Here is a 144,179-nt window from a genome sequence, read left to right on the forward strand (position 1 = left end):
TAAAGCTCTTTTCCACCCTCTCATGTTATACCGCTTGGTACAAAATTAGCTCGGACAAAGAGCCCATGGGTAATTTGGGGTATGACATCCTATGACATTGCTACCATGGAAACATTACAGCCTGGGTATCATGTTGGTATTCCTTTTTCTTTCTTCTATTAAAGTAGGTTTAGGATACATTTGAGTCCATGCCTCATTAGAGGGCTTCTTTTACCAAACAATCACGAGCACATCTGTTGAGAAATGCTGATGTTATAGTTATTGATTTTTTTTCAGTCCAGGTTATGGTGTCCATCCATCTATGCATTTGTTTTTATTAGAGGACCCATTAATAGGTTTGCTGTAGACTTACAGTTCTCACTTGGGTCAAAAGTAACCCAGAATAGCGTAAAGAATTGACTGATTTATGACCCGGATCTGTTTAACCCAAGTTTCTGGGTATAGTACGAAATCACCAAATCTTTTGTTTTTTCCTGCAAAAAATGACTTAGTTGTGGGGTAGTTCCCAGCAGCATGACACACCCTCTGGGATCATTTTACTCCAATTGAATTCAATTTAGGTTAGATCAAAGAAAAAACAGACACTTTTTCAGTTTGTTCTGTGAAAAACATGTTTTTGAAAGCCTTTTAAAATAATTACCCAGTTTTTTGGGACTGTCTTTTACATTATGACTCAACAACATAACAAACCTTTGAGGTTCATTTTTTATTCCTATTGACTTCATTCTGCGGGTAAACATTTGTACCGAACAACTGTTTTTTAGACGTTTTTAAAAGCAAACAGTCATTTTCGTACTTTTACCATTTTCATCCTGGAATAAAAGAAAATCATGACCACGAGCGTGATAGCACTCAGTTGTGAACAGCAGTGGTTAGTTATCAAAGTTAGCAAACAAAAAAGCTACGCTACTCTTTCCGTATGATCAGCATCAACTACAGGTTGCTAAAGATCCATTTAATCTTTAAGGAATGATGACAAGCAAATGCCGTTTGGCCCATTACCTCAGCAACCACCTAACATAACATAACATAACATAACAACTTTTGTGTTGCAATCTGGCACTATTCTCCCCAGTATGGTTGCCCTGGTGCTGTTGTCTAAAAATATAGGGCTCACATTTTAGCAGATGCAGCCCTCATTCGCGCTTTCTTTTCCCAGTAGTAAACATGTGCTCCTTTTTGTAATTGGCATCTTGAATGGTCACATGATCTGAAAACACGCAATGTAAACAACTGGGAGGTGTGCCCAGGGCTTAAAATGTAAGTAATTAATATGAATTGGTTAATCTTTGTGGCTGTTTGAACCTGCGGCTTAAAATCCAATGTGGCTTGTGGAAAGACAAATTTAAGTTCTTGTAGATGCAGCCTGGAATTTTGAATTTTTGTACTCGCTGACACCATCTTCTGGCTTATGTAGTCACTGCAGCTTCTGTCAAGCTGCATGCGTGGCACATGCAGGTACTCGCATTTCTTAGACGTGCTTGAATAAATTGTTCTATTTTTCATCTTCTTGGGGGTTTGGGTTTGACTTTCGGACTGTCTTTGTCTTACTTTCACCATTCTCATGCTACACTTAAAGAAAACTGCAAGGAAAAGTATGAAATCATTCTCTCTTGACCCAAGTTGAGGTATTTTTTACCCAAGTTTTTTTGAGTGTAAGATTAGGTGTGCACCCCAAACCGGCCAGTTACTGATATTGGAAAATAACAGTCCATTGATCTTAAAACCTGCTGCTCCACTCTATAAAACTTGCTCCTAAAATCACTGATGTAATCAAAATAAATTGACCGCGCACATAAATCAAACTTAATGCGCCTTGCCGTGATTGTGCTTAACAAGGGTGGTAAAAAGAATACTCAGAAATTCAAATCTCTTCCTCTTCGAATTTGCTGCAAGGCGCCATATCGTCATCCTCATTAATTTCACAGGAAATATCACAGGGACCTTTGGTGCAGGCTCAACAGATGGACGTGTGTTTTTCTTTTTTCTTTTTTCCTTTTCTTCAGATTTTTACCCCATCGTTCACGAATTCAGCAACTGATTTGGATGTGGAGGACTAGACTAACTGAGAGAAGAGATTTAAAAACATTAAAAAAGAAGCCCTCATGAGCAAATGAATGCTTTCAGTGCATGTATAAATCATATTTTATTTTTGCAGCACCATGGTATGGGAAATTACCATAATCAATTTAGTCACTCTACTAATGATGGGAAATATTCATACCACTCCATCTATGACTAAAATATGCGTCCATCCATATTCCGTCATCTGGTTTGGAATCAGCACTAAGATAATGTCATGATTACCGATGTGAGTCACCTGTGTCCGCTCCTTTGGCGCCAACTGCCTCTGACTCTGATTGGCTCCCTGTCCCTATTCAAACCCACTTCTATCTGTCCCCTTCTGTCGGTCCGTCTGCGAACCTCAGTGTATACTAGGCAAGCCTTTTTCGACCCTGACTCCCACTTGTTTTTTGCTCCCGTCTGTCCCCCGACTTCGACCCGTTTTTGATCTTGACCTCGTCTACTCTCCTGTCCCGGCTTTTGACCTATTTTTGTCCCCGACCACGTTTACTCTCTTTTCCCGGCTTACGACCTGTTTCTGACCATGACCACATTTTTGCTTTAGGGCTTGAACTGGGCACATATGTCTCTAATTATCACACACCTGTACCTATTTATCCCGAATCCTTTAAAAGGACATTTTTGATCAGCAAACAGGGGGATTTTGAGTTCTTCTGTTATCCTCATTCTCATGGTCAATTTCATTCCACTACCATGCCATTTTTTTCTTCTGTTTTTCTGTTTTTTTTTGTTACTTTGCCAAATGCAGTTTTATTTAAAAGTTTTGGCCGTTGTTTTTTAGTTGGACTTTGTCAGGTGTTTTTGGACATGTAATTTGATCTGTGCCTCTTTGTTCAGTTTTCACTTGTTTTGAGTAACCTTTGCTTCCAGTTCATGCCTCCCCCACAGGGGTCCTACACCTCAAAAACCTCGAGAAAAGACTAAATAAAATCATATAAATAAAAATAATAAATCTTGTTTCAAGATAAGTGAACAATGTACAATTGAAAAGGAATGGGAGAAAACCAAAGTCAAGTAGTTGCTTGTTGTCCTTCAAAGCAGTGCTCTAATTTTGACCATTTAGTATAGTTTATTAAGCAAAAATAAAACTTTCTAACATATGTTCTGTTTTAGTTCACAAGAAGAGGACATTAAATACCTAACATTATTTAAACACACCAAGTGTTTACATCCTAAGTTTCTAACAAACTCTCGGATGTCTTGTGTTCAAGGTTTACTTGTTTGAAATGGGGATGCCAAACCTCTTGGGAATATATGAAATAAATAAATGTTCTAAGCTAAGTAAATTATTCCCTCAACACAACAATGCAGTGATTGTATAGTTGATTTTGAAGTCAATGTCCCTGAGCACCTCACTAGTGCACAATTTGCCAATTAGCAGGCAGTTCAACAAATTCAACAAAATGAGTGCTACATTAAAGGAGGTATAAGATACAGACAAAAAGAAGTGTTTTTACCTACAACATGGTGTGACAAACATGTAAACTTTTGTGTTGCAATCTGGCACTATTCTCCGTAGTATGGTTGGTACTATGATCAGGACCGGCCCAAGCCTTAATGGGGACCTTAGCAAAATTAGATTTTGGGCCCCCTATTACTTGAAAATTTTTATATCCACTAGAACTAAGGGCCGAATGTGACATGTTATACTTCTTTTTAAATAGATTAGTTTCATCAAATTGGTCTTGAACCGACTATAATTTGAGCAAAATAGTATATTAGGTCCCTGTTTTGAGCACTTTACTTGTTATTTTGTTTTAATGGATAATTGGGATTCTTTTGGGGCATTTTTAATATTTCTGAAATCGGATTCTGTCAGAGACCAGAAATGGAGACGGGACCCACTTGCATTCGTTTGACTTAGCTTTATTTAGAAGCAGGTAAGGGCTTGCACCCACGATCCGGTGATCTTCGGTCACGGGTAGCAGATCGCTTGGAACGCGGAAGTGGCGCTTTCGTGGCGAGCGAAGGCAGTGTCGAGAGCAGGGAAAAAACAGGTCGATGGCCGGGACAGTCGAACAGAGGAACAGAAACGTAAACGGGTTCAGAAAAGAGGTCGGCGCCGGGAATCAAACAGGAAACAGGACAGGATTGAGTTGAACCCGAAAGAGTTGCCAAAAGCCCAGGTAGGAATCATTGCCCATTTATCGTATCAAAAGAATTTTCCTGCACCCTATCAAACAAAAAATGACATTAAATGTAAATTTTGTAAATCGAGTCTCTTAACGCTCACACATCGATGTCTTATCTCATCCTCTCATACTTGACTTTAATATCATATGCCAGGGCTCTAGAGAACCCACATTTTTCGCTATGGCAGGGGAAAAAAAGGTTCCTCATCTGTAAAAATCCCATTCATCCATCAATCCATCCATTACCTGCACTGCTTATCCTCAGTAGGATCGCGGGGGTGCTGGAGCCCATTCCAGCCATCCTAAGGCAGTGGGCAGGGGATGATCTCATGACCTCAGAACTGTGCTACTCACACGCTAACCCCTGCGCTGCCTGTAAAAATCCCATATTTTTATAAATAGAATATGTTAGGGGAAACAGGAACATATTAGCACAACTGCATAAATGAATTCTTAAATTTACAGTATGTTATTGGCCGATTATATTCCACTGCTTTGTGTAGTGCATCCGAAATAGAGTGCTAATAAGAACAAGGAATAATACAAACCATGGACAAACCACACCATTTTATTCATCTTTTTGAGGTTTTTGGGTACCCATAGCAGCAAGATGGCGAACAATCAAGTAAGCTCCCTCTAGGTGATCCTCATGTAAGATCAAAACAAATTTCTCCATCTACAAGAATTTCAAAAAGAACATTTATATTAAATTTAATACATTATTGCTTATTATTTAAATCAAGATTGCTTTTTTTGATTAAGTTGTTTTTTACTTCTTGGAGGCGCTGAAAATAAAAGCTTTCCATTACAGAAGTATAATCACTTTTTCATCTAAAACAAGGTAAATAATACTTAAAACGATCAAAATGTATCATCAAATATAAAAATAATGTAAATAATAAGTAACAAATTAAACTTCAAATTAACCAAAGTAGTAAAATTTGGCAGTCAAAATAATTTGTTCTAGTCTTTTCCATTTATTTTTCTCATAATTTTAAAATAAGAAAAAAATAGTACTTATTTAAAGTATTTAATTATTTTAATTGTCTATATTTTTTATTATATCAAAAATTACCCACAATGTTTTTTTTAGTAAAACAATATATTTAGAATGAGTTTTAAAATAAATAACATTAATTCCTATTAATTCAGCACGTGAGGTAATCCCCGTTCCAGGATGACCAGGCTGCAACGGATGTCGCAATAACAAATAATACACAGATATTGTCAACATGTATTATAGGTCGTTCATAAGCTATAGAATAGAAGTGTGTTTTAAGCCTATATTCAAACAGTTCCACTGAGGTTGAAGATCGAATCTCGGCGGGGAGAGCATTCCACAAAAAAGGGGCCCGAATGGAGAACACTCTCGAACCTGCAGTTCTCACGTCGCCCATGCAACCAGGGAAAGGTTTAAGGTTTTGTGCATCAAGCAAGTTTGGTTGGTTGGTTGGTTGGTTGGTTGGTTGGTTGGTTGGTTGGTTGGTTGGTTGGTTGGTTGGTTGGTTGGTTGGTTGGTTGGTTGGTTGGTTGGTTGGTTGGCTGGTGTGAACCCTTAACCACTAGGATCTCAGTGGCATCGTTTTCTGTGGTGTGTCTAGGGCAAGTACAGCCTGGTGGCGCCCATCCCTCTCCAGGTCAAAATGTATTGACAATCCTATTATTTGCTGTTGCGCCCGGAAGTGTTCCACAATTATATTTCTCGTCAGCAGATTTCTCCAGCAGTGTGTTTTGGTCTCTCAATCGCTGCTCTAATAATGCTCCCTGCATGTTTCCAAATCCCGTGGAGTGTGTAGGCTTCACGTGTGGTGGACTGTTGGCATGGCAACAGTATTGGCATTGCGATGCATCGAATTTTTCACCCTGAGCCCCCATAGTTCCACACCGACCAAAGCATGACGCTGGCCCATCCCCCAAGCCAGAACACTTGTTTTCTTTTTTTAAACAAATGCAAGCACCTAAATCAGAATTCACATCTGCATCCTTTAATATGTTTACTGCTTCCATTTCCCTACTGTTTGACTATCTATCTGAAAGTGCACGTGCCATTATTATTTTTTCAGAAAGTGCTTTATCCAGCCGGACTTGATCGCCTCTCGGTTTGGTGTCCACGCCAAAGACACAAAAAATGACCAGATTATAATATAAAGAAACCTAATGGAATTCCCATTCATCGTGTCGATGACTTGAGGATGCAAAACAAAAATCAATTATTTAGTGACATCTTGCGACCAAGCAGGGGATGTACAGCAAATGGCTCCAACCCCCAAAATAAAAAATATATATATTTTTCAAGCACGTTTTGTACGTGCATTTTGTAAATTTGATACATGTCCTCAAACAGAACAAAGAGACATTAAAAATAAACTACAGTATACAATTGTCATATTACATATTAGTGTTGTAATAAAAACACATTAACAGGGTGGAAATATTAATTAACAGTAAAGGCTACTAAATTAACAAATATATTGAAATAATTCTGTATGTTGGTCTGTCGTTTGTGCATTTGTTTTGTGCACAACTGCAAGAATTATATTTGACCTTGAATTGATCTGTATCTATAAACGATAAAGGTGGGTGCATCTTTTGAGACGCTTTACACATTAGACTACCGTTTTTCGCCTGTCAATTTTTATTTGTATAGCCCTTAATCACAAAGAGTCTCAAAGGGCTGCACAGGTTATTGCACAGACTATTATTTCAGACTATTATTACACCATCTTAAACCAACATGAGGGCAGGGAAAAACTCAAAAACCTCAACATGAGGAAAATGAAGAAACCTTGAGAGGGGACTGCACATGTGGTAATCCCCCTTTCAGGATGACCAGGCTGCAATTGATGTTGCAAGTACAAATAGTACAGAGATAGAGTAGAGTAGAAGTGTGTTTTAGGCTTAGATTTAAACATTTCCACTGAGGTTGCAGATCGGATCTCAGGGGGAGGAGCATTCCACAGCACCGGTGCCCGGATGGAGAACGCTGTCGAACCTGCAGAACACCTCTGTCAAAAACACCTACCCCCCCTCTTTTTTATTTTATTTTTTTTAGATCTACCGCTTTTTCAAAATAATCTATCGCTTTTTCAAATTAAAAACAAACAAACAAAAAAAATACTCAGAGTGGTATTTTAGTCTACCACTGATTATTTTGAAGTGTGGCTCGCATTACATTTCCGTTTTGGTAAAAAATTGAAATTCCGGTTTTGAACAAGGTTTTTTTTCTTCATATTTTAGATACGGATTTTGCTTCAAGCGTTAAAATAGTGTTCAATAAAATATACCACTTTTTCATGTCAAAAGGTTGGCTGGTATGCAATTGGTATAAGGGCAATTTGTCGTGATTACCTAAGTGGAGCCACCTGGGGTAATCACCTGGTGCGCTTCCTGATTGGATGGTGTTCCCCACTTAAGCTGTCAGCGTCCAGAGATGGACATTCGAGTGTACTCCTCGTATCTCTGAGTGTGACTCCAATATACAAGGTACCCACGATTTCCCTTGCCTGATTCATGCCTGCTTCTCGTTGCCTGACCTATTTCTGTTACAAGTTTTACGATCTACTCTCCCGCCCCGGCCACCGACTTACTCGCTACGTTGCACCTTACGCTTTTCATCACGGAGCTGCCGTTCGCCCGAAGAGGCTTTCGACCAGCAAGAGCCGACGTCCCAAGCCTGTTCCAACGATCCTTGTCAATAAAAACTCTAAAACTGACGCAATTGGATCCGAGTGTCCGTTCTGGTTCCTGACAGAACACTCGAACCATAACATGGATCCAGCGGAAGTTTCCCCTACCTCCGGAGAATGCGGAAATGCCGAGCAGCAATCCGCGTTTTAGCGCCTACTGCACTCGGAAGGCGCGGTACAACAAATAGCCCATGACGTGTCCACCTTGGTTCGGCAAGTACAGCGACACCAGCAATTGTTTGAGCAGCAAAGCAACACTTCCCTAGCAGCCCAGCCACAAAATCCGGCTCCGCCCCTTCCCGATCAGTCCGGCACCGGCATTGTTGAACCACGAGTGGGTTCGCCGGAGAAATTCGGTGGAGATCCCGCCCAGATCCGCCCAGATCCGCCCCTTCCTCATAAATTGCCGACTAATAATTGACCTACAGCCACGCAGCTTTGTGAATGAAAAGACGAAGGTGGCTTATGTAATAAATCATTTGACTGGAAGAGCCCGCCTTTGGGGAACGGCCGCATATGAATGGGGGGCGACAGCATGCACCTCCTTTAGCCTACTGGGCCAGGAAATGATCAAGGTATTTGACTCTGGTTCCTCATCGGTCGACGCTGCCCGTTCGATCATGAACATCCGCCAGGGGAGACGTTCCATTGGCGACTATGCTATCGACTTTTGTACGCTAGCAGCCCAGAGTCACTGGAACGAAGAGGCGCTGGTCGACGCCTACCTCCACAGTTTGTCCGGTTATCTCAAGGATGAATTAGTATCCCACGCGCCTCCGGCAACACTTGACGAAGCTATCGACTTGACCGCCCGGGTCGACCCTAGGGTTCAGGCGAGACGCCGAGAGAGGAAAGGTCCCAGCCAATTCGTCACCAGGCAAGTTCAAGAAGATAGTAAGGTACCGAACCCCGCAACCAGGCCCACCACTTCTTATGAGATGATGGAGGTGGATCGTACCTCCCTCTCCGTCGAAGAGCGCCAGCGAAGGCGCTCTGAACGTCTATGTTTTTACTGTGGCGGCCAGGGTCATAGGGTGGTCAATTGCCCGTTAAAAGCCAACGCTCGTCGGACATAGGGGACGTCCGATTGAGCTCGGCTTTAGTTTCGTTCCCCAAGACTGATAGACCGGTCCTCCGGGCCAATCTCATTCTTTCCGGTTCATCTCAGTCCTTACATGCCCTGATCGATTCTGGCGCTGAAGCAAATATCCTTGATCTGTCCCTCGCACGCAAAATGGGTATACCTGTTAAACCCCTTCCTAATCCGGTATCAGCTCGGGCTTTAGATGGTCACCTGTTAGGCACCGTGTCTCAAATAACTGAACCCATAGAATTACAGTTGTCTGGAAATCACCGAGAGAAGATCCGATTCCATTTACTTCACTCCCCGAGCCAACCCCTCGTTCTGGGTCATCCATGGTTGGTCCAACACAACCCCCATTTCGACTGGCGCACTGGGTCGATACTAGAATGGGGCATGGACTGTCACCAAACCTGTCTGCGAGCCGCTCCTTACCCGGATCACCCTGCTTCCACAAGGGCTCCACCCAATCTGTCCAAGGTCCCAGTCTGTTACCACCACCTACGGGAAGTCTTCAGTAAAGCTAAGGCCTCTTCCCTGCCCCCTCATAGACCTTAGGACTGCGCGATTGACCTTCTGCCAGGGTCCGTTCCTCCTCGGGGCCGCCTCTACTCCCTGTCTATTCCCGAGAGGGAGGCCATGGAGGAGTAAATTTCCGATGCCTTGGCGGCTGGTATTATTCGGCCCTCCTCTTCCCCAGCGGGGGCGGGGTTCTTCTTTGTGGGAAAGAAGGACGGGTCACTCCGACCCTGTATAGATTATCGAGGGCTTAACGACATCACTGTTAAAAATCGCTATCCCTTGCCACTGCTTGCCTCTGCATTTGAACTTCTACAGGGGGCCACGATCTTCACTAAGCTAGACCTGCGCAACGCCTACCATTTAGTCTGTATCCAGGAGGGAGATGAGTGGAAGACGGCATTCAACACACCCACCGGCCACTACGAGTACCTGGTAATGCCATTCGGGTTAACCAACGCCCCAGCCGTTTTCCAATCTTTGATTAATGACATTTTACGAGATGTGCTTAATCGCTTTGTATTTGTGTACCTGGACGATATTTTGATTTTTTTCGAAGTCCCTCGAAGAGCACCAAAAGCATGTCCAGCTTGTTATCCGTCGTCTCCTGTTGAACTCCCTATTTGTTAAAGCGGAGAAGTGTGAGTTTCATGCCAAGACGGTTTCGTTCCTGGGCTACATCGTGGCGGAGGGGAGCCTTCAGATAGATCCTGCCAAGGTATGAGCTGTCACCTCTTGGTCTGTCCCGGAGTCTCGCAAGAAACTCCAACAATTCCTTGGATTTGCCAACTTTTACCGGAGGTTCATCAGGAACTACAGTTCGGTGGCAGCTCCCCTCACGTTCCTCACCAGCCCAAAGGAGCCATTCCGGTGGTCCCCCGCGGCCGATGCAGCTTTTAACTGTTTAAAGAACCATTTCTCTACGGCCCCCATACTCCAGGCACCTGACCCCGCACGCCAACTTGCAGTGGAGGTGGACGCCTCAGATGTGGGAGTGGGTGCCGTCTTGTCCCAGCGGTCAAACAAGGACCAGAAGATGCACCCGTGCGCCTTCTTTTCCCGGCGGTTGTCCCCGGCCGAACGCAACTACGACGTGGGGGATCGTGAGTTGTTGGCCGTCAAGCTAGCCCTGGAAAAGAATGGCGGCATTGGTTGGAGGGGGTAACAGTGCCGTTCATGGTTTGGACAGACCACAAAAATTTGGAATATATTAGATCGGCCAAGCGGCTAAACCCCCGCCAATCACGTTGGTCCCTGTTCTTCACCCCTTTCAACTTTACTCTGTCCTACAGACCCGGATCTCGTAATGTGAAGCCCGACGCCCTCTCCCGGCAATTCCAGAAACCCAATGAGTTACCTCAGGGTCCTGCGACGGTTCTTCCGGCTTCCCGTATGGTGGCGGCGGTTTCCTGGGATATTGAATCCCGAGTCAGAGAGGCGCGACCTGATCAAGCGGGCCCCAGCTCCTGTCCCGAGGGTCGACTATTCGTCCCTTACGGTCTGAGGTCCTCCAATGGGGGCACGATTCTCGCCTGTCTTGCCGTCCGGGGTCGGCTCGGACACACAGTTTTGTGTCCCGACGCTTCTGGTGGCCTTCCATGGCCAATGATGTACTGGAATATGTCTCAGCCTGTGAAGTGTGTGCCCAGAACAAAGCCTCTCACCAACGTCCGGCCGGTCTGTTACATCCTCTACCGGTTCCCCGCCGGCCGTGGTCCCACATCGCCTTGGACTTTGTGACGGGATTGCCAGTATCTGAGGGGATGACGACCGTACTTACTATCGTGGACCGGTTCAGTAAGATGGTCCATTTCGTGGCACTACCCAAGCTCCCCTCCGCCAAGGAAACCGCGTTGGTAGTTCAGCAACACATATTCCGCCTCCATGGCATCCCTCAGGACATTGTCTCTGACCGGGGTCCCCAATTCTCGTCCGTTTTTTAGAAGGAGTTCTGTCGTCTGCTGGGTGCCTCAGTTAGCCTCTCATCGGGGTTCCACCCTCAATCCAACGGTCAGTCAGAGCGAGTTAACCAGGATCTGGAAACAGCACTTCGCTGTATGGTCTCTCGTGTACCGTTGTCTTGGGCTCGGCAATTGGCATGGGTGGAGTATGCCCACAATTCTCTGGTTAGCTCCTCCATGGGTATGTCCCCTTTCCAGTGCGTATATGGCTACCAACCTCCTATGTTCCCTAGCCAGGAAGTGGAAGTCTCCTGTCCGTCAGCTACGGCAAACGCACTCCGCTGTCGGCGAACCTGGGCTCGTGCCCTGGCCACACTCCTTCGGGCAGGCAAGGCTCATTCAGTCGGGGCTAATAGACGGAGGAGTCCTGCTCCGAATTACCATGTGGGCCAGAGTGTTTGGCTTTCATCCGCTGATCTACCACTGAGGGTTGAGTCGAGGAAACTGGCTCCTCGATATCTAGGCCCGTTTCCTATTGAAAGGATTATCAACTCCTCAGCAGTCCGTCTCCGCCTACCAAGGTCTATGAGAGTGCACCCCACGTTTCATGTCTCCCGAATCAAGCCCGTCAGCCAGAGCCCGTTGGCACCCATACCACCTGCTCCGCGCCTTCTGGACGGGGAACCTATCTACACGGTGCGCCGCCTGCTCCGCTCCCGACGCAGGGGTCGGGGGTTCCAGTACTTGGTCGACTGGGAAGGATACGGTCCGAAGGAGAGGTCATGGGTCCCCACCCGGCAGATCCTGGACCGATCTCTCGTGCCGGAGTTCCATCGACTACATCCAGACCAACCAGCGCCGCGCCGTGGTCGTCCTCGTGGGGCCGGCACTGCTACTCTTCCACCTGCGGACCCACCGCCTGCCGCCCCTCCGGATGCTGACGATGGGGTGTCCGTCCATTCAGAGGAATTCTGAGAGGTACTGTGCTGTTACATATTTCTCCGTTTACCTGTGGAATTTCCTTTTTTTTTTCTTCTGTTCTAACCGACGGATTGTTTATCCGTTCCTGGGGATCGCCGGTGTGGTGTTTGTGGACCTTCTGTGGCTCGTCGGACGACTACTGGACGCACTATTTTGGATTATCGGTGACGTTTTTTTTTTGGGGGGGGGGGGATTACTTGTGACTTGCCTATGACTTTTTGTTCCCTTGGATTACCTGTGTTTCCCTGTGACGTGTCTTGGATTAATTTTTCTGTTCTGTCGTGATTACCTAAGTGGCGCCACCTGGGGTAATCATCTGGTGCGCTTCCTGATTGGATGGTGTTCCCCACTTAGGCTGTTAGCGTCCAGAGATGGACGTTCGAGTGTACTCCTCGTATCTCTGAGTGTGACTCCAATATACAAGGTACCCACGATTTCCCTTGCCTGATTCATGCCTGCTTCTCGTTGCCTGACCTATTTCTGTTACAAGTTTTACGATCTACTCTCCCGCCCCGGCCACCGACTTACTCGCTACGTTGCACCTTACGCTTTTCATCACAGAGCTGCCGTTCCGGCCGAAGAGGCTTTCGACCAGCAAGAGCCGACGTCCCAAGCCTGTTCCAACAATCCTTGTCAATAAAAACTCTAAAACTGATGCAATTGGATCCGAGTGTCCGTTCTGGTTCCTGACACAGTTTGTAAATATTAAGCATGTCCTGAAGCGCAACAGAGGGACCCCAAAGCAAAAATTAATACAAAATAGATATGTCATTATTACATATCAATTATACATTAGAGACAAAAGATTGACAGGGTGGGAATGGGCTTAAACTGTAATCGTTTTTATTGAATATAAAAGCCTCTAAAGAAAAAATATATATATTTGGCTTATTCCTGTCCGTTCGTCTCTACATTGTGGATCTTTTTTTTGTTCATTCGAACAACTCCAAGCATAATATTTGAAATCAAATCATGTGCATTTCGGTTGGGTTGGATCCCTTAACCACTAGTGACTGAGGGGCACCATTTCCTGTGGTGTGTCTTGGGCAAGTACAGCCTGGTGGCGCCCATCCCTCTCCAGGCCAACAAATATTTCTACCCGGCCTCGAACTAGGGACCTTTTGCGTTTTAGGCGACTGTACTAACCACGATGACTCTTAAATGGACAGTGTTTATTATTAGACCACTATATGTGACTGTATTGTGTGGTGCAACCTAAAACAAACGAATAAAAACACGGACACTCAAAGGGACAAAAGAAGCATAATTTTTCCTTCTTTTTTTAGCCCAACCATTCGTGAGTTATTTTTTACTACCTGTAGCAGCAAGATGGCCGACAATTATGTCAGGTCCCTCTAGAAGATGCTCATTGTATGTAAAATAAGTGCAAATTTACGTAACGGAGAGTATTTGTAAAAAAAAAAAGAAAAAAATTAAGTTTCTATACTTCATGTTTGTGTGCTTCAGTTTTTTTTAAATCAATGTAGAATTTGTAATAATTTTAGTTTTTACCAGTAGGATGTGTTAAATAATACATCCTGTTGTCAGGACCAAAACGGAAACAGGACCCACTCGCGTAACGTTTAACACAAGTTTTATTAAAGGAACAAGGTAGGGGTGTTTCCACGATCCGGTGTTCGCTAGGCGCGCGAAGCAGGTCGCTCTGAACGCAGGAGCGGATCTGAACGATGGCGGTGTCAGGGGCGGGAAACTGGTCGGTAGTCGGGACTGGAAGAGCAAGACGTGGTCGGGTCGGAAACCAGTTGTAAGCCAGGACAGGAGAGAGGACGTGGTCAGGATCAAAAACAGATCGTAAATCGGGACAGGCAAGCAGACGTGGTCAAGATCAAAACAGGTCGTAGCGGGAGACAAACAGGAGTGAAAAAACGGGAAAGGTGTAAGTCAGGGTCGAAAAAGGCTTGCCTTGAAAAACAGAAGTCCGCAGACGGACCGACCAAAAGGGGATTGACAGGACAGCGTTTAAATAGTGGGGAAGCCAATCCGTCAACAAGCTGCAGCGGGCGCCACACCGTGACACCTGTCCCATTAAGTAAAAGTATACATGTTTGAAATAGGAAAAGCGTAAAACATTTATTACGCCTGTGTACACAATTTTTTACAAGACTTTGCATTTGTCAAGAAATACAATTGAATGCAAAATGTAGTCATACTTTTAAAGACATTCTGTATTATTTAGTGACTCTTATCTGTTAAAAAAAAAATCGAATCATTGAAAATAAAACAATCCTGAATTGAATAATAACCAAAATATACTTGAACTATCATCCAAACGTGAATTTCTTTGAAAAAAAAAGTAGTGGCTTTAGTTAATTTGAGTCTCTATAGTTTGTATTCTTCCTTTTATTAGGTTGCACTCGTTTTTGGTAGCACTATGCAATACAGCGACATTTTTGAGTCAAATATTACAGTGTCCCTTGAAAATATTTTTCCACCACACAAATATGTTTTAAATGAAATGAAACAAGTTAATATGAATAGTCTGTTGTGCAATACAATTAACATTGAATATGTCAGGCTTTCTTTTATTCTAACAAACATCAGAAAGCTTTTACTCACGTAATAGTGTACATTTGGAATGGAACCTATCCCAAACTCTTTTTTTCACCATTAAAGGTACCAATTCTAAAGTAAAGCAACAAGGGTTTGCTCGTGTGAACATTCCTGAATGCATACATTTTACATTTTAAAATTACAACATTGTTTAAATAGAAAAAGAATAAGCACAGATCCAGCTGACATAGGTCATGTTTACTTTTATTGTAAAGGTAATGTTATCCCAAAATATGAACAGGTTAAAATAAAAAAAGAGAAAAGGTTGTGAGTAAAACAGATTAAAACCATCCACACAACATTTCTGTAAGCTATTAAGCCATTGAGACAAATGTTGATCTTTAAAAAATAATTATCATTGCAAATTTTCTGAACAGTGTTTGAAAAAACAGTAATAGTGTGTTTCACCCAAAACATTGGAATGGCTGGCCTCTTGTGCTTTAAATTACGACAACAGAGTAATACTAACAAAAAGAGCAACAATAGCTATATATTTAGGAAATTATTTTTGAATAGATATATTGTAGTACAACATTTACAGTCATCTTGCAAAAGTGTCTGGTTGATAGTGCAAGAGGTTTGTGGATGTCTCCCGAAGAGCACGTCATGACCAGTGTTGAGATTAACGCCTGGAACACGATTATTTTTCTCGGCTATGAGGACTGTGGCACGTCATTATCATTCATAAAATGTTGTAACTTAAACAATCTTACAACATGGTGTGTTACTCCACTACTTATTAAAACAGTTCACGTATTTCTATCTCATCTAATCAGTGCCTATTTCTCTTTGCTCAAGATGTATTATTTAATCCTTAGTTTGCCCACACCACACCACTGATCTCGTTGTTGATGAGAAGTTGGCATATCTATATTGCCCTACAAAGTAGGACTCGACAGTTAGGGTGGCACTGTCTCAAGCACAGAGTACAACAATTCATCCCTACTGCTATTCTCCCTACCATGTACATTAGCATCTAAGCCGTATTTACAACTAAAATACTGAAAACAAAGGGTCATTTTATATGCGCATGTTTGGTTGTGTGTCACCACTAGCGAATAGTAAGCAGCGTGCGAGGAAGGAGGTGTGCCTTATATCGGAACAAAAACAAGAACGAGAAATCAACGGGACAAACGTGAGCACAGAATTAGGGTAGACGAGTGCTGATTTTTTTTACTATTTTTTGTAAAAAACATTTTTGCATGGAAATCTTCAAGTGGTTTGAAGCCAAGAGACAACATGGACATGGAGTGTCTCGGCTAAGTGTTCACTTGCAACCATATAAGTTCACACAAGACAAGAAATATGAAGGGTTCACCGCTTCCACTGGTTAGTGTACACCATTTATTCTATTTATTTTATTGTGTGGCTATTTTTCAGCAGTATTAGGTGCTAGGCTTCAATACAAGTTTAAATGGTAATTTGAAACTAGTTACTTTCAGAGTAGCACGCTACCTTTGGGTATCAGTAAGCTGTGGGGTAAAACAATTATTTTTTAAAATCAAGTAACTAGTAAAAGTAACTACTTATTATTTTGAGTACCGTGCCCAACACTGGTCATGACACTTCCTTAAACTTCTTTTTAATGAATTGGCGATGAAATGAAAACCAAACCGATTTGGTTGTGCTGCTGAATTGTGATGCCGTGGGGAACGTGGAGTGGACAGCAGAGGGCAGTATCACAACTTAAAACATCAACCCCCACTCCCTCCCCAGTCATAATAATAAAAAATGAGCAAAATGTAACTTTTATTACAGCAGGAATATTTGATGTAATAATAAAGAGCCGTTCGAGCTCTAAATTGAATGCACTAGACTGTTGTGTTGCAACAAATAACCTGGTCTTGTTCTGAAAGCCCCAAATACAGCTCCTCCCAATGCATCATTCCTAGCAGGGGTGCACGTTACAAGCCCGAATCTCCTTCCTGTCCTTGCAGCTGGACAACTGTGTCGTCTTGAACCTTTGTTTGACCGTCATGAGTCGCTCTTGAATACCTCCGCCGCACTCTTTGGTACATTCCGTCCAGTTTGACCAGGGGCGCATTTTACACCCTATGTAATTGATGACAAGGGATGTAAATTTAGAGCTGCTTGTTGAACATACATTTGATCTGAATGAAGGATGTGAATAACCTTGATTTAACATGAACATACAGACAGAAAAAAAAAAACAGAAAAAAATATCGCCAAAGACAAATAAAACACACGCACAAAACTAGTTGATAATGATCAGGGTTTTAAGGGTCACTTTAAAATGTAATCCAAAACAGTTAATAGTTACCTGTTGAAAAATGCAATCAGTAACCAAATCCGAATACCATAATATTGCAGCAGTGTAATTTGATTACTTTAGATTACTTTAAGATCATTCCATTACCAAATATGCTAATAAAGAGAACATAAGCATGATATGAATAGAATTACTACTTTTTGTTTAAGATAAATGAACATGGTACCCTTGAAAACGAGTTGGAGAAAATCAAAGCTTGTGCCTACAATTTTTTTTTACATTTTAACCATGTCGTGTAGTTCATTAAGAACAAATAAACTTTTTATTTCACAGGTCCGACAAGATATGCTCTGTTTTAGTTTAGATTAAAAATACATTATGAAAACAAATATTATTAGAGTTCACTTTTTAAATTTCCAACAAACCCCCGGGATGTCTTGTGTTCAAGTTTTATTTGTCTGAGGTGGAGGTGCCAAACCTCTTGACAATATTCGCATTTACTAAGCTAAGTAGAATATTCTTTAAACATAACATAACATCTACAGTGCGCGGAGGAAAGCCACACAAGCACAGGGAGAACATGCAAACGCCGCACAGAGGAAGTGGAAGCTGTATTTGAACCTGTAACCTCAAAACTGTGCCGCAGATGCGCTTACCATTCAGCTACCATGCAGCGAGAATCAATCATATTTTCTTCATGACACTAGCGTGCTGTAGCCTCACGCAGATTCAACAAAATAAGTTCTTCATTGACGAAGAAAATAAAATACAGATAAAAAAGAAAAATGCTTGCACTTGCTACACAGTCAGACAAACATGCAATTTGTACAATCTGATGGACGTAAATACGATGTGCGCTCATGTCATGAGTGTCAGGAAATGAAATTATGATAGACACAATTTGAATATCGGCGACTTATGTATATGTAAATATACTTAAAAAAAAATTGTAATCCTGCAGAATAATCGTTTTTCTTTACTAAATGTACCTGTATATACTTCCGGCGCCGTCACGAATGGCAGCCACTCCAGCAGCTCCCGTGCTATTTTCGCTACTTTTGTGATTTATTTATTTGTTTAGTTATTTTTGCTTACTTTATCAGTGCCTTGCAACACTTGGATTACTTTCTATCCTATGGATATGGGTTTCAACTCGCAAAATTACGTATATTCAAGAAACCTACTCCTCGAACTGAAGAACTCTCGAGCCGGCACGGTCCCTTTTTTACCTAACGAGGTAAGGCGACCCTACCGGGGTTGCAGAGCCGGTGCTAAAGTAAAGGCTAAGCGGCTAGCGGCGAAGTGGCGATATAAGCCCACGGTACCGTCCATAATCATGGGGAATGTCAACTCCCTACCGAATAAGATCGACGAACTGGCTGTGCTTGTGAAAGACATCAAAGCATACAGGGAGTGCAGCTTGCTTTGCTTTACGGAAACGTGGCTTACGCCTAGCATCACGGACGCTAACATCGCGCTAAACGGCTTCTGCGCTGTTCGGGCTGACAGAGGGACAAAAGTCAGTGGGAAGCGCAAAGGAGGGGGACTGGCTATCTACGTGAACACGAGGTGGTGTAACCCCGGGCATATAAAAACCAAGATTTCTATCTGCTGCCGTGATGTCGAACTTTTGGCTGTAAGTCTCCGTCCCTATTACATGCCCAGAGAGTTCGGACACGCCATTGCTGTCATTGTTTACATCCCACAGCGCGCTGATGCGGAAGTAGCGTGTGACGTCATCCACTCCACGGTGGCAAAACTTCAGACACAACACCCGGAGGCTGCAATGTTAATCTCAGGGGACTTCAACCACGTGACTCTTGATAAGACACTGCCCTCTTTCGTCCAGTATGTGAACTGCAAGACCAGGGGAAATAGGACTATTGACCTTCTGTATGCGAATATAAAAAATGCATACAGCGCTAAACCACTGCCTGCCCTTGGAAAAGGAGACCACAACCTCATTCTGCTTAAACCACAGTACAAACCAAGAGTGAGGAGGCTACCAACAACCACACGCTCATTTAGAAAATGGTCCACCGAGGCAGAGCAGGCTCTGAGAGACTGCTTTGGATGTACGGACTGGGATGTCCTGCTAGGGTCCAGCAGTGGGGACATTGAGGAGATGGCAAACTGCACTACTGACTACATTAAGTTCTGCATGGACAATGTTGTTCCTATAAAGACTGTACGCTGCTATGCCAACAACAAGCCCTGGATCACGAGAGACATCAAGTGCCTTCTGAACCAAAAGAAGAGGGCCTTTAAAAATGGTGATCATCAGGAGCTAAAACGAGTACAGAAGGAGCTCAAAGTCCAGCTCCAGAAAGGGAAGGAGCAGTACAGGAGGAAGTTGGAGAAAAAGCTGCTGAACAACAACATGAAGGAGGTGTGGGAAGGGATGAAAACAATTACTGGCTGCAGCACCAAGCAGAGTGTGGCTGTGGATATAGATGTGGGGCGAGTCAACCAGTTGAACAACTTTTTCAACAGGTTTGACCACTCCGCCTCATCCTCACCCCTGAGTTGTGCAGCTGTCCTTCCCCCTCCCCCTCTGGACACTAGCATGGAAGACATCCCCCCACTAAAAATAACTTCAGCCCAGGTGTGTGGGGAGCTGAGAAGGCTACGAACCAGCAAGGCAGCTGGTCCGGATGGAATATCCCCCCGACTGCTGAAAGCCTGTGCGTCTGAGCTGGGAGACCCTCTACAGCGCATCTTCAACCTGAGCCTTGAACAGGGGAGGGTCCCTCAGCTGTGGAAAACATCCTGCATCATCCCAGTCCCAAAGAAATCAAGACCAGAGGAACTCAACGACTTCAGGCCAGTCGCCCTGACATCACATGTGATGAAGACCATGGAGCGGCTGCTGCTGCACCACCTGAGGCTACAGGTCCGTCACGCCATCGACCCACTGCAATTTGCTTACCAGGAGAAGGTGGGAGTGGAGGATGCTATATTATACATGTTACACCGATCCCTCTCTCACCTGGATAGGGCGAAGGGGGCTGTGAGGATTACATTTTTGGACTTCTCTAGTGCCTTCAATACCATACAGCCTCTGCTACTGAGTAGGAAATTGACAGAGATGGGAGTTAGCTCACACCTTGTAGAATGGATTACTGACTACCTGACAGGCAGACCGCAGTATGTGAAACAGGGGGGCTGTACATCGGACACCGTGGTTAGCAGCACAGGATCTCCGCAGGGGACCGTTCTCTCTCCGTTCCTATTCATTCTATATACATCGGACTTTAAGTACAACTCTGAGTCCTGCCATGTGCAAAAGTTTGCAGATGACACAGCGATCGTGGGATGTATCAGATACGGGCAGGAGGAGGAGTACAGGAAATTGATTCAGGACTTTGTCCGATGGAGCGACGCAAACCACCTGCACCTAAACACCACCAAGACCAGAGAGATGGTGGTGGACTTCAGGAGAACCAGAACTCATCCGGTTCCTGTAACCATCAAGGGAGAATGTGTAGAATTTGTCCAGACCTACAAATACCTGGGTGTGCAGCTGGACAACAAACTGGACTGGACTGCCAACACAGAAGCTCTATGTAGGAAAGGGCAAAGCCGACTTTACTTCCTCAGAAGGCTGGCCTCCTTCAACATCTGCAAAAAGCTCCTGAAAATATTCTATGAGACAGTAGTGGCAAGCGCCCTCTTCTATGCGGCAGCGTGTTGGGGAGGCAGCGTCAAGAAGAAGGATGCCTCTCGTCTCAATAAACTGGCTAGGAAAGCGAGCTCTGTTGTGGGCAAAGAGCTGGACAGCCTAACAACAGTAGCTGAGAGACAGGCACTGAAAAAGCTGAGGTCAATCATGGACAATCCATCGCATCCGCTTCACAGCATTATCTCCGGACAGAAGAGCAGTTTCAGTGACAGACTGCTGTCACTGTCTTGTACTACGGACAGACTGAAGAGATCTTTTCTTCCTCATGCCATGAGGCTCTTTAACTCCACCCGGCAGAGTAAAGGCCCACATTAAACCACACCACCTACATTGGATATTACTGAATCTTACTGCATTATGTGTTCTGTGTAGCACTATTTGGTTACTCTATATAACATGCTAAAGTGGGCATTTGCACGTCACACTGGGTATTAGTATATTGTATTCTTTTGGCTTTATTATTGTACTGTTCTCAGCTCAGGGATGCTGCTGGAAATGTGAATTTCCCTTAGGGGATGAATAAAGTATCTATCTATCTATCTATCTATCTATCTATCTGTAATTTGATAACATATTTTTTTTCTGTAACCATAGTGGAATATATTTAATTACGTAACACCGTTACATGTATTCCATTACTCCCCAACCCTGATTATGATCAACTGTTTTAGTTGCAGTACTGTAACTGAATGAGACATAAAATCCACATTATCCCCTGAGGTAGGCATGCCTTTTATTTTGCAGAAGCATCCCCCTTATATATATATATATTTTTTAATGCAAAAAACTAGTACTATTTCCTCACATTTTGCATGTTTAAGAATTTGGGATTACCTTCAAATTCTCTTGCAGGATGAATGGCATGGATTATATTACAACCAGTCAATGTGAGAGACCAACCTGGATGCTCAGAGGTGATTTCAGTCCTGTCTTGTTTGCTCCTCCTCTTTTCCCGCAACTCTTTGCGTCGTCTCTTCTCGTCGCTGCTGGCCTGCCCTCCCCTGGTGCACTTCCTTATCTTACATTTCTTCCTCTGAATGCTTTCAGGACAGTGGTCCCCTCCAAACTGCGGCTCCAAGGTCACCATGCGGGTCCGAATGGTGTGGCCTTTCCCACAGGACTTGTTACACTCGGACCACTCGCTCCAATGAGACATGGCGCAGTCGATGGCTGGCAAGGGAACAACACAACTATGTGATCAAAAGTGAATACAGCAGAACAAGTTTGGATTCTTTCAAACTTGTGCCTTTTTATTTGAGTACAGCACAAAACATAACAACAAATGATCAGTAAAAAAAAAAAAAACGAAACATTTGCACACAATCAGATGCACAATACAAAATAAATACAATGATACATTCATACAATTAATACATAAAAAGCTGTTTTTCAATCACCATTCATCAACAAAACGCCCCGCCATTGACAGCCACAAGCCATCAAGTACCGGTACCTTGAACAATTGAAATAGGCAGAGAGAATGGCCATTGGTAATGTCTAAACCGGTCTGATACTACATTGACCAACTACAGCCACTAGTTGGCAGTGATACCTCTCTGTCTGAGATCAACGTAACTTGAGCCAAAATCAAACTATCTATCTGTCTCTCTCTCTCTCTCTCTGTCTGTCTGTCTGTCTGTCTGTCTGTCTGTCTGTCTGTCTGTCTGTCTGTCTGTCTGTCTGTCTGTCTGTCTGTCTGTCTGTCTGTCTGTCTGTCTGTCTGTCTGTCTGTCTGTCTGTCTGTCTGTCTGTCTGTCTGTCTGTCTGTCTATCTATCTATCTATCTATCTATCTATCTATCTATCTATCTATCTATCTATCTATCTATCTATCTATCTATCTATCTATCTATCTATCTATCTATCTATCTATCTATCTATCTATCTATCTATCTATCTATCTATCTATCTATCTATCTATCTATCTATCTATCTATCATGCAAGAGCAAGAGTGCCAGTGTGTACATGATCTCCTTTATGGAAAAAAAAAACAATTGTTAAAGTATATACTAAGAGACTGTCAGGACCAGTGAATGAGCTGCAAAAATATTCAATTCAGACAAGTTTGGTCCTTACAGGCACTTTTATTCACAAAAGAAAAATAAAAGACAACATCTCCATATTAGTCTACCAGTGCAAGTGGAGTTGACCTCATTGCTGCTTAGAACTAGGTAAACTAAAGACATTATGATTAATCATCCTTTCAGTAGCTTATTATTGTTCCCAGACAAAATCTGTTCTAAAACTAATACCCTATAAAACGTAGTGACTTTATTAACTGAGAGCTTGCGGCGGAATTGAGGCGTGACCCGAGTTCAATTCGGCCTGACTGCCCCCACACAGGAACGAGGCAAAACCGGCCAATAATAGGCCTTGTCAGAAAAAGTGAGCGGACTGATTTTATTACAGCAGCTAAGAAAGAGCGCATGAGGACGCACGAGCTTGAGGACAATAGAGATGGTCGGGGCAATCTACCTTGGTCATATGCCTCAAGAGGAGTGACCGACAGCAAGACAAACACATACAATAACGAAGAAAATAAAAGGGAAAAATAATAGCAAAAAAACACACAGAAAATGTTTTGGACTATGGCCAACCCAATTGCCCAAACACCCAAACAAGTTAGGCACCTCGGCACCTAAGTTGGTCATGCTTTCATCCTTCCAGATGAAATGGGACACCAGAAAGCGGCCATGTCACTCGGGTCAGGGTGACACAACACACTCTTTTGTTCAACAGCAGGGCCCGACAGCTTTCACTGGTTTAACCCTGCCGCATCATACGCGTGCCCAGCACATCCTTAAGAACGCGTTCACAATCCCACTATCCTTTCACAACACCTCTCCACTCCTTTCTATCACCAACAAGAGCTCTAGCTTCCATTATATTTAGACCTCTTTCCTGCAGTGCACTCATAACACCATCCATCCACGTCAATCGCGGCCTTCCTCTTGGTCTCCTTCCATTTACTTCTGCTCTGCAGATCCTCTTCAACAATCGCTCCTCATCCATCCTCTCCATGTGTCCAAACCAACCGAATACTCCCTTATCAACACGCTTGCTCAGTTCCACGACTACTCCAGTTCTGTCTCTCACAATTTCATTTCTCAATCTTGTCACTCTTAATATAGTCCTCAAACACTTCATCTCAAAAACATTTAATTTCCTTCTTAAATCTGCATTCAGGCTCCAAGTCTCTGCACCATACAACACAGTCGGCACAATCACGCTCTCATACAGTCCTCTTGTAACATCCATTCTTATACTCTTGTTACTCATCGCTCTCCTCAGAGCGCCCAATATCTTGCTTCCTTGATTCACACTGTGCAATACCTCTCACTCTATTCCACCAACTGCAGCCCCATCACAACCCAAGTACCTAAGGCTTTCAACTTCTTCCAGCACATGTCAATGCAACCTGATTTATAACGTCATGCCCACTCATCACGTGAACACTTCATCACCTTACTCTTCCCAACATTGACACATAACTTATGCCTATCACATACTCTTCCAAACTCCGTTACCAACCTTCTCAATGTCTCCTCAGAATCAGCCACAAGCGCTATGTCATCTGCAAACAACAACTGACTTACCTGCCACACTGTTCCACTTTTGTCCATCATCTCTACACCTCTGCCAAATACTTTTGCATTCACCTCTCTCACCACACCATCCATGTACACATTAAACAGCCATGGTGACATCACACACCCCTGTCTCACACCACTCACTTGTCTCACTCCCTACTCTTACACATGCTCTGCTGTTCATATAAAAACTATTCAATGCTTCCAACAACTTTCCACCCACTCCATACATCACCATCACTTGCCACAACACCTCTCTATCAACTCTGTCATACGCCTTTTCCAAATCCATTAAAGCCAAATAAACATCCTTACCTTTTGCAAAATATTTCTCACACACCTGTCGTACAGCAAACACCTGATCCACACATCCTCTTCCTTTCCTGAAACCACTCTGCTCCTCCATCACCACCTCATTCGTTCTTTCTTCCACTCTCTCAATCAAGACTCTTCCATACAGCTTACACTGCAACTAAAACGGTTGATCACAGACAACAAACTGATGCCTCTCGAATTGCTACATTCATACTTATCACCTTTACCCTTGTACAATGGCACCACACATTCACTACACCAATCAACAGGAACCACACCACTTAAAAAGCTTACATTCATCAAGCGTACTAACCAGTCAATCATAGCTGTGCCACCTTTTTTCAGGCATTCAGCAGTACAACCATCCAACCCAGGTGTCTTCCCCCCTTTCATTTCTTTCACTGCCTTCTGCACCTCCCATGTTTCCACAAGCTTCACATTTAAATCACCCAACACAGGCATTCTCTCCAACCATCGATCGCCTCGACTCTTACTTCTCTCCCATCCTCCACATTTAGCAACTCCTCAAAATACTCTGCCCATCTCGTCCTGACTGCACTACCGCTCACCAGCAATCTACCATCCTTATCTTTTGCTTTCTCTTCCTTTCCAGACTCACTGTTTCTTACTCTTTTCGCTTCTTCCCAGAACACTTTTCTCCTTTCCTCAAAGTTCACTCCTATCATTCGACACCATTCATCATTTGCTTTCCTTTTCGCTGCTTCCATTGCCGCTTTTACCAGCCTTTTCTTCACTTTATATCTTTCATACGCATCGCCATTCTTATCTTGCAGCCACTCCTCAAAGGCACGTCTCTTTTCTGTCAAAGCCTCTGATACCTCTTCATTCCACCATTCACAAAGCGGCGCTGCCCCGAGCGGCTGCCTTTTCCAGCAGCTGCCCAATTGTTTTATTGTCTGCTCCTATCTTCAGTGTTTTTTCTTCCCGTTTTGACAACTACACTATGGATTACTTCTATCCTATGGACATGGGTTTTAGCGCACAAAAAATGCGTGTATTCAAGGAATTTCAACTCCTTGCCCTGAAGAATTCTCGTGCCGGAGTGATGAAGGGGCCCACCGTGGAAGGAGAGCCGGAGCTAGCGAAGCGGCTAGCGGCGTTATAAGTCTTCGGTACCATCCGTAATCATCGTAAATGCGAACTCACGACCAAATAAGATCATCGAGTGCGGGTGGAAAACATCAAAGCGCACAAGGAGCGCAGTTGCTGTGTTTTGCGGAAACGTGGCTCACGTTTAGCATTCCGGACGCTAGCGTGTAGCCACCCGGAGCTACCCGGAGCAATCCGGCTTCAACGCCGCTAAACAGAGACACGAAAGCCGGGGGGAATCGGAGAGGAGGCGGACTTGCTAACACGAGGTGGTGTATCCCTGGATTTTCACAAAGAAAAGTTTTCCATCTGCCGCAGGAATGTCGAACTTTTGGACTGGCGTGACGTCATCCGCTCCGCTACAAGCACCCCTAGGGCATCATGTTCATCTGTTAATAAACAACGGGGTAGACTGCTGGAAGTGTGAATTTCCCTACGGGGATGAATAAAGTATCTATCTATCTATCTATTTATCTATCTTTCCTAATACCTCGACCAACTTTTCTCATTCCACACACTTCTTTTGCACTCCTCAACACTGCCTCTTTAAACCACTTCCATTCAATTTCCACACTCTCCATTTTTCTTCTACTAATCTGTTCATACTCTTCCCTTATTCTCTCTTTAAACTCTCTTTCTTTTTCTGCCTTATTAAACTCTGACATTTTCACCTCTTCCCTCACACTCTTCTTATAACTAGCCCTCCCCGATCCATCTATTCTCAGTTTTCCTTTCACATTTCACCTCTGTAAACATGCACATCCAACAATCTACTTAACATCCCTTTCTTAACTACTACATAATCCATCAGTGCTCTGTCCACTATTTTACCATTATCCACTCTGACAAAGGTATACTTATTCACGTCCCTCTTTTTAAACAATGTATTTCCAATCACCAACTCATTTTCCATATATAACTCAATCAGTTTCTTCCCACTCTCATTTCTTCCTGTTACTCCATATCTACCAATCACATTTTCAACCGTTTCATCACCCACTCTAGCATTCAGGTCACCTAGTATTACCACTTTCCACCCTTCTTTCGCACTTGCCACACATTCGGACAAGTCCTTCCAGAACTCCTCTCTCTCCTCAGCGCTTTTTTCTGAACCAGGTCCATATGCACTTATAAACATCCATCTCAAGGCTAACACATCAACCTTCATTTTAGGCATCATCCTTCCGATCTCCTCTTTCTTCCACTCAGTCGCTTTACTTCCACATCTAACCTGGTCAAATCCCTTGAGAGGGGTGACCGACAACAAGACAAACACATACACAAAAAACAAAGAAGAGAAAAAAAGGAAAAAGTAGCTAAACCTGCCCATCCCTTAGAACACGTCTAAAAATCCCACTATCCTTTCACAACACCTCTCGACTCATTCCTATCACCAACAAGAGCTTCCACCACATTTAGACCTCTTTCCTGCAGTACATTCATAACACCATTCATCCACATCAATTGCTGCCTTTCTCTTGGGCTCCTTCCATTTAATCAACTCTGTAGATCCTCTTCAACAGTCACTCCTGATCCAACCTCTCCATGTGTCCAAACCAACCAAGTACTCTCTAATCCACATGCTTGCTCAATTCCGCTACTACTCCAGTTCTGTCTCTCACAATTGAATTTCTCGATATATCCAATCTGGTCACTCCTAAGATACTCTTCAAACACTTCATTTATCTAAAAAAAATAATAATTTCCTTCTCAAATCTGCTCTCAAAAACATATAATTTCCCTCTCAAATCTGCATTCAAGCTCCATGTCTCTGCACCATACAACACAGTCAGCACAATCGCACTCTCATACAGTCCTCTCTTGACAACCATACTGTAGTCATACTCTTGTTACTCATCACTCTCTTCAGAGCACCCAAAACCTTGCTTCCTTGATTCACACTGTGCAATACCTTGCAATCCATTCCACCAACTGCAGCCAAATCACAACCCACGTACCTAAAGCTTTCAACTTCTTCCAGCACCTGTCCATTCAACCGTATTTCCAACGCCATGCCCACTCCATCACGTGAAGACTTCATCACCTTACTCTTCCCAAAATAAACTAAAGTAGAAAAAAGGATAAATAAAAGTAGATACCAGAAACAGTTGGGGACTGATTCTAAAAAAGTATAACCCACCAAGTGAGGTAAATCTAACAGATTTTTGACAAAAGTAAGCGCTGCGGACTATGACTCCAAAATTTATATGGAATATTCAATAGGGTCACTGACATTTGGAGTTACCATAGTGCAACCTGACATTATACCAACATGGACATTTGTGATCCCATTATTGAATAAATAGAAATGTTTTTATGAATGTTGCTCCAAAGACAAAAAAACCCAACCGATTTTCTATTACATCTTACTAAAAAGTTGGAAGAAAATATTTTTTCGGGTGAAAGGTGAGAATCCAGTCTTTTATTTATCAATGTTGTTAGCTGTGTTTGTTTAAGCCTTGGAATTTCAGTCAAAATGCTCTAAATCGGCTGGCACTCGTCTATACACTCAAAGAGTGAATATTGGTCCCACAAGTAGACAGAGATGATGCTAGAAAAGGACATGCATGATGTATGCAGTGGATGTAACAAAGGACTTTAGCATGGAAGTAGGAACACCACAGGAATCAACTCTAAGCCCGCTCCTGATACATTGGCAGACAGTCCCTTGGAGTCCTCAATGTCCATGATCTTTGCCAACGATATTTACAGTGGAAGCAGAGGTGGGAGCAAAATGAAAATAGTGATAAATGATTGGGCCTTAGGGGAAAAAAATGAGGCAACAGGGAGAAAAGATGGCAACGGTAGAGGGATTAAATATTGCGTGTTGTCTCAGAGTGGCACGATTGAGTGGGAGGCAACGTGACCCACATGTCAGAAACATTGGTGCCTCTTTGTAAAACGCTACCGCTGCGGGAGACAGCTAGTTGAAAACAAGATAAGTAAACTCGTAGGAAAGAGTACAAAAGGTCAAATTTACAGACTTTTCTTTGTGTTATTACTTTGCAAGGGTTCTCAAATTGGACTACACGAATGTGATTTAACCTTAAATTTCTATTTCTTCCAATTCTGTCACCTACTTTAACAGCTAAAAAAATAAAGTTCATTAGCCGGTTCATTCAGTGAAATACAAATTAACTTAATTAACTTTTATTACAGGAAACTGTATTAGAACCTCATCTAAAGCGGTAGAAATTGGACTATAAATTTGGTTAAGCTGGGGTCATCAACACTGTTTTTGTTATTGACTGCATCCCATTACACTAAGTGCTGAGTGTTGATAGTCTAAAGTGTGCTCGCATATTCACAGGTAACTTACAGTATACTGAGACTATTGACTGGTTCTCACTTACGACATTCCGGTAGCATGCACTTCTCCACCTGATCCAACTCTTCGGTGCAGTCTCCGAGTTCAACGGGGGACTTGAGCATCCGCTGCCGTGTCCGGAGGCCTTTCCCGCATGTCACGCTGCAGTCGCTCCAGTCGGACCACGTAGTCAGCATGCACGGGATTGTGTCTGCAGTGGGCACGGGACAGTATACGACTTTGAAGGCGACAAAAATATCACGTGCTCACAATACAGTAGCGCAATTTTTTGCAGGTCTTGCATTCCAAAAATATCCCGCGATATTCAAAACCCTCAGAGTAGAAACCTTTAATTAATTAATTGTTAATTTACTATTATAAATACTCTATTATACATTACAACCAAAGAACACACCTAAGTGACAGGCTCAAGTATTTATTTAACAAATAAAATGTACTGTCAAATTATAATTTAAGAAAATAATCACGCTGTTTTATTTTACAACTGTAATGTTTGAGAACACAATCCACTTAACCTCACATGATACTTTGTCGCCATCATGTGGATGTTGTGGAAAACTGCATTTTGACGACAACACAATGCACAATTAAAATCAGTAACGAAACCGCAATAAGTAAACCGTGATACAGCAAAGGATTACTGTATTACTGGACTAAAATAACAATCATTTTATAAATAATGGGGATGAACAAAAAATATTTTTCTTTTTATTGAACACGTTTTATTTTATTTTATTAGCAAATAAATTTTATATTTGATTCATTAAGAAATTCTGCTGTTTTAGAGCAGTTCCAAGCTTGTATTGGCGCTTCTATCTACATAAATATCAATGTATTGTTTTTTAAAGGAAAGTGTTAACGATTAAAAGATTGATTGTGGCTTAAGATAAAATAATTCAATCATACAGTAACCACTTGCTATAATGCTTCACAGATTTGCATTGTGCATTGTTTTCAGCACTCGGCATGGCTAAAGCTGTCCCATAGAGTGTAAATTGTCCCCTTAATGGTTTAATGAATCAATATTGATTTTATTCTTGCTTTCATGTATGAAAAACACACTCAAAAATTCGATTTGGGGGAAAAACAGTGTTTTCATCGTAATAATAAGAACAAATATATATATATAAATATCAGATGACAGAGTCAAATTGTTCAACAAATGCTTGGGTCTATAAAACGGTTAAAATATTCTAAAGTATTTTGTTGTAAAACAGTTGTAAAAACAAGTTCACTTATTGATGGATATCATTTATTGCGGGCTTAATTTGGAACGTAACCCCAGCAAAAAAACGAGAGATCATTACAAATCAATTTATATTTGCATCGGATGCAGATTGACTTTTTTTTATTTTGCTCTAGGCTTTTCTGGTAGCAACAAATCTGAGACAACATTGAAAAATGATCCACAAGGAAAATGAAAAAAGTGGAATACAAAAAACAAAACATACATTTATCTATTTATATAAATTGTTTCGTATATTTTTGTTTGTAAATTTGTTTGATCAAATAGTGTAAATGTGTCATTATTATTTCATTTTTCTCTTCTGTGATAATGAGATGTGATTACATATTATACCTTGTTTTGATAATCTGGTTACACAATTTGATTAAAGATGGTGTCCATAACTTCAGAATATCCTACTTTCGGACGCCATCTTCTGGCCGAAATCATCATTGCAGCCTGTGTCAAGCTCCATTTGTTGCATGTGCAAGTACATAAAATGCTTAGAAGCGCTCAAATAAACTCTTACCTTTTCTCTTTCGGGGGGGTTTAGGTTGGTATTTGGACTGTATTTCAAACCATCCTTTTCTTGCATTCAAAAATAAAAAAATAAATCAATCAATTAAAAATGAAAGTGATGCAATTCCTAGCTTATTTCACTTCTATTATTTTCTTTTTTATGATTTAACCAGTGCGAAAGGCCAGGAGGTAAAATGTTTCGAGGCTGATATTTCCATGCCATTTTCATAACTGTATCTTTTTCTGGCGCATTCTGAAAAACCAATACGTCTAATTTCAGCACCAATCTTAACAGCGCTGACGATCCCCGTGCCCCACCCCTCAGCTTCCGCAGAGCATTTCAAAAGCTATCAAGATCACATCTCTTGAACTGCAAAGTGGCCTCTTCACATATGATTGCTCATTTACTCACGGCATTCTGGCATCATGCACTTCTCCACTTCAAGAACCTCGGCTCCACAAATAGATCCATCGGCAGGAGGCATCTTCACCATGCGTTCTCTTCTCTTCATGCCCAGGCCACAGGTAGCGCTACAGGCATCCCATTCCCCCCATTCGGTGACCAAGCAGCTGCTGGGAGCTAGAAACAGGGAAGATTAATTATAAAGGCAATGAGTTTTAAAAAAGCAAAGATGAGGTTTGACCTTACAGCATTCCTCGTTGACGACACAATCTTCAGTCTCCTCCGTGGTCAAGGTGCAAATAGAGCCATCTTCTGGGAATTGTTTCACGTAGCGCTCCCGGGAGCGTGTGCCTTGCCCACAAGACACACTGCACGGAGACCAGCTGATCCATTCTGACATCATACAGGTTGATGCATCTGAAAGTCCGAAAAAAAGGGAAAATGTATTTGCAAAAAGAATCACGTTCCAAGAACCACATTTGAAAATCAGTTTAACAGCACCGGCTATAAATTTAAAAAAGCTTGCTGTAGAAACACCAGGTTCCCTCTAATTTATCCCTAGTATTCTGGAAAGCACTACACCAATAAACTATGGTCGTAACCCTTCACTTTGTAAAGTGTAAGAAGGAAGTAATAACCCATTACTTGCCATAAAAATGAGCAAGACATCAAAGTGGTTGTAAAGCACCCAAGGCAGCTGTCATTTTTCAGACTGATCTAATGTTAAATAAAGGATGTTGTTCGCTCCCCCGCCCCCTCACATTCTCTTTGAGACCTTGAAATGTCAAATACGTGCCCTCGTCGCTGCACCCGGGCCCCATGCAAGGTTCGAAATCTTGTGTGTGAGGGCAGGGAACGCTGAGATCCAGCTGGGCTTTGAGCATCCTCTGCCTCATCCGCTTGCCCTTCTCGCATGTGGCTGAGCTGCAGGCCGACCACGGAGACCAGTTGGAGTAGATGCATGTCTCAGGGGTGTCGTCTGCTGGGTGCGACGCAACAGAGACGTTATAAAAACCCATCACTGCAATGGTCACATTGGTAGCCCACAGTAAAGGGGAGTCGTTTTCCTCCAAACCTTCATCTTTCTCCTCTTGGGCAATATCGGCCACAATGTCGTCCACGTTGTCTGGCACAATATTGCACTGCTCCCCCTGTGGATTCAAAAATAACACAGGCATGCAAATGGGTCAGGGTGAAAAGGTTGTGGAGGATATGTTTACAGACGCTGCCCTACTTACGAACGAGAGGTTCAGGACGATCGAAGTTGCTTCAGTGCTATATTTTGTATGGAATGTATGTTTAAAGTTTATATAAGTATGTTTAAGGCTTGTATAAGTAACCTGCACTGTTTTGTACTAAAGATAAACATTTGATAAAATAATATGCTCTATGAAGATAAATAAAGTTGAGTTTAACGTACTTTTCGAGAATGCGCTTCAAGAGGTCCTCCTCCGTGGTAAAAAGTAGCTGAAAAAAAGTGTTCCGACCATTTTCTCAACCGCATCGAGCTTTCTTATTCCATTTTCATTTCAAAAGAAACGTCTCGCCTCTTTTACACTTGACACCAACCATATTGAATGGATGCACGAGATATTAAACTGTGAAAATGTCAAAGTTCTCAGCGTGCTGGAGATAACATTGACAATATAGAATGTTTACACACAAACTAGGAATAGGAAGCAGATTGTTTTTTCTTCCGGGTGAATGCTGGGTGACCTCTCACAGCGCCACTCACCCAAACAATTCTTATAATGTCTATTTTTTATCAAGGCTTTTAACCGTACGTAAAGGGTCTGGCAACCGTTACACGCATATTCACGCTTTTACAGAGTGGGAGTTGAAAAAGCACAATGTGATAAAGGTGACAAAAACACCAAACAGAGTTTTTGCGGGGTGATTAGTTTTCCTTTTCAACAGCCAAAAGCAAAAAAACAAAAACAAAAAAAAACATGAATCATCATTTTAAGGCCAGAGGCAAGAGTTTGCCTCAGGACACAGGCGTATATGACAAAGTATGCTTCATAGACACAATAATACAGACTCAAGGAGGCTTAAAGGTTGTGTCCGTTACTTCAAAAATATTCTACTTGCTGACGCCAACTCCTGGCTGATGTCAGCATTGCAGCCTCTGTCAGGCTGCCTGTCTGTGCTTGTCTCTTAGACCCGCTCGAATAAACTCTTCTTTTTTAATCTTTTTACAGGTTTGGGTTGGTATTCAGACTGTATTTTAAATTTGACCATTTTCATCCTCAAATAAATGAAAACAACCAGCTTGTGCGTGAAATCACCCTCCGCCAGCCCCCTAGCCCGCCTCCTTTTGTTCAGCCTACACCCACGATATAAGGTAGATAAAAGCAAAAAGGTACATTTAAAAATATATATATCAAGGTTCTTCGAACTTGGTTTGGCATTGTTAACAAAAAGTTAATAGAGAAAATATTTCATTCTTAACTTTTTATGGACATCTCAGACTACAAATCCCACCTTTAACTTTTAAATCCCATTCAACTTTTGCAATTTCATAGAAACATGTCAGCTCTCTTTTCTTAATTTGGATAATAGTACGGCATATACCGGATTGTTGTCACACCCGCATGACAAAATGTACTGTTTGAATATTCCCCAAGAATATTTCAAAATCTTTCCCTACAGTCATTTTATTTATTCATTGGAGACCTTATCATGAATACTTTTTGGAGCCATTTGACATTAAAGGGCTAATAGTTCAATAGAAACAAAGTTAACATGGTGTTGTGCTCCAGTCACCCATGTGTGAGAAATGTAGCTATTCTTGCACTCCAATCAGTGCTCCTTCCCATTTCATGTTACAGCTTGGGTGCATTTGGTGAGTTTGTTATCCCAGCTAGGCTTGTGATCGTGACAAATGAGCCCGTATCATGTGAAGGGCACATGAAAGTAAAAAAAGAAAACCAGATGCCAGAGCTGTTTTATTGCATATATTTGATTGTACATTTTGTTTTAAACACATCGCAAGTCCACCACTTACCACCACTTCTATTCCACTTTTATGGTGGAAAAATAAAAGGAATCCAATTGCACTTTTATGTGAGTAATTTGTTTTTAGCAGGGGTGGGATAATGCATCAGTCTTTGCTCAAAAATGCCTATGATAAATACTGTTGTTCTGAAATGCTCAATACAAAGTAAAACAGAAAAAAGTGTTTTAAAGAGTATCCTGCTTTTTTTGTTTTAAAACCACATCAAGTAAATCTGTTGTGATGGCACATGATGACTGTCAACGTTTTGCTGTCTTTTTAAGGTTACAGCTGGTCTCCCGGCAGTGCTCCAGTGCTTGACTTGAACGTGAGGTCTGAGTTACGATAGCCTGCTGTTCCAGAACCTCAGATTTAAATGGTTTCATTCAAGTCGGTGTACTTTTAACAGGATCCTAAATGGAACCATAATTTCAACCAACTCTTCGGTTTAATAAAAGATACTGCTTTTAGCACACGATACATTTTGGGTGCCAACTATTGAGCCCATAAATTATTACTATTATGCTTGTCCTATGCCGCTAATCGAATAAGGTAGAGACTAAATTTATAAGAAAAACAACTTTGAATACTTTTCCAAATGCCACTCCCACATAAACACCTAAAACACGCTGCTCCTCTGTATCATATTTGTCCAAAAAAACAATTAAATGTTAGGGTTTTCACCAACACCTCCTTTTTAAATGGACCCCAGTACTGGTGGAATGAATGGCCACTAATAGATACATATAGAACAGTGCAAAAAGATATTAAACATGGCCTCCATTATTTTGTGCAGCGCACTGCAGTAATATTTGTTTTTGTATGCACTTATGACGAGCGTGACAACCAACCTTTCTGGCAATACGTTCCACTAAAACCCTGGCCACAGGACTGATGGCACCACCTTCAGGGTCATAGAATGGGCTCTGAGGGTGGTCGAGGCTGGTCAAAGGTCGGATCTTATCCGCAGGAGTAGTCAGCTTGTTGGGAGACTGAAGAAGACACAAATATTAGGAAAAACAAAAGCAAGTATAACGATGCTAAGAGACATAATTGGGTTTGAAGAGCCAAACGTCAGCTTTGAAACAGTTCAAAAATTATAAGAATTCAACAAATAAAATTAAAAATAAGCTCAAATGCAGCCGTGAAAGCACTTTGGCCTTCAGAATGGCAGGAGTGAATTGGACAAGGACCAGGTTATAAGTGAGCTGTGTCCAGCAAAACTAAGCAAGTTTGGGTAATACAACCAAGATAAGAAGGTTTGTGATTTTTGCTATGGGTACTAGTAGTGCTACAGACCAGAGAATCACAGAGAAACACATTGAAAAATTGATACTCACCCAACACTATACAAAATGAATTTGGGCTCAATTCTACCAGGTTATTTTTACACTACATTGAGTGCACAAAATGGATACCGAATATTCGGATCTGACTCGCTGGCAACCAGTTGAGAGTGTCCCCTGCTCACTGCCTGAAGATACCTCGAGTGGGCTCCAGCATAGCTGCAAACCTTCTGTGGATAAGCGTTGTAGATAATGGTTGGAGTTAGGTTGTTGGCTGTCAAATGTCTTTCAATTGGCTCGACCACTTGCTGTCTTTTCAACCTCTTTTCAACCAAATTTTGCTTGCTGAATACTTTCACCTCATTATTACATTTGAATTGGTGGCCAATCATTGTCGACATGACAGCAAATAAGCTATAATCCTGACAAATATTGTTATAAAAGGAGGATGAGGACTCTGCATGAAAAAAGCTATCCGAAGAGCTCAGCTATTGTGATACGTCATCACTAAACACAAAGATAAGTGTTTATTCCAGGCCGGTACTACATCACATCAGAGAGTAATCAACTCTGAATAGGAACTAAGGAGGAGATGGGTCTGATTAGGAAGTTTGCTGTCATGAAGTGGCCTTTATGTTGAGTACCTGCTAAAATATTGACTTAACAATTGATTACGATTGTCTACTAAAATGTGAGAGAAAAAAAGGTCAATGTATTCACATTAGATGTCAGGTTAAGATAGACCAAGGAATTCACATAATAGCCAAGTCAGCTTTCTAAGTTTTAAGACACTCTCACACACCCACATTCAAATCCCTTCAGGTAGACAAAAAAGCGCAGAGTGGATGGCAGCTCAAGGTGAGGGCAAGTGAGGAAGATGTCCTTGTCGGTTCTCGGGGAAGAATTTGATGGGTGATGATTTAGTTTGATTTGTTACAGAATGCCGGAGAAGACTTAAAGAAAAGGGGCAGGCGGTTATTGTCGATGTGAGAGACAGGCAGGTAGGGGAAGGCAAGAAGCACTTACAAGGTCAGAATACTCAAAGAGACAGAAACAAGGGACAGGGTTATTTAGGGTTAAGAAGTATAAGTTTTTTTTCAAATTCAGCAGTTTGAAACTAGCAATCAATTGAGAGGAGAGGCCATACAGGCCAAAGTCCAGTGTCGTGTTGGTATTTATATTTTATGGTTCAAATATCTAATATATGATAGATTAGACAAACAGTTCACTGGAGCTTCACAGAAAGTAATATTTTGTTCTTTGGAAGTTCTTTTTCAGATAATATACAGAATAAGTTGTTCTACTAGTGACGGAAATGCCCTAAAAATTGCTGTTCTTTATGTTCTGGTTTCGTGCTCGAAATGTCTTCTCTTCAACTGTAATAAAAGGGCATATTGCGAACTAAAACACATACAAATAATCCCTTTTTCATTGACTCAAAGCTACTCCTGGGATTTTCATCCTGCATTGTGTTCTATATTCTGATTGGCTAAATGGTTGCCTAGCCCACTTTCTGCTTGACTTCGTGCGCATCAATGCCGTTGCGATCTGAGTTGTACACATGCGTAAAACAGCTTTGATGAACCTAAATAATGTATGTGACAAACTTCTTCATGTTCAAGTTTCTCTAAAAGCCATTATGTCAACAAAATGCTCCGCGTTGACACACAAAAGCAGCAAAAAGCGGAGCAAGTTGCAAATAAGTTGGACTTCTCAACCCGCTAAATTGGCTCTGAAGTCAAGTGATGAACTTTGGCGCTCCCTAGTGGCTCCATAGCACTTTTTAAAAACATTTGATGATGAAAAATATTAATATTTTATTATCTCAGGAGGTAGAGCGCTCGTCTTAGGATCAAGAGATCGCAGTTCGAATCCCGGCCCCTCCGTGTTACATGTCGAAGTGTCCTTGGGTAAGACACTGAACCCCTAATGCCCCCAATAACAGGTTTGCGACTTACATGGCTACACGGCCGCTATTGGGAAATGTGAAGCACATTGTAAAGCACTTTGGGAAGTCTTCATTGACTTAAAAAGCGCTATATGAATGCAGATCATTTCATTTCATTTCATTTCATATAAATCGAAGAACATATGGTTGCTGTAGGACAGAACCGGAAGGTAAATGCAGTTTTACATTATTGTGGGGAAAGTATATCAGAATACATATTAAATTGTCAAACACCATAACCCCCCTACATATTTCTATTACATATAAGATGTCCATGTCCACAGGACCCAGGGCTAATAAAAGTGTGGCAATTTATGAGGAGGAGGACAGAGTGTAAGTACACAGAACAACAAGGGGTCAAATGTGTAAGAAAATGAGACCATGTGACCTTGTGTGGGAACCGTAGGTGCTAAAGAGCAGTTGCCACAATTTTCTCACACATTTGACCCTCTGTCTTACAAGAATGTTTATTTTCTCACATTTTATTTGCTACTTATTGGAAGCAGGACAGTCTAACTATAGCTTTGCCAGAGTGTCTTTTTATCATAACAAATCAAGATGGCAAAAAGGTAAGCTCACCAGAGTGCCCTTGGAGTTGTTTTGGAATAGAGAAAAGTTTCTGACTATGATGTAGATGGAGAGGATTTAGAGGAAGAGGCTTCAGAACTTGAAGATGACATTTATGAAAATAAAGAGTAGATAGATAGATAGGTAGATACTTTATTCATCCCCGTAGGGATATTCACACTTACAGCAGTAAGAAGTGGATGAGACTGAGCTTCAGACTGTTCTATTAAAAGACAAGCCACTAGAACAGGTGGTAGGCATCCATCCCCAGGACCAAGCCATTGACAGCCAGCTCTGGGCCCAAAACAAGCCAGTCAGCATGGAACAAGTGAGGACATATGGATCTAAAAGTATTCTGAAATTGAAAGGTCTTCTCGCCCAAGAAAAGAGACACCTGTAAGGCTGCCAATGTAATAAGGATGCAAGCAGGTCCAACATGGATGAACGTTACTCACACAAAGGACATCAAATCTTCTTTTGATCTTCTTATCCCATATTGCATCCAGGAAATTATTCTTGAGTGCACTAGTCTTGAAGGAAGGCGTTTTTGTTCTGAGATGGGAGGAAATGGACCAAACCCAATTACATGCTTACTTCTGAGTTCTCATCCTTGCTGGAGTTATCATGTCCAAAGGGGAATACGCAACATCACTGTGGGATGCAGAAACTAGCAGATGAATTTTTCATGTCACTGGAAAACTTTCATATCATTTCCAGGATTATACGCTTTGATAACAGAGATAACAGACCAGCACAACGGCAGGGACACAAACCAGCTGCCATCAGGGCAGTGTGGGTGAAGTGGATACGCCGCCTCACCCTGCTGTACAACACTTGGCCAAATGTCGCCATTAATGAACAGCTGATGCCATTTAGTGGCCGCTGCCCCTTTTCGCAGTGTATCTAAACCTGAAAAGTATGGTATAAAGATCAGGGCTGCCTGTGATGCCACATCCTCATAAGCTTGGAACTTACAACTTTACACAGAGAAACCTGACGGAGGATTTTCTGAGAAAAAACAAGGAATGAAAGTAGTCCTTGACATGTGTCAGGGACTCAATGGACAAAACATCACTGGTAACGTATTTCTTTTCCAGTATTCTGTACCAGGGTACACAAGGCAAGTGGCTAAAGGCCATGTCTTCAATGGGGCTGATGTGTGGTCTTGACTTATATGTTTATTTTGATCATGTGTTCAGCTTGTGTTGTGCTATGGGTACAATTTCAAGTTCAAATAAATAAAAGTGAATAATTTTTCAAAACCTTGTAAATTTGTTTCCACTCATATATTGAATTTAGTTAATTATCTTGATTACATTTTAAATAATAACTTGTAAATTTGACGTTACAAAGGTCAAGAATAAATATTCACAATAAAAATTGTTTTTACTGCTTTTAATTGGGATACGATTAAAATCTGTTCAATATTTTAACACTGTTTGATTGTGAAGCATGAAAAGCCACACAATCCAGCATGAACGTCACACAAGGGTTAATCTGTAAAGTTGCGCAATAAAATTACAATTTGACTGTACTGATGTTATTTGTAAAAAAACAAAAAAAGTACAGTACTTTTTTTTTGTTAAACAAATACTTGGGGTTAATATTTAACTTAAAAAAAAATAAAGGTTTCTACTTAGCAGGTTTTGGCTATCGCAATACGTTTTGGGAACGCAACCATGCGAAAAACAAAAAAATATTGTATAACAACCTTCAGCATTACCATTATTTTTATGGCAGCATCATCTTAATTCATAGCCACAATTACGATAAATGCATGCAATTATAACTTACTGACCTCATATGAGACCCCACTGTCAGTGCCTGCATCCCAAGGAATGAGATCCTGGACAACTTTTTGAACCCATCCGCATTCTTTGGTACATAAATCCTCTGCAGACAGACCCACATTCCAGTCGGGACTGGGTCCCAGCATGGTCAGGAAAGACATGAGATGACGGGCCCTGTCAACTGAGAATTCTGCGGATGGTGCAGCTCGCCTGGCAGAAAAAAAAGACAAATTATGATTCAATTATTTAATACCCTTGAGGGAAATAATGTGATTAGGAGGTTCATGTAGTTTTTAATTTGGATTTCGTGTATTATTAAATAAGAATAAACTACCTGCTTTGGTCAGTTCGTTAGGGAATATCTCCATTTTGGTCACACGTGGTCTGATTCACAAATGGGGCAAATTTGTTAATGTGCACTGTTTGGTTTGGTTGTCCAAAACAAATTAGAAAACTGTGTCGAACTGTGAAAAAGCCATGCTCTGAAGGAAATATTTAAGGTACTTTTATCCATCCATCCATTTTCCGCGCCGCTTATCCTCACTAGGGTCACGGGTGGTGCTGGACCCCATCCCAGCTATCTTTGGCAAGGGGGCAGGAGACACCCTGAACTGGTCGCCAGCCAATAGCAGAGCCCAGACAGACAGAAAATGTACTCACTCATTACCATCTAGAGGCAATTTGGACAGGCTAGTTAACCAGAGATACATTTTTTGTAATGTTGGAAGAAACCGGCATGCCTGGAGGAAAAAGCTCACGCAGGAAAACTCAGTTGGAGAGGCCGCAGTAGCTGGAATGGAACCCTGGACCTGGGCAACGTAGGGCAGCGCGCTAACCACCATGCCGCCACACTTTAACTTTAATTTATTCTAATTACAAAGAAAAAATGGGTAAGATTGTCCCCCCCAAATTTGCTTTTACCTAACTATAAAGATGTATTACTGTTTTTTGAAAATTTCACCTCTGAAATTGTACTGTTTGTTTTTAAAGACCTAGAACATAGGCCTGCATTGTAGTAAAGGGAAAAAAATAGGTCAGAATACCTTAATGAGGTTGTTTGAAATGTTTTATTGCACTAATCCCTTGCTGTATTGCGGATTACTTATTGCTATTTCGCTACTCTGCGGATTTTCACTGTGCATAGTGTTCTGGCTTCTGCTAAATAGTTGCCACGTCCCTTTTCTGCATATACTGGACTGTCTCAGAAAATTATAATATTGTGATAAAGTTCTTTATTTTCTGTAATGCAATTAAAAAAACAAAAATGTCATACATTCTGGATTCATTACACATCAACTGAACTATTTCAAGCCTTTTATTATTTGAATATTGCTGAATTTGGCTTACAGCTTAAGAAAACTCAAAAATCCTATCTCAAAATATTAGAATATCATGAAAAAGTATACAAGTAGGCTATTCAACTAATCACCTGAATCATCTCATTAACTCGAAACACCTTGCGAGGGTTTCCTGAGCCTTAAAAACACTCAGCTTGGTTCAGTAAACTAAATCACAAGTATGGGGAAGACTGCTGATCTGTCTGCTGTCCAGAGGACCATCATTGATACCCTCCATCAGGAGGGTAAGACACAAAAAGAAATTTCTCAAAGAGCAGGCTGTTCACAGAGTGCAGTTTCAAAGCATAGCCACAAAAAGTCTGTTGGAAGGGAAAAATGTGGCCGGAAACGCTGCACAACCAAGAGAGATGGCCGCAGCCTTAACAAAATTGTGAAGAAGAGCCGCTTCCAGAATTTGGGGGAGCTTCAAAGACAGTGGGCTGAAGCTGGAGTCCAGGTATCAAAAGCCACAGTTCACAGACGTGTCCGGGAAATGGGCTACAATAGCCGTATTCCCATGGTCAAGCCGCTTCTGACCTCAAGACAACGGAAGAAGTGTCTGACTTGGGCTATGGAGAAGAAGCACTGGACAGTTGCAGAGTGGTCCAAAGTCCTCTTTTCAGACGAAAGCAAGTTTTGCATTTCATTTGGAAGTCAAGGCGCCAGAGTCTGGAGAAAGGCTGGAGAGGAGCAAAATCCAAGTTGCTTGAAATCCAGTGTGAAGTTCCCACAGTCAGCAATGGTTTGGGGAGCCATGTCAGCTGCTGGTGTTGGTCCACTGTTTTTCATCAAGTCCAGAGTAAATGCAACTGTGTACCAAGAGATTTTAGAGCACTACATGCTTCCATCTGCTGAAAAGCTCTATGGAGATGAGGATTTCATTTTCCAGCATGATCTGGCACCTGCCCACAGTGCCAAAACCACCAGTAACTGGTGCACTGACCATGGCATCACTGTCCTTGATTGGCCTGCTAATTCCCCTGACCTGAACCCCATTGAGAATTTGTGGGGTATAGTTAAGAAGAAGATGAAAGACACCAGACCTACAAATGCAAATGAGCTGAAGGCCGCTATCGAAGCATCCTGGGCATCAATAACACCTCAGCAATGCCACAGGCTGATTGCCTCCATGCCACGCCGGATTGATGCAGTAATCCGTGCAAAAGGATTCCCAACCAAGTACTGAGTGCATCAATGGACATTTTCAAATGTTTGATTTAGTTTTGCTGTATAAAATTATTTTTTTACTTGGTCTGAGGAAGTATTCTAATATTTTGAGATAGGATTTTTGAGTTTTTTTTCAGCTGTAAGCCAAAATCAGCAATATTCAAATATTAAAAGGCTTGAAATAGTTCAGTTGATGTGTAATGAATCCAGAATCTATGACATTTTTGTTTTTTTAATTGCATTACAGAAAATAAAGAACTTTATCACAATATTCTAATTTTCTGAGACAGTCCAGTATGTGCAAATATTTTGCATTTTCAAGTTTCTATAAATACCATCATATTAACAAAATACCAACAAAAAGCATCAAAAGGCACAGGTAGATGCTTTCCATCACCAACAATGTGGGCATTTGGTGCTTCCTGGTAATTTTTCAAAAAATAATTGATAATGGAAAAATATATGCCTTTTATAGTAAAAAACAAGGCACATTTTTTTTTTTACATTTCTCAACATTTTTCAATGAATATAGATAGATATATTATGTGTTTTCTTTATTATAAGGCTTTTAATTTTTTGCGGCTCCAGACATATTTTTTTGGGGGGGTATATTATGACTTACTTTTTTTGTCCAGACTTTTATTTTGGTCCAATCTTTTTGGGGTTGCCGGCCTGAAGATGAATGCAGTTTTCCATAATGTCCAAATGATATCAAGGAAAGAGGATCACGTTCTTAATACAGTTGTGCAATAAGATGGCAAGATTAATCGATCCATCCGTCCATCTATCCATCCATCCATTATCTGCACTGCTTATCCTCAGTAGGGTCATGGGGGTGCTGGAGCCCATCCCAGCTATATTCAGGCAGTGGGCAGGGGCCTCCCTGAACTGGTTACTAGCCAGTCGCAGGGCACATAGAGACAGACAACTCACTCGCTCATTCACACATCGGGACAATTTGGACCGGCCAATTAACCTGACAACAGTAGCTGAGAGACGGGCACTGGAAAAGCTGCGGTCAATCATGGACAATCCATCGCATCCACTACACAGCATTATCTCCAGACAGAAGAGCAGTTTCAGCGACAGACTGCTGTCACTGTCTTGTACTACGGACAGACTGAAGAGATATTTTCTTCCTCATACCATGAGGCTCTTTAACTCTACCCGGCAGGGTAAAAGCCTACATTAAACCACACCCCCTACATTGCATATTACCGAATTTTATTGCAATATGTATTCTGTGTAGCACTATTTAGATATTCTATACAACACGCTACAGTGGGCATTTGCACGTCACATTGGGTATTTGTATATTGTATTCTTTTTGCTTTATTATTGTATTGTTCTCAGCTCAGGGATGCTGCTGGAAATGTGAATTTCCCTGCGGGGATGAATAAAGTATCCATCTATCTATCTATCTATCTATCTATCTATCTATCTATCTATCTATCTATCTATCTATCGATCGATCGATCGATCGATCGATCGATCGGTCGGTCGGTCGGTCGGTCTGTCTGTCTGTCTGTCTGTCTGTCTGTCTGTCTGTCTGTCTGTCTGTCTGTCTGTCTGTCTGTCTGTCTATCTATCTATCTATCTATCTATCTATCTATCTATCTATCTATCTATCTATCTATCTATCTATCTATCTATCTATCTATCTATCTATCTATCTATCTATCTATCTATCCATCCATCCATCCATCCATCCATCCGCGTTTTTTTTTTAGGCTGCACACTGATTTTACGTCCCCTCACAGCAGGGCTCTGACAACAAGCCCCGTGCACAAAAGAATACAAAGAAAGCTTTCAGCAAAATGCAAAATTGGTATTGACTGAAGCTTTCAAAACATTTTTTTGTAACTGATAATTAAAATCTACATAAAATGAGTAATTACATGAGACAACAGTGACTTCTAATTATTCTGTCTTTGTATTCTAGTTAACAAAAATATCTGCTTGTATCCATTCCTCTTTGATTGTCAGTCAAGCTAATTAAAAGCGAGTACAAATTATAAATAAAACCATAGAGTCTTATTGACAATTATAAAGCCCCCTGACCCACCCAAGTGTGATTTTATTCATACGTTGGACTCCAGTGCACTCCTATCGGTCCTGTCCTTGAGCACTTTTGCTAATGATGGTCCCTAAAGCATGGAACAGCAGTTATCCCCAGGGAGGCCGCAAGCCAGGTCTACACTTGGTCTCCTTTTTCTCTCTGACATTTATCTTCGACACCACCTGGACTCGATGACATGTCACTGACAGCAAAGGAGAGAGAGAGGAAGGCTGGTGGTGCAAGGAGTCTTTTTATCACCCCGGACTACCTCAGCAAAGCACTTTTGTTATTTCAAAATTCTTGGTAGCCTTCCCCCCCAGCACAAGTTATTACTTGAGTATAAATTAAGGAGGATATGTGTTGTTGCTGAAAGGTGTGATAGGAATGCTGCACTTTCTCGGAGGTCGACTGCAGTTTCCTCTTCCGTTATTCAAGTTGCCCAATGCTAGACTGACAAAAATGTGTATGTAGAAGTGTTCCAAATGTCACCATTTGAATGAATTTGTCATTCTACTCCAACGCTGTAAGCAAACTGTAGTCCATTTCAATCCATGCTGATTATTTAGCAATGACTTTTTAGCACACACTGAGACGTTTGGATTGCCTAGAGTTTCGGTTATCATCATACTCAGAATCAATCAATTATTTTCAATATAGGAAACCTACAAAACCATATTGCATTCACTGTGTTAAATATGGCGAAATGACATCTGAGCCCTTTAATGTTACCTGTGGTGTTCCGCAGGGTACAGTGCTTGGCCCCCTTCTTTTCAGCATTTACATGCTTCCATTAGGTGATATTATTCGCAAGTACAATATCAGCTTCCACTGCTACGCAGACGACACTCAACTATATCTTCCGTTGGAGGAATCTCCCACACTAAACTGTGGAAATTTGGAGGCCTGCCTCATTGAGATAAAAGAGTGGATGTCACTCAATTTCTTGCGTCTTAACCGAAATGTTAGTCATTGGTCCATCTAAATGCCGTGACTTATTCTCAAAAACTGCTGTGAACATTGACAAATGTCACATCACACAGAGTGACTCAGTTAAAAATTTAGGTGTCATACTTGACCTGATCTATCCTTTGAAACGCATGTAAAGAAAATTACTAGAACCGCTTTCTTCCATCTTCGTAACATTGCTAAAATCCGTTCAATACCGTCTCAGTCGGATGCGGAAATTATAATTCATGCGTTTGTTACCTCCCGTCTCGATTACTGTAATGCAGTACTTTCTGGTCTCCCGAAGTCTAGAATCAAGTCTCTTCAGCTGGTACAAAATGCCGCAGCGAGGCTTTTAACTAGGACAAAAAAGTACGATCACATAACACCGATTTTGGCTAACCTGCATTGGCTCCCAGTTAGCCTTGGATGTGATTTCAAGGTTCTCTTAGTATTATACAAAATCATACATGGACTTGCTCCCTCTTATCTTTCAGATTTGATTTCCTCCTATGTCCCGGTCCGAAGCCTACGAACTGAGAGTGCCGGTCTTCTGGTGATCCCAAGAGCAAAGAAGTGTTCTGCTGGTTCGAGAGGGTTCTCCATCCGGGCACCGGTGCTGTGTAATGCTCTTCCCCCTGAGATCCGATCTGCAACCTCAGTGGAAAAGTTTAAATCTAAGCTTAAAACTCACTTCTACTCCATAGCATATGAATAACCTACTGAAATGATCTGCATTTTATATAGCGCTTTTCAAGTCAATGACTTCTCAAAGCGCTTTACAATGTGCTCCACATTTCCCAATAGCGGCCTTGCAGCCATGTAAGGCGCTAACCTGCTTATTGGGGGTATTAGGGGTTCAGTGTCTTACCCAAGGACACTTCGACATGTAACACGGACGAGCCGGGATTCGAACTAGGATCCCTTGATCCCAAGACGAGCGCTCTACCTCCTGAGCTACTGCCGCCCTCTTCTCGTCGGCTGAAAAATGGTCTGTGTAATATAGTGTAATAATCTGTGAAGCCCTTTGAGACTCCTCGTGATTTAGGGCTATACAAATAAAAATGACTTGACTTCAAAAATTAAAAATCTCCTGTTTTTCTTACATGTTGTCATGAGTGGCTGTGATGTTTTGACATTTGTATGGACGATTTTATTGAGGCTTGTAAAACTGAATCCCAAAAGGGCTGGAACTGTACACATTTTCGATCAGGGGTCTGCAATGTGGTGCACGCAGGTTGTTTTTGAAATATATTATGTGTCATTGTGAATTTCGAGGAAATTTGATTTCTATCTGGCATGATGTTTCATTGACGACTGAGCGTAGTTTAATCTCTGATGATTACCAACCTAGTAATACATAAAGCCTCTAATATGCCACAAAAGCGGGGTTTTGGGGGAGGGGAAATGTTTTTTTTTCCGTTTCTGGGAATATATATTTTTCAGACAGAAAAGGATCGTTTGTAAAAATAGAAAATAATATCTATAAACGGGCAAAACATAAATCCAAAACAAAAAAATTAGAGAGAATATACCCAAAATGTGGGCAGTGCAGCGGCGCAGTGGTTAGCGCGTGTCCAACACAATTCTGAGGTCATGAGATAGAACCTCCTGTGTGGAGTTTGCATGTTCTCCCCATGCTTGAGTGGATTTCCTCCAGGCACTCCGGTTTCCTCCCACATTCCAAAAACATGCATGTTAGGTTAATTGGCAGATCCAAATTATCACGAGGTGTGAATGAGCGAGCAAATTGTCTCTGTGTGCCCTGCGACTGGCTGGCAAACAGTTCAGGGTGTCCCCTGCCCACTGCCTGAGGATGGCTAGGATGGGCTCGAGCGCCCCCACGACCCTACTGAGGATAAGTGGTACAGATAATGGATTGATGGATGGATGGATGAAATACATTGTTTTGAATTCCAATTTTAGCCCTGAATGGTGCAGCAATGGGGTACATTAAAAACATTTCAGAATAAGTGTATAAAAAAAAATCAATATAGTTCAGGGTGTCCCCTACCCACTGCCTGAAAATAGCTGTGATGGGTTTCAGCACCCCCGCGACCCTACTGAGGATAAGCGGTGGAGTTATTTGATGGATGGATGAATATCCGAAAACTAATCCAAAATTTTTAAAACAGACCCAAAAAAATAATGGATACATTTTAAAAAGTCCTTGAGAATTTTGACAGAAAACAGGATATTATAATTGTGTCAAGAGAATGCAATACACAAACTATTAAGATTTGTTTTCACTTTTCAGGCTTATGAAAGGCATATAAACAAACAAATGTAATCAATTCGTTATTTTAAAGATTGACAATTGAAATATTAGATTAATCCTAAAATCAAGTTCAGGAATCTAAGACTGTTAATTTACATACTAATCAAAACCGGTGATGGTTATTAAACATTTGTTGTAACTTGTGAATCGTGGCATCTAAGGAAATAGGCCACACGCTATAAATAGCTTTTTTTCCCTGCACAATCTATTTGCAAAAAACCTGATTCCAAATCCATATCTAGTCAGAACATTTTTGCGAAGGATGCCTTTTTCAATAAAACATTATTTTAATACGTTTGTGTTTATTTTTTATTGTTTTTATTAGGTAAATTAGCATTGTCACACCTGACAGCTAAAATCGAAATACGCTTGAGACATGTCATCCAGCCTAACTTCAGGCAAAATTAATAAATACAGAAATGAAAATTACAGTTTTTTTTTTTTTGGGGGGGGGTTAATAATCCTAAAAAATGTGTACAGTATTATCTGAGCATAATTGTTCATACAACTCTTTCATAGCCCTAAATCTTTTTTTTTTAAATACATACAATTGATTTTTGATGATATCTTCTTTTCGTCGCTGTCAAACCTATTAATGTTCTTTACACTGTCATGTAATGCAACAATGAATTATACAGCATGGAGTAAGCTTACTCTTTCTGATTTCTATTCCTGGCTATACGATACCCTTTGGAGATTAAAGTCTTCTGCTTTTTGGTTTGGCAGTAAACAACATCGCATAGGTTGTTGCCATTGAAGTTTTTTACACGCTGAACCAACAACCATCTTGTTTTTCTCATGAATAAGAGATTAAATAGCTTAAGGGGCTAATGAACTCTAAGAACGCGGCGGACGGCAGTTTCGAAGATGAGATTGTATTGATCAGCAGGTGCTGGGCCTTACTTGGGAGATGCTTAGCTGGTTTCAAAAATTTACTTTCATACTGTATGATGACTCACCATGATGCTCCACATGATGCCATGTGTCTTATAATGATGGGTATATATTTTGGGTTTAAACGATAAAAAGTACCACATTTTCTGGATTACAAGTCATACTCTTTTTCATGTTGGCTGCTTCCGTGAAGTCTATTCTGGGAATATATTTTGTCACCTACTTAATATAATGACCTGATCACAAAGACATGTTATGAAATTAAACGTTTTTTAATTGATAGTAATAATTTGACTGACCTTATTGTTTGTATGTATGCAAATAGACATACCGTATGTTGTTTTAACTTTTGTAACAGTTAGTAAAATATGTTAATTTAGAAAAAAAACTGTCTAATTTTTCTTTGTTTAAGGACATATAAAGACAATCACTATATCCAGCTCTCATGCAGCAGTTATATTTCCTGTGCGGCTTTAGGCCCTAATAGTAACATGATCTATGTTTTCTAGTGCACAGCCTGATGAGTGTGTTAAAAATAAATTGTTATGTGTTTGGGTGTGTTGTGCAAGGTTGTACTTTTGACATGGGAATGACTAGTGCAGTTGTATTTTAAAAAATAAAAATAAATATGTTATGTTTATTTCTGCTGTGAGCTTCTTCTTGTGTGACAAAGACTAGCGTCTCCATCCACCAAGAAATAATGTTGTTCTTCCTTCACACCCCAAAATATTGTTTTTCTCAGGTCATACAATGGTTAAATGCAGTGATAGCACCATCAACACAAAACAAAACAAGCTGAACTGAAACAATAATGAAAGCGACCTAAGCAGAAACTAAACTGAAATGAACAAAAATAAACCAAAGAAAAATAACTAAAACATGCAAAACTTTGATTATTTCAAGTCATGCAAGAGTTGTTGAGGTTTCACGTAACAATGGATACAGGTTTTCTAGGCACGCTGAAACCACAACTCTTTCCCTGCAAGCGGTTTCAGAGGGCTGTGCAAACTACAGACTACAATTACATCATCCTCTAATCTAAAATCTACATGTGGGCAAGGAAAAAAACTCCAAAACACTATAAGGAAATGAAGAAACATAAGAACAATACATCTCCATAGATGACCTTCTTTCATCTGAATGATTTAAGAATCTAAAGAGGGTGTTAGGCAAAAAGATTGTTGTTCAATACTATGTTTCCTTCTGTCTTCAGTCCTTGACACCCGCACTGTACCTACAGTTGCTTTAACAGTCAATATTCTCTGAATGAGCTATTCTTTTAAAAGCAACATCTTTCGTCATCAATAGGTGAACAAACAAGTGCACTAACGCTTTTTGACACAGTGGAAAGCTCATAAGTGCTCTAAGCAATTACTTCAGCCGGGAGTCTTGTCTTAAAAACTGGCTCTATAGTTGACTTGCTATCTCAAGGAAGAAAGCTCAAGAGATTTTGTTGTTTATTACCAAAAATTCAACACAGGACAGCCCTGTCGTACTAATATAGCAGTTTTACATTACTGTTGCTAAGACAAACAAACTGTCATGAAAATGTTAAAAAACGACAACCTGATCAATCGTTTTATATGCAGAAGCGTAAATGATACCTACACATTAAGTGGCTGCCAAGCCGGCCACTGTGCCTTCATCTTGATGACTGTCAGGACATCGTCACCCTGAAAGAACAAGAAACATTTTCTTCTCTGGTGAATTGTTATATTGTACCTGGTGATACATTATTAATAGAAAACAATTACAGCCAGTTGTTGTGGGCTGAAGTTGAAATATAACCTTAATAAAAATATATCACATCATGGGAGTTTCTGATCAATTGAATCCCAGTGCAAAAAGTCTGACAGGTGGCAGCAGGCATGGAAGACTATTCCTATATCGAATGAAAGGGTTTTACGGAGGGCCCACTGCTCCTCTGAGGCAAGTGACACAAGAGGAAAGTGATGTCACTAATGCGTGGAATCAAATGGAAATCTAATGGTGCCGCATCCAAAATGTCCGCACAACTCAACTACAAGGGCAGTTGACAAATGTTAGATCTTGAAGTGCTAACCAGGCTGTTAACAGTCTTTCTGGAAACTGGTCCTTCCGAGTGATAGTTTTTCTCTTTTATACTCGCTACTTGAAGGATAGTTTTTTGCATCGGCAACTTTACATTGTGCCTGCCCTTTCCCAAAGAATTTCCCTTGGCTTTTAAATGGCCTCGTTAAAGAAAAAAAATGACTTTTATTAACTTGCGCAATGTCATGCCAGCCTGTCTATTTGCCAAATCGGTTTAATTTTACGCTAAAAAGTTATGTGTCAGTTACTGACCAATAGTAATTTAAGACAGCCGGGTTTGTTGGCTGTTCAAATACCTTACCAAATGAAATCAGCAAGAAACGTAAAACTAACTGTAGTTTAACTAAAATAACCAAGAGTGAAGCACTGCTTTTGTGTTGATTTATTTATTATTATTTTTTAAACATCAGCAGCTATAATTGTTCAGCAGCAAAATATACTACGGTACCTTGCACCCCCCCGACCTGGTTAGAAGTGAGCACACAGATTTGGCCCACTCTTCTGCCTGGCAGTCAGGATGCAGCAGCAGGACAGGCAATAAGAGGTGCTAAAGGTTGACTGTCAGTCACACACTCAGGCAAAAACATTTAAAGGGGCCAAGGTTGCTAAAGTGAGGGAGAGATAGACTGCAATATCCACATAGACAAGCGGCGCTGTAAGAAAATTGGTGGACGAATGAAGTATCGATCCACGGCCAATAGCATCAATCTAATCCAAGTTCTTTGCATAGTGTCGATAATATTGAAATTTGGATCGATCTTCCCACTCTTACAAAGAATACAAGAATACTTAGAAAAACCATGATATGCTGAAAAGAATATCGTGGGATATGGGACACCCAAAACATTCAATGTACTCTATTTAAGGAACCTAACAGGAAACATTGCTGAAAATATGACAAAAGGTTCTTGGGGAGCCTATACTTTTTCTGGGCACTGTATTTGAGGGAATAAAAACAAGTTTGGCATTGAAACACACTGATGGGTTTCGAATGGACTTCATCAAAAGCCTTGGTGACAATGACAAGGTTACTCCTCAATGAGTAAGCTGTGCAACAAAAGGAAATGTCAAGAGTAGCATAGGTTGCTAGCAGATGCATTTGTCTTACATGCCGCTTTCAGTTCAAGATGTTTGTTTGCAAAATGTATGCAAGACTTTAAAAATGTCAAAAGTATACAAAACACTTGTTTGCACAAAGTATGCAAACCCCTAACTTTTGATAATGATCCACAGTTTTATCTACTACAAATTAAAACATGTTTGTGCCTGATATATTTTGTCATGTATAAATTACTTCTACTATTACACGACTTTGACATGAAATTTAATGATTGCACCATAGAAATGTATTTTGTTTTAAGTATTCTATGCAACACATCATTACCTCCCTTGCACTGACAGTCAAGAATCAGAAAATATTGCTCATTTAACAAGATTAACAGAGTGACTTTCTCTTCATTAAAATCAAAATATTAAGACTTTGGTGGTAAAATAAACAGAATCACATTTTTTTAAAGAGTTGATTTGTAGTATTTTCAATTGAGAAGAACAAATAATCATTTTCATTTAATGTCTTCTAATAAACCAAGCGTGGGCGCATTACGCGTAGTCGCAGGCTAAACCATACGGACATCGGTACCCTCACTAACTTATCATTTAAAAAAGTAGATTGTTTTGAAACCCGGTTTATGGAACAGTCCTTTTATTATTGCTGCCAAATTTCTTCCCCTTTGCTGACACTGCCAGGGCATGTGTCAACAATGTCCTTTATTATTTCGTTTGATTCAGTTTTCCTAGTCATGCAAATAAACGTAGCATGTTAGTATCAAACACGTGCATTATCTTTTTGTGTGTCTCTACTATTTTCTTTCTGGACTGAACAATCGTTATTCATATCAACCAACTGAAAAATCGATAATTCAAAGCTAAAATTAAAATATGTTTAGAGTATTGCTTAGTTCATGATAAATCCTAGACACAATATGAGGCTATGTCGAATTAATTAGGGAGGGAAACCGTGAACACTACCTGCTGGCCGAATCGGTAACCGCCAAATTAAATTCTAAATTAAATAGATATGACTTAAAAAAAAAATTCTTTTTATAGTAGTATTTTTGTAGTAATTCTGGCATAATATTTCTGTAGATGTATTTTTGTAGTTTTACAGTAATATCATTTTTTCTAGTAGTATTTTTGTATTGTATTATTATTGTAGTGGTATTTTTTAGCATTTCTGTAAAATTATTTTAGAAATACTTCCACATAAGTACTTTTGTAGTATTATTTGGTATTCTTGTAGTACATTCATAGTAGTATTTTTGTAGTATTTTCATATTATTTAGTATTTTTTGTAATATTGCTGTAGTTGTATTTTTGTAGTATTTTTTGTAATTGTTCTGTAGTATTTTCTATTTTCCTGTAGTATTTTTAAAGCATGTTTCCTTAGTGCAGTGGTTATCACATACGCATAACACGCGAAAGTTGGAAACATACGTTGGCCTGGAGAGGAATGGGTACCACATGAAATTATGGCACTACGACCCTCGTGTTTGAGGGATCCAAATCATTTGCAAAATACTTTTTTTCCACTATTTTTTTTCTTTCCGGAATGAAAGTAAAACAATATATGAGGTCCCTGTCTTTAAGTACTTAAATTGATATTTAGTTTTTCAGTAATTGTGTAATATTTATATAGTACTAATGCCGTAATATTTTTTGGTAGTAGACACACGAAGGACGATGTAACAACGTTGGCACAGAAATACAAATTTTTATGAGTCGTACTTTATTTACTATTATATTTATTGTCATTAGATTTCCACCACTTTCGTTTTGCGGGCCAGATGAAAAAGCCTCTTAGGTCACATGTGCTCCACGGGCCGTAGTTTGCCCTCACCTGTAATAACCTGCTATGTTTTTCATAGCCATTTTAAGCTTTCAATAATTTCTGTGCCATTAAATCTCCTTTTGTTAAAAATATTTAACCTTACCGTAGGTAGCAGGCATGGACTTGAAAGCATTACCTTTTTTAACCTCAATATAACTCATATACTTATATGCCATAACAGTAGCATGTTCGATAAAAAATTCGCCATTGCTTATCTAACAGCAGTCGGGTGCTATGACAAATTTCAGATGAATGTAGATATACATTTTAAAAACCAGTGATGGTTTTCCTAACAGCTTCTGCTGAGAGATTACCAGATCTGAAATTGAATGTGTCAATAGTCCTCGTTTCGAAAATATCTTAACATATTTTTTAAATAATTCCTGTTTAACTTTTAGCTTCTTTGACATCATTGATGAGTCAAGACGCAATTTCATACTTGTAATTAAAATATAGCTCATTTAAGTTTCTGTAGCTGATACTTGCTTGGAAAAAAAACAGCCAATGTTTTGATTGGTTTGATAGTTAAATTACTATTTAGTTTTTCTCACTTCTCACTGTTGGATTAATTATTTTGGCTGGTTTCAATTATGATGCAAAATGAAGACCTACTACCAACCCGAATAAATTGGATTTCTACTATTTGTATTTTTTAACAGACGTAAAAATGGGTAAGGGCTCAAAAAGTAGATAAGCTTGTGGAGAAAATACCATAATTATTTGTGTATTACGTGCACCAATTATTTTGTCTTTAAAATCGGCATACTATTTTGTTGGACATTTTCTCACCTCAAACTAAACTTTGCTCAGTTCACACGGGCATGAATGTATTTATTTAATCTCCTTCAAAGTCCGGTTCATCATTAGATACACCAAAAAGTGGATCCCCACGTCGTGCTTGTTTGCATTTATTTACATCTTTCAGGACAACTTTACATTTACTGCATTCTTTAACATTTGTCTCTGGTAGAGTGAATAAAATAGTGTGATAATGATACAAATACTTAAGTGTGTAATGCACATATAAATAAAGTACGCCTGCCCGCGCAAACCATACTGATAACATTCAGACGGGCTACCTCAAATGCCCGATTCACTCTAGGAAATGTCACAATACCCCCATTCTCCCACCTCAAAATATTTTATCCCCGGATCTTTACAATTTACATATCCCCTTATGACTTCTAAAAAATCAATTTCCCCTAAAGGTGAGAACTTTTCATGCATGTTTGAGGCGTTTCATTTCTTCCCCTATAGTTGTGTAAAAAGCTACAAATAGGATAACAAATAAATTCAATGCTTCAAAGTTGACCTCACTTCAGATGGAGCTTGACAGCAATGTCCCTCTTGCTTTATGCTATGTGGCTTTAATTATCGGGGTTGCTTTCGTCAATTTGAAGTTAGGCCAAGTAAATAAATAAATTGGTTGCATTTTATAAGAGAAAGGGATACTATTCAAAAAAAAATATATGTCCCTAAAGAAGTACTTTCCAGAGCGGTTTACACCAGTTAATCGATAAAGTCATTTATTTGTTGTCTGGACTGGATAGCTGGGAATGGTGTCAGATGTTTCTGTGATCGCAATCTTAAGCATGAGCCTAAATCGTAAGTAGCGAGCTGCATATTTTAAGATAACCACATTTCATAACAACTTGACCAAACGTTACATCATGTACTCAGCAACTAAGCCATTTTGTTATTCATGGCAATCGAAAAGAACCCTAAAACACTGTTAATAAATCACAATGTTAAACATCTGTGATGGATTAAACAGTAAATGCCTGAGTAGCCATATTCCATCAGGGCACAGTTTGGTAGATTTTACTATCCCATTACACAGGGACATTTCTAGACCAATTTAATATAGATTTGAAGCCCAATAGGCAGACAATAACACTATTAAACAGGATAAAATCATACGCAGTCAGAAATAAAGATGAGTCGTATACAGTAAATGTGTTCACATCGTGAGTTACAAGTACAATGGAGCATGGTTGTTCAGTAAGGCAACAGGGAGCCATTTTGCCTCTCAGACTTGCTTTCAAGTGTTGCTTTCAAGTGTCTTGAAGTAGAATTCAGCACAAGATCAAATTGAAAACAGTTACTCTGAGCATCTGGTTCAGCAGGAGCAGCTTTAACATCTGGTTCATACAGTAATGACTTACTACAGCCCTGCCGAGACCTGAACCTTTTTTTTTTGAGTTTGTGATAATTATCTGAGTAGTCGTCAATTGTGCTAAATACATTTCATAGGAGGCTTTTACTTAAACGATGATATTGTGCAAGATAAATACCAATTAACAACGGCATGGACACAGGTAAGGATTTTTTCAATGGACTAAGGTAAATATTAGGGCTGCAACGTTTAGTTGTCGACAAAAATCGATTATATAAATGGTCGACAATGAATTCCATTGTCAACTGGTGTCGCTAGACACGTTTTTCTAACAGGGGCATCTCTACATGAATATGATCTCTGCTGAAAGTTGCAAATGCACAATAGTGTCTCAAGAAGTAACTTAAACATGCCAAAAGGGCAGTGTAATCATCCAGCATGTGTACAAAAACGTCTAAGCTTCGGGAGCATTTTAGCCTGGAAACAGAAAATAAAAAGACTACAGTACAGTGGAAGCTCGGTTTTCGAACGCCTCTCAGTTCGAACAAATCAGTTCTCGACCAAAAATTTCGAGAAATTTTTGCTTCGCTTTTCGTTGAAAAAATCTGAGTTCGAACGCCGGTACGCTGAGCGGCGTACGAGTGGAGATTGCCCCCACCCCTCGTAAAGAACTGTTGTCACGGCAACGCGCACTCCTTTTCTGTTTCCGTTTTTTTCAAAAGCGGTGAAGGGAGTGTTTTAACCCCTAATTATCCCTCGGAAGAAGGTTGGTGCAAGCAGCAAAGTTGCGACAGGTGAAAAAAGAGGAGTAGTGCGTACAACTAGTGCATTTAAGAAAGAAATAATAGCAAAATATGAAGAAGGTGTGCGAGTTTCCCTTCTTTCAGGAATACAGCATGGCTTCTGCCGACCGGTAAGAAATCTTATTCATAATTCTTTTCTTTATCCTTTAACCGCTCACCACTTGTTGTGGAGACCCGGGTGCTAAATGACGTGTAAACGACCTGATTTTTTTATATTTACACGTTCATGTTAGCGTAATCTTTCGTACGGAAGATTACGCTAACGCGAACGTACGATTAGGTTTTAGCTTTACGCTAAATATTCAAGATAAACATTCAGGGTGTTGGAACGGATTAAAACAATTTTACATTACTTTTAATGGGAAAAAACGGCTTCGGTGATCGTACAAATCGGTTTTCGTACAAAGAAATGGAACGGATTATGGTCGAGAACCGATGTTCCACTGTACTTGAAGAGTTTGCAAAGAAGATCTTGCTTGTCATGGTAGTAGCTTAGTTGATGCTTGCTTGCTTGGGGTTGTCCATCGATTCGATGATGACCATCTTCTTTTAATTGTGAGTCTGCTGATGTTTGAACAGTCCGATACTGGATCCACAGATGCGGTTACAGACAGAGCATGTGAAGGGGGTGCTGGGGGGAGCAGTGGTGGCCTGGCGAGCATGTCTCTTTGCACGCTTTGCTGCACGGTGTTGCATGCACTGTTCCTCCATGTAATCCACTCCCTGTGAGCAGTGGGAGCGCCAGAGGTCTCGGCAGGAAGCAAGTTCCTCCAGTGTGAGGAGGGGTTTATCTGACATCTCTTCAGGATGTTCTTAATTTGGTCTTTGAACCGCTTCTTCTGCCCACCAGCACTGCGTTGGCCTAGATGTAACTGACCATAGAGGCAGTCTGTGTCTGGGCATTCGAACAACATGCCCCAGCCACCTGAGTTAGCGTTGGGCCATAATGGATTCCATGCTGCAGCTGCCTGCCCTCTCCAACACCTCTGTGTGCGCCACTCTGTCCCTCCATGTGATGCCAAGGATCTTCTGAAGACATCTTACATGGAAGGTCTCCAGGCTCTTCAGATGGCGGCTGTAGATGGTCCATGCCTCACATCCATACAGTAATGTAGTGATGCATACAGCTCTTTAGACCAGCATTTTGGTGTGGAGTCTAAGGTTGTTGTTTTGAAAGACCCTTCTCCTTAGTCGACCGAAAGATGCTGATGCTTGCTTGAGACGGCTCTGGATCTCATCATCCAATGAGCAGCTGTCAGACACTATGCTCCCCAGATATTTGAAGGTGGGCACCATGAGCAGGTGTTGCCCTGCTGCAGTGAGGATTATTGGGTTTGGTAAGAGGTCAGCACTGGACTGACAGAGTACCTCTGTCTTCTGGGTGTCAGTCCCATTCTGGTGTATGCAGTTACAGCTGCCGAGAAATTTTTTTGCAGTGCCTCCGGTGTATGGGCAACCAGGGCACAGTCATTAGCATACTGTAGCTCAATGATGGTCTCTCAAGTAGGTTTGGTAGTTGCCTGTAGCCTCCTGATGTTAAACAGGTTACCATCAACCCTGAAGTTGATGGTAACTCCAGCCTGCTTCTCCATCCTTCTACGTAGCAGTGTTGTAACACAGACGAGGAAGATGTTGAAGAGAACTGGAGCCAGCACACAGCCTTGCCTCACTCCAGTTTAGACGGCAAAGGGCTCTGAGCTATGTCTTCCAACTACCACTCTGGCCGTCATCCCTGAATGGAACTGTGCAAGAATGGTGAGAAACTTGGGTGGACACCCAAATCTCTTCAGGACTTGCCACAGTAGGTCCCTGTTCACTGTGTCAAATGCCTTTGAGAGATCGACAAAAGCGATGAACAAGTCCTTGTGCTGCTCCCGGCATTTCTCTTGGAGCTGACGTGTCACAAATATCATGTCGACTGTTCCCCTGTCCTTTCGAAAACCACACTGTGACTCTAGGATGACGCGTTCCGATATTTTGGAGATGAGTCTGCGGAGCATGACCTTGGCAAGGACCTTTCCAGCAGTGGCCAACAAAGAGATACCCCTACTGTTGGAGCAGATGGATTTATCTCCTTTATTCTTGAAGATGGTCACAATGTTCGCATCTTTCCACAGTTGCGGGACACACTCTCGTCTCCACACCTCTGAAATGTATTGAAACAGTGTCCGTGTACAGAGGTAGCCTCCTACCTTGAGAAGTTCAGCTGGGATGTTGTCAGTTCCAGGGGATTTATTGTTTTTCAGGGTTTTGACTGCATGCGGGATTTCATTGAAAGTTGGCGGGAGGTCAAGGTCTGGCAATGTAGGATGTTCAGGGAGCTCTGAAAGGACAGTTGGGTCCACTGGGGTGGGCTGGTTGAGCAGGGTGTTGAAATGCTCAGCCCACCGCTCCACTATCATAGCCTGATCCTTGATTAGAGATGTTCCATCAGCAGATCTAACAGGTGCCAGGGAGCAGTTTCTGGGGCCATAGATGGTTTTTACTGCATCATAGAAACTGTGCATATCGCTTCTATCTGCGTGAGACTGGATTTCATTGGCTTTTGAGATCCACCACTCATCTTGCAGTTTTATGAGAGTTCTCTGGGCCTCGGAACGAAGGGCTTGCCATAGCTTTTTATGGAATTGAGATTGTGGGTTGGTCTGGGTTGTTCTGGGTGGCTCTGTGCGCCTTGTCCATTCTGTCCAGGAGGGTCTCTCCGGCGTTCTGGTCAAACCAGTCCTGGTGTTTTTTAGTTTTAAAACCAACGGTTTGGGCTGCAGTGTCAAAAAGGGTGGTAGATATATAGGTCCACTTCTCATCCATCCCAGCCTCTGACATGACCAGCTGCTCAATGTTTGCCAGCCTCTCAGCTAGAGAGCAACGGAAGTTGTCAAGGGTGTCGCTACTGGAGAGTTTGGCACAGTTGAGTGTCTTCCTCTTTGAACCACCCTGACGTGCTAGGGGCCAGACATGCATTCTGACCTTTGTCAGAATCATGCGGTGGTCGGTCCAACAGTCTGCCCCACGCATAGCTCTTGTAATGAGCACGTCCTTCAGGTCAGCCCTCCTCACGATCGTGTAGTCGATCAGGTGCCAGTGTTTGGACCTGGGATGCATCCAGGATGCCTTATATTTATTCTTTTGTTGGAAGATGGTGTTTGTGATGGTAAGGTTATGTTCCGCGCACAGACTAAGAAGTCTCATGCCATTGGAATTAACTTTTCCAATGCCATGGGCACCAATCACACCATTCCAGTTTTGCAAGTTCTTTCCGACTCTTGCATTGAAATCACCAAGCAGCATGATTTTGTCATTCCTCGGGATGTGACTGAGGATGTCATCGAGTGCCTGGTAGAAGCGATCCTTCTCTTCATCATTCGATGGCAGTGTTGGTGCATAGGCACTAACTAATGTGACATGTCTGCATTTTGCAAGTGGGATGCGAAGAGTCATTAGTCTTTCACTGACACCCACTGGTGACTCTGTGAGCTTCAGCAGTAGGGTGTTCTTAATTGCAAAACCAACTCCGTGAAGATGGTGTCCGCCCATGGGGTATCCCTTCCAAAAGAATGTATAACCCTCCCCCTCTTCAATGAGTGAGCCTTCCTCAAGGAGTCTGGTCTCTCTGAGCGCTGCCACATCCACATTATATCGCTTCAGCTCGTTGGCAATGAGTGCTGTTCTGCGCCGAGGTCTGTCCAGACTGGTATCCAGGAGTGTCCTTATGTTCCATGCTGCAATTCTAAATGCTATTGTTTTTCGACCGCATAGTGGAATGTCCCGACAGGCGCGGTTTCCTGTCCGGGTACTGTGCTGAGTGGGCAATCTTTAGGCCACCTTTTTTAGGCCTTTCCCCAATTGGGGTGAGCAGTGCGGCCACTAAATAGTGCTGCTCAGACGCACAGGGGTCTGCCGGAAACAGCTGCCACTCAATCCCAGCTGCTAACGACCCTTGCCCTGTGCCGCTGACGTGCAGAGGTCCAGCTAAGAGCTTCCAGCTAATTCAAACCTGCTCCCGTCACTGGATACTCCATCGCTGCCAGACTTTTGTGGTCGGACACTCAGGTATAAGAGGATACCTGCGCAATGATGGTTTTTAAAGTGGCGTAAGGGGTGCGCTTTCCCCAACGCCACTATCTTGATTGTAAAGAAGATGGTTCCAGTGGCAAGGGAGACCCTAGACGACCGGCATCTTCCTACAACTGCAGGCGGCTGCCGGGATCCAGGCCTGTGGGAAACCGCCTCAAAGCGTGCCGCCACCAGCTTTTGGGATCACTCTTAGTCTGGACTCTACCCTTCGACCTGTTCGGCTTGGGTAACCCTGCCAGGAGTACGAGACTCCCGCCGACATAGCTCTAGGGGTCATGGAGACGCACAAAGTGCCCCACCACGATAAGGTGGTGATCCGTCGGAACACTTAGTTGATGCATCAACATGTAAACAACACGTCGGACCGTTGAAGGGATAGTAGTCTCAATCACCTCGGTAAAATTCAGGTTATGTTCAAGCCAATACAGTTTTGATGACGAGTGTAAGGGAATTTTTCTTTTTTTTTTTTTTTAAATTTAGTTAGTGTTGGAGTAGGCCCAACTCTGCTCTACGCAGTTACCGTGAATAATTTCCTTGCATTACCTTAGGTAGGAGAGAAACACCGTATTGCCCCAGAAACATTTGAAACTTTCTCTTTTGCCTCATTGTGTGCTTCTTAGTCGAACCGAGAAAGGGGGAGAGAGATAACCATGGGTGATCAAGCCCTGGGACAGCTGTCATTCAGCCCTTCTTGTCCAGGGAAAAGAGGGGCACGCAAGAGGGTTTACTTGCCAGCTTGGACCTCCAGTCAAATTTGTAGCAAGGGATTCCTCCTACACGGGCATTGTAGATTTTATACACACATATTTTAATATACTATATAAAAGAGCTTGAGCGCTAGAGCGTGCATAAGAACCGGATTTGAAATTGAATGAATGCAGCTCGGACAACAAACGCAAGTCAACACAACATTGAAAAAGGAAAATATCTGTTGTTAAAACCATTTTATTTCAAACTGTTGAAAAAAACATTAAGTAATTGTGTTACAGACTTTGCAGTTGACTACTGAATACTGCTTCATAAATGCCCACAATTGTTTTAATTACAGTTCTACTGCATCTAATAAAGCTAGTCTTGTTTTACAGAGATAAAAACATGTTTACTTGATTTCAATTTATTATTTATGAACCTGTTCCTAATAAGTAATGTTTATTTATGGATTTATGTCATTAGAGACTGAGCACTGTGACCATTTAGTTTTAAACAGGGCTTTGCAAATTATTTTTGTACAATTGCACAGTACCTTTAATAAAATATGTATTCATTGATGGAACCGTTTTAATATTTAAATCAAGTTTATGCTAAATTTAAGAAAAACAGAGTAATTATCCAATTATCGACTACCAGTTTCAGTAGTCTGTGACTAGTTGTCTATCAAAATGGCCATTAGTTGCAGCCCTGGTAAATATTAATGTACAGGGAGTGCAGAATTATTAGGCAAGTTGTATTTTTGAGGATTAATTTTATTATTGAACAACAACCATGTTCTTAATGAACCCAAAAGTCTCATTAATATCAAAGCTGAATATTTTGGAAGTTGGAGTGGGGCTTTTTTAGTTTTAGCTATTTTAGGAGGATATCTGTGTGTGCAGGTGACTATTACTGTGCATAATTATTAGGCAACTTAACAAAAAACAAATGTATACCCATTTCAATTATTTATTTTCATCAGGGAAACCAATATAACAGCTCAACATTCACAAATATACATTTCTGACATTCAAAAACAAAACAAAAACAAATCAGTGACCAATATAGCCACCTTTCTTTGCAGGGACACTCAAAAGCCTGCCATCCATGGATTCTGTCAGTGCTTTGATCTGTTCAAGATCAACATTGCGTGCAGCAGCAACAACAGCCTCCCAGACACTGTTCAGAGAGGTGTACTGTTTTCCCTCCTTGTAAATCTCACATTTGATGAGGGACCACAGGTTCTCTATGGGGTTCAGATCAGGTGAACAAGGAGGCCATGTCATTAGTTTTTCTTCTTTTAGACCCTTTCTTTCCAGCCACGCTGTGGAGTACTTGGATGCGTGTGATGGAGCGTTGTCCTGCATGAAAATCATGTTTTTCTTGAAGGATGCGGACTTCTTCCTGTACCACTGCTTGAAGAAGGTGTCTTCCAGAAACTGGCAGTAGGACTGGGAGTTGAGCTTGAGTCCATCCTCAACCCGAAAAGGCCCCACAAGCTCATCTTTGATGATACCAGCCCATACCAGTACCCCACCTCCACCTTGCTGGCGTCTGAGGCGGACTGGAGCTCTCTGCCCTTTACCGATCCAGCCACGGGCCCATCCATCTGGGCCATCAAGACTCACTCTCATTTCATCAGTCCATAAAACCTTAGAAAAATCCGTCTTGAGATTTTTCTTGGCCCAGTCTTGACGTTTCAGCTTGTGTGTCTTGTTCAGTGGTGGTCGTTTTTCAGCCTTTCTTACCTTGGCCATGTCTCTGAGTATTGCACACCTTGTGCTTTTGGGCACTCCAGTGATGTTGCAGCTCTGAAATATGGCAAAACTGGTGGCAAGTGGCATCTTGGCAGCTGTACGCTTGACTTTTCTCAGTTCACGGGCAGTTATTTTGCGCCTTGGTTTTTCTACACGCTTCTTGCGACCCTGTTGACTATTTTGAATGTAACGCTTGATTGTTCGATGATCACTCTTCAGAAGCTTGGCAGTTTTAAGAGTGCTGCATCCCTCTGCAAGATATCTCACTATTTTTGACTTTTCAGAGCCTGTCAAGTCCCTCTTCTGACCCATTTTGCCAAAGGAAAGGAAGTTGCCTAATAATTATGCACACCTGATATAGGGTGTTGATGTCATTAGACCACACCCCTTCTCATTACAGAGATGCACATCACCTGATATGCTTAATTGGTAGTAGGCTTTTGAGCCTATACAGCTTGGAGTAAGACAACATGCATAAAGAGGATGATGTGGTCAAAATACTCATTTGCCTAATAATTCTGCACTCCCTCTAAATTGATTCAAAAAGAGGATTAGAGAATACTTAAATGTGGACACACGACATAAAACTATATTTCAAAATGTATTTTTCTTAATTTGTCACCCAGTGATCGATATGGTCTTGTACATTACTTATCTGAGTGAGCTTAATGAAGTTGACGAATCTTTCCCGGGTGCAAAAGTTACAGAAAAAAACATGGTCTCGTGTCATCATTGAATTTCAAAAGAAGGGAATACCTCAAACAGAGCAACACACCACCAATGATTACCTATTAAGCTTATATATATTCCACTAGTTCTAGTGAAAACGTTTACCAAGTGGATTACGGCAAGAATCGCAAAAAAGTTGTCATCACTTGTGGATGGACACATTCTGCAATTATTATCGATTAAGTAATTTGTAGAAATATCCGTTTTTTTTTTTAAATCAAAATGTTCTACTCAATGTTAGAACAATATGTTTGCATTAAAAACGGTTGTTTATTCTAACAATAAAAGACAAATGAAATTTGAAATAAGCAAAATTATTTGTTTCAAGATTTTTGCCTAAATGCCTCTTTTGAAATGTTTTTTTTTTGCTAGAAATAAAATGTAAAAGTAAATATAGACTCTGCTTGAGTAAAAAGATAGCTAAGAAACTAAGAAAAACTGTATAGAAAGTATGGTAAATTAAGAAAAGTAAAACTTAAAATCGGGAAAGATATCCGTCAATATTTTTTATATAAAACATTGCATGTCTCTATTTCCACTGGGGATATTTGTGTCCTTTGCACCTGAGCCCTATATTGACGGAAAGGCTGATTACATGCATGCTTACGCATTAATGCCCTTCCAAATGCTTACTGTGGCTCAAACAGCAAATCATACTGCGTGTGTTGGCCACTGACTCACTCCTAATGCAGTCACAGGCATCTCAGTGGGTCAGAAAATGCTAAAGGGCAAACAGATTTATTTCAAACATACAAATGATGATATAAGCTATACGGTTTCACTACCACTGAACCCAATTCATGGTTTGACCTTATCTATCCTAATCTATTGAAACAAGGAGTGTATACAATCAAGTGTAACATCATTCTAACCACAAATAATACTTTTAAGCAAGTCGTGTCACTCTGACATTAATACTATATATATATATATATATATATATATATATATATATATATATATATATATATATATATATATATATATATATATATATATATATATATATATATATATATATATATATATATATATATATGTAACGGGTGTAATAATAACTTTTATTTTATTGAAGTTCCTGCTAAAATATGTGTATAGTTTTTGGTAAATGTCCTGCAATGCTGAGTCCAACAGTGCCATCTGCTGGTATGGGGTGGGGTTTGGTTTTGGCTTCTAACATGTGACCAGGAGGCGGGGTTCGTTGTTAGTTTAACCAGAGTACTACAAAGGTAAGACATATCTTTTGGTGCTCCACAAAATAAGTTAATTTTAAACATTATAACCCCAGCTGACAAATCTCTCACCATGCATAGTAATGTGATTGATATTGTCAAGCTGTTTAGGTTTATTCTCGTGTTGCTTCTGTTTTACTAAATATTAATTCCCCTTGTAGAGATCAAAGAGATCAGACCCAGCAGAAAAAGCTAATGTTGTGACTCATCCATTTGCAGAAACTGTAATAATAAAAACCTCATCATCCAGTCCAGCGTGAATGTGGATCTTTGGTGGGACACGTACAGCGCGGTTACATTGGTGCCGTGACCTGTGACTTCTATCAAGCTCTCCGAACCGAGGACTGTCCTACCTGCCACATCATTTCATGAAGCCATCAGCTCACAGTATTTAAAACTGCTATACAGTGACGGTTACATATATATATATATATATATATATATATATATATATATATATATATATATATATATATATATATATATATATATAGGGAACTCATCAGTAAGTACCAAGGCTCTGGGAATGATTGCAGTACGATAATTTAGCTTTAGGTGGCAGGAGTGGCTTTAATGACATCTTTGTCGACACACCGAGAAATCCCCACTTCCCACTGTCGTCTCCTGTTTCCAGCAATTGTGAGTGTGTAGGTGGCCACAAAAGGTGAGTAGGCATAGTGAAGCAGTGTGGTATGGACAGTTAATCCTTCAACAGAAATGTAATTTTTCTAAAAAAAAACCAAAAAAAATAAACATGATGACGCCCCTTTCGCAGGAGCGCCCTCGCCATGGTGACCAAAGTTGTGCGATCACTTCACCTGGAAACAACGAGCACTGATTAGTTCTTGAAAAGTTCATGCTTCCTTCGCGCATAGATAGTTCTTGCAATAAATTGTTATTTTGCAAGCAAAGTGCTCTTGTGTTTAAAAAGCGCATTGCTTAGATATTGGACGTTATTCCAAAATAGAAAAAAGCTTCATTGTGGAAGTTCTGCTTGACATGCAACATTTCACCAAAAGCTTTATTTTTGTTTACACAAGTTTACTTGGACACTTGTATTTTCAAGAACCTTAGAAATGTTTAGCAAATAAACAATAGTAAAAGCTAGATACATACCTTTTAATGAAAAATAATTTTTTAAGCCTTTTTTCGTAGGCCTTCAAAAATGAGTAAAAGTGGCAAATTTTGGATCTTCCTATTCCAGAGAAATGTCTGGCATTGAATGAATTAAGGGTAAAAGTGTCAAGAGTGATTATTTGATCATTTTGGTCCCTTTGAGAAATTCAACTAATATACAATCCTTTCGAAAATCTACTTTTTATTTGGTGTGTGTCATTTGTTAAATTGTTATCCACACAGGATGCCCCAGCTGAGGTAATGCAAACCCTCAACTCTATTTGCACAAGAAACAAATCACTAACAAGACAAATGGTGGTCAGAGTCCGAATGAGATCATGATTAGTTTTATTGACTAAACGTTGCAACTGTTAGGAAATATTGTCTTTGTTTACTGATGTATCGTCAGCTAGGGGGGGTCTAATCAAGCTGCCATGACAAAAGGAACAGGAACACATTGAAATTTTAATGACCTTGCATTTTACAACCTAAGTGGTTCTTTGTAATGGAAAGGTGAAAAGGCTTAGTCCATTCAACGACTGATTGTGTTTACATTAAGTACACCTGCAAAAAATATGTGCTGGGTAAATCAAAGGCAGCACAAAAGAACAAAGGAGCTCAGATGTGACCAGCTAGCTATTATGTGGCCATTTAATGGCAGGCATGTACAGTAATTCACCTATGATGATATTATTCCAAATCTGAAAGGTAAACAAAGATAGAAGATCGACTGTGTTTTTGTTGCACTATTTTTTAAAATAGTAGGGAACACGTAGTGGGTTGGTCATTCTGCCTTAGTGTTACCATGTATGGTTTGCTTTTTGTTTAAGGTTTGACCGCTTTTCTACTTGTTTCAAGACCTGGATTATTTTTGTTGTTGTTGCTGGCTTTTTAAATAAATACTATCCTTTGTTCAGCTCCACTGCCTCCATTCCTGCTTCCTTGCATTTGGATGCACCTCAGCAAACGTAACAGGTAGGCGGTGCTTGGGGTAGAGGCGGGCCATATATAGGACCAAAAACCTTGATGGCGCAAATGTGAACACAGAATTTACGGTGAACAAGTGCTGAATTTTGATATTTTTATTTGTAAATTTATTTTTGCAATACAAAAAAATGTCTTGGACAATACCAACAATTGGAGAATGAATTAATCCAGTTGTTTGAAGGCAAAAGAAAAAAATGGATATGGAGTGTCTCAGCTGTGTTAGTTTGTAAGCTCTCAAGATTGCAAAAGCCAAGAAAGATGAAGGGTTAACTGCTTCCACAGGTTGCTGTACACAATTTCTTCTATTTTATTATGTGGCTATTTTAGAGCAGTTTTAGCAGGTCGGCCTTAACAAGGGCATTTACATTAATTTGTAACTAGATAGTTCCTTTCAGAGTAACTTGCTACGTTCAGGTGTCAGTAATCTGGGGGGTTTGCAACTACTTTTTAAATGAAGTCATTCTTAACTGTAATGAATTACTTTCTTTTGGTAACACGCTCAACACAGGTTTTCAATGATCAAATACCACATGTCACAGCAGATGACAAGACTTTCTCTGAAAATGTCTGACAAAGTCTGTTGTATAGGCATTTGATTATTGAATACTATTTCCTAAGATACACAACAACTCTCTGCATGAGCCATCAAGAAATATCATATTTATCAGATCCTCTACAAGTCCTCCACTGTTGTGGCATTCAATATTTTGTGAGTGTGGTCACCGTTATCCTCTACTGGTAAATCATTGCAAAAACAAAATACTAATACATGTTATTTGTGTGTGTGCTGCAATATGAAATATGAGCTGAGAACCGTAGCGTATGCTAATGTGAACTGTATTGTAAACCACATAACTGCCGCTGGGGCATACAGTTGTACAAAGGGGAGGTTCACACTACGTGCCCCCAAACATTTTTGAAATCGAGAGCTAAATTTTGTTACTGATTGACGCTAATGGTCTGCAATTTGATATACATTTATAAATAACTGAAGTAAACCACTAAAAACTGACAAATTTACTAGAAAATCGCAATGATCCATCACTGGTCATCTATTCTTAAGTACAGTACCTGACGGCGGGCTCCTTAATTGTTATTAGACAACTACCAAGTTGAAGAACTCTTCCGTAACACATGTCACGCTAGACCTCGTTTATAATGTACACCCAAACTTTAAGTTATTTTTTAGGTAAAACATTTTGAGCCTTATACTCGAATAAATATGTTACACTATTTCTATGAATTATATGAACTAATATGCAACTACAAAAACATGAATTGTTCCTGAATATGCTGAATGTCACAATATATAGGGTGCATACGGGATGAAATTTGAAAACTGCGCGTGTCCAGAGAAACATTTTCTGTAATATAGACCGAATTAATGTCTGACAATATTTCCCATGCCCTGCGCAAGGTCGGAATTGAAAATGTTTGTACTTTCTCTATAATTATAATAATAATAACATAACAATAATTATGACAGCAATAGGTGTGTTGGTGTTGTGTAGTCTACATGTATTGCTTGTTCTGTTGTTGATGTGGGGATTCCATGCATCCTCAAACTGCAATGACCGATCCTAAACCCCACTGCTATTTTTTTACCATTGGCCATTAGTTTGGTTCATATCTCTGACACATATCGGGCCCCAAATGACCATCACCCACACTATTGGCTATACTGTAGCTAATGCTAAGACACGGAAATTTGGTTTGTGTAATCCGTATCCGTCTTAGGGGGGATCCCTACTTCCAAGATGACAGTTGAACTGCCCTACCGGCAAACTCAGCCTCCTATATCAAAATGGCGGCGCCCTCTATGGCTGCGGCTGGATCTGCTCCCGACAGTTTCTCACATTCTAGTCAAAAACCCCAATCTTCGACTCAGTTTATGAGGGCGAACAAAGACAACTCTAACTGCAGATTAATATACGATCGCAGTTTTTTGCTGGATATGCGAACATCCAGAAATCCAGCGCAAATTTCGACGATCACTCTGGAGTGTTTACTTAGCCTCGGAGTGCTACGTCAACAGAACACAGCGGCCTACAAAGCAGCGAATAAAAGTGGCAAGCGGAAGCGCTGTGACCGGGGAAGGAAACGAGGTTGTCGGGCCGGGCTAACGGCTCGGATGAAGGCTAAACCCTTCAAAACGCCTCTACCATCCATTTTCCTATCCAACGTCCGCTCCCTGGACAACAAACTGGACCATTTACAAGTGGAATTTACATCAAACCGCGAATTGACGAACTGTTGTGCTTTAATTCTGACGGAGACATGGCTAAACTCATCTATCCCGAATGACGCTGTTAGGATTGTGGGGCTAACTGCTTTCCGCGCTGATAGAAGCGGCGAGCTCACCGGCAAAAGCAAGGGGGGCGGTCTATGCATTTATACCAACAACAACTGGTGTAAAAATGCGAAGATAATCTCGAAACACTGCTCACGAGACATTGAACTTTTGACGGTGATCTGCAGACCCTTCTACCTACCGAGGGAGTTTAGCGCGACCATCATTACTGCCGTGTACGTGCCCCCCAGCGCTAATACGAAGGAGGCAATGGACGTTCTCTACCGAACTGTGAGTGAACTGCAGCATGCTTACTCCGAGTGCATTTTTATTGCGGCGGGGGACTTTAACCAGGCCAATATGAAAACAGTTCTCCCGCATTTCCATCAGCATGTAAACTTTGCTACAAGAGGTAGGAACACATTAGACCTGGCCTACACAAACATCAAAGGTGCATATAAAGCAGCCCCCCGCCCCCACCTTGGCTCATCAGATCACCTTTCTATTATGCTAATTCCAGCATACAAGCCCCTGCTGACCAGAGAAAAACCTACAGTGAAGCAGGTGAGGGTGTGGTCTGAGGGGGCAATGGAGGCACTACAGGACTGCTTTGATTGCACTGATTGGGACATGTTTAAATCGGCTGCCACTTACAACAACAAAATAAATATAGATGAGTACGCCATTTCTGTGTCAGCCTACATCAGTAAATGCGCAGAAGACGTCAGCAATAACAAAACTATATGCACCCGTGCCAATCAGAAGCCCTGGATGACTGCTGAAATACGCAAACAACTAAAAGTACGGAACCTTGCCTTTAGATCTGGTGACAAGGAGGCGCTGTTATCAGCGAGGGCTAACCTGAACCGGGCTATCAGACTAGCAAAGCGAACGCACAGTCAAAAAATCCAGGAACGTTTCCTCAGCACAACCAACACCAGGGATATGTGGAAAGGCATTCAGGCCATCACCAGTTACAAGCCAACCACCGCCCCAGTGCAGAACACTAGCATGGACTTTCTGAATGACCTCAACAAATTCTTTGGAAGGTTCGAGGCACAAAACGGCACCCCTGCAGCGAAAGCGGTTCCAAATCAGGACGAAAGAGCACTCCACCTGGACTCATCTGACGTGAGGAAGACCCTGAGAAGGGTCAACACAAGGAAGGCTCCAGGCCCGGACAACATTCCGGGGCGGGTACTTAGGGAGTGCGCCGATCAGCTGGCTTGTCTACTAACAGACATTTTCAACACCTCGCTAGACCAAGCCAAAGTACCATCATGCTTCAAATTTGCCAACATCATCCCAGTGCCAAAGAAACCCCAGATCTTATCACTCAACGATTACCGGCCCGTTGCACTGACTCCTATCATAATGAAGTGCTTTGAGAGACTGGTTAAAGAGCACATCACCTCCAGTCTCCCCTCCTCATTCGACCCCTTTCAGTTTGCCTACAGGACAAACCGCTCCACCAGGGATGCCATCTCCTCTGCGCTTCACCTGAGCCTGACACATCTAGAGGAGAAGAACACCCATGTGCGGATGCTGTTCCTGGACTTCAGTTCAGCATTCAACACCATCATCCCACAACATCTGGTAGACAAAATGAGACTCCTGGGTTTCAACACCCCCCTGCGGAACTGGCTGCTGGACTTCCTCTGTGACAGACCCCAATCAGTGCGGATAGGTCAGAACAGTTCAGATGTCATCTACCTCAGCACGGGCTCCCCCCAAGGCTGCGTCCTAAGCCCCTTGCTGTTCACCTTGATGACACACGACTGCGTCCCTAGGTCCGCCACAAACCACATCGTGAAGTATGCTGACGACACAACAGTGGTGGGCCTCATCAGGGATGACAACGACCTGGCCTACAGAGAGGAGGTGGAGCAGTTGGTGGGCTGGTGCAGGGACAACAGCCTGGTCCTGAATGTTGACAAAACTAAAGAGATCATTGTCGACTTTAGGAAAAACCAGCCCAACCATGCCCCACTTTGCATCAACAACAAGGCTGTGGAGGTTGTCAGCAGTATCAAGTTCCTAGGGGTGCACATTACAAACAAACTCACCTGGTCCGTGAACACTGCATCACTGGTTAAGAGGGCACAGCAGCGCCTGTACTTCCTGCGGAGGATGAGGAGAGCCCACCTGCCCCCACCCTCCCTCATTACATTCTACAGGGGCACCATAGAGAGTATCCTGACCAGCTGTATCTCTGTGTGGTGTGGAGGCTGCAGCGCTACCGACTGGGGTAGTGTGAGGAGGGTAACGAGGACAGCAGAGAACATAATCGGGACTACACTTCCCTCCATTCAGGACATTGGCCAGAAGCACTGCCTATCCCATGCTAAAAACATTACCGGGGACCCCTCTCACCCCCATCATGGACTGTTCACTCTGCTAGCCTCTGGGAAGAGGTACTGCAGTGTGCGGTGCAGGACCACCAGGCTCCGCAATAGTCTAGTCCCCCTGGCCATTAGACTGTTAAATGGTCAATCTAACATATAGTTAACTTAAATCTAAACGGCTGCTAATCTGACTTTTTGCACTACTGGCAGTTTTTTTATAGCTTGCCACTCCTTGCACATTGCTCTCTGCACTATTGTAGTTACAGCGTTATTGTTACAGTGTTAATGTTACTGTGTACCTGACTTGTTAACCTGACTGCCCATTTTGCACATCTGGTTAGCTACTCTTCTTGCACTATCGGCACTATGGTAAAATACTATACGTAGCCAAAATACAATACAACATTATTTATATCTGTACATTCAAGGAAACTGTGGGGGTCAGATGCATCGACATTTCGTTCTGTATACACGTGTACTAGAATGACAATAAAGTAGATCTGAATCTGAATCTGAATCTGTGTGAACGGCACTGACTTTGCTTCGAACGCACTGCCTGAAACGCTTGGTTTACATTACAGGAGATCATATAAGGGGTCAATAAACCATTAATAACTAATTTTACTTATTTCTCATTCTGTATGGCCTAGTGTCAAATGAATCGCAACCCGCAGACCAGCAGTTGGGGGTCCCTGCTCAATAAAAAAGACATGAAAAGGATACTGGATTATCTAGGAGGGAAAAAAAATCATATTGCAGGAATACTTTTCATCCAGCCATGACAAGTTCAGTGAACTTTAGTTGCTTGATTTAACATTTGTAATTCCCTTTCGGGCAAAATTGACATTCAAAATTGTATCATCACAAAAAGAGATTTGTGGTGTTCATAACTTTTAATAATATCTGCTTGTTGTGCAAGAACAAGGAACAATATGTTTTTTTCAGCGACGGGGGGAGCCATTTGTTGAGCAGAGATAAAAATCAAGAACTTTAACGGTAGTTAACTCATTTAATGCCAGGCGTTTTCCAATTTTTGCCTTTTCGACTCATTATTTAAGGCCTACAGAAATTTTTATATATATATATATATATATATATATATATATATATATATATATATATATATATATATATATATATATATTACATATGACATTTTGGCATTCAGGGACAATGCTTCTGATAACGTATTTATACGTGTTATGGCACAGAATCAGTTAAAAACGTCAAAAAGCCAATTGCAGATTGCATTCTTTTTAATTTGTAAAACGTTAAGAAAGAGCTGACCAAAGTGGTATTCTTTTATCAACCAGCATTGATCATAAATGACTGTTCTGTTTCAAAATCAAGGGTGCCGGCTTAGAATTAAGCCTTGCTTTCTATTTTCCGCTGCGTTGTATGGGACGCGAAGAACAGCTCGTATTTCTCTTTAAATGGCAAATAGAATTCAATTGTTTGAGGCGTGTTTATGCTTTGTCTTGTTTCTCCAGAACAGGTCATTATCTGACCCAAATAAATCTGCTGCAAGTGGCAGTGACAGCTTTTACTGTATGAGTGTGGGTGGGGGATCCAATACGTTGCTTCACATAGTCCGATCAACTTTGAAATAACCCATTATTTAAGAATCTCTTGTATGAACCGTATATGCCATTTTGAAAATGTAAACAGACCTTCAAACAGACAATTATTTAGTTTGTATCTTAATTATAACACAGACAACAATACAATAATTGAGTTAAACATGACAGCAGCTAAATAATTATGCAAGAAAGAAAAATAATGAAAGACAAATTAATAGTCACACTCAATGATCTTACAATTTTTTTTCCTGCTGCATTGGAAAAGGACATGGATTCTGATTTGTCGCCCATACAAGTATTGAAGGCCATACTTGCATGCATAAAGATATAATCCCCCAAAATGAATAACCACTATTACAAAAAGAGTTTGTTATCAGTCGTTGCGCTGCTGAAATAAATTGTGTTCTCAGAAACACCATGCTGCTGGGGACAAAAATGCAGACGAGGCATTTTAAAGTCAATAGGCCGTGGGTGGGGCACTTTGTAAATCCCTGTACGGATAAAAGTGAGTTGAGATGGCACGCAAGGTATGAAATGCTTCATATTTTTTCGGATATTTTGTCTGTTCAGTTCTGAGGTCATGCGCTCAAGTCCAGCTGCCAGCCGTCCTGTGAGGAGTTTGCATGTTCTCCCTGTGCCTGCATGGGTCTCCTCCAGGCACATCCCACGTTCCAAAAACATGCATGTCAGGTAAATTGGCCGCTCTAAATTTTCCCTAAGTGTGAATGAGCGAGTGAGTTTTCAGTTTCTGTGTGCCCTGCAACTGACTGGGGACCAGTTTGGGGTGTCCCCTGCCCACTGCATGAAGATAGCTGGGATGAGCTCCAGCACCCCTCGACCTAAGGGCCCGGTCACACAGCCTTTTGCATCTGTGTCGCGGGTAAAATTTTGCGATTTTTTTTTTGCCCGTGGTTGCCCGCGGTAGAAAATGCGCAAAATTGGCCAACCCGCTGTTCATCCGTGGTATGCCCGCAAAACAGACGCCGGCGACTTTTCCGCTTCCTCATCGCGTAAGTTCCATGTCATTTCCGCGTGTGGACCACGGGTATAAAAGCTGCCGAGCCGGGCTGTAGAAATCATAACCGCTCAAGACACAGTCCCGTGAAGATCAAGATTTCAAGCTATGGCACCGAAGAAGAAGCCAATATGTTATTATTGTAATAGTTTTTCATTTTCATTATATTATCTTGTTATGAAATGAAAAGAAATGTCAAGAAATAAAAATGGATTAAGACGGGGTCACTACAGTGACGGGGATCCATGTTCACCCCTTGACGTCTCGAGCACAACTGACGTGTGCTCAGCAAATCGCGCTGTATATACGCGGAGAAAGGGGTTTGACCGTCACATGCGTTACACACGCCAATTCACGTGACAACACCGCGATACAGGCGCAGAACAAACGTGCTATGACCGTGCTCCACCCGCGATTACCCGCTAAAATTTCGCATCCTACCCGCGTGTAACCACGCCCTGGCCGTGGCCGTAGCACGTCGTTCCGCGTCTGTACCGCGTCATTACCTCGTGTGTACCACGTGTGCCGCCCGCGGTTACCCGTGGTCTAAAGTTTTGAGCAGCGCAAAACTTTTTCGCGCGGCCAACCGAGTGTGAATTTCTTGCCGCGTGTAAAGCACTGCTGTATCTCGTCTGTATCGCGATCTCAAAGCGTCCAACAGCGTCTGCTTCACGGGCAGAAATTTCTGGCCGTGATTCAGCCTCGATACACCCGTGAAAGGCTGTGTGACCGGGCCCTTACTTAGGATAAGCGGTGCAGATAATGGATGGATGATTGGATGTCTATTCAACTGAATTTGAAAACTTAGAATCTATAACTGCTGAAATGTACTGCATTTTTTAAAAAGTGACAAAAATTACAAAATACTCTTAAAACGTTTGCGCAAAATCATAAAAATCTAACAAATCACTGAATTCCGACTCTCCGCTAATCACATCAACACCGGTTAAGTTTTGTTCTAGGTTTGTATTGCTGCAAAGCACAGCGAGTACTCAACTTTGGCATCACATTTTTACGACCTCCAAGGTTTGGTTTTCAGTACGAAACGCAGCATGAGTGGGAGGACAGATACATGAAGTTGAAGCAGCTGGAGCTTATGCCTTTTACATCCCTGAGGAATATCTTCCCCAGCAAATCCTCATAGCATCGCAGTGTAAGAATGATCATTAGTACTAATTACCAGGGAGATTCATCTGGTTATTTCCTAAGGGATGATTAGTGTAACTTTGATAGATTGTTACTTTGGAGCAGTGAAATGTGCAAAAAAGAGAAACTGTAATTGACTTATCCCCAAAAATGAGGTTAATTTCAAAAGCTACTTTATTGAAAGCCCTGAGTTTAACCATGAAATATTGGAAATCCTGGGTTGTCAGTTTTACAAAGCGGAGGTAACTCACACTGGAGATCAACCACAACTAGAGATGCGCAATAACTATTTGGCCAATAGTTATCAGCCAAATATGGACTAACAGTCATCAGCCCGATCAAAATTAAGACTCGATAAATGATCCATTATTAGTCTCTTGGAGCCCTATATTATTCAGCCTTTCAAAGGCAGTGGTGGTCTGTCACGGCATGCAAGGCCCTCTCTGCTGGCTTGAAAAGTATCTAAATAATTTGATATCAATTCTATTTTGTCCTTCAACACTGATTAAATAATTTTAAATTTTCTGTCAACTCTCTTTCATTGCATTGGTTGTGCTTCTTTCAGATGTGTGCTTTCATATTCAAGCATCTAACCCATCGCATTTCAGCCATTAGTTGTTGCTACCCAGAGGCCTTGAAGGCCGTGTATTGTAAGATCAGTGTTAAATAAAGTTGTTCATTGAGTATATCAGATTCAGAGTTTGTGGATATTGGGCTTATGGAAAGTGAAAGGAAACATCAGCGATTTGGCAATATTTGATTGGCTAGGGGGCAGATATCCACTAAAGTGATCGTGCCAACAGCTGCTTAAATTGAAGCGAACAAGCTGCACAAGGAAAAAGATTGTTGTGCTTGGTTACTTTTCTGTATTAGACATCTTTATAAGGATGCCCAAATAATTGTGTGGACATTTTTCATATTTGTGGACATTTGGCAAGGCTAAAAGGATTTGATTCAGCCCAGGGACCCTTGTTGCAGGTAACTTAACTTAACTGATCAAATATCCCTACGGATAACACAATTATACACAATCATTGGATGTTTTCTGCCTATAAGCCAAGGTTTTACCTAGATCCGAAAATGTATTTTCTCTGGAAAAATGGAGCTCCTCTGATGTTGTGATCAAAGTTTTGTTGAAGCCTGTCTGATCTGTCTGTTACAGCAAAATCTCCTTTTAATAGCCACCCAATCGGTGCAAAACTCCTGCGGGATGCAAGATGGCTGTTATCAGCGCCTCACGCAAAGGTTTGCACAGCCTTCAGGTGTTAATTAAATCTCAACCGACGTTCCCTCACGCTGCCCCGAAGAATTGGCTGCAGTCGAATCGAGGCCATATTCGCTTAAGACAGGATGGTTGAACGTTTCCCGGGAGCAAAGAGAATCAACGGGGCTTGAAGAAGGCCAGTTTGGAAACGAGCAATCCGTTTCTGGAGGGATTGAAATTGATTTTCAGAGCGTGGTCGGCAAGCTCAGTGGCTGTCTCCGAGTCTTGAAGTGCAGCCCGGATGTCTGAAATGCTGTCTGGCTCGCACACGTTGAAGCTCACAACTTGAGGCATAGCACTTGTGCACACACACACACACACACCACACACACACACACACACACACACATGCACACACACACACACACGCGACTCAGAAGGCCCAGGGCAGTAAGGTATTATTACACAAGAATTGAGCAAACTGCCTTTAATGACCCAGTTTAAACTTTGCCACTCTCTGATTTTTCTCCAATTTAATAACGTTGCTCCATCTCGTGCAATTTTCACTGCACAATCATAGCTCAGTGTTTGAGCAACCAACTCAGCTAGAACTTTACTATTTTCAGGGTTTGTAAACCATTTTCATAGCCAAATTCAAGCACTTTTTAAGGACTTTCAAAGCTAATTTTCAAATTTCTCCATTACCATCAAAAGTAGAAATCATGCGTGAATCATGTTTTATTGCAGAGCCGCAAATATATCTGTGATTTATATATGTGTTTTTAATCATGCATGTGCATTTGCCAAGACAAATTATTTTTAGAACTCGAATAATTCGTGAAAATATTTGTTTTTGAGACAAATCTCTCCCCCATATAGGAAGGAATAAGGCAAAAAGTAATGTGCAGCTAACATGTTCAGTTATTTATATAACAATGTATCAATGGGAAACAAGTATTTTTTGCATGGCCCATAATAAATGTCCATAATTGATACGTAATCCTTGCACTATTACATGTTTAATAGTACCCTGTCTAGGTGTACCATGCACTTGAGCGAGACCAATAGGACAATGACATACAAACTAATGCCAGCCGCCATTAATCACAAGGGAAGAGGAATGTAATGGCAAAGGAAAGCCCCAGGAAGCGTCATTTTTAAGCAGACTTGTTGAAGAACATGACAATAATGTAAAGCATTTAAAAGCACTTCAACCAAAATTCAAGCACTTTTTGATCTTTGAAAACACAACATTAAGATTCAAGTGTTTCTAGGATTTCAAGCACCCGTACCATCTCTGTATGTTAGTCAGTAAAAGTATCACACACAGGATGCACCTTTCCATTAAAACGTCTCCAGCACCATGCACATGCATATGTATGAGTTTATTAATGAAGTCTGAAAAGCACATAGGACATACACTCTACATTACCTTGAAGTGAAAACATGCATATTATAAACAATACTACATTAAGTTGTATAAACTGATGCCAGAGACAATTTTTTCTGATAAATTCATGGAATGTCAACATGTTTGGAATACAGAAAAAATGAAAAGGGTTTAATTGCATAATTAAGAATAACATTCCAAACTACAGTTTTGACTTACCTATTTTAGTCAAATAAATAAAACAATAAATGATTAGTTCGAGACTGGACCGAGACATACCTAAAAATTACGACATTGGTACCCGTTGTCTCACTGCTTGGCACTCTGCATTAGGGGTTTGAATTGGGGGGTTGGTCACCTAATGACTCCCAACGACAGGTGTTGCCACACACCGGTTGGGTAAAACTGTTATAGCATAATTTACTATGCACAGGCATACGACTGTATGGGAGCCCCCCCCCCCCTTGGTGTGATGGAAATAGGGCGAGAGAAAAGAAGATTTAAAGACAAATATTTATTTTTTACTGACATTAAATCAATTAAGAGTTCGTAGAGTTTGTTGTTTTCTTAAAAGCACATTTATCATTTGGAATAACATGTTTACCAGAGATCTTGTTTGGGAGAAATTTGGTTTTGTGTTGCCCTAAGTTCCACTGCCAAATGAATTAGAGTACTCCAGCATTTGAATTGCCCAACCTGATACTTGGTGGTGAAACTGTAACATAATAACTTTGAGGTGAAAATAAAAAATCTCAGTTTATATGCCTTTGTATTTATACTTCACTTTAAGCTCCATCCAAATTCCGGTTAAATAAATGAAGGAGAGTAATTGGGTGAAGAGACATAGCAACTGTCTCATTTCCATAAGGACAAGATAACAAGCCCGGTCATGACAAGAAACAAATTTATCAGGTCTGGCTCATGAATAAAAGATCAGAGGTTTAAATTGAAGGTTTATTGTGTTTAGTTGGCCTTGATCTTATAAAGATCTGACAAATATGCAGGACACATCCTCTCCATACTTAAGTAGCAGATCCAGCAGAATATGTGTGTCTCACCTGAGATTTCTCTGCCTGTTCTCAAATAGCTGATGCAGAAACTTTCAAACAGACCATTTTATAAAACGCCTATTAGTATTTGATACACTAAATGTATATCAAACCGCAGCTAAAATTAAAATGGTTGAAAATGTTTATGTATACTTATTTTTTTCATCCGATCAGATTCATTTACAGAACATAAAAAATGTTTCTTGAAATAGCTTACTTTACAACTGTCACTGCCGTCCTTTACTGTTGTATTTTGAGTTTATTTGAATATTTGAGACGAGATTAAACTGTTATTGAGTTCAATATGAGTAAGAAATCTAAATCTATGCAGCGCAAAGAATACATGAGAATGGAACAGAGAAAAAATATCATGAAATGAAACCAAAATAAATCTAATAAAGCATTTAATTACAATGAGAACAGTTAATTAAATAAATACCAAATTTGATGGGAATCTAAATCATACGGACAAAAAAGAAAATTATGTCTCTGACACTATATCAGGGGTCTTTAACATGGACAGCTAAGGTTCACGTGGACTAAAAATATTATGAATACAATTCTGAAAAAAGCTCATCAGTGCTGGGTGATGGTGATTTTCTAGTAATGTATTAGTGGTTGACTGAGTCTACTTAACCCTACTTCCAAGAATTCATCTGGTGATAACATGGTAATAACATAGTGAGACATATCAAACTGGTTGCCCTTCACACTAATTAGGGACAAAAAGTAGCTCTCAGCTTGAAAAAGTTGGAGATCCCTGTTCTTTGAAACAATTATGAAGAACATGCGCAATGAAATTGCCCACAATGCACTTGTTGGCTACCTCATCCGTTTCAAGATGTACTCGACTCTGGCTGTGCTGCCTGATTTGAGTGATTATAATAACTGTACTGGAATCCAAAGCATGCATATAGGCTTTTGGAATGCTTTGTTACACCAAACACACATATCTGCAAAGCTCTGAAGTAAAGTTAACAGAGGAGACTTCCAGCTGAGATTGAGTAATTATTTCATCTCTCGTTTCCCTTCCATTTTTTATAACAACTGTTGGAAAAAACAGCACGCAAAACACATTTTCAGGTAAGATTTCAAACTGTGTGGTTAGCGCTTTCGCAACAGAAAATTATTGAGAAGTACTGTCCAAAGGAAGGTAAAAGTATTTTTACACCACGTTTTTGTTTTACTCATTACGTCCATATGTTGGAGAGAAAGTATTAGAAGAATAGCGTCCTGAAATTATTTCCAATGCCATAGTGCAATACAGTTAAAGCAGAAAGATTATTTTTTAAATCAGAATTTGACATAAAAGAAGTTAATTGCAAAAAAAAAAAAAACACTTAAAATGTACAGTCTTTAATTGTTGAACAAATGTGTGAGCCTGCAAAAGGGGTTTGTTCTTTGGATTTCATGTAAAATAGAGTATTTGATGAATAATTAAATGTTTGTACTTCGCAGATTTTGACTATCACGGGTCCTTTTTTAATGCAGCGCCTGCAAAAAAAAGGGATTGCTGTAATTCTCTACCATGTTTAACTCAATGGAATGAATTCAAACTAATCCATACTGAACCAATCTGAAATGTGAGAAATTGACTATTTTAAACTATTCCCCTACTGCTGACAACTGCTATATTGCTGAACTGGTTTAAAGCAACATTCGAAAAATGCAAGTTAAGATAGGGATTAGTCACTCACACCTTGCTCCCTTTACAGGTGTGGAGGGTAATGTAAAATCATATCAGCATTTTTGTACTATATAGTATAACACAGTTGGGGAACAAATTTAATGCTCTTGTGAAACTATAACAGTGTACTGAAGAAATTGCACAGAACAAAACATAAACATCAGCTCACTGACCCAAATGAAGCTTGTTATGTTAGTACTATTACATGAATTATGAAATTATTATGAAACAAATCTTTGGTCTGTTGTTATAAAGGCCCCCAGTCACCAATCCAAAATCTGACAAATGCGACTAACAACAGCCTCAGTTATGCTGTGCAAGAAAAATGAGTGAACCGGTTACAGTTGTAACACATTATGACTTTTCCCTCCACATTTTATGATCGTTTGTGCTAGTCCTTTCAAACTTGTATACATGTTAACTCGATATGTCTTTAACAAGTAGACACCAACGGTAGAGTGCTAAGTAGCTCCAAAAGTCTTTAAAACAGAGAAATAAACAGTGTTATCACTGTACCCAGTACATGTTTATGATTGTTACACTGCAAGTGGACAGTTGTAACAGTGTGATTTATTGTGTGATTCATTACCATAAATAAACTTAGACAGTACAATATTGAAGAACTCTTTTTAATAGAAATATGTGACAAGAAGAGCATTAAATAGAAAAAAGTGCTTGTGTCATATCTAGCCTTTTGTAAGGCCAGCATTGCTAATCAGAGTCTGACAAGCAGTTATGGCAAATGTTGAAGCCCATGCCTGGGGTGCAGCCTTCGTGGGCAATTTGCTTGCAATCAAAGCACTGTACCCACTATTCTTTATTTATGTTCTTTGTACTTGTATTTGTCTATACAGACTATACAGAAGTTGTCATTTTCAGATGTGTTACAACTGCCCCCGTACCTTTTAGCCATCATTAACTAACATTTGTGCCAAAACCACAAAAGACTAAATTAATGGCATCAACAAAACTATCTTCCAATTGGTCAAACTTTGACTGTCACAACTGCCCCGTGTAATAATTGTAACCGGTCTTCTCTAATTTTTTTTTCTTGGAATGTCTTTTTCTCGATTTTTACGAGTCATTAGGTGACCGAACCCTCCAATTGCAACCCTTAATGTTGATCGCCAAGATGTGAGGCAATGGGTAACAATCTTGTAAGTCTTAGATATGACTTGGCTAAGGCCTGAACCTGTTACCTAGCAGTCCCAAGGCCACCAAGCTGGTCTGGTCTCCCCTAACTAATACATACACAACGAAACAGACACTGAAGTAAATTACTATTGGTAAATATGGTCTATGCATTTCTGAGAATATAATTTCATACCTTTGGCGCAGAAGATACCATCTTCATATTAGGCTTAGCCAACAATTTTCCCTATATGGGTCAAGTTGTATCCTCTTAATTGTGTCATTGCTTCAGGCTTGAGTTAATGTTACAATTGCTCGATGATATTGCCTTCAGGGTCACTATTGTCCGCCAAAAAGGAATAATCTGCCTTTTTTGGGGGGATACCTAATAAAAATCAGTTGACATCAATTCATTTCATCCAGCTTTAGATATATTTTGTTATTAACGTCGGCCAAACAAACTTGGCAAAGTGTGTGTCTTTGTCAACAACGGATGGAAATGTTGCAGTAATAGAGAATAAAAATCGACTGACATTAGATTGCATATGTCACCGGGCTGACCTTTATTATTACCAAGGCAGATAGAACATGTAAATCGACTTTATTCATAGTATTGCTGTAAACTTGTTTCAATCCATGCACTTTTTGTTTTAAGTTAAATTAGGTCATGTTGGTTGTATTGACATATTTATTCATTTATTGTAAAAAAAGAATCAGGGAAATATTTAAGTTTTTATGTACCTTTGTACGAGTTACTGCTATGCCTAATTATATTTCCTGCAGTGTTTTTGGTTTAAGTGAAAGATTAGTCAAGTTACTTGTGTTGAAATTTTTATGAATTTACTGTAAAATGTTTCAGAGGGCTATTAAAAGTTTGATTATAATTTATAACAAATGTTCTTTGTTTCTTTTTGCATTATTTAAATATTTTTATGCCATTTTTTTAAGCTTTTACAGCAAAGTAATCTCGGTTCCAAATATCAGTTATCGGGCTCCTCTTAATACTAATAATTGGTATTGGTATCGGCCCTGAAAAACCCATATCGGTCGATCGCTACGAGAGACACCTAGGAAATATTGTGTTGACTTCATGCCGTATACTTCAGGGGTACATTGTTTAAATTGGAATTACACTGTATTCTACTGAGGAAACAACAAAGATCATTTTTACCAGAAATGTTTCAAAGTAAATTTGAAGAAGAGATTGCAATCAATCACACAAACCTGCAGTGTTTGCAATTCATTTAAAAAGTCTATCTCTCGACTGTGTCACTCTGTGTTTCACTTGAAAAACTCAGTGGGTCAGTTGATGTCCGAATTTCGCAATCACAGGGGGAATCCATGCTGCTAGAAGAAATGGAAGATTTCATAGTCTACATGAGGTCTCGGAGCTGGTGTCTGGTCTTTAGAGAGAGTCTCATTATATTTCTCATTATAGACCCAGTGAGCTCCTGTAATGACTGGGCTTACAAATCGTCTCAGACATAAAAGAAGGTGTGACAGCGATGCACCCAGGAAATTGTATTGCTGTCAAACCTTTTGATTAGAGAATTCAAACATGAATACATGTTTCGGGAGTTTTGTATGCAAGGAACAATTGAAATAGAAAATATTCATCCCTCCCTGGAAATGTGTAGGCATTCTAACCCTATACTGCATATCTATTGATATTCTATATAACTGATACATAAACTCAAATGTGGACAGCATCTTAGGTAGAAAGCGGCTGTGAATGAAATTGAAACCACTATCGTCTGCAATGTTCAGTGGAAATCGCAGCACAGAGGCATGATTGCTCTCTTGAATTGCAGGGAGGGTGATGGGTAGGCCACATTTAAGAGGGTGCTGGAAAGCAATTTCATATTTATTACCAGGCCATCACATTATAGCATAGGTTTTTAAACGAATGGGCCGAGCACATATGTGGGAAATAGAAGTCTCTCATTAAGGGAAATTGCCATTTGTAGAATAAACTAAAATGGATACTACTTGTGTATCTCATTTGTACCATATTGTGAAAGCCATTCTGACCCTAGGCTACTGAAGGTATTACTGTATATGTATAGTACGTAATGCATGCAGAACTAAAGGCCAGTCAAGGAATATTGATAACAACCGTAGTAGGTAGCGGCTAAATTGAAAGGTAACTAAGGCCCCTTGTACGGCTGGCATGAACACTTGTGCTGCCATGTGTCATCTACACATGTGTTTGTGTGTTTTTACTTTTTCCATGGCTGCAAATAAACACATTGATCCGCGTGGAGTCCAGCAGCATGGCATGAATGTTAATTGTACCCATATCTATTGACTGCAGGGATTAAAAATTCAAGAGCGTCAAGATTGTCTTTCTGGTAATTAACATGAAAATGTCATTTAAATCGTATTTGCAACCCCTGTGTACAATGTTGATAAAAAGTTAAAAACTAGAATGTAATCAAATAAAATATGTACAGTGTCTCATAAAAATATCTGCGTGTCATTGTCAAGTCATTTAGGTCGACATCGGCTCATTCGAAAATCATAAGGGAACGTCTGGAGTCAGTTGTCTGAGCTTAGAGAACAGGGGGCAATACTTTTAATACACCTTGTTTTCAGTTTTTTTCATCGTAATTACAATATAAGATGTAGAAATTTTCCGTATTTTAGCTTTAAGTTTGAGACCGAAGATCTGGCAATCTGACAAGAAGTGTTTGGAGGCCCAATAGTTTTGCTAGGCACTTTTTATTCAAAAACAAAAGAGACTATGTATATATATTCTGTGTATAATTATATCAAGACACGGCTGAGTGTAAACAAAGTTTGTTGTGCTGTGGCTCAAAGCCTATAGCTTATTGTCCTGCAGTTAAGGAACTGATGGACTTGACAGCTCTGGGAAAAAGCTGTCCCTCAGTCTGTTTGGAGTAGCTCCACAATCACACAAAAGCCTATCAGCAGTGTTTGTGCAACAGCGTTTGCTAAGAATTGAAACACTATCTAGGATGGAAACTCTCTTAAACATGTAGTACTACTCTACTCAGGTTTATTGATAGCTTGAACGTTTGTAAATTAGGATTGTATTTATTGTTTTGTTGTTGCTGATATTAGTTTTAACTCATAGTAAAGATATTTTTGACACTTTGACACTGCATCTTATGTATCCTACTTTAAGTTCTACTCTTACAAGAATCTCAATAAGTGGCGATAGTATTTATTGATTTTAGCAAGGGTATTGGAAATGTAAAAATATTTGACTAAAATAATGTTAAAAATTATGTTTTAAAACATGATATTTATTTGGGATTAAGAAGAAGAGTTAATGAAATATCAAGCAATGAATATTTAGTGATTAATTTGTCTTTATTCTTCATCTTCTTTCTATGTTTATTAATCTGAAAACAGAGCATAAAACACAACTCCTCTGTGGCAAGGCCCCAAATTTGGATGAGACTGACCAGAGATTATTATGGCTCTGGATGTTGTGAACGTTTCATAGTTGACACGCCCCTGCAACATTGCATGGACATCGGGGACAACTACAGGTGAATCACACTTCTCAGTCTCCCTGGTAATGTCTATTCGGGGGTACTAGAGAGGAGGGTTCTGCCAAGAAATTGAATCTAGGATTTAAGAGGACCAGAGTGGTTTTTGTCCGGGCCATGGAACAGTGGACCAGCTCTACACACTCTGCAGGATAGTCAAGGTTGCATAGGAATTCGCCCATCCTGGTCTACATGTGTTTTGTGGACTTGGAAAAGGCATTCGACCGAGTTCCTTCAGGAGAATGGGGTACTGGACAGTCTTATGTGGGCTACGAGGTCCCTGTATGACCGATGCCAGAATTTGGTCAGCATTGCTGGCAGTAAATCAGATTTGTTTCCAGTGGGAGTTGGACTACGCCAACGTTGCCCTTTCTATTCATAACTATCATGGACAGAATTTCTAGGCGTACCATTGGTGTTGAAAGGGTCCGTTTTGAGGGCCTCAGTTTAATAGCGCTACTTTTTGCAGATGATATGGTGCTGTTGGCTTCGTCAACCCATGATCTTCACTTCTTACTGGAGCGATTTGCAGCTGAGTTCAAAGCGACGGGAGGAGGATAAGCACCTCCAAATCTGAGACCATGGTACTCAGCTGGAAAAGGGTGGCATGCTCTTTCCGGTTTGGGGATGAGATACTGCCGCAAGAGGAAGAGTTCAGGTATCTTGGGGTCTTGTTCACTAGCGAGGGTAGTTTAGAATGGGAGATCAACAGACGTATCGGTGCAGCGTTTACCCTCATGCGGACCCCGTACTAGTCTGTCGTGGAGAAGAAGGAGCTGGATCCCGGATACAAGCAACTGAAATGAGTTTCCTCCGGAGGATGGCTGGGCTCACAGAGCATTAACAAGTGTTGAATTCAGACAGTTTCGCAAAGGTTTGCTTGTGTCTATGGTAATTTCATTTATTCATCCACCAAATTACTTATCCTTATCGGTAGCTGACATAGGACAGTGGGCAGAGAGCACCTTGGACTGATTACCAGCCAAGCAATAGGCACACTCACACACACACACCTATGCCTAGGAACAATTTGAGTTACCAATCAACTAACCTTGCATGTTTTTGGGGATGTTGGAAGGAATCAGAGTGCCTAAAGAAGAACCACCAAAGCAGAAGGAGAACATGCAAACTTCACACTAGGAGTCCAGTAGCTGTACCATGATCATAAACCTCTGAACTGTGAGGCAGATGTGCAAACCAGTCAGCAACCATGCCGCCTATTGCTACTTTTATATCACGAAAACGAATCCTCAATTTTCAGGTATCCAACCAATCAGGGTCTACATGGCTCTTATCTGCAGTTTTTACCCTGTATTCATGAAACAGCAGGATTTCTTTTAACAACAGCAACACATTTTGCACAATTTTTAAATAATAGCAAAGACACGACACAACAAAAACATTTCCTTTTAATAGGGACAGATTATTCCCTGAAATGTGACTGCTGAGAAATGTTCAAATCCAAACCACCCTCTGTGCTCCTTTAGGGCCCGGTCACACAGCCGTTTGCGTCTGTATCGCGGGTAAAATTTTGCGATTTTTTTTTTTGCCCGTGGTTGCCCGCGGTAGAAAATGCGCAAAATTGGCCAACCCGCGGTTCATCCGTGGTATGCCCGCAAAACAGACGCCGGCGACTGTTCCGCTTCCTCATCGCGTCAGTTCCGCATCCTTTCCGCGTGTGGACCACGGGTATAAAAGCTGCCGAGCCGGGCTGTAGAAATCATAACCGCTCAAGACACAGTCCCGTGAAGATCAAGATTTCAAGCTATGGCACCGAAGAAGAAGCCAATATGTTATTATTGTAATAGTTTTTCATTTTTATTTTATTATCTTGTTATGAAATGAAAAGAAATGTCAAGAAATAAAAATCGATTAAGACGAGGTCACTACGGTAACGGGGATCCATGTTCACCCCTTGACGTCTCGAGCACAACTGACGTGTGCTCGGCAAATCGCGCTGTATATACGCGGATAAAGGCGTTTGACCGTCACACGCGTTACACACGCTAATTCACGTGATAACACTGCGATACAGGCGCAGAACAAACGGGCTATGACCGTGCTCCACCCGCGATTACCCGCTAAAATTTCGCGTCCTACCCGCGTGTAACCACGCCCTGGCCGCGGCCGTGGCACGTCGTTCCGCGTCTGTACCGCGTCATTACCTCGCGTGTACCACGTGTGCCGCCCGCGGTTACCCGTGGTCTAAAGTTTTGAGCAGCGGAAAACTTTTTCGCGAGGCCAACCGCGTGTGAATTTCTTGCCGCATGTAAAACACCGCTGTATCACGTCTGTATCGCGATCTCAAAGCGTCCAACAGCGTCTGCTTCACGGGCAGAAATTTCTGGCCGTGATTCAGCCGCGATACGGCCGTGAAAGGCTGTGTGACCGGGCCCTTAAATATGGTGCCTAATCACTCCCTACACATTATTTGAAAGAAAGGTAATAGCAGTCAGAAGTTAGAAATGGCATAGTCCACATTGCTTACTGTGTGCTTTCATTATTTGCTGTGACTTAAGGTCTTGAATATTAGCCAACCATAAGCCCTCATCTTTGCTAACACACCATTATTTTAGGACTGTGTGGAATAGACAGCCGTAGAGAGCAAGAAAAGGAAAAGAACATTGCATGCTATTTGTGAAGATAATAAAAAATACATGAGGCCAAGAGTTGAGGAAATACAAGTCTTAAAACTCACAATATAAATTAATGCAAACCATAAAAAAGCACCTTTAGCCGCATCGCAGTAAAAAAATAACAGTCCTTGTGACATCTAAAAATGTCGAGTCATGAATTGTATGAATAGCTGGCTGATATGCAAACATTTATGTCGAGTCCTCATTTTTGCAATATGCAGAAGAGACCTTGGCAAAAGGAAATATTTCATCCATCAAGTTTTCACAAAGGAATACCATACCAGTATGGACAAATTGAATTTCTACTTTAGGTGGAACAAGTTTGCTGCTCTGTTGCTTACTACATAAAATGTGCCATGGCTGTATATTTTATAAAGGTGGAAAATATAGTTTCTGTTACATGATATTGAAGATGGAAAATGTGTCAATATTTATGTCACTTACCTTTTGTCTGATCTCCTCCTCCATTTTGACCGGAGATCCGAGCTCGGCTACCTGTCTGACCCCTTCACTGGCCAAGCCTCCATACTCCCACAACACATAGTTCTTTGAGTGGGATGCGCCAATAATGGCCGACCAGTGATTGGCACGACCTGGTGGGAAGGTTATCCCATTAGCTGAGCATGAACAGGAAAAAAATGAAGCCCTAGCCTCAAAAGGTTTATCACCGTACATCACAGTTGCATTTTTCTGTAACTGGGCTTGCTGTGAATATGTTAAGGTTTGGTAAGTGATAGTGAACCCACAATCATCATCAAGTGTCTAGTCTGTTCCACTTTACCAGTTAGGTGACACCAAAATCAAATAGTTGTAGCGGACCAAATTTATTCTTTCTGTCTGGTCTCCTTGTGATTTCATAAGTAGCAGTAATGAACTTTCATAGATGGCAGCTATCATTTTATGAATACATTTTTCCCAAATTATTTTCAAATGATCTGTTTTTAATGCATTAGATGCAGTGCTTGCCTACACTTTATTAGGGTCATTAAGGATATCCTGCTAGTTTATTTCACTGTTTCAAAAAAGGTTTCCATTTGGGCTGAAACATTTGCTGTTTTACGGAAAAATGATGATTAAAGATTGTTTCGTGACGGTTAACCATTGAAATACTTCGGTGCAGGAAGAAGCAGCTTTAAATGGTACTTTTAACGTTATTTTCACAGAAATCCTTGAAAACTTTTGAATTACCAGGATCACTATTCCTTTTATAACAATGGCTTGGAAAAAAAACATGCCTTACTTTTTGAAGCTGCGAGTTGAAAACACATTTTCTTTTGTATGTGTGTGAATTTGCTTTTTAGATAAATTAAATATTACACAACATTAGATATTTTAAAAAGTCTATATAAGATCAATAAATACTTCACCTGCATTTTCAATCTAAAGTTTGATGAGTAGCAAATGTGTACCAGCTGTATTTTATTAGCATATGTACACACTTTTCAAGCAGATAGCATTGTGACGTGTGAAAAAACACACAAAGAGATGAGATAAATTAAAATCTCTCAATGAAAGACTGAGGCAGAGCAGAACTAATTAAATCAATAAATCTGTTTCTGAATTGGATTCACTGCTTTGAGGGGGTAAAGCAGTCATTTTCTGTGGTGTCATTAAGGGCTAATGTCAGTTTACTGTCTGTTTAAATTTTTTTCTGTGATAGTCGTTGAAAATAGATGTTGATATTTTAAAAATCTGTAGATATTAGCATGTTTTTCATACCAACTACTCTTTCAGTCTTGAATTATTTCTCGCCAATCTCAGGATTTATCTTCCTCTATTCTCAATGGAATATTGATCCACTTTGGAGGAATTTTAACAAGAGATCGCCTTGGTAATCCGTGAATTAATTCACATCCTGATAAAGAAGCACAATGTTCTGAGCATGCACGTATACACACACAGTCACCACACATACCGGCAAGTCTGCATTTTTGGAGCAGACTCATGATCAAGATTAAATGTGCGATAAAAGAAAGTCAGTGAGATGAAGAGGAGATTAGTTTTTGCTTACGGGGGTAGTCTTTTGGATGAATCTTCTCTGACCAGTTTCCATAGAAGGTGACTCTGTACTTGGCCGTTCCACAGGCACAGCAGTCAAGCAGAGGTTTATCTGTAGTATCTCCATACAATGATTCTGCATTCAAATAAGGGAATGTTAAAACTGTCCAAAAAAGACTGCCAGGCGCTAGTGAGAACATTATATAGGAGATTTGTCCTATTAGTTAAGTGCAGGCAAAATACGGAAAGGGGACAATGAGGCATGAGGAAAGGAGCTTGCTTTTTTTTTGGTCCAATGTCACACATATCCCGGGGGGTCCCCAATCACAGTCACTTGTGCCAAAGCCCAATGGCTGAGTGGAACATGATCAGAAGCAAGAATGATACAGCGGGAAATGTGAAGCCAATAGTGGATTCCCACAGGTATTTCAAAGAATCCAGCAACTGAAGCGGGATCCTACCTTTCTCACACATCTTCTTGGTGAGTGAGCCTTCATCCTGGAAATAGATGATCCTCTTCTGCACAATGCTTGCTCTAGCAATAAATGAAGGCAAGAGAGTAAGACTATTAGAGATTTCACCAAGTCAAGCCTTAAACCCAGGGCTCTATTTTCTGCACCTGGCAGAAGCTCAACTTGGTTGCAGTTTGTTTTTTTTTTTTCATGGGGGGAGTGGGTCGCGATTTTTGATTCGATTTGTTGACATAACATTCGTAACTCCAATGCTCTGTGTGCTATGTATGAAGAAACTAGGTATGTAACAGTATAAGCAATATCGAGATACAGTAATGACTCCTTTATTGCGGGGGTTACATTTCAAAAAGGACGCACAATAGGAAAAATCCGCTAAGTGTATGGCCACGCACAGAGGCGGATGGTTTAAGCGTGTCGGTGCAAGGGTGTCTGTCAGCAGCTATTCTGGATGTGTGCTTGGCCCTTTCAATGAATATCCCCAGCTATGGCGCTGCAGGTGTCGACTGCATGGCCGCTATTGGTGTGTGAGTGTGTGTGTGTGAATGGGTAAGTGTGAAGCACATTGTAAAGCGCTTTGGGAGGTCTTCATTGAATTGAAAAGCGCAATATAAATGCAGACCATTTACCATTTACCATAACAAGGGATTATTGTAATGGAATATTAAAAATACCAAAATATTATTGTTGATATATCATATTAAAGACAGTATGTATTATTTTGTGTCCTTCTAAGCATTCTCCAGTGGCTAATTTATTACAGGAGGTTTTTTTTTTAAGTTTTAGTTTTTGTTTTAACCTCTCATCTGAACAGACAATAACAACTCGCCGGGTGCAACTGAACCTAAGAAGTATCCGCCATTTTATAGTACTGTAGGCTAATCTGTCTGAAGAGATGTATATACATGGAACAGTGTTTGTCAGGAACTGAAACATTTTATTGTCAGCTCAATCTTTTATGGCTTTAGAGTTATAATGAATCAGAACTGTTAGAAGAGAAACCAATTCATGCACATTGAAGGATTTTTATACATTTTACTATAAAGGATTTTATATTTTATATCAAATACAAATTACATTTAAATGCAAAAGATATTCACTGGCTGAGCTGTGGGGCGAGGTCATTGTAACCTAGTAAAGAATGATGTTTACAGAAAACAGCAGGAACTGGGACATGGGCTGACGCAAGAAGAGCCTTTGTGGCGCAGGAGGGCAGACATTGTTTGGAGAAGTTGTTCTGATAAGCTCTGTTGTTATGAGTTTTTTAGACATCGCGACGCCCTTCGGCGAGGAGGTGGTGGAGCTGGCATATTGCCCGCCCATGGGAGGAGTTGACACGCCCATGGGAGGAGTCAGCATGCCCATGGGAGGAGCCGGCACTCCAGTTTGTGAAAAGACGTGGGCAAAAGAACTTCAGAAGATCGAGGGACAATCGAGAGAGAGGCTTGATGAAGAGCAACACTAATTCGGCTAATTTGGCATATTCGATGGAATTTACTTAGTTAATTTGTATAAGAAATTAAATCTGCCCCCATGTGGAAATGCCGGTCTCTTGTTCATTTTTCCATAAAGAAACGAGCATGCATTGTTAGGCGAATGTAAGTAGTGTTTGGTTAATGGAGTCAGATTCGAACAATTTGGTGAACGATACATTCTTAATAGTTTAATTCCTACCAACATGAAAAAAATAAAGAAAACTGTGACAATGAATATAACGTCTGTATTCAAAATGATGTGTTAAAGCACCGGTGAAAGAAATGACCTTATTAGCTATTATTTATCTTATTTTCTATTATAAAAGTTTGCTCCGGTTTGCTTTGACACACAAGTGCATTGCAGTACATACTCGATTCAACGATAATGCTCTGTGAGATGGAAGTTAAGACCTTGTGCAAATTGAGCTGTCAGGCAAACTTGTTCCCCTAACTGGTAGGGTCTTGACATGTAAATCAGTCTGAAACAAACCTATTCAACGAGCAAACTGAGGAGGGATGAACACAAGGCCGCTGCCATCTGACATTCTAACACAAACACTTTAGGCAGTGATGGCTGCCGAGTTGTTTCCATGGGGATGAACCCCAAACAATGTGGTGTGTGAATGTGAATGAAGGGCCTTGATGGTCCAGCTGGACTGGTCGCATATAAATTATTTTGGAGCAGCAAACTAAGTTTAGCTGATCTCAGCTCACTTCTATTGGGAGAACGATTATACATAGTGGAAAAATTACATCATCCATGCCTGCAAATTTATTTTAAATATTTAGTGGATTCATTATTCTCCATCCATTATTTGCACCGCTTATTCTCATTAGGGACGCAGGGGTTCGGGAGCCCATCTCAGCTATCTTCGGGCAGTGGGCAGGGGACACCCTGAACTGGTTGCCAGCGAGTCGCAAGACACAACTTTTTTTTTGTTCATTCACATCTAGGGACAATTTTGACCGTGCAATTAACCTGGCATGCATGCTTTTGGAAGGTGAAAAGAAACCGTAGTGTCCGGAGGAAACCCACGCAAGCATGGGGAGAACATGCAAACTGCATAGGAATGCTGGTAGCTGGATTTGATCCTATGATCTCAGATCTGTGCCCCAGACACGCTTACCACAGATTGATTATCATATTGTTTCTTAACGCTATTTATTTATAAAGTAAAACAACAGAATAATTTGTGGTTTGATTCAAATTGTCTACTTCAAAGAGAATTGACGGACGCTGTTTATATTGACTTTGAACCACTTTCTCGGGTTATATATTCTTCTTTTAAACCAATATGTTTTCGATGATGTTTCCAATATACTGTTATAACACCCTTCCTTGACAGACAAATGCCTTGGAAATTGAATTTGTGCATTTGCTTTAATCAGGTCTACTTTTTTACAAATAAATGAGGCAATTTCACATAAAAGTTTTTGTATTTTTTTCACACAAAAAACAAAAATTGTCACTTCCACTTCTCGTTATTCCTCGTGTAGGACCCGACATGATGATAGTTTGTAAAATCTCCTTAAATGTCTGTTTTTATTCAAAACAAAATTATAATCATTATACAATGTTTGCCGTGCATATTGTGCTGTTCATAACAATAGGTGCATATAGCATTTATTGCAGTCGTGTGCAATGTTTAACTCAACTCAACACAACTTTATTAATAAAGCACTTTAAAACAGCCACCGCTGAAGACAAAGTGTTCTACACAGATAAAAAATAGTTAACAAAAAAAACTAAATAGGTCATAAAATATTGATAACACTTAAAAGTATAGAAACTAATGAAATAATACAAAAGGAACAAATTCACATTGGGTCAAAATACAAGGAATAAAAATTATATCCAAATGAGTGTGCTGCTGCCACAGCAACTGACAACATTTTATCCAATGATGACTATTATAATTTTAATTTGTATCACTCAAATCTGATACATATATTTAAAAGCATTTGCACAAGAGGCAGTATACTGAATTGTATACTGAATTGTGGATAGGCACGACCTATGAATAATGACTTTTGCTTAGCCTTACTAATACATCGTGAAATTTGTATTGCTCGAAGTTTAATTTAATCCCATCCCTAAATGCATGTATCTAATAAGGAGTCACGCACACTCTGCTGCAACCTCACCCACTTTACTGGGCAGATCAGCAATCAAATAGAGAAATGCTTATTTAACATCTGATTTAAATTCTATCTCACCTCACCCAGTCCACACCACAACAATTACAATGGCCCAAGTGCAAGTGAATAAAAGAATGCATATGTGTGTGTGCGTCTACAGGCATGAAAAAGGGAAATAATGATTTATAAATGATAATTTTCTAACAAAAACTCTTTTTAAAGATGAAGAAATGCACCGAAAAAGATTACAATTTGAATTTTGCCCTGTACTGGCTTTAACTGTAGATTCAAAAACAAAACCACGACTTCGAGAAAGTGTTTACCAACAGCATGTGATGATAAAGCGCTTGTTTAATCAGTAATTTAGAAACCCGCATGTGGTAGGATGTTCAATAATATGTCGTCTCACAAAACCTATTCATCAGAGTGCAACACACGAACCCATGCATCGTCCATAAGAGATGAGGAATAAATTGCTGACCACCAACAGATACAAACGGTGAGAGAAATGGTGGCAAAACTTCACAAGTGAGTTCTGTACTAACGTATAATAGGCGACAAGCAGAAATACCACCAATCCTGAATTTCCAATTGATTGATGGTTTTAAAACTGAAGAAGTGACTAAGCCCATGATTTCAGCTCTGGTAAAGTAGTTGCATTCAAGTCTTTTGTTAGTCACATACAGTTTTATGATAAAGTGGCTTCTAGTGAAGGCCATTATATACGTCCAAGTATAGAGACATTGAAAAAAAGCATTGGCTTTGTTACTTACAGTGGACGAAATGTCAGTTAGGTTATTCATTTTGTACATTGTTGAGCTACAAGTGACAGTGTGCGGCTTTTTTTTTTTTGCAGTTTAAGGCTCCATCTTACAGCACGAGAGCAAGTATTACAGATATACAGTTAAATCCCTTCAAACCATGCAGCAGTTTATGAATTTTAAAAAGCAAAAAAGAAACTGCATTAAATTGTTAATGTTTACAACAAAACAAAACAGACTAAGTGAATTAAATATATGCGAAAGGCATAGAAAGGTCAAAAATAAGATCTATTTTTTTTTTTTCAGTATTATGGCCCACAAATGGGAAACACATGCCTAAAAAAACAATGAGAGCTATCTGACTCTCTTTGCCCAGTGCAAGTCAAGTGCAAAGTGCATTTTCTGTGTGCATATGGGTGGGGTTGTCTTCATTTTTATATTTTGCTGAAATAACGCAAAGTGCAGATACAAAATGTTTTTCATTGTGCACCATTTTGAGATGGAATGCAGCTGACTTGAAGCCAATCGAAGTGTATCTCTCAATGTCAGTCAACTCATTGAAGTCACATTATATGAAAGAATAAATTGATTTGCTCATATGTCAATGGTAGGCATGTAATGAATTAGAATTACAATTGCCTTTAGTTGCCTTTGATAACAATGCAGTGAGCATTTGGTTTAAGGTCAGGTTTAAGATGGTGAATTTTAACCTGTGCAGTACTTTGAAATATTTTGTGGTTAAGGGCTATACAAATGAATGTGTATTGACTTGACACTGTTTCCTATGAGATTAGACAGGGCTCTCTAGGATAAACACATAATAAAGACTTAAAAGGAAAAAAAAATAGATTACAAATATTGTCAGGATGAATAGGCAAAATATTTGCGAAGTTGTGCTTGGAGACTGACGGAAATTGTAAGTGCATCACAACAATAGTGCTATGAAAATAGTGAAATGACTAATGAGCCGTTATTTTTTCAGTTAGGAGTAATCTAACCGTAACGGGTGTAATAATACATTTTGTTTTGTTGAAACTCCCGCTGATATATGTTTGTATAGTTTGTGTATAAGTGTCCTGCAATGACGAGTCCAACAGTGCCACCTGCTGGTATGGGGTGAGGTTTAGTTTAGCCTCTGATTTTATAATAATAATGATATTAATAATAATTTCCTTTGTATTGTCATTCTTTGTAACAATGTACACAGAACGAAATGTCGATACACCTGACCCGTTGTAGCGAGTCGATGCAGCCGCAGCCAGAGGGCGCCGCCATTATACCAATTAGGTATGTCTCGGTCGAGGCGCGAACCAGCGACCTCCCAGTCTCAAAGCGGGCACACTACCATCTAGGCTACTAAGCTGGTATGACCGTAAAGCGGATATTGTTAGCAGTCTCTAACGCGCTGCTAACGCTAAGCCACGACTTTTTGGTGCCCCGCAAAAAGTTAGTTGACAACATTAAAACCACAAGTGACAAATCTTGCAACATACTCAGTAATATAATCGATGTTGTCAAGCTGTTTGGATTTATTTTCGTTTTGTTTCTGTCGCCATTTATGTTAGTTGCCGTACGTTGCACTGTACTAAAAGGCTAATTTCCTTCATAGATGTTGAAAACCAGCGGAGGTGCTAACCACATGGTGTATGTTGTGCCGCCCATTGCAGGTAAATTGTTCCCGTTTTTATACTCGTTATTGTAATTATTTCTGTTTTCACAAAAAAGGATGATGTTGGTGAAAATCCAGATTGAAAATATGTCGAGCTGAATTCATTGTAAAAATTAAAACCACTATACGATCAGCTGTTAAAAGTATCTCGTTAAAATGGATGTAAAAATAATTGTCATGGTTGATTTTCTGAACTTGTATTGTATCTAAACTGTAAAGAAAACTATTTGATATGCTTTGACCAGTCTCCGATGCGCTGTTAATGATGTTGAAAACCAGCGGAGGTGCTAACCACATGGTGTCTATATGTTGTGTCGCACATTGCAGTCTCCAGCGCGCTGCTAACGTAACTGAAATAAAAGCCTCATGATCCAGTCCAGCCTGAATGTGGATTCTTGGTGGGACGGGTACACCGCAGTTACATAACTAATTATTTTTTCCGCCGTTACAAAGTTGTTACCGTTAGTGACGGTCAAAAGTGTTGCGTTACTTTGTCCAGTACAAATCAGCAGCATATCAAGTGAGACTTTTTGCACATTTATTCACCAACAACATGCAAACATGCACACGGCTAACATTCAACCTATGTCTACTTTACTAGTTGTCTCAGCTTGTTAGATTTAGATTTAATTCATTCAACTCGCTTAATATTGTTTACTGCTGATTGTTATTTTATGATATTGTTTCTGATTATTTTTGTTGCACTTCAAGTGTAGAATAAATCTGTTACTGGTGAGTAGCAATAAATATTACATGGTTCTAGAACACAACTACCTGTCTGTTCTTCTCTATTCAACTGACTCAAATACTGCTCATACAATTTCAAATTCTTTGACATACAACCTTTTTAAAAAGTAATGAAATTAGTTATTATCCCTGGTTATGAGTTACTTTTACTATAGAGTAACTCAGTTAGTTTCTGTTAAGAAGTAGTTTGTAACTGTAAATAATTGTTTTTTTTTAAAGTAACATGCCCAACGCTGCATATAACTAATAACTAATTGTGATGCAAAACTACACATTAGTATATCTATTTTGACGACTTGAAGAAGAAACTCAGAACACATTTAAAAAATATGAAAAGAAGATAGAAACTGTGTAATTTAGCATCACACCAATGATAAAAGAATAGATATAGTATGTGATGTCACATGTCATTGTCATGTTCTGTACACGTTTTCGCTGCAATTACTTAGTTGTTAATGTATATGATAGCAGAAAATTTAATTGAATATCACTAATAAGAAGCTACAGGAAGATTCTTGAATTTTGCAAATGGAATACAAACGAAATGTTTCATAATACCGACAACAAAACATTCTACACCATGTCCCTGGGCATGTTGGTGAAGAACGGCTATTGACTAGAATTAAAAACCACAGTTACTCAGTTAAGATATGAAACATACATAAGTATTATTTTTTTGCTAAATTAATGTTAATGAATCAATGTGAATTGTCTATATATAATGACACGTCTCCATTCAAACTAGTCAACACTTTCTTTCAATGCAAATGCAGTCTGTAAAACAAACTGCAAAAATGTAGGAGCACATATGACATTGACAAACTGTACTATAAATGGATGCTGAATCATTTCAAAACTGAATTACTTTAACCTAGGACAATAATAAGCATCATAGTCAGACTCTGTCATCATGAAGCAACCTTAAGCCCAACAAAACCACTGCACACTCAATCTTTCCATCTGAAGAACAGCAACTGCCCACCAATTACAATGTCGTAAACCACTAGAGAGGGATCAAATTGGAGTTACGGGTGCTTCTGGCTTACATGCTTTTAATCTCAAGGACATATGTTGTTTTCATAATGAGATTTTAAAAATAGAGACTTGACTGACAGATTTATAGCTGCAAAAAAGATGCAACAATGAAAGCAAAACAAGTATTGGACATGTGTTGTTCTGACTATCCATTCATCCATGTTCTGCGCTCATCCTCACTAGGGTCACGGGGGATGCTGGAGCCCATCCCAGATATCCTCAGGCAGTGGGCAGGGGACACCCTGAACTGGTTGCCAGCCAGTCGCATAGCACACAATGACATACAATTCACATAGCGACAATATGGACAAGCCAATTAACCTGCCATGCATGCTTTTTGGAATGTGGGAGGAAACCGCAAAACCAGGAAGAAACCCATCCTGGCACGGGGAGAAAATATAAACTCCACATGGGGAGGCTGCAGCAGCTGGACAGAAACCCTGGATCTCTCTATACCTTGGAGCTGCACGCTAACCACCCTTGTTATAACTAATGATTAAATATTTGTGTATGTGTATTTATAAAGTGTGAGTTGATTTGAGTGCTTTGAAGGCCAGAATGTTTCAAGCGTCTAAAGCAGGGATCTCAAATTTGCTGATAGTTTGAGGCCGCCGCCTTCATAAGAAAGTTAAAAGGACAGTGAGTATTATTTTCCCACTTGCGTGTGTTTCTCTTAGTTTTATTGGGAAGAAGGGAAATGATAGTACACACGATCTGTAAATCGCCGGTTGCAGGGAGCAGGTTGCTCAAACACGGAAGTGGTATTTCCATGGCGAGCGATGACATTGTCGAGAGCGGGGAAAAAAACAGATCAGTGGCCGGGACAGAGGAGCAACATCGTAGTCGAGATCAGAAAAGGGGTCGGATATAGAGGGGAATCAGAACAGTCAGGGTTAAAAAGCTTGCCTAGCATAAGCTGAGGTTCGCAGACGGACTGACAACCGGTGACAGGAAGACGGGGGTAAAAAAAGTGACAGGTAGCCAATCAGCGTCCGAGGTAGTTGCCCCCAAAGGAGCAGCCTCAGGTGCCTAGCATCAGTAAACATGACATGTATTACTTTTGAAAAATAGAGAAATGAGAACATAAAAAAAACAAAAATAACTACGAAAAAAGGACCAAAAAGAAAAAAAAGAAAAAAAGAGAAATAAAGGTACTAAAAGAAAGAGACAGAAAATAGGAATTTTTTGTATTTTTTCTTCCTTTTTTTTCCTTTCATTGCCCGGAGGTTACCCACACAAGCACGGGGAGAACATGCAAACTTTACACAGGAAGGCTGGTAACTGGATTTGAACCCATAACCTCGGAACTGTGCCACGGGCGCGCTAACCACTCAGTCGCCATGCCACCCTTATCTATTATATTATGTATAACTATTATATATAACTGTAATACAAAACTATTATCAGTGTCTGAAACTCATGACGAAAAGTTACCGGACAGCAGGGCAGGCAACTTTTCAGCCATAAAGTTGCCTGCCCCATTTTTCACAACTTGAGACACAATAAGATGACTAATTGCAAAAAAAAGCCATTATTGCAAAGTATAAAGGATTGATAATCAGAATATATAACAAAACAACACTTTAAAATTAAGTTTATTATAAATCTACTTATAACATTCATTGCATGTACATATATGACATCGCTGTTTTCCATCTGCCATCAGTATGTACCTGTATTTACTCATTTTCATTTATGCAATGTTTGCGTTGCGTCGTCTGCTACAAGCCATGTGAACTCCTGTTTCCACAATGCTTTTAATGTGTGTTTACGTTTTGTAGCGTCATAAATTTTGCTAACTTCTTTTGAAAACTTCTTCTGGGGCTGAGGTTTAGGCTTGATTACTAGTAAAAGGATATGTCAGAGTGTGCAGTTTCCTCATGCGTGAGAAGATAAGCAGGACATTGTGGTTCAGCCTTTAAGCATATTAATTCATCAACAGCAAACAAACAAGAACACGGCTCCATTCAATACAACATGGCGATCAACAATTAGCAAAACGAAATATAGTGCGTGCGTAATGACGTCATAAAATGGAAAACGTCTTACCGCAATACCACGAGTAAGAGCGCTGTTGAATTGACAAATCTTAACAATTCCTAACCAGGTATCCATTTTTTGGTGTTCTCTTTGCGTCTACTTTGGAAAATGATACGTAAATGCGCGACCTTATACTGGTTGGGAAAGTCCGGAAGCACAAAGTTATTCGATGCAGGCTTCTGATTGGCTGCCGAGTATGCAAATTGCCAAACGAACCGAAATTCCAAAATTTCCAAAACGAACGAAGATTTCGAAATCGGGATGAAACCTTTATTTGTAAAAAAAACAAAAACAAGAAATTAAAAAACCCGAAAGATTTCATTTTTTTTCTTGAAAAAGTTGTTGGCCACCCGGGCAGAGACATTAGATAGATAGATAGATAGATAGATACTTTGTTCATCCCCGAAGGGAAATTCACATTTCCAGCAGCAACCCTGAGCTGAGAACAAACAATCGAGAACAATCGAAAATAACACGGGAGCTGCTGGAGTGGCTGCCATTCGTGACGGCGCCGGAAGAAACGATTCAATTTGAATCATGTACAGACAAACAAACAAAATATTTATGTTTCAATAAGTGGAAAATGGGGGGAAAATAATTTCTCATACTGAAATAACTAGGTAAAACTAATTTTAAGTTACCTGTCCAAATGAATGTTGTGCCATCTCACCTTTCCCACTCTCTCTCCTGCAGTTGACTTGCTGCTGCTCGCTCCTGAAACTAATACTTACCTCTTTGTGTATTGCCTGCATAAAATAAAAGGCCTGAAATAGTTCAGCCGACGTGCAATTACGCCCGACGTAAAAGATGCATGCCCCGGTCGTCCGAGTAGACGTTATTTCAGATATTGTGAATAAAGTGATTTAATAAAGCCAGCAAAGATCTTGCACGTACTTTCAAAAAATACTATCCTACAAGATAGAAAAGGTAAGAAAGGAAACAAACTTGCCGTGTCTTATAATGATACGAAAGAATATAGGAGACAGTGGAAGCAACTTCTCCACATCATTCAACCATTACAGGGGAAACAAACATGAAACCCAGATATTACAGACAAAAGCTTACGTTTTTTTTCGCTACTTTGGAATACAAAAATAAAAAGGAAAAAAAAATAAAGACAGACAGACAAAGGTAAGCTGTCATTAGCATTAGCAATGTTAGCTGCGTTTGCAGAGGTAACGCTTGCTTGCAAGCTCAGTCGATTTTGCATCAGGCTATTCAATAGCTTTCTTGCCGTGGCGCTTGGATGCTAGCTAGCTCTGTTTAGTGTCGCATCCAGCATATGTTTGACCAACTGTATACTGAATATTAATTAGCAATGCTATATATGTACATTCTAACAACTTTATACTGTTAATGTTAAACCATTCAATTATAGATTTTGCTTTATGTTTAAGGGTTGTTGTCCTGCTGGGGGTGAACCTGAGGCCCATTCGCAGATCTCTTGCAGACAGATTTTCTTCCAGAATAGCCTTGTATTTGGCCTCATCCATCTTACCATTAACTCTAACAATCTTCCCAGTGCCTGCTAAGGAAAAGCTACCCCTGAGTCTGATGTTGCGACCACCGTGTTTGACAAATGGCATGCTGTTTTCAGAGTGATGTGAAGTGTTACTCTTATGCCAAACATAACGCTTAGCAGTCTGCTTAAAAAAATTCAATTTAGGTCTCATCTGACCAGAGTACTTTGTTTCACATCTTATTTGTGTCTCCCATGTGGTTTCTTACAAACCCCAAACATGCCCTTTTATGGTTTTCTTGTAGAAAGGGCTTTCTTCTTGCCACTATTCCATAAATGGTAGATTTATGCAGATTACGACTAATAGTTGCCTTATGCTCAGATTGCCCCACCACAGCTGTGCAATACTGCTGGTCATGTAATGTGCTAATGGTTACCTCTTGGTTGCTTCTCTGATTACTTTTCTTTTTGTTTGGGTCAAATGTTAAGGCCAGTTCTTGGTAGGTTTGCAGTGGATTTATGCTCTCCCCATTTTTCTCTCGCACAGTGCAGCGGGAGACATTTCGTAACATCATCTTGTATCCCATTCTTGCTTTGAACTTTTCCACAACTCTATTTCAGGTCTGCCTGGTGTGTTCTTTGGTCTTCATAATGCTGTCTGTTCTTGTGTGTCTCCTTTCATAGACCTCTCAGTTCATCGTGAGCAGGTACATTTACACGCAGACCTAATGACATACAGGTGCACTCTGTTATTGTTATTCGTTTAGGCCGACATTGAATCATTCAGAAGTCGTCAGGAAACTTTTGGAGACAGTTGGCTAAGCTATGAGAACAGGATGCCAATATTTTTTGCAACTAACACCTGCTTTTTGAAATATTGTGGTTCTACTTCACAATGTGTTTTACATGTCATTGATTCTTGGGAAATATTTTCCATTTTTTAGCTTTGAATTCGAAGCCTACACAGTTAATAAAGGTTCTTGGGGGGGGCAATACTTTTGCTGAGCACTGTATTTTGTGCATACTCGTTTTGATCATTTCAAATTGTGTATAAAAAAAATGTGGGATTTTTTTTTGTTCAAAACTTTTTTTGTTAGACCGATCTTGTGTTGCCCGTTTTGGCTCTAATCTGGAACGTCTCAATTACTAGTAGAAGGCAACAAGGTCATCGCTAATATATTCACAGTATTCTACATAGCCTGTTTTATTGTGAAGAAATAGTTTTTTGTCAGTTTTGTCATCGCCTAGAAAGGTGAATTGAATTCAATAACAAGGGTATAATTGGCTGAGGTTTTTCCTGGTCTTTGGCTCGTCTACCATGGGAAAGCATGTTTGGGATTTATTTGCAGCACTTGTTTAGTCTTTTGAATGCCTGGTTGCTATGTAGTTAGCTAGCAAGTTAGCTAGCATCCAAAGTGTTTTGTTTTGATATCATCACAGATTTGTTTCTGACAAAGACTTGTAAAATATTGAGCTTCTACAGCAATCCCAACGTAAAGTCCGGGGGAATAAAAAGTGCCAAATCAGATACCCACCACATGGTTTCTGTAGCTAACGTGCATTGACACAACACCGCTAATGCTCTCTATACCTTCCGGAATATGCTCTGCAATCACTGTTAATTAAACGTTGCACTATTAGAGCATTGGGAAAATAATACTGCGGTCCCGCCGGTTTAAGTAGTAATTAAATATTATCCTGCGGTCATAGAGATCCGGCTCAAGGGTCAGACCTCGAGTTTGATATAAGTGCTGTATGCCATTCAGCATTATTAAGTCACCAACAGGAGTATTCTCCTGACAAGTATGGAAAAAAACTGAAAAGCACACCAAGGAGAGGGATCTTTAAGGATTACCCAACAAAGCATTTCTCATACTAATGTCATCTAAAGACTGTCGAATTCACATTGCATGCACGTCATGGAAGGGCCTTTTTATCGTAAAAATGCAGTATGCTTAAACTAGCAAAGCTGAATACAAATCCAGCTAATGGCCATAGTCAGCTAAATAAAACATGATGTTGACACAATGTAGAAAAGAGTATTCAGCTAATTTATGGCAACACACATGGGCTGCAATTGACGTTAACTAACTGGATCATAGGTTTTACTGTACGTCTAAATGTTTGTCAGTATATAGCCAGGTAAGTGTGTCCCACTGTTGGCTAGTAACCTGGTAACTATGGGAACCTTACTCACCTCTTCATAGACATAAAATTTGACCTCAATAGAATAAATTCATATATGTTCTAAATAGAATAAAACTGATGAGAAAAATCCCCCTTTTTACTTCAAAAAATATTACATTCAAAAACATGTACTTAGATTTATGTTCAATTGTAAGTTCACTAACGTTTTATGTTCACTGCGACTGTTTTGAAAATGACACAAGAGACTGGCATACGTACTTGAGGAATACGCATCCAGAGCCGCTAGGGGGCGCTGTCCAAAAAACCTGGATGCTGGTGCGTCGGCGAGGTGTCCCCTCTGTCACTGCAGGGGGGCAGTTAATCATAAATTGTGTTTCCTCCTCATCAATTATCTGTTAAAAATAAAATAATAACAACATGTTAACATTTTTGGAACACTATGCCTCGCACAAAACAGTTCAAAAGTATTCATCTGCATAGCATTATTCTCCTATAACATCGAGTAAGATTCACATAATTACTGTTCAGGAAGTGTGCTTAAACCCCATACTATATTTGTTTTTAAAGGTCCTTGAAGGTAAGAAAAAACAAGACCAGTGAGACCATGTTCATCATCTTTAAATATCAAGATTAAGGTAAGAGCCGTATTGCTTTTTCTGGGAATTTTGGTATTGATCCAATCCAAGTAAATGTAGGGTAACATCAATTAAAAACGATCCAATGCCAATGTTTTTTGCTAGGAAACATCATGATCATTGAATAAAAGAACCCTCCCCCCTTAAGTTGGTTTATAATTACAAAAAACACAGTAACACAAAAATTTTGGGAACTAAAATTATTATTTTTTTATTTAAAATAACTATATAACTAGTATAAAAAATAGATATTTCTATTCCACAAGAAGCCAAGAGAGTCAAACCAAAAACAGTACTGTAATGCAATGCAATTTTTAAACCACAGCACTATTACAGGGGGAACAAACATGAAACCCAGATATTATAGACAAAAGCTTACGTTTTTGATCGCTACTTTGGAATACAAGAATAAAAAGGAAAAAAAAACTAAAGACAGACAGACAAAGGTAAGCTGTCATTAGCATTAGCAATGTTAGCAGCGTTTGCAGAGGTAACGCTCGCTTGCAAGCTCAGTCGATTTTGCATTCAGGCTATTCAATGGCTTTCTTGCCGTGGCACTTGGATGCTAGCCAGCTCTGTTTAGTGTCGCATCCAGCATATGTTTGACCAACTGTATACTGAATATTAATTAGCAATGATATATATGTACATTCTAACAACTTTATACTGTTAATGTTAAACCATTCAATTGTAGATTTTGCTTTATGTTTAGGGTTGTTGTCCTGCTGGGGGTGAACCTCAGGCCCATTCGCAGGTCTCTTGCAGACAGATTTTCTTCCAGAATTGCCCTGTATTTGGCCTCATCCATCTTACCATTAACTCTAACAATCTTCCCAGTGCCTGCTAAGGAAAAGCTACCCCTGAGTCTGATGTTGCCACCACCATGTTTGACAAAGGGCATGCTGTTTTCAGAGTGATGTGAAGTGTTACTCTTATGCCAAACGTAACGTTTAGCAGTCAGCTTAAAAAAATTCAATTTAGGTCTCAAAAACAGTACTGTAACAAAAATACAAATAGGGTATCAGAATGTATCTTCCATTGCACAATATTTTGAAAAATAAGTCAGTAAATATATCTTTTGGTTGTGTTGACATAATAACAACAAATTGTAGTTTTTTTTAGGAACAGTCACATATTTACATTCTTTATTGTAGCTCGTTACTTACTGACGGACGTGCTTTTTATCATGTGGTCATGTGAATTTGTGGTGATGCCACAGTAGCACAGCACTTTACCACCAAATGACTCCTAGCATTGTCCTTTTCTGTAGTCTAAAAAAGTACACACCGCGCCTTCTGTTTGCCTCATTTTCAGCTACTCGTAGGGGTTGGCGGATCGATCTGACTGTCCAAAACTCTATGTAGCCACCTCTATTGCCTGGCAGGCTTGATGCAGCTGGCCAGCCAGGTAGGAGGGGCTATCACGTGGTCATAAAAGTGTGCCTGTCAGTAACCCAGTCAGGCATAGATATTGAGAGTTGCAAAGGGCACTGGGTTAGGGAGGGGATGAGCTATCTACAAAGAGAAGCAGCATTTAAAAAAAAGAGGCAAGAGCAAAGTATTGATCTTGGGACAATAGTATCTACCTGATCCAAGTACTTTCTTCGTATCGATTTTACCGATATTTAGAGTGACCAAGCCACACCTAGTGAGAAATTGATCATGAAGATAAAGTAATGTTATAATTCACATCTGTACTGGCACGTTTCAGTTGGCTGGACTCAATAGAAGTTAACGCTTGCACTATTATGCATTTTGGAATCCTTTTTCATTACTATAAAAAAATACTTTCTTGAAAGAGCCACATTAAACCGGTTCTCAACACCTATTACTGAACTGTATTGTATCCAAAAACTTGGAAAATGGATGGTGCAAGGTTTTTCTGTGGGTGTATGAGCTTGATTGTGTGTGCGTGCATTTCTGCACATTGGTGTGTGCACCTGAAGTGGATTTTGAATGAGCGAATGAGTTGTCTGTCCCTGTGTGCCCTGCGATTGGCTGGTACGGCTAATGAGATGAGATGAGATATATATATATATATATATATATATATATATATATATATATATATATATATATATATATATATATATATATATATAAAGGCGCACCCGGTCGCAATTTTGGAGGTAATGTGTTTGATAAAATCTAAAACCAAAAAGATAAATGTCATCTTGAAAGGCAATTTAAAATAAAATAGAGAACAACTGTCTGTCACGGTTGCCATGGCGCCCAATTGGCCTCGCCTGTGTGGCACCAGCTGCGGCCCTCAACGAACCTCTGCCCCGCAACACGTGGGTTTCGACTCGGTCCTGTTTTCTGTGGGTATTTCCTGTCCGGTATTGTTCCCATTTATTTTGTCCTGTTTAATATCGGTTTCCAGTTTTGTTCCTGTCTTGTTTGTCCTGTTTAATTACGGTATCCTGTTTTGATATCATTCCTGTCTGTCCCGTCCTGTCCGGTATCGGCCTCATCTGTCCGATATCTGCTCGGGCAATTGGTATCGAATTCATCCGCCTCTGGCTTCCTACCATTCCACCCCAGACTGCTGCCTAAAGTGCATGACTGCCCATTTCCCGTAAAATAAAAGGCTTGTGTGAGAAACGTCACGCATTTGGGTCCTGATCCTGTTCCGGTTTTTGACAGTGGCTAAATAAATGTACGCTAAACTAACATGACATGATCTGCCTGGTAACGACATAACATATTAAGAGTTATTCAGATAACATAGAGAACATGCTTAGCACTCTAAATCACTCAAAATCATTAAATCCAATGAAATATTCATCCTCCATGCCACTTCCTCTTTATGTCGCTTACGTAAGACTCATCGTCAACTCCGACTTGGGAAACCAAGTACTGTACCTTAAAAGTCTCTTTCTGCTGCTCGTTTACTATTTTCGGCTGCATATTTCACTAGTTGCAACTTGTAATCGGAAAATTATGATTTTCTTTTTGGTTCCTTCTTAATTGTTTTATAAATGATTAGAAACATTATCAACACAGGCCTACCTAGAGCGTCCTCTTGTCTTTATTTAGAAAATAACATGTGAAATGATATAATGATGTGTTAACAATTTAACACATTAGATTTTGTGTGAAAATAACGTGTGAAATGATATAGTAAACATTTTACACATAAGTCGCGCTGGAGTATAAGTTGCACCCCCCGCCAAACTGTGAAAAAAAAACTGCAACTTATTGTCCAGAAAAAAAACGACATTATATATGATTGTGAGGGCATTATCTTGAAAACAAGCACAATTTAAGATTGTGAAAAGTTTGTTACTTTCTACATGTGGATTGCGGTAGGTAACATGAGGCCACACCTTTTTAGGAATGGTTAGCGCTGATTTACTAAAGCAAAGCAAGGATTTTGAATGACCAGTCTCCACAGTTTATTTTGATCAATGTAAAAGCTATTTTTGCAAAGAGATGAATTTGGGGCTCATAATTTTATATATCAAATGTGTTACTGAAGGTGAGAAAACAAATTAAAATGGAGGAAACAAATTCAACAACACGTTAGGAGCATCTGATTGACACATTGAAAATATTTTACCTCTTCAGCAGATGATTTTGCTTATTTAACGTATAGTTTTTCTTCTTTTTACAAGGGCGGCAGTAGCTCAGGAGGTAAAGCGCTCGTCTTGGGATCAAGGGATCCCAGTTCGAATCCCAGCTCGTCCGTGTTACATGTCGAAGTGTCCTTGGGTAAGACACTGAACCCCTAATACCCCCAATAAGCAGGTTAGCACCTTACAGGGCTGCAAAGCCGCTATTGGGAAATGTGGAGCACATTGTAAAGCGCTTTGGGAAGTCATTGACTTGAAAAGCGCTATATAAATGCAGATCATTTCATTTCATTCTTTTGACAATATAGACAATTCTAATTGTACTGATTTTTTTCAAATATTGTGCCATGGAAGTTATTTTAGTTGTCTTGGTGACACAAAATTAACATTTTTGTTACTTTGCTGCTGTCTTGAGCTCTCTCTCTACCCATAACCAGCACCAATCATCTCCCTGTTCTGTCACTGCACCCTGGTCTGGTCATCTGTCTGTTCTCGTTTACCACAAGCTGTTTTGAATTCCCTGCCAATCAAGCTCTGTATTTAAAGCCCTGCCTTACAGCCTACCTTTGTCAGATCGTCTGCAAAGCTACACCCAGAACCTGTTTGTCTGCGCTCACCAACCTTGTTGCTCGGTTTCCTCTTCGTTCCATCTTTCAAGCCATCCTTCTTAAAGGTAGTCCCAAATCTCGACTTCAAGATTTCTTTACTCTCCAAGACCCTCTCTCCCGTTTCCCCCATCCCTAAATAAACTTTCTAAATATGACACAATTGTGGTCCTCGCCTGTCTGATCTGTGACAGCTGCTTTTATTTGTTTGTCTCCCCTGCCTTTTGTTCTGATACAGCAGTAATAACAAACTATTTGTATTTATATATTGTACTTTTAAAGATTGCATTGTAGTTATTGAATGGAAAATATGATATTCTAGTGCTTAAAATATTGTGTTGTAAAGTGGTCTGCTACTGGGGCAACACCACAAGTTAACATGAACACATGAAAAATGCTTTCTTCATCAGAGAGCAATGAGCTTTAACCAAAAAAGGAAACATGTTACTGTTCCTGAACGAAAAACCTGTAAATCGGTTGTCACAATGGCTACAGAACCAAAAGAGCTTCTACTCATTTGATTTAAAAAAATATTGTGCAATAATGTATGTTATAGTTACATTGTTGACATTGTTATACAGTATTATTATTTTCATTACATTGTGTTTTTTGTTTTTTTTTGCCTCCTGGCTTTTGTAATGAAACAGGTGTGATAAAAACATGTATTTTTTTATCCTTGTTATATGGTTATTTATTTTTTCCTAAAAATGAGTGCCTGGACTATTTTTGTGTCGTCTTCATCAAAATAAGAAACTAACCCAATGGATGTTCAATTATTCAATGATCATGATATTTCCAAGCAAAAATTATCCGAATCAGATCAATATCGATCGAACAGCATCGTGTTTATTTTATTGGATCGATACTATAACCTATAATATCGCCCACCCTTACAAAAATAGCAAAACATCTCATCTTGAAATGTAGTTTAAAAAAATAAATCCTTAAAATGAGAAAGCATTTTGCCCAAGGTGCAGCAATTGCTTGACAAAACATTCAAAAAACTAGGACTTGAAGATCCCAGTCACGATGAGTGATGTAAAACAATATATCATTTTATGGAGATTCTAATTGTGAATTTTCAAAGACAAATACCTTGTTTGGTCGGTCAATACATTTGATTAAAGAAAATAATCACATTTAGAACATTGGTATGACTGCCTCATTTCAAAGTCAGATTTGTAATTCAGTTTTGATTATGATAATAGAATCTTTGTTCCTGGAAATCTTTAAGTAAACAACGAGTTGACATAGTTTGTCAAGACTGATGGTCAACATTAAAGTGCTTACTGCTTTGAAATAAATTAAGACATTTCCAACCGTCTCCGCTTTATCAATAAATGTGTGTTTGTGTGTGTGTATGTGAGTGTGTTTGTGCGTGTGTATGAGAAAATTTGTGCGTGGGTCGGTAGCCTGTCAGAATACACCCACTCGATATATCCATGTCTTTTTACAAAAATCCTCAAGTGACCTGACTAGATGTCAGCACATGTTAAAATCGTTGAGGACCCTTGGGTATCAATTAAACCAAGTCTTCAGACTCTACACTATAAGGAGCAATCAATTGCTCAACCGGGACTTTTGACCTTCTTGTTTACTCTCTCATATCCGTCAAATATACCAAAAACAGATAGGAGGAATTCAATTTGGTAAAAAAATTGTTGCAATGTGCATGTGCGAGAGACTTGTTAACTCTTTTGGCTTGGAGTGGAATTTATTGTTTTAATTTTAAATCATCCTATGCTGTGCTTTGCATATTCTCATGGTTGTGCAGGTATTTTGCCAAACTCTCACTTGAGTTATTTCCCAAATCACCCGTTTAGACCTTGCATGTAACAAATACGGACACATGTTGCAGTTAAGGGGCGAGGTTAGGGGTTTGTAAATTACTGTCCACAGGCCTTACATCAAAATGGTAAAAAAAAGAATGGTAATACATAGTATGATAAAAAGTACTAACATAAATATGTTGCTTTGTTGCCACTCTTGTTGCAGAGTCCCTTTGTGTCCCCCTGACCCCTATAAAAATATATATTTTCCATAAATCATTATTGTAAACAAAAAAATGCAAATGTCATTGCTACATGTTTTATGTACATTTTGTCCATTTTTCTTTTATGTTTTTTTTTAACAATAGGTATGAAGATATTTATCAAATGTCCTTATTCTACCTTAAAACAAAGACTAACAGGCTCAAAGACAGTGACTACCCAGAGGTATGATTTTTAGATCTTGAGTAAATCGCGAATATATTTGTGGATCTGAACATTTACATGTGTAAATATTTTTGAAACAAATCTCTCTGCACATAGGTGTTAGGTAAAATGACGACGATACGTAGCTTACATTTCCAGTTGCGGGAAGTTCTTCCCATTACAATTTTTTTTGCAAGGCCCATAATAAATGTCCATATTTTATATGTCATTCTTGCACTCCTACACATTTCATTCTGCTCTGTAAAGGTGTAGCAACCTCTTGGAGGACAATGCCATACAAACTAAATCAATTGCCGTTAATCATGACTGAAGAAATGCAATGGCAAAGTGAAACAGTGTTTGTCTCATTTTTAGTTCTGAAAGATGGCAACAATTTGAAGCATTTAAAAGCACTTCACCCTAAATTCAAGCATGTTTCAATCTTTGAAAAACAACAATACAATTTACGCAGTTTTAAAGAATTTCAGGCACATGTAGGAACCGTGTATTTGTTAATTTATTTGGAAATTTTGTCACAGAGAAATGTTATCGCAGTACCTTTTATTGCATCGTTGTTCCGGTTCACTATTTGTCATTGCACTATTTATTGTTTCAATGTACTTAAAACATATGCTAGTCTCTATGCACTACTTGTAAATATTTTTGTCTATTTATCCTGACATTATTTGTGGTTTTTTTAGGCTCTTATGTTTATCCTTAAATGCCATGTAAAATTAAATTCTATACGATATTCACTGTTTTTATCAATGACAATAAAGATCATTCGTATCCCTAATTGTAAAAAATGTAATGCAAATTTAAAAAAACAGCAAACAACATTTTACATTGCATATTATCAAACAGGGACGTGAGATATAACGTTGCTGGAATTCTGAGTGTTTCAAACCAATAATGAAATTGTCCAATAATAAACAAATGTAAATGAAATGACAATTTTGTGACCCAATGTGCCTCTCAACCCAAAACGTATGGCCACCCTTGGGCAAGATAAAAGTGTTTCTCGTGAAGTCAGGATCATTCCTGAGACGGTGACGCTTTCCACGGAATTGTGCATCAAGCGATATTGTGTGGTGAGGCTTTTGGCTTGTTCTTTAAGACTGGATTCTTATGTGGGAAGAGATGAATGAAGGATTTAATGTGTGTGCAGTTTGGCAAAAGATGTGAGTGGGGTTCACATAAAGGAAAATAACTTAAAGATTAAGTGAGATGTGACAGTAGAGGAGAATACTGTAGTGCATTTAATAACAGCAGTTTATTTTGGTTGCGTGGTCACATGACATCGCCAGAAAATGGTAGATCATGCTGAAGTGCAATGTAGGTTGCCAGCCCCCAAGGAAAGTCAAACAGTGCTATTTTACCCAATGAACTGCCAATCTCCACGAGGCTTAAATATTATTATGTTATATACATTTACCATGTTAGTTTATGTTGGATTTAAAAGGTTCTTCTTTGAATTCTACTGAATTATATTATTTTTGTAGTGAATATTAAGTTTGTGTTTTTTTTTTAATACTTGGTTTTGTTTGACTTTTTAATAGTTTTTACTTCCTACTCTTTGATACTGCGTATTTCATGAGATGTTCCTGTTTCTTTGACTGACTATTGCACAATAAACCTGAAATAATTTTAAACACACACACACACACACACAAAACCGTTTTAATTGAAATGTAGGGTATAAAATATTTCATATCTTTATTTTATTCCTAGTTGTAATTTTGTTTAACAGTCTACTCATTTCCGTTTTTGTTAAATGTGGGGTGTGTCGTTTGAGGTGTCCTTAAAAAGTTGAAAGTATGTGATAACAATGCCCAACTGAGTTCAAAGAGCCTTAACGGTATATTTTATTTTTTCAACCGTGCCTATCTGCTCTTATCAGAGCTGTTCGGGACTTGTATCAAATTAGGAAGCAGGAAAGAGGGGAACGAGAGCTATTTCATGCTCATCCTTGTGTTTTTTTGTTGTGGTGAAACTGAGAAAAGGACTGTTTTAAACACAATCCAAACATCAACCAAAACCCTAAAAAAAGATGATAAAATAATAATCCATTCCAACGGGTCTCAGAAATGCACATACTTGCACATGCCACACAGGCAGCTTGACGAAGGCTGCAATAATGACATAAGCCAGAGAATGGCGTCTGCGAGTAGAACATATTAAAAATTTCAGAGAGCACCTTTCACAGGACATTAACGATTATTTAGCACCCTATTGTGCAAAGAAACTAACATTCTGAGCTAACACTATTTTAGAATACGTAATTATATCTATCTACCTACCTACCTAGCTACCTACCTACCTACCTACCTACCTACTTACCATCCTTCCTTCCTTCCTTCCTTCCTTCCTTCCTTCCTTCCTTCCTTCCTTCCTTCCTTCCTTCCTTCCTTCCTTCCTTCCTTCCTTGGTCATATCCATCAAGAGGGGTGACCGACAGCAAGACAAACACATACAATAACAAAGAAAACAAAAAAGGGAAAAAAATTGCAAAAAACACACATACAAATTTTTGGACCATGGCCAATCCGAACACCCAAACAAGTTAGGCACCTCGGCACCTAAGTTGGTCATGCTTTCGTCCATCCAGATGAAACGGATAATACGTAAGAATACGTAATTTAGTTAACTGAAATTGCAAGGCACTTCTCAATTTGACAAACACGACCAAATACTGTGCAGCCATGCTTGCTGTAACTTGAAAAGTTGGATCCACAGGCACAAAACCACTGTCTAGCAAGTACTTTCTGACTTCTGTGTCTTTCCCTCTCTTAGGACCAAAATATGTTTCTTTGCAAAGGTGGAGGCGTTTTACAGCACAATGTTATAACATCGTCTTAGATCAAGTAACTCCATGATGGAAGGTAAAAGATAATCCCTGTGAGAAGATGTAAAAAGTCAGCAGGGCAAAAAACGAATAGTCTACTTTTTATGTCTTTGAAATTTAGAGGCTAAGTTAACAGCAAGTACCACCACAGAGAAGTGTGACTTTGGTATATGTGGTCTATGAGCTACACTTCGGGCTCCAAATTCAATAAATCAAAGACAAAAAAATCAAAACATGTTCCTAATACTATTATTTTGGCAAACTGACGACTATTTGCTAGAAACGAAAACATGTGGTCTTGTCCTTTTTCGTTTTTTTGAAATGACAAAGACACTGCATGTTGTGGTGCTTTGCTTGACCTTAAAGCACTTCCATGTGGTCTATCTTTAGATATTGTTAAACGCAATTTGAGTTCCACAGCTACTAACCTATTCAGTCTAATGAGTTGCAATAGACATATAAGTCACTTCATATGTTAAGTTTGCATCATATGACAGTAGATTGATTGTGTGGTTTCCATATTTCCTGACAACAAGTGTGAAAAACAACACTAACGTTGATAAACAAAAGTTTTATTGCACACTAAATTATTAACAACAATGAGGAATAATCTTAACAGTTTGCATGCTAGGCATCAACTTTGCGCCATGAGCTCATCCGTTTCAGTAAATGTATTTAATGAGGCATAAACTTAGTGATAAAAAAAAAGGCTGATATAAGGGTTGAAATTATAATGAAGACAACGGACAATAAAAGTGACTCAAGCATGTTCTGTGATGATTATTTCTCACACCATCAAGCAATATTCTTATCCTATCTACTTCTGCACATTAGCACAGCAAAAACTCATTTTCACCCTTTGCCATGGTCAGGTGTGTGTAACAGCGCCATGCTGTCTTTGTCAGCTCCGCACTTCTCTTCCCTTCTCTGCCTCTGCCTGGATATGCCTCAATAAAATGCTAATTGGCCTCTAAACTCCAGCGGTTCCTTAGCGTGAACCCCACGTGAGACAATCACTATACGGTTCTCAATGCGATACAGTAAAATTAGTATACGAGAAAATGAAAGGCAGGCATGAAGCAACCAGCTTGTTAGCAGACTTTCAGATGGTAACTTGATAATGATGTTTCCCCCCCTGGCTGCAATGTCTTACCTGGAAATGTCCAATGTAGTCCTCCTCCTTGTCTCCCGCTGCGCCCTCCTTCAAGGCGATGAGGGTGAAGCCTCTGAAGTAGGAGGGGTTGGTCGCAAACAGAGTCACTGGTTGAAGGTAAATCAAAGCAGGGAAACAAAATGAACTTTTAGGACCACCGCAGGATAACGAACCTGCACCATGTTGTCATTTTTTTTTACTTAAACTGTTAAATATAACTTATAAATATGTTTTCAGAAACATTGTCCCAGAGTGCCAAAAGCTACAAAATGATTTTTCTTATATTACTTTAAAAAACCATTATAAAGGTTTTTGCCGCTGCTAATCAGGAAGCATCAAGCATCTGGGAATCATTTCAGTATGATAAATAATGATTAGATGGCAGATGTTGCTTTGATCACATCTTTGTCCACACATCGAGAGAGCCCAATTTCCTACTGTTGTTTCCTTTTTCCCGCGAATGAGTGTTTAGGCGGCCCCACGTAGAATGTGAGAATAGCAAAGATATAAACAAATAGTAATAGGCAGTTATGACTCCTCAACAGAGCTCATGCTTTTCAAAAAAAGATGAAAAAGTCCCATTGTCATGGTCTGGTTTGAGAGGGATGACAGTTCGTGCAGATAAGCGGTTGCCAAAGGGAACAATATTGCCATGGTGATCGACAGTTCACGTATTGGTTATGCATCAGTTCAGTGTTTTTGCAATAAAATGATATTTTGCAAACAAAGTCCCATTGTGTTTAAGGAAAGCATTGTTTGCATACTTTCATAACAAGATGTTTGTCTTTGATTTTTTTCTTGAAAACGAGTAACTAAGCAACGGTCAACTGTTGTTTACTAAATAATGGTAAAAGCTAGAAACATAAATTTTCTAGGAAATGTGATGGTTCTACCTTTTTATATAAATTAGCTACAGAACAAAATTTTCAGTCAAAATGGTGAAAAAATGGCTGGCTTCGGCTCTTCGCATGTGAGACAAATGTCTGGCATTGAGTGAGTTAAAGGGACACTGTGTAATATTTAGTGACTCCTAGTGGTACAAAAACTTTCATTCAGTAAAAAAAAAACAATTGTAGATTTGAATACATGAACTATCATACCAATGTTATTTTTTATGAAAAGTCATAGGTTGAGAAATTGGCAATTCTTTTATATAAGTGGAATCCATACTTAAGTCGTCGCCATGTTTGTCTGCCATGTTGTTGCTTGCAGTGGCACTGGTTTTGTTCGCATGAGACAACATTGCCATCTAGTGGTCAAATATTACACATGTGGCAGCAGTAGCTCAGGAGGAAGAGGGCTTGTCTTGGGACCAAAAGGTCACACCTGAACCCCTAATGCCCCCGATAAGCAGGTAGGTGCCTTGCCGGGCTAACGCCGCTGTCGGCGTGTGGGTGTGTGAATGGGTAAGTGTGAAGCGCATTGCAAAGCACTTTAGCAGGTCTTCAGTGACTTGAAAAGCGCCATATAAATGCAGACTATTTACCATTACACACTAGCGCAATAAGTCCAGAGCATGAAAATGACTTTCTGACTATTAAATATTACTAATTATTTGTTTTCAGTACCGGACCCAACACTGGTAATATGCCATTATCTGTAATAAACAGTATTGGGCACTTTACTTTAAAACAGTAATTACCGTAGTTATAGTTACTCACAACGTCATCCAAAATGTAACTAAGTTAGTAACTAAATTACTCTGTAGGAAAAGCAACTAGATACAAGGGAAAGTAACTATTTTTGTTACTTTAAAAAGAGGTTGTATGTCAAATAATTTTAAATTTTCGGAGCAAAGACGAAACACTGTGGTGACGTCTTCGACTGGACTTTACTTGAAGAGATGGCAATTACGACTATTTTTAAAGAACTGTTTTTCGGGGTTTTTTTGCCTTGGCTTATTCGGGTCCCAAACGGCCTTTTTCTTGCTTTAATCCCAACATTACCAATTATTATGTAACATTATGCAAGGAATGACTTAAAAAATAAAGACAAAAAAGACAAAGATGGAAAAAAACAAACACAAGAAAAAAAGAAAGAAGAGAGATGAAAGGAGAAAAAAATAATCATACTTCACATTTTTTATATAAACACACAAACACTAGAAAACATAGGAAATACATTTAAATTGTTTATAAATCTACACTAAAAGATAAAATACAAAATAATTTTGACCTTTCTTATTCTCTACAAATGTGAAGTTAATAACACAGAATCCCCCAAAAATGGATATTGACCAATCACAAAAAAGGCGTCTCAGAGGAAACCAACTGTTGATTGGTAGGTTGACAATTCCCTTCACTTTCAAGAGCCGTCTCATCGAGACAATTCGTTCGCTAAAAACATGAGTTTGGTGCTATCAAATATAGGTCTAACATTTTTGGCGAATCAGCCATCATTAGCCTTTTCTTTCGGAGCTTGGTAAATACTATATTTGTAATCGCTTTCTAACTATATGGTAGTCGCTATTTTGAATTATGACATGATCCAAAAGAGCGTATGGTGCATGAGGACATGCCACCGTTGCCATTCTGCAGCCAAAGTAATGCACCACTGTGAGTAATGGTAACGGCGTTGTAACAGCGGAATTTTTTTGTTGTAAATTTACATGTGACTGAAAAAATAGTGTTGTTACGTAACTGTGTTATTCATAACCACATTAATCCCAACGCTGGTAATAAAAGAAAAGCAATTAAACCAAAACCATATCAAAAGTTGAGTTTGAGTTTTGTTTTGAGTCTAGTTTCAACAGGATTAGTTTGATTGTTTTTTTTTCAACCTGCGCTCTACAACTGTCTCAGTAATGCACAGGTTACTGCCTAAGTTCTACAAAACTATTATTTTGAATAATGTACAATATTTTTTGTGAACTGAAAGATCTGAAGTAATAACTGCTTTGTATTACCAATTAACTGTGATGATTAAAACCGAATGAGAAAATAGATTCATATAATTAATTCAGCAATATTATTTATTATAATGTACAATATTGTTGTGAACTGAAAAATCTTGAAGTGATAACTGATTTGCATTACCAATAAACTGTGATGATTAAAACTGAATGAATATATAGATTTATATTATATATTTGTCGGCGATTTACAATTTCAACCTCGATAACACCAAAGATCTCTTTTGGGACCCATAGATTTTTGAGCATGCGAGTCCCCGGGACCCATCACTTTTCAGAGGTAAAAGTAACACTGATCAAGTCCGAAAATATCGTTTAGATGACGTTTGGAGTATTTTTAATACAGTGGCGGGTCATTTTGACGTGAAGGCCACAAGAGGGCTAATATTGAATTCTACCTAAATCCATTGTGATAATCTCACGGTGCGTGTAATGGGGACACACACTTACCCCTGTAAGTGCTCCCTGGCTGGTAGCTCTCGGGATCGCCTTCCACACGGAGCCTGAAGTCGTTGTTGCCATCTCTCCTGGCACTCTGAGCCCGCAAAATGCGATTGCAGTAGCCGTCCGACTTGGCTCCCGTGTCAGAGGGCTCCTCGGTGGACGTGAAGGTGCTGCACGCCGCCGTGGAGATTAGACACAGCAGCAGCGTGACGCGAGGGCGCAGCCTGCGCGATGCCATCCTAAATCTTGTAGAACTTTCAGATGATAAGAAAGTTCCAACAAAAGCTCTTAATAATCCAAAACGTTAGCAAAGTGCAGTCCGCTAGGAGGCTGGATCCATGTTTGCTTTGCAGGAGAATGAGAGAAGCAGACACGGGGCAACGATGTACACTCTCCGAGGGAAAAGCGCACAATGGAGACGTCTGGTGAGTGTGAAAGCGAGCCGCTCGAAAGTGCGTTTGCCTCCACGACCACGGCTCGTCTTATTGACCAACCAGCAAAGACAAACATTCCCACATGAGTCAATGCGTTTGACATTCTGAAGTCGTGTACGAGGGCCACACGCACACACACACGCACACACAAACACATGCACACACACACACACACACACACACAAACACATGCACACACACACACGCATGCACACACATGCATGCACACGCGCACACACGCGCGCACACACGCACATCCTCACACACACAGGATTGGGAAACACCCCGATAAACGATTCCCAAAAAGTTACCAGATAATAAATGTCCTTCTCTATAGCCTGTAAAAAAGGGGTATGCAACTCATATAACTCAGGGGGCACGTGGTACAAAAAAAACATTCTTGCCAGACTAGTAAAATACTGGCATAAAAAGTGTGCCTTGGGCTGGAGGGCTTGGGGTCAATTTGGAAATTCACAATTAAATTATCATACCTGTCAACCTGTACGGTTCTGCCGTACAAAGTACGTTTATTATGCATTTTAAGACGTGTACGGCGTATGAGAAAATGTGTACGTAAAAACGCAAATTTGTCTATAATGTGTACCATCCGGTATACACCGACCATCACGAAACGGCAAATCAATCAAGTCAAACAAGTTTGCCGCGGAAGCCTCTATCTCTGTATGGTTTTCTTTCGTTGCAAACGAAGCGAGCGTCTTTTTATGCTCAAATCATAAAAAACGGCTCACTTGTTTGATGCATTATATTACGAATTATTATGTTGTATAAAGAAATTAAGAAAAAAAAAGGAAGTATAAAATGAGACAATGAAAAAAAGACAGGTTTGTGGTTATCCCTTTAATCATTATATTACCAACAATAATTTAATGCAGAAAATGAATTCCATCCATCCATTTTCTGCACCGCTTATCCTCAGTAGGGTCGCTGGAGTGCTGGAGCCCATCCCAGCTATTTTTGGGCAATGGGCAGGGGACACCCTTGAACTGGTTGCCAGCCAGTCGCGGGGCACCCAGCGACAGACAATTCGCTCGCTCATTCACACCTAGGGACAAGTTGGGCCAGCCAATTAACCTGACATGCATGTTTTTGGAATGTGGGAGGAAACCGGAGTGCCCGGAGGAAACCCACGCAAGCACGGGGAGAACACGCTGCACCGGAAGGTTCGATCTCATGACCTCAGAACTGTGCCGCACACACGCTAACCACTGCGCGTCCGTGCTGCCCAGAAAATGAATTCATAATTTGAAAAAGAAAATGTATTATTCCACTTAATTATATCTGCATGTATTTTTTTCCTTCTACAGTGAACGTCCAAGCTACTTAATTTTTGAACTTTTTTTTATAATAAACCTCATTCATGTCGAGCAACTCAGGATCTCTCAACAAAATGTTAATTAACAATATATATGATATAACGAAACACATGTACAATATAACCTGTTAAACTACATAAATAAACACGGTTGAAAAAAAAATGGTGTAAGATTATTTTGTATTTTGTAAGGGAAAATACGACAGTTTGTAAGGGTATGGAGCCGTGGAGGTTGAGGGGTATGAATTAGGATTCAGGAATGTAAGATATGATTATAAAACAATTATTTTTTTTTTAACAATATTTTTTTCCCCACTGAGATTTAATCTCTTTTAGTCTTTATCCACTGTGCATTCAAAATAAAATTGTGTCACTGTCCTGCCCTGAGGTTTGGTTTCCTTTCTCTCTCCCTCTTTCTTGGCATTTCCTTAATTTGGTCACTCACTTACTGGCCTTATTTCCATCCACACCTGGGGTTATATGTCCCGATTACCCTCCTATCACACCTATCCCTCATCACTAAAGGAACACCCTGTTTTCAACGGCCCTGTGCTAGTTTTTTTCTGATCCTAAACCTTTTTGTCACAGCCTTGTTATTCCCAGTGTACCCATGAGAACCGCCTACCGAACCCTTGGACTGTCTCCTTTGCTGAGTGAGTTTACAGAACAACCGACCCCTTGTTGCCTGCATATCGGTCAATGATTGTTGCCTGGCTCCCTGATTTCCTGTGATCGGAACCCTGTACAAAGACATCCACTATTGCACTAATCTGGCTTACTGAGATGACCCCGCCCCTATTTGCCCCCTGCCCCTAAGAATTGGGTCATTGACAAATCTAATTTATTTCCACTACCATTAAACTGTGTGGTATTTTATAGAAAAAAATGAATAACAGCAATTTTAATACATTTTGCAGTCGAACCCAAACAAAACGCAAGAGCAGAATTGACAGATTTATTTGGGGATAAGGGGGTGGTTAAACAAAAAGTGCTCCATGCAGGGAGGGAAGAAAAAAATCTTCAAAACAGAAAACTTACTGGGTCAACTCCAACTGGAGAAATAAAGGCGGTCTCAAAAGACAACGCTTTATGTTCCTCAAGCCTGGACGATAGGAAAGAGTAAAGTCAAATTGATTCAAGTAAATGGCCCACCATTCCTGGAGGGATGCCTCCCTGACCAGAAAATCACTATTCCCTGAAACCTTAATTTTTTCAGCCGGGGACAAATGACGGCTCAAATAGGCACATGGGTGCAATTTGTTGTCTTTGGCGCTTTGCCGGGAACGTATCGCACCCACTCCTGTGTCTGATGCATCCACCTCTACCACAAATTGCCTGATTAGGTCCGGATGACACAGAACGAGGGCCGGTGTGGAAAGTGTCATCAAATGTCTGAAGGCGTCCTCCGCTTCTTTAGTCCAGATAAAGGTTCAAAGTGTCGACATTAGCCTTGCCGGGTGCTCCGCTACCTCGCTGTAATCCCGTATGAACCGGCGCTAGAAGTTGGAGAACCCCAGAAATTGCTGAAACTGTTTCTGCCAGGTGGGTGTCAGCCTCTCTGCCACAGCCTGCATCTTAGCAGGATCAGGAAGCAACCGTCCCTGTTTGATAAAGAAACCAAGGAATGTCACCTTGGAGAGGTGGAACTCGCTTTCCTCTGCTTTGACAAAAAGACGATTTTCAATGAAACACCTCAATACCAGACGGACATGCTGGATGTGTTCCTCTTCGGACTCTGAGAAAATCAGAAGCTCGTCAAGATAGACAAAAAGGAATTTGTTTAGCATGTCACAGAGAACATCATATATACACGCCTGGAATACTGCTGTGGCATTAGTGAGACAGAATTGCATCATTTGGTACTCTAAATGGCCAATTGGGGTCTTGAAGACAGTCTTCCACCGTGCTGCGGAACCGGACCAGATGTTCGGCATTCCGGAGGTAAAGTTTCGTGAATGTCCTAGCCCTATGCAAGGGGGCAATATCGGCACAGAGGAGCGGAAGGGAATACCTATTTTGTACTGAGATGCTTTTCAGACCACAATAGTCCAAATAGGGACGGAGAGTATCTTAGTTCTTCCTTACGCAAAAAAGGGCGCAGCCTAACAGGAAGGACAATAGAGTGATCAATACTGAAGCAAGAAACTCACTAATGTACCATTCCATGGCCTCATGTCCCGGTCTGGAGAGTTTGTAGGGGGGCATCCAGCAACAGTTCAATGGCGCAATCATGGGGACGATAAGGAGGGAGGGAAAAGGCCTGTTCCTTTGAGAAGACCTCCTTAAATTAATGGCAGGCTTGTGGAACCCCAGACAGGTCCACCACTAGGAGAGGAGAGATGGTTTCATGAGGTGCGTGAGGAAGTGTTGACCTAAGGCAGCGCGAGGGGCATGCTACACTCCACGCCGTTATTGTGCAGAAGCTACAGTCAATATGTGGGTTGTGGGTTGCTAACAAGGGGAAACCCAAGACTACTGGGGCCACAGAGGATGCCATAAAATGGAACTGAACCCCCTCTCTATGATTACCCAAAACTCGAAGCGTAAGGAAAGTGGTATGGTGGTTTGTGCGGGCCAATAGACATCCGTTAATATCTTCAATTATGAGCCTTAATTAACAGTAAGCTCCGTTGTTACAGCGATTCCGCAGACAGAATTTGAAAATCTACGGCGAAATCCGCAACGAAACTGTTAACTTGGCGAATTGAGAAGAAGCCATAGTGAGCAAGAGCGCAGCCTTAGCAAACCCACTGAAGGCCCCACTTCAGCAAGCAGCACAAAGGGAGGCCATACAGCACCAACTGGAGATCCCTAGATGGGAAGCTTTAGGTCAGAGCAGTGACTATCTCTTTCCACATCCTGGCAGCAGCTCGTTTCACATTTTAATTTGAAAATCGTTTGTGTGGCTTTGCAAAAATCAATTAATCAAATCTGCTTAAAAGTTCAAATGTATAGTATGTTTTTTGTCAAACCAGGATTTAGCGAGCCTATCATATTGCATGGCACATGCTATCAAACATTAGCATATACATTTTGAAGCGCAGCCTAATTTATGAGCACAGAATTACCATCCATATCAAACGTGCGCAGGGCGTTTATTAAACTTTTATAATGGTGGGGGCCCCAAACTATCTTGAGGGCCGCAAATGCCCTGCAGGCATCCAGTGCAAGAAGGTTTGGCCTCAGCCTCATCAAATTCTACCAAAACACAAAAAAAAATAGATTGTGAAAAAACAACAAAAAAACATTGTAATAAACTATGTTGATTATTCTACTCAAAAAAATTTATTACCGTATTTTCCGCACTATAAGGCGCACCTAAAAGCCTTTATTTTTTTCAAAAGCTGACCATGCGCCTTATAATACAGTGCGCCTTATATATGGATCAATATTAAGTCGCTAAGTCTTGCAACTAAGGCAAGCAGCCGCCGACTAGATTTTCCCCCGAAGGTGAAGTAGTCCGCGGAGTACGCTGGGATTTATATACCGGCATTCATTTCCTAACCAATGTGTCAATCATCATTTGAATCAGTCACTATTGGCTAAAGTTATTCGGAGGTAAAGGGGGCAGATCCTTTTTTATCATTTACAGGCTCGCATAGGCTAAAGGGGCGAAACAAAGCCTGCAATTGGCCGAAAAAGATGAATGTGAATCACACGTTGGGTTGCACTACGGCATAGAGAAAACATTTTTTTACTATTCTGTATTTGTAAAGATTTTACTCTCCTGGATTTACTACACTCACGGTTGTAAGAAGACCATGGTTACGTATCATTATTGAACGTGATGGCTGCAAGAGAACTTAGGTGAGCTATGCGGCTATACATTTTCCCGGTATCTTGTTTTAGAACGATCTTGATGTGTCTGTGATGAGTCTATTTTTAAACTAAATTGAATTCAAAGTGTTTATTGTCATATGCACAGTAAAGAACCCCATTTCCCTGCACAATAAAATTCTTACTTTGCTGTCCACACAGTTGCCAGCAAAAAATAAAATGGAAACTAAGAAATATTTGGCATTTCTTGAATCCCAAGACTTTAACCTTCCGAATGATATTTGGAACGATGCATTTGAGTGATTGGTGACATCGTACAGACACTGTTTCCGTACATGTCTGAGACACATATTTGCTTCTTTGCATGCTTTCGGAATGAACTATCTGACTCTTTTGTCGACGTTCCCATTGTAGCGCCTTACAATCCGGTGCGCCTTATGTATGGAAAATATAGGACTATTTTTTTGGGGTTGTGCTCTATAACCCGGTGCGGCTTATAGTGCGGAAAATATGGTAATTACTTCCAACACACAGATACGTCTGTGTCATTGCTAATATTTCACTGTACAACATCACTTGTGTAGAAAAAAAACGTAGGTATACGCACACCTAATACCAGAATGCTACACGCTGAGCAGACCCCCCTTGGTTCGCAGCCAGCTGCGGGAACTGGACTACATGTTATCTTTTGTGACATTTTCTTGCGGAACCCCTGCAGTTTAAGTCACTCTTGAGCAGAGTCCGCGGGTGTGGAATGAAAATGCAACCGATTCTTGACAAGCTTTGATAAATACCGAGCCTGCGTGCGCTTTCCTTGTACTGCTGGGTTGATGGAGAGATGCTTGAAAAATGTCAAAGGAGTACAACGCTACAACAGCAGGTGACAAAGAAGCATTTTGTCTTCTAGCCCACGCTGAGCAGATTTATTTTTTCTCTGCCTTCCAGTTTTCACCTACTATTTTCAGAATATAAGTACATTTTCTGTGAACTATACGTGCTTATATTGCTGAGTTTTCTCAAACCAACTAAGAAACGTTCCCATGATTACATATTCACATTGCTCCTATTGGATAATATTGCTTGATTACTTTAAACTCAATATAGGTAATCATGTTATAAACAATCAGCACGGCGGCGCAGTGGTTAGCGCTTGTGCGGCACAGTTTCTGCGTGGGTTCAAATCCAGCTCCAGACTTCCTGTGCGGAGTTTGTATGTTCTCTCCGTGCTTGCGTGGGTTACCTCCGGGCACTCCGGTTTCCTCACACATTCCAAAAACATGCATTTCAGGTGAATTGGCCGGTCCAAATTGTCCCTAGGTGTGAATGAGCGAGTGAGTTCTCTGCCCCCGTGTGCCCTGCGATTGGCTGGCAACCAGTTCAGGGTGTCCCCTGCCCACTGCCCGGAGATGGATGGGATGGGCTCCAGCCCCTCCGCGACCCTAATGAGGATAAGCGGTACGGCTGATGAGATGAGATGAGATGTTATAAACAGAATCTATGGGCAAACTGAATAGTAAAAAAAGATTTTAAACATTAGACCATATTTATAAATGCAGAGTACTAGATGTGTTTTATGTCACTTTTAAAGATTCATTCTTTTTAATTTTGCCTTTTTTTAATTTTACAGCTTAAACTACAGTAGAGGCGTTCCATTCCCAAAATCTCATGAAGTTGAATCATTCATATATTTATTAGATACCAGTTACATATACATACGTCTGTAACAAAATAACAACTGTAAATCTTGATTAAAAACACCGAACACGGAATTGCTGTTGAATGAATGAATGGTCTTTATTGTCATTACAACCAAATTTGAGGGATTCTCGTTTCAGTCCAAGAAAGCAATGTAGAGTGCAGCCGGCAACCTGATATTGAAACACAGGAGTCACGAATGTAGCGGTTTCCAGTGAATTCCAGCTTTAGGTCATCCGTTTCATGGGTAATGGAGCTGGCGTTGGTGAGATACCGGCTTTGCAGGGATGGGTAGTCAAGGATTTTAGGTAAACTAGCCGCAGTAGGCCAGACCTGCAGCACCACTATTACCTCCTCTCCTAACCCCACCTCAGTCTCTTCTCAGCCCCGAGAGCAATCCACAGATGAGCCGATGGTGATTCACATTTCATTGCGTTCATTTGACTAGAGTCCACTTTGATTGATGAATTTATTCTCAAAGTAACTTGCTGCTAAAATACTAGCTATTGCGTTGTTTCGCAGTAAATTTTGGGTAGACCCATTGACCTGTGCGCCCACCCTGCTTTACGAATGGCACCATACACCAGCCTATCACAGTCACGCACAAAGACAGTCACACCCCTTAAGCGCGCAGTTGAATTTGCTGTGCCTTGTCTGCAGAAAATTGGTAAAGTGTCGAAACCGCAAAAGGTAAGCAGCGATACAGCTAGGGATGACTTCATTTTAGTGTGTTTTCCTTTCCATATTCTATTTTTATTGAATTGTGTTCTGTTTATTTTCTGTTTGTAGAGCATTTTGCGCTGTATTAATCCAATGTTATACATATAAAACTAATTTTAGTTATTTCTTTCTATAATTAATCATCATTATCAAAACCTCTAATAAATATATAGAGGGCATTTGATTGAAAAAATAAAATGACGTTAACTAATTACGGGAGTCCATAAAACAGGCATCGTTTTAGTATTTCGTTTTTGAATTAGGTCCACATGCTACTTATTGGAATGTTAATATTTTGATATTTCTTAATAATAACTGGTCACTTTCAGTTTTTAAAATCAAACTGAGTTAAATTGTTTTTCAGAGTTTTTTTCCAATAGCTTTGTAAATAGCTTTTTTGGAGTGGAAATTTTGTGAGTTAAGTTATTGTTGGTATGTCAATTTGTACTGCCATATGGTAACGTAAACTGCAATTAACAATTTGCTGTTCCTCGAAAAAGTAATATGAGGAAAAAGGTCGTGTATTTTTATTTTGTTTTTAATGAGTGGCCGTGGTAGTTCATGTATAATATTAACAAAAAAATGGGGCCACGAAGCTACTTCCAATTAGTAATATCTAGTCGTTTATAATCATATTTAATACTCTGCTTATATTTTTCCCAGCCTAACCTTTATTCTTTTCAGAGCATAAATGGAAAATAAAATAGAAAAAAACTCACATGTCAAGTTATTCACAGGTAGAGATGTCTATTGTCTAGATACTATTGAGTTCCGTCTGATGTTACATATAAACTAAATTGTCACAAACCAAAAACAGACATTGGCCCCAATAGCGATCTTTTTCTCATTTTTTATTAATAAAGAGGGAGAGCAGAGCTTGCTTCCACGATCTGATAGTTGACGGACAAGGAGAGCAGGAGATGCGGATGTGGCACTTCTGTGTCTAGCGAGGAGGGTCGAAGACAGGCAGGAATTACAAGTCGTTAGCCGGGACTGGGGAGTATTGGCGGTGTCAAGTTCGCAAACGAGGTCGGCAACAGGAGACAGGCAGGTAGCGGGGCAAAACAGATCTGATAACGGGCTCGCAGAGCGGGGCAGAGTCAGGTCCGGAAACAGGTTGGCAACGAGGATCAGGCAGAGAAAAACAGGGAAGGAACAGAGTCTGACGTAAGAGCTTGCCGAGCTGGGAGAAACGGTTCGCATAACGATCTGACAGGGATCTCTTGCAAGTCGGGGGTTTAAAAGAAGTTCAACAGCCAATCAGCTGTCCAGGCTGTTGGTGCCAATTAAGCAGTCGCAGGTGCTCTGAATCGGCAATCATGACATAAATGTTAGTTCTAATCAAGCAATGTCCAAGCATGACTCAGCTCAAAATGTGGTGAAAAAATATTTTAACCACAGGGTACAGCGAAAATGAAGGTCTTTGAGGATGACTAGGAGTTTTTCACAGATCAATTATACACTTATTAGCTAAATATGTTCTTTTATTATTAGTATTATTATTAGTATTATTATTCATTATTTCACTCATTCATTATCTGCATCGCTTATCCTCAGCAGGGTTGGGGGGTATTATTATTATTATTGTTATTATTATTATTACGTCCCCACTGTCTTGTAACATGAACCTATGTAAATATGTATATTGATGAGGTATTTGTTATGTGTACTGTAAATACAAAGGAGATCTCGTCGAAGGGGTAGGATTAAATAAGTATATGCTTCTTACTACTCCTTTTCGAACATGTTACCTTATCATTGTTTTTTTTTTACTCTACTTTTTTTTTTTTCATGTTCGAAACAAAGTTTCATTTTTGGATTAATCCATTCATCGATTCATTAAAATGTTATTAAACTGCCAGTCAACAGATATGAGTGGGGAGCAGGTTTTAATGGGATAATGTTGGCTTGCTGTGACTACTGTAAGAGTGTTGACTCAAACTTCATCCTGTGTCATATTACTTGATGGGGGAATCCATATTGTTGGATGGTGTTAAATCACATTTCAAATAATGGGGATTTTTCACTGCTACATTTTGGTTGTCGTCATTGGAATCTCGACAGCAAAACTGCGTAATTATGAAATACCTTCTTTTTCTATGGAAAACATATTGTATACATCCATTATCAGAACTGAATACATATGCTATTGTAAAAACCTGCAAACAATGTAAATACAAGGCTTTTGTGGAGGTTTTTTATCTTCAAAATTGCAATGCTTTCCTTTGCTCTTACCATATTCAGCATATGTAACATATGTACAACAGTCAGGCTTTTAATGGAATGGAATGCTTTATTTTGACTCTGGGAATTTATTTTGCAATGATGTTATTATAATCCCTGATTTATTGAGAAAAAGTTACCAGATTTCTTGGAAATTTTCCAAGTCCTAAATATCCTCACGCGGGGGCAGGGGAAGCAGCTACAATCTGTCATAACCTCAAGAGCTAACTTTTAGTGGGCCACTTAGTCTGTAACAGCTCCAGGGTAGCAGCTGTCAATGTCGTGTGTCGGAGTTGTCTTGTGGACCACAAACAAGGCTGAAAATAGCCATCACTTTCGGCTGGCCCTTTTCTCAAAAAAATTTGGATTCGCTAAAGTATATTGGACTAATGTGAAACTTTAATAAGTGTACGTTTTTCAAACAAAGTGAAAATGAAAAGAGTATGCTAAAGTTTGACCAATAAGTGGCTGTATGGCGGGGATTTTGGGGGGGATTATTTTCCGTGAGATACAAACAGTAGAGGCATCATGGAGGTATAGAATTTAAAATATATTAAATTGTTTTATGCATTCAGTGAAAAAGTTATCTTGCATATCACTTAAGTTTCACTCTGCATTTTCACATAATATAATGAATTTTAATGATACAATTAGTATCTAACTCATTAGTGTGCTGAGTGTCTGCAGATACAGAGGGTGGCATTATCTTGTCTCAAGACAGAGACCAAATATTCTGATTTGACGCACAGGTCAGCCCCAAACAATGGAATTAGTGATAGTATTACAAGTAGATATAAAATCGGGCCTAAAAAAATCCAGCCTGACCCGTCCCGGGCTTGCAGATATTAAAGCCGTACTTAGCCCGAGCCTGACCAATTAACTTCATTTGAGGGACAGAGCCTGATACAACCCCAAAACTTCATATTTTTTTCGTGAAGACTTTTGGCCAACTCCATAAGTAAAGGGAAGACAATAAAAGTAATTGTTTTATGCTACAGTTTACATATTCCTTCCTTGCTCTGCCAATCAAAAAATGAATACGATGTAGGTTCATTCAATTGTACAACTGACTGTCCCTCACCAGATGGGAACCTTACCGCACGTCAATTGATTTGTTAAACTTATTGTATATTTTATTTTAAGTATTGCAATAATTAAATATGAGTGGAAAATATAGGGAATAAAACATTTTATGTTTGAAGATTAACATCCAAATGTCAAAGTAAGGTCCAATTTCTACACAAGTTAAAACCTTGTGGAATTTTTGATAATTCAATACTATTTGTTATGTAAACAGTGTTTTACTAAATTTATAGAAAAAAATGAATAAAATACCACACAAACAGCAAATTTAATACAGGGAGGGAAGTAAACATCAGGATCTATCAAGGATCAGGAGCCAGGATCTATTAATAACTCTAAGGAACAATCTGTTTGAATACAAAATTCAGTCTGTTGGGTGTCAAGAGTACAATAGCGAACACACTGTTTAGTTTTTCAGAGCAATGGAGGTCAAAGGTAAAAATCCAATCGTGCCCAAATTTAATCACTGTGAAGCTTAAGGGAGTGTTGATTAAACAAGTGAGTCCCACGCTGCACATCATTAGGGCAGTAATGATGGAACATCCTCGACCCAAATTGTGAACAACTCTATGCATTAATTTTCTGTACCGTTGTCCATCTGGGGGCGAAAGGTGGGTTGCACCTTGAATGTGGCTCCAATTAAAGCGCCGCAATAAGTGGAGACATCTTTCTTTCTCTTTGATCTATTTTAGTGCTCATTTGAGCACAAATCAAAGATTTAAAATATAGATTTTATTAATATGTTCTCTTTTAGACCACCTAAGAATTATTCACATTCCTCACAAAATTAGAACTCTTTTATCCAGTTCTACTGTGCCCTCAATACTGCTTCCTAACAATGCTCTACATTTCGATCGAGTAAAACCCGCAAAATAATTGTGAGAAGAGTCTCACTGATGAGTAAGAATAAACATGCGTAATGATACAGGATAAGCATTAAAAATTAAAAGTGATATATTATGATATTGTTAAACAAAGCTTTGAAAACACAGTGACAGCTATCCATTATTTATAGCTTCTTCCTCAATTCAGTACATCTCGTCTGGTCTAGCATGACAATGATGTATGCTAATCCCTGATGCCACACAACCATGAAACCATCATCAGCGATATTGTTGCAGCTCAATCCTCGTTAATACAGTGGACACCAGGATTACGATGTTTTCCCGTTACAATGTGTAATAAGAGTTTTTTTTCTTGTCTGCTTGTTGCACCAATTTTACCATTTATGGCACCACCAAAGACAAATTATTGTGAATGCAAAAAAATAAATTAAGCTTTGCAGTTTTCATGCACATGACAGTGTTAATTACATGCCTCAACTTGCAATTATTGGCATATCATGATTTTTTTGTACGAGTTTGAAATGTCCAATTACATTTGAATGCACCTAATCAATACGGGCTGCTACTTTTGAAACCTTTTTTAAAGAAACAAAACACATTTAGTAGTATTCGATTGTCTATCTCTATGGTTGTTACAACATGGACTGTTTTATTTATGGTTTCTTTAAAGGGAGACTTTAATATGTCTCCACTGTATTATGAAGTCCAAACAAAAATGTGTGCAACAAAGCACAAGGAAGAAAATCGATGGAGATTGAAAGTGACCAGACCACACATGTATTTTCTCTTTTTCTGGGGGCCATGTTTTTGTTTTTTTGGGGATACCATGAGCAGAAAGATGGCAAACAATTATGGCCGCCTCCTCTAGGTGAGCCTCATGTTATGTCAAATGAATACAATTATTTTGACCGAAAAGTATTTAAAAATGTCTTTTTATAAGGTAGTTTGTGTATTTTTGCCTATTGATCAAAGCAAATTGTTTTTTCAACGAATTAAGTTGTATTTTGTTTCCTTACCTCTAAAAGGCGGTAAATAATATACAATGTTATAAAACTGATGTGCTCACTCTCATGCAAGGTGTAAACTCTTACCCCAAAATGTCAGAAATAGGAATGTATATGGCGCCCCAGTCGCAATCCTTGTACTGCAGAGCAGAGCAACATGCTAGGATACAAATAGACTAAGGACATACAGTAGACCCCTGGAATCAACATCCCCTTACATAATTTTCACTTTACTGTGTGGAAGAAGATGTTTTTTCATCCCTCTTTACAGCATTTTCCCCAACAACAACAGATTATTTTGCATGACCAGAAATTCAAATATTTACGTGATCATGTGTATGATGAGTTACGCCTCCAAGATGCCTTTCTGCTATGTATTGATGCCATATAAAATCCTGATCTTCTATTGTTTTTTTGTCATACCATCATGAAGATGCTGACATGCTATTGGCTGAACTACATACAACAATTACTTTCTGCCTATTGTTTCAGTTCAGAATCTTTTGTGCTTCTTAAAGACTTGGCGAGTTAGTGTGATACAATATAGTATTGACTTTTGGTACTGGTGCAGTTCTCTTTTGTTGTATTTGTTACTCTCCAGACTATAGAATGCATCCTTTATTACTTGAGACGGCATTCAGTAGAGAAAGGTTTAAAACATATTTAATTTTCCTATATCAGCCACACTGGATTTTCTACTCTGGACAGATCATATGAACTGAAAATACTTGCTTGGACAAAAAGGAAAAAATATTTTTTGTTTTGTTTCTATTAGCTAGTGTAACGTTAAAATGGTGAAATCAAGAAAAAGCCTGCCTTAAGTTGAGTCAAAACGCCCATTCAACCCCCAACAATGATGAAAACGCAAATGTTTAGTCAAATGGGTCTAAGAAATGCATGTGCAACATAAGGAGCTTGACAGAGGCCTCAATGATGACACAAGTCTGGAGATGGTGGCACCTAGTAAAAAAGTTCAAAATTCGTAGAGGTCCTTTAATCCAATGATAGTGTTGATTTGAAACATTGTGACACTTAAAAAGGTTGGCTTATATGAGGTGAACTAGCTTCTTCCTGCACACTAATAGCTTGCTTCACTTGTTTTAAAAGGCGAAAACAAGAAGTGTCTGCTTTTTACCCCAGAAAAACCTTGCTTTCTACACAAAAAACAGTGTCTTGACTGTGTTTTCTTTTACTGAAAACTTTGGTTGGCTTCATCAGAAACTCCTTTTGTGTCAACGCTGAAGGCTAACATTGATTTTTTTACGATAAAAACAAGCTTCAGCTTTTTGGTCCCCAAAATTCAAATTCTCTTTCTTATCTGAAAATTAGGGTGATCCCACAATCTAACCGAATTCCATTCCAAACTTAAGGATGCAATCTTCTTGCTGTTGTCTTTTTTGTTGTCTTTTTAACAGTTAAATCGAATTCAAAAGCATTTATTAAATCAATTTAATTAAAAAGAGTTAACGTACCTTTCTTTTTTTATATTAGTCCACTCTAAAAAATTGTAGTTAGGTATGTCTTAGTTATATGATCTACTTTCTTCTTTGACGTAAAAAAAACCTTGGTTGAGGTTAGAAAGCTTTGGGGCTCTTCCATCCCAAAACTCAATCATATCATATTACATAAGATAGAGCAACAAAACTACTCTATTCCATTTACTGACCTAGGAGAAGACCACATCAGTCCATTTTTATCTCAGTAAAACTGTGTCTGTCTCTATATGTGGCCCGTGGCTTGCTTTCAATCAGTGTAGGTTTAGTCCGATGTGGTCACATGTGGCACTACCATTGGCATTGACATTAAATCACTACAAAATAATAAACAGTTTAAAACGTATAGATACATTGGATGGTGTGGATCCTTCAGAAGTTAACGGGTAAAATTTCATGCGATATCAAGCAATGAAGGTACAAACTTGAAATGTGTGAGAGTTTGGAAAGGAAACAGTAGCATTCTTTAATGTTTTTATTGATTGTTTTTTCCCCCTAGCTAGGAAACAGCTGAGATGTACAACGGAATCAATAAAAACATTTAATGCAACTCAATACTCCTCAAAAGCAATTTCAAGCAGTGTTGACAAGAAAACAAGCCTGGTTGAGTCTTTCCTGAATAAAAGATGACTTTAAAAGTAAATAGTTTAAATTATTATAAAACAGATTATTTTACAACGGGTCATGATAGTTGTTATCATCCCGAAAAATATTACTATTTTATGGTTTATGTAAGACGTTTTTCAATTTGTGTTTTAGAAGCCAAGAGTGTTACACAAAATAAGTTTACTATTGTTTTTTACCAGACGTCGACAAATAGTATTGTTTATATCATCCATATAATCACTGAAATTAAACACTATTACTTCCTGGTACTTTTTGAACACAGCCCTGAGTTAGCCGTTTTTCACAAGGTAACTTTGACCTCAGTAGTTCATGGTTCACAGATCCCTTAACTACTTGGGTTGTTTGGGCACCACTGAAGTGGCAACTCTGGACAGCTCCCTCCAAGTCAAGTCAAGTCAAGTCAAATTTATTTATACAGCCCTTAATTACAAAAATGTCTCAAAGGACTGCACAGGATTACAGTTACAAAATTACACAATTAGCTGAGCTTAAACCAGCATGCGGGCAAGGAAAACTCAAAAACCTCAGTGTGAGGAGAAAAGAGAAACCTTGAGAATGGACCTCACATGTGGTAATCCCCCTTCCAGGATTGACCAGGGTGAATTACAATTAGCATTACTGTACACATCGTAGTAAACATAAGGTAAGATGTTGAAAATGTCCGGAAAGTGCATGACATCAACGACGCCCCCAGCCTGCAAACCAGTCCACTGCTAACAAATTCTGGTATGAGCTTAAGCTGTTGCATAGTTGACACCAGTCAATTCATTGATGTTGTCTGCCTAATTATTTGTCTGTCTTCCTCTCCTCCTGCCTCCTTGGACTGTGCACAGGGGAATAATTTTGGAGACTCCTGATGATCTTGTGACATGACCATTCCACTGCAGTTTTTGTCCGAGCACAGTTGAGGAGAGTTTTTCAAAGGGTCCAATTTGCCCACTAATTGTGCTGTGCACTGTTTGATTTGTCACATGAATTATGTAGCTGATGCTTGGAAGTTTTCTGTAGCATCGCATATCCATGGCCTGGATTTTACTTTTCAGCTTTGCTGTGAGAGTCCATGTCTAACAAAAGCAGATGGATGGTAGTAACCAGCGCTTCCATGAGTATGCTCTTTGATTTAGTGTTATGTTCTTGTCCCTTCAGATGGGTTTGAGTCTGGCAAGTATGGCTGCGGCTTGGCCTATCCTGGCCATTATTTCTAGTTCTGACCCTCCAAGATATTTACATTTGTTGACAGGTTTAAGCGGGTGGGTAATGGTGAAATTTGTACCTTGAGGTTGTGAGGTTGTTGGTCGATTTTGTTTTTTACTGTGCTCATTTCCATCCCATACTGGGTTGATGCTTAGTACAGGCGATTGACGAGCTCTGTGACTTCTTGTTCGTCTCTTGCCAGTCTGGCAATATCATCAGAAAAATTGAGCATAGTGACTTTATGTCCCCCAAATTCTGACTGGAGCTTCATTTGGTCTAAGGCTTTGATCATAATCCTCTCCAAGAAGGTATTGACATCAGTAGTATGTTTTAAATAATGCACCAACAAATGCAGTTTTGGGCTGTAATTTTAAAAAGCTATTTTGTAATATAAGCTGGGGGTCTTAAATACTAACACTAACCATTGCATGCCTTTTATTTGTGCTAGTTCTGGTTTTTGACATGTATTTGGTGGTTAATTGAGAACAATGTATAAATATGCATTAGCATCAGAGGAGCTATTATGCCTCATGTTTAGTAGTCCCGGGAAGCTATATATTTGGTATTTAAAATTATTCCTATCAATACACTTCACCAGATGTAAATCACTATACTTTGAATCATACTGGAAAGTTAGAGCCCTGCATGTTTATATGTCATAATTTTTTTCAACTGTGACCAGGTCATGCATGTAAAAAGAGGCATTTCATTTTTTATCTACTCTGCTCAAGTGGGACACTTGTATCTGCAAAAGTGAAGGCTAGGACATCCAGTTGTGTGTTTGGTTTGAATGTCACATTAACATTCAAGGTGCTTTTGTAATGAGTGCCCTGACATTCTCTAACAAACTTGCCAGAATAGTTAAAAAATTACCCCGTCGCACTATGAATTTCTCATTGAAGCGCATCGAACTTAATATGGAACGAATGGTGTTCTTTCGGATATAAACAGTTCAAAGGTTTGATGTGTTCCACTTGTGATGACTATCGATGCGGACTTTTGGAGGAGGGTTTCAACCTTTTGCAGTTGAACTTTAGCAAGGGAACGCCTCATATAAGCTTCATATATTTTTGTGTACTTATTTACTCAATGTGATGCCTAAGAGCAATGGAGATCTGACCATGCCCCATTTAATTGCAAGCATGGCTCACAGTAATACCCCTCTAACTTAATTCAAATCCCACCTAGCCACTAGGATTGTCTCAAAGACCAGCATCACAGGCATTGGATTTTATGAGAACATTGTGTAAATTTGAGATACATAAAACATGAATTGTATTAGGAAAGCCATAATAAAATGGAATGTTGCATACTGACATTGATGGGAGCTGTCATCTAGTTAAAATGCAAAAGCAAGACATGTAGATTGACTTAACAGCACACCCTAGAAGTCTGTGCATGCTACGGCAATATACCTCTTAGGAGTTGTGAGCAGAATAACATCAAGGTCAGACAGCAATTAGATAAGTACTGTAAGTGCTTATGAGGTGGTCTTGTGGGACCGTTGTTTTCTGCCCATGTCTTTCAGTTTTGCAGAACAAACATTCCACATTTTGAAACCAATCAGTGTTTGAAATAGTCCCATTATTTTTTTTAGGGGATTATCATGGCTACCAATACGGATGCTTATAATTACTAGCGCGTATTGTCCTGCTTTCAGCTGCATTGCAATAGTGTGGAACATTCTGAAGGAATGCAGTAACATTAAGAAAAAACAAACGATTCCTCCATCCGATGGTTATTATTCACCATCGCCACCGTCACACTATCAACACAATTGATAGTGTGACGGGTTATGGTCATAGTTTCATCAAATGGAATATCTACACGTCCAGAATGTTCTAAAACATACAATGTCTAACAACTACTCTGAGCTTGAAACCAACAATGTACAGAGTTGGATAACAATTCATAAATGTATCACTTTTATATTGACATTATCAATGTCTTTTGTTAAACAATTACTTATGAAATAGTCAACTTTGTGGATTGGATTTGTCACAAAATTACGTTATTAGACTATGCAAATCAGGCACCCCAGAGTAATGGTATAAAAGCCCCATGCCCATCACCCAAATTGGGTTGTTAACACCAAGCAGAGACAAAATTGACCGACAACCCTTAGCAATGAGAAGTAGGAACTAGTAGTTACATAAAGTAGTATTTAGAATCAGCATATACATTTTGCATAATAAGACATGTGGCATATACAGTGCACCAACATCACAATGGGGCAATTCATTAATTCAATAGTTCATGTTTGTACAGATATGCTGTTTATTGTACAGTATGTTGATATACTGCATTGCTGCCAAAATCCTGTACACAGCTATTGCTTTCCCTCTCTTATTTGGTCACTCACTCCTAGCTCTGATATCCACGACACACCTGGTATCATTTGTCCTGATCGCCCTCCAATCACTCCTCTCCCTCTTTACTTTTGAAACACTTTTTAATCCTTGGTTTGGGGCTAGTTTGTGCTTTTTTTGTCACGTTCCAAGCCTCATTGTCACAGACCTTGCTTATACTGTGTTTCGACCCCTCGCCCGGCCTTCTGGATCACAAGTACTGCCTGCTGAATTCTTCGACTGGCACCTTTGCTGCCTTCTCGATCATTGACCCCTCGCATGCTTCTTGGACTATGACTGCTGCCTTTGTTAATTTAAATACAGTTGCCCCGATACCTGACTCCCCATGTACCGAACCCAGCCTGAAAAAAAGACCACTTTAGTAACCTGTGTTTCTGTATTGTGCTTATGCACCTCCGAAATGCCCCTACAAATACTTCAAATATAATACTGAATTAAAAGAAAAAAAAGGAAAAAGAAAAACATTAATTGGAAAAAAAAAAGCATAAATCTTACAGGGGATTTTCAGTATTACCTTTTTTTTAATTTGATACTGACACGCAAGTATTGAGTTGTCATTGATACCGATAGCTAGTACAAATTCCATAATTAAATATCGTTTCGTTCCCTCTGCGAAAACACAATGCAGTTTTAAAGGAAACATTTTCAATACCACCATCCCATGTTCGTTGATGTTTCATTTAATAGTTAACTATAATATTGCTCAATATTCTTGTTGATAATTGTTACATGGCCATTTAAGGGCAGCTGATATTTTATCGTTCAAATATCAGAATTTTAGTTAAATTGCAATTTGACAGGCAGGCTTGTTGTTGGATTCACATTGGTTGAAAGTGGGTGGCCCTTATTTTTCACTTGATTCACACAGAGCAGTGTTCTTGGTAATGAAAAACTGTAGTCATTTTGGCACACCCTGAAAATAAATGTAATCGTTGATCTTTGGGGTATTTTCTATCATGAAACATGTCACACACACAGACACCTGTAAGCTGTGTAGAAAATTACATAATATATCCTCTTAATGGGCTATTGATAGCACATATATGTCATTCCTTGATTGAAAAAGGATTTCTTATCCACAACATAAAAATCATACGACACAGGATACCCATTGTCTAAAACATGAATCAGAACTGCATGTTTATAACGACCTTCAGGCTACAAATATATCTCTCACGCCAATATATATTTTCTATTACGTACATGTCAGAGCAGCTCTTACTGTCACACATCATCACCACAACCATTATTATCCCCTTCCTTTCTTACTCTTAAAATCCCTGCTTGGGGCATTAACAGTGTGTGAGATGCAAATTCAGACGTATGGTTCAGTCTCGCCACAAATCTTTCAGATGTATTTTTTGTGATCGTATATATATATATATATATATATATATATATATATATATATATATATATATATATATATATATATATATATATATATATATATATATATATATATATATATATATATATATATATATATATATATATATATATATATATATATATATATATATATATATATATATATATATATATATATATATATATATATATATATACATAATTATTTTCCAGGATAATGCATTTTGATGACAGACTGTTTCATCTTTGATTTCCTGAGCTGTGACGAACACCAGCATGCCACTCACAACATTTTTATACATGGGGTTTTGGGGTTTTTAAGGGTTATTGATCTATCTTCGTTATTCATTATCCATTATCCGTTATCGGTCAGTTCATAATACGCTACAAAGCCTAGGAGCCGGGACACTTACTCTCAGCCAAAAGGCTAAGCTAAGGTCCTAGCCCTAAAGCCTTGCTGCGATCATTGCGAATGCATCAGGAGCCACTCCAGCATAGTTTGCTGCGATGAGTGACGTGATAATTTGCCGAATAGGTTACAAGTGTTTGGAGGCACGTTTCAGTAGCTTTTGTTGAGAATGTCAATTGCGCCGCAGGTGGATGTAGTAATGGTACCGCCAAAGGCGAGCAGCCAAAAAGGGGATTACTGGCAAAAATAACACATGGAGAGGTAACTGGGACTAACCGAGACTGATCAACAACAGGCGGCTGTAACCCCGGTGGAAAAACGCGAGGCTGGCCAAACAAAAAAGTGGCAGTAAGCAGCAATGCTAACTGGGAACCGACAACGAAAAACGGCTTCGGCGACAAATGTGAAGCCGGCCAGCAATTAAAAAAAGGGATAGGACAAAATTTGAGCTTACACCATGCTAGCCAGCTATCAACACACTGTGTGCAGCCAACAAGTGCCAACTGCGAGCAAACAAAACAGGCAGCCCCGACACTAACGGGGAGCCAGCCGAACAATATAATACCAAGAGGCACCTAAAAACACAAACAAAAAAGCCATAATTGCTTACCTAAAATGAGGAGAAGGGAAACAAGGAACGCATGCTGTAACGGCAGGAGGTTAACTTACCCCACACAGCCTTTAGAAGGAGAAGCATGTAACTCCAACAAAACAGTCACAAGACGCCCAGTAGATTCAGATTCAGATTCAGATTCAGATTCAGATCTACTTTATTGTCATTCTAGTACACGTGTATACAGAACGAAATGTCGATGCATCTGACCCCCACAGTTTCCTTGAATGTACAGATATAAATAATGTTGTATTGTATTTTGGCTACGTGTAGTATTTTACCATAGTGCCGATAGTGCAAGAAGAGTAGCTAACCAGATGTGCAATATGGGCAGTCAGGTTAACAAGTCAGGTACACAGTAACATTAACACTGTAACAATAACGCTGTAATTACAATAGTGCAGAGAGCAATGTGCAAGGAGTGGCAAGCTATAAAAAAACTGCCAGTAGTGCAAAAGTCAGATTAGCAGCCGTTTAGATTTAAGTTAACTATATGTTAGATTGACCATTTAACAGTCTAATGGCCAGGGGGACTAGACTATTGCGGAGCCTGGTGGTCCTGCACCGCACACTGCAGTACCTCTTCCCAGAGGCTAGCAGAGTGAACAGTCCATGATGGGGGTGAGAGGGGTCCCCGGTAATGTTTTTTGCATGGGATAGGCAGTGCTTCTGGCCAATGTCCTGAATGGAGGGAAGTGTAGTCCCGATTATTTTCTCTGCTGTCCTCGTTACCCTCCTCACACTACCCCAGTCGGTAGCGCTGCAGCCTCCACACCACACAGAGATACAGCTGGTCAGGATACTCTCTATGGTGCCCCTGTAGAATGTAATGAGGGAGGGTGGGGGCAGGTGGGCTTTCCTCATCCTCCGCAGGAAGTACAGGCGCTGCTGTGCCCTCTTAACCAGTGATGCAGTGTTTACGGACCAGGTGAGTTTGTTTGTAATGTGCACCCCTAGGAACTTGATACTGCTGACAACCTCCACAGCCTTGTTGTTGATGCAAAGTGGGGCATGGTTGGGCTGGTTTTTCCTAAAGTCGACAATGATCTCTTTAGTTTTGTCGACATTCAGGACCAGGCTGTTGTCCCTGCACCAGCCCACCAACTGCTCCACCTCCTCTCTGTAGGCCAGGTCGTTGTCATCCCTGATGAGGCCCACCACTGTTGTGTCGTCAGCATACTTCACGATGTGGTTTGCGGCGGACCTAGGGACGCAGTCGTGTGTCATCAAGGTGAACAGTAACGGGGTAAGCAAAGTTCTTGTTTCTCCAAGCAGAAAGGAGAGTGTTCACTGCAATTGCAGTCTGATTCCGAGTCACCTCACATGTTGTGTTAGCGGGATTCAGCATTTTGAAAGTGCTGTGTTCCTTCAATGACATCACAGCTCCTGAGGAAACAGACCAGATCGATCAGCTAAATTTCTCCTGTACCCCGGTGAGTGCAAAATTATGGGGAGAAACTACATACTCTTTGATTAATTGAAAAAAAAATGGTCTATGGAAATACCTATTTCACTTTATCTTTATTAATTCATTGTTTCTTAATTTGAGGGTGAAACTAATAAATCATCCAAAGATTAACACAATCAGAGATTTCATATAATGAACAGTACCAATGTGGGAATAACAAATGTTCCAGTTTAACAATTATGCACTAACGTGAAGAATGGTGTATGTAAATTCTGGGAAAAAAACTACAAGTATTGGTTCATAATTTGTCAACCTACAAAGTCAAAGATGACTTAAGTTACCCAAATAGTTTAGAAGTCATATACAATGCAAGGAATGGTACATGAATCACCATGGACCACTATGCTTGCCCTGTCGGAATAAGTGATGATGGTAAAAAGGCAATAGTAATGGTGATTACTGATCAGGCCTAAACAAGAACCATATTTGATACAAACTGCATTATGGTCTATTCTAAAAACAGATACACCTTTCCAATCACTGTTACCGAAACTAAAACGGGAAGTAGTTGTGCAAGAAGCTTTCCTTAGCACAGAAAGTTTATGCAAGGTTGCTTGAACCCCCTGAGACTGGAGGTGTACAGCTCTGTGGGGGAGCATTTCTGATGGTTTATAGCTTGAACCTTCCGAATATAAGAAGATGCTGAAGTACGGAGCTGGGGAAATATTTCCCAAAGCCCGAGATCTGTGTGTGTGCTTGAGCGTTTGTGTGTTGCTTAGAAACATGCCAGCATCTCTTTTAGCACGGATGTTTGATCTGGATTTTCGATTGCCGGCTATGCGCTGACTCCCACTAGCCCTGGAGAAAATCAAGCACTGCTGAGCACATCAAACTTTGATGACAGTAAAACTGATGCTAGTACTCATCTGATTCACGTCGGAATCTTGACAAAAATAGTGGCCCAGCGCTGTATCGACCGTAACAAAACAAACTTGCTTCAGTAAACGCCATTGCAAAACAATTGCTTAGAAACATGGTGCAAATTTGTACTTTTGTTTTGCAAAAAAAACGAAAAGTTGATGGTCTGAAGATAATTGCATGAAACACACCTTATGGTTATAACCTCAAGTGGCATAACACCATGTTTAATTTTGCCAACAGTTAAAGGAGCTATTAACTTGGATATTAAACAGCTTAATTGCGGAAAATCCTGTTTTTCCCCCACTAATGTAAATGAATGTCCAGTGGAGCCGCAAAGATCTTCATTAGTGCAGTGAAGAGACCACAGTTTACAGATTAAGCGGTGATAAAAAAGCCATCACCCCCATCACCAAACACTGCCTTCACATAACACTACTGCAGTCTCAAATTGGTGTGTTGGGGGAAGTTGCTAACAAAGTGAAAGAGGCAAAGAAACCTCAACTCTGAATTAATAAAAGAATAAATGAATCAATGAATTAATGTATGTCAATTTACTATAATTCGTCACGAAAGAAAATATAAAATATTGGGTTGTCTTCAATCTTTTAAGAGAAAAATATAAAGTCAAGATTTTAATTTTCACATATTTTTTATGAACTTGACTTAAACAAATGCTTGGATTTTAAAATAGTCCATCACCCTTTTCAGTCAACAGGGTTTGTACAGATGCTTTAAAAGGCTTGAATTTTAATGTTTGAAAAGATTGAAAATGGCTTGAATTTTGGGTGAATTGCTTGTAAATGCTTGAAATTGCTACCATGTTTCTAAACAAGTCTGACTGAAAATGACGCCGACACTGCTGTTTGGTGGCTTCACTTTGCCATTGTATTTCTTCTTCCTTTGTGATTAACTGCAGCTGGAATTAGTACGCCATTGTCCTATTTAGCGGCATCATGCCCTAAGGATCGTTCTTAAGAAAACAGGTGTAAGCTACACCTGAAGCTGGCGCTATGAAATCTGTATTAGTGCAAGGAATGAGTATCAATTGGATATTTTATGGGCCATGCAAAAAACAAATTGTTTCCCTGTGTTCTATTCTAATGGGAAGAACTTCTTGCAATTTGAATTGCAAAATGTATATTACCGTGATATATTTGTGATTTATTCAAGATGTAAATAAAATTCATACGTCTTGATAAATCCACACGCAAGAATAAAAATCACTCATGAAAATCACACATATATTCTTGACTCTACAAAATACTGGACATGATTCACACCATCCATCCATTATCTCCACTGCTTATCCTCAGTAGGGTCACGGGCAGTGGGCAGGCGGCACACAGAACTGGGTGCCAGCCAGTCGCAGGGCACACAGGGACAGACAACTCACTCTCTCATACACACCGAGGGACGATTTGGACCAGCCAATTAACCTAACATGCATGTTTTAGGAATGTGGGAGGAAACCGGAGTTCCTGGAGGAATCCGAAGCAATCACGGGGAGAACATGCAAACTCCACACAGGAGGTTCGATCTCATGACCTCAGAACTGTGCCACACGCGCGCTAACCACTGTGCCGCCGTGCTGCGCTGATTCACACTAGATGTTTTTGCTGGTACTTGAGAAATTGTAAAATTGACTTTGACATTTCTTTATAAGTGCTTGAATTCGGCTAAGAAAAAAGTGTGTGGGATTAAAATACTTCCACAACTGTAATCCGCTTATGTAATGCAACCTTTGGATTTGGAGGGGTGTTTGCTTCCCTTGTATTTTGCATGCCCTTTTTTTATGACATATGTTTTGTATTATATTTTCTTATAATAAAGTATACATTATCAATTTGATTTTGTAATTTACTAAATCTTAAAATCCAGAGTCTAAAAGCAAGTTACAAAATAACAAAATGTGACTAAAAACAATAGAAAACAAACAGGCGGAATTTAACAGAGACACAATGACAATGACATTGCATGACAGTATGGAAGTAAATCTATGCCATCATGCTTTGAATTGGAATTTATAACGCTGAATTATTTTCACAACCAAAATCACTAGTATTTATTTGCATCAAAATAACTCAAAATTAAAAAAATTACTAAATCAAAAATCAATATGTTAAAAAATAATTGCTAGTATTGAAAAAGTAGAAACATCTCTTTGAAAAAATTGCCTTTGAATAATATCCGCTGCTCTAAAAAGTCAATATGTTGATTTTGATGTTAAAAAAAATTCAGTGCAACATCTCATCTCATCTCATCTCATCTCATTAGCTGCACC

At 39.9% G+C, this 144,179-nt stretch overlaps 1 protein-coding gene and 1 pseudogene across 4 annotated transcripts; one reads left to right on the top strand and one right to left on the bottom strand.

Annotated features, from left to right (window-relative positions):
* Positions 1-13,962: 13,962 nt before the first annotated feature.
* Positions 13,963-118,920, bottom strand: LOC148367636 (spondin-1-like). Of its 4 annotated transcripts, none has more exons than XM_088334630.1 (16): positions 118,386-118,920; positions 115,025-115,131; positions 104,276-104,409; positions 90,536-90,609; positions 90,088-90,210; positions 88,521-88,669; positions 50,233-50,297; positions 39,953-40,154; positions 35,205-35,345; positions 32,434-32,509; positions 32,134-32,340; positions 31,605-31,775; positions 31,368-31,535; positions 29,237-29,401; positions 21,769-22,038; positions 13,963-17,008 (listed from the first exon to the last, which is right to left on the bottom strand). In XM_088334630.1, exons 1-16 carry the CDS (start codon positions 118,615-118,617, stop codon positions 16,845-16,847), a joined length of 2,448 nt encoding a protein of 815 aa, XP_088190756.1. In that variant the 5' UTR covers positions 118,618-118,920; the 3' UTR covers positions 13,963-16,844. The 4 variants fall into 4 exon arrangements, with proteins under 4 accessions (XP_088190756.1, XP_088190757.1, XP_088190759.1 ...); XM_088334631.1 differs by having other exon boundaries at positions 32,134-32,337; positions 118,386-118,919; XM_088334633.1 differs by having other exon boundaries at positions 32,155-32,340; positions 118,386-118,919.
* On the top strand, positions 37,856-39,323 carry LOC148367637 (uncharacterized; annotated as a pseudogene).
* Positions 118,921-144,179: the final 25,259 nt, after the last annotated feature.

Source organism: Urocampus carinirostris, chromosome 4 (assembly GCF_059441175.1).
Source record: "Urocampus carinirostris isolate Australia breed hairy pipefish chromosome 4, RoL_Ucar_1.0, whole genome shotgun sequence".
In the NCBI taxonomy this organism is placed as follows: Eukaryota; Metazoa; Chordata; class Actinopteri; order Syngnathiformes; family Syngnathidae; genus Urocampus; species Urocampus carinirostris.

Excerpts from the sequence above, each read along its gene's own strand:
- LOC148367636 (XM_088334630.1), bottom strand. The coding sequence starts at position 118,617 with ATGGCATCGCGCAGGCTGCGCCCTCGCGTCACGCTGCTGCTGTGTCTA. Across the intron at positions 50,298-88,520 it reads AGGAGGAGATCAGACAAAAG|GGTGACGATGTCCTGACAGT; the intron begins GTAAGTGACATA and ends TTGTTCTTTCAG. Across the intron at positions 40,155-50,232 it reads GCTTGGCAGCCACTTAATGT|GCGAGCTGCACCATCCGCAG; the intron begins GTAGGTATCATT and ends TTTTTCTGCCAG.